At 39.0% G+C, this 113,246-nt stretch overlaps 1 protein-coding gene across 2 annotated transcripts; it reads right to left on the reverse strand.

Annotated features, from left to right (window-relative positions):
- Window positions 1-222: 222 nt before the first annotated feature.
- On the reverse strand, window positions 223-107,255 carry CNNM2 (cyclin and CBS domain divalent metal cation transport mediator 2). 2 transcript variants are annotated; one of them, XM_060768308.2, is made up of 8 exons: window positions 105,554-107,255; window positions 20,933-21,076; window positions 16,665-16,802; window positions 15,527-15,696; window positions 13,271-13,364; window positions 10,909-10,974; window positions 4,292-4,476; window positions 223-4,002 (listed from the first exon to the last, which is right to left on the reverse strand). In XM_060768308.2, the coding sequence occupies exons 1-8, from the start codon at window positions 107,169-107,171 to the stop codon at window positions 3,793-3,795; spliced, it is 2,625 nt and encodes an 874-aa protein (XP_060624291.2). In that variant the 5' UTR covers window positions 107,172-107,255; the 3' UTR covers window positions 223-3,792. The 2 variants fall into 2 exon arrangements, with proteins under 2 accessions (XP_060624291.2, XP_060624292.2); XM_060768309.2 differs by lacking the exon at window positions 10,909-10,974.
- Window positions 107,256-113,246: the final 5,991 nt, after the last annotated feature.

Here is a 113,246-nt window from a genome sequence, read left to right on the forward strand (position 1 = left end):
ACAAATGACTGACTGCACTTAACAAAGAAAAAAAAAGTGGTGGACTAAAAGTGTCTAGAGAGTAATAACAAAATAATCTGGCGGATCACTTTGCATGCTGCAGCTTTGTGACATTTGGGCATTAAGAGATCTGTGATCTCTGTGATGATGATGACATTTGGGCATTAAGAGATCTTTCCCTCTCTATGATGCAAATCATCCATTTTTATCCTGTAGATATTCCATTTTTTATTTTTTATTTTTGAAATAGCAGCAATAATTAGTAGATAACATGGGAACCACATTTTGAAATTATTTGAATGATATTCCTTGGGGTATTAGCTAAATTCATATTGCCTGATGTGCATGAATTTTCTGTATTACATTTGAATGCACATATACAGATATATGTCCATTCAAGTTTAGAGCACAATGGAGCAGAGAGATCTCTCACCAGAAAGAAGAGGACAACTGCTGTGAAGACGGAGACATCAAGCAACATCAAGGAGACGAGTTTCACAATGCTGTCCATTATTTGAATTGAGAACAATCTCCCATAACTTGGCTTTGGCTGGTGACCTTATTCAAGTATTACATATTCTGTACCACAGAAAAATTGGGAAGATATGCCTCCAAATCCCAGGGCCATTGACCTCCCGACTTTGTTTTTTTCTAGACCTTAATGATAGCAGTTACATGGTAGTGATAAGAATTCAAAACCTTAAGGAAAGCCCTACAAAAGCTACTTATGTTAGGTCAGGAAATGTTTTTGTGCACCAATGCTTGGTAGAATTCAGTGTGTGTTATGGATAATACAGTATTTTTACGACAGAGATGCATGAAGTATTGGAATAAAATTAGTTAACCCTTGCTCAACAATTTTTTTCTTGCTTTCTAGCTATTACAAAAGTGGGTAACTACAACAAGGACTCATTTTTGTTTCTACACCACCCTGTTTTGATTTTAAATCAAGTGATTTCTACATGCTCTTTCTGGGATATTCATGGGTGGTTTTTTTGGGTGGGGGAGGGGATGCTGTTTTGAGAGTTGTTTCACAATAGCCGTCTATTCCTGGAAGGCTCTAATAGGTGATTGACTTTTCCGGGCATTTCTTTACCTAAGAACAAGTGTGTGTAAGAGTGCAGGGGAATATCTGCAAAGAGGTTAAGGTGCGCATCTTCCCCTCCTGGGTTATACTGTACCAGCATAATGAAGACATCATTTTCAACAGTTCACCATTCCCAAGGGCACCATTGTAAGACTGACTGTTCTAAGTTTTGGATACTCTTCTGCACTGGATTTTAAGTACTTCAAATAGTCCTAAAATGTTGCCAAAAGCACAGATGAAACAAGATAAAATGGAAAAAAATTAAACTCTCCCTTATAAAACAGTTAAAGGGTCAGCATTTCCCAATCATATTGATTGCCTTAGCAACAACCTAAGGGTGCATCTACAATCTAAAATTAATGCAGTTTGACAGCACTTTAATTACCATTGACTAATACTATGGAATCCTAGGATTGTAGTTTAGTAAAGCACTGGCACTATTTGGCAGAAAAGGCTAAAGACCTTGGAAAACTACAACTCCCAGGATTCCATGGTTTTGAGCCATTTACAGTGTCAAACTGCATTAATTCTACAGTGTGGGTGCATTCCAAAATGCCGTTTCATTAAGCATTTGTGAAAAGACAGATGAGCATCCCAGGAAATAGCAACTTGCCATCTCTTCTTACAAAGGGACCGAAAGAAAGCAACTATTTGTTTTTTATATAGTGAACTGGGAAGAAATGGTCACTGCTAAAACGTGAAGGAATAATATTTATGTAGAAACAAACAGCAGGTGTTGTGGTGGTAGACAATATATGCTTTTCCTAAAAGTACTTGCACGGGCGACTTCCTTTCAACCTATGCAAAACTCCTTTCTGCACAAGTAGAAACATCTGAGGCATAATTACCAAGATTCTGTCAAAGTGCAAAGAAAAACAATGGGAAAATCAGGTTGACAACAGGAATCAGAATCCATAGGAAATCAGTCTGGACATCAGCAGAGGGACTGTTGTGTGGAACATGCCCATCTCTCCAGATATTAATAACCATTATTATCATTCACGCTTTCTCACAAGCATTGAGACGGGACAATTCAAAATTACAAGGTCATCCAGTGAGACTACTGAAATGCATAATTCAGAGAGATCCCTCCAAAAAATGTACAGCATCCTGAGCTATGGGAGCTGGGAAATCCTGATAGGATTTCAAGTCTATTTTTCAGTCCCAGGTGGCTGTCTTGTATTGCTATTGAAACTTAGAGGGAACGTAGAAGTTACAAATATTCTGTATCATTTCTGAAACAATTTTTTCCTTTTTTTGCCCGTCTCCACATCCATCAAAAACATACTAATTTTATACCAAAAGACTTTTGCAAACGAGTGGTTCAGCATCCACTGACATGCACCTCTCAAGAAAACATTTCCTGGGAGGATTCACTTTGGCTACTAGCATAGCAGCATTTTTGGGTTGGGATTGGGGATGAGGGTGGGGATTAGTGATCGGTGGGCTGCCCTAGGTATATCTCCTGGATCAGAATCTTTTTGTGGAGTTATGGATGCATCAACCACATTTGTGTCATTATGCAGTGACTCCTGGCCAAGCCCTCAGTCCCCACTTATCAAGAAGCAGCTGCTGTGATCAATGGAGGTCTGTTCCTTGTTGCTCAGGAAGCTTCTGACAGACATTCCCCAAGTTCTCCTGGGAGCAATTCCATTGTGAAAGAGAAAGGCAGGGTCCCTGTTGCAATTCCCCCTCATACTCGCATGGAGGACCCCTCATAAGGTCAAGTCAGCTGCTTCCTAAACAATGGGAACATATTCCTGCAAATTGCAGGAGCTACTTCCTGGTAAATGGAGATGGGTGTCCGTATGGGAATACAAAGAGATCGTAAATATCAAACAGTTACACGTGCATAAATAAAGTTACACATTTGTAACTCCCCAAGAGTATTTCGGCCCTGGTCTTTGCACAAATTAAAGGGCAGATCAATCATTATGGTGTATCAAACTCTAACAATAAGAACAAGTCTAGGTATTGACTCAACACATTTGAGACAGAAGGGAACACCACCATACTTGGCTCTATTTGGCACGTGGTAATTTTTCCCCCAAACATTCCTGAACTATAAAATACAACCTCTTAACAGGAATGGGTTTGCAAGCACAACCCACAGAACAGAGGGCCTACACAGAAGGAGAACAATTCCCTCCCCAATTTCCCAATAGAGAGGGGCCAGAGGTTCCTTAAGTTTCATCCAATCTTTGTTCTTTACAAAACAAACACATTCTAGTACCAATTTGCCATTTCAACAAGGGAGAAAACAAAATGGCGAGAGGCTGATAAGACACGGGAAAGTTCACAAACAACACAATAAAGCTTAACTGGAAAGGCTCTGAAACATTTAAAACCACAATATATTAGTTTTAAAAACATGATCTCTCTTAACTGGAAAAATAAACATGATTCTGCTCCACTAGGAATAATTTTGTCGTTTTCTCCTGAAGGGTGGCTTACTCCCCAGGCTTTGTCTAGGTGTTTGTTTCTTCTTCTTTTGTCCAGGGCCATCTCCTGTTCTCTGAGCTACCACTTTCTCCTGCTTCTTTTTCCAGCTTCCAGGATGGGCATGAAGTCTTTGGTCTCAGAGCATTGGAGGTGCAGGGCATAGCAAGCACATATTAAGTAGAAGACCTAAGAAAGAAAAGAAGACTGGTCTGGCTAAACAGAGGTCTGGGGCATAGGAAGAATGAGATGCTGGGTGTCTGGTCCTAGATGGCACCTTCACTGTGCATACTGTGGTTGGACTTGTTGTGAGTCACACAGTTCTGTTCATTCAGCAGGTTCGCCATCTCATCTGGCAAACCATCATGCAGTTCTGTAAGAGTCAGTTCTATTTTAGTGGTTTCACTGTCCGAGGATTGAGGTGTTTTATCCATCCGGGATGCCATTAGAGCATTTTGGTATTGCTGTCTTGAGATCTATGCCAAATGCAAGCAAAGAGAAGTAGTATTTAATTTGCTGTTCTCTCTCGGAGAACCATCCCACAGGATTTCATAAATCTCAGCCCAACCCAACTTGCCCTTTGTAACCTCAAATTCATATTGTGCAGACCTGCAGTATTTCTGCTGGAATAATGGAATATAACAGTTCTACACAAAACAATTCATTGTATAAAGTCGTAGCAATTTCTAAAACTTTATAAACATGAATGTGTGTTTTATCCATTTTCTCCCCCAAGTGGTAGAAAAGTTTATCTCTTTTTCTTACCTTGACATACTGGATGTCTGAGATTGCTCTCACTGAGTAGTCTGGAACATACACCTGAACAAATGAAGAGTTCAACTGGTTGTTGCTATTCCCTATCGTTGGTGTCACAGCATCCATGCGATCCCCTCTGTTAAGGGAATCCGAATGATTCAAGCCACAAGAGCGAGGTGGTGATTTGTTTTCAGCTAAAAAAGGAGAGTAAGATATGCTTAAGAAAAGGAAGAAATTTTGAAGTACAGATCAAATCCTTACAACAAACATCAGTTCATGGGAGATCCCAGAAACTGAATTGACAAGATACATCAATAAGAATATATTCAATACTGGTATAAGTTAGTTTCCTATTAAAATGCCTTGTTGCGAGAGCGTCAACTCTTCAAGGTGCAAGCTCAAACATACAAAGGGAGAGAATAACCATGAAATGGGATTTTTACCAGCAATTTCAGACCTACTATAGTTAAGCTGTAATGCCTTTCTGAGACATGAATATTCTTATGGTATCTACCTGTGAGTTCTCAAGGTTTCCAAGCACCCCACCCATTTTTTTTTTCAAAAAAATCAATATCCCAAAATATGTTCTTTACTAAAAAAATGCCCGTTATAGGTCTAAAATGGTGCAAAGGTTGAAAATTTTGCCAAACAGCTCTGTATATTGTCTAGGGAAATATTTATTCTATTTTTTTAAAAAAATAAAAGGCAGCCAGGTTGCATAATGGGAATATTCCCTTTCAAAGTATCAGAGGAACCCCAAGGCCTGCTTATTTGCTTATTCCTGACTACAGTTATAGGGATATTCCAGTTTGCTACCAAGAATTGGAGTTACCATGCAAGACAAAGTACAAGGATGATATAAATACACGCATGCATGTTATGCATGGAAGCATTGAATTAATATTCAACCCATGCCCTGCCCTGCCTTGGTTAATACTCGGTTTAGAAGTCCTCTAAGAGAAATGCATCTTTCATTTCAACTAAGGTTTGATAACCAGTAGGGACAAATCACTACTCAACTCAGTAACATAATGCATATTATTGCACTTCTGAATCACATCTGTTCTATATCCAGTTAATGCAATCTCCAATATTACATTTTGCCCCTGAAATATGAAAGTGTATCTAAGACGTGTAGACAACTAGAAGATAAACAAGGCTGAAGCCTGATAAACACCAAGATTTCTTTGCGCTATTCAAAGCATCTTAAAAGATCTGAACAATACCTCACAACTCAACTCTGGCTATTTTGAATACTGTTTCTACATAGATGTCATAAAAATATTCCAGAACTTCATTCACATGAGTTTGAAGTATTCCTGCAAAGATATTTAGATACTTCAGTATTGTGTGCATGCAGCATAGCGGGAGTGATTATGAGGTAAGGATACTTGATAGTATCCCTATAAAGGACAACATTCATGATAATGTGAAAAAAAGCTTTTTTTCCATTTCACCTTTTCCACAGTTCCTGATACATTATGGAATTTTTAAGTAACTGCACCATTAGAGAGAGTACTATCACTTATATCTCTGAGCTGGGCGGAAAAATAAATATGGTAGACACTAGGAATTAATAACAGGGGGAAACCCCTAAGACAAACTGGGCCCATGAAAGCTACCAAAAATGACCCTTGAATCCAATCAACTCAGAAATGGACTGATTTTTTAAAATGTGTTATTTTTTTAAGTGCAACACAAAGCTATTTAATTCAATTCAATAAATGAAATGTAAGGCGTAAGCCTCTGTTCTAAGTAAGAAGAGTACTGGTACTCCATATCCACAAATTCTGCATCCATGGTTTCAACCATCCATGGTCTGGATACATTCCCTCCAAACACAAAATGCAAACCTTGATTTTGCCATTTTGTATAAAGGATATAATTTTACTACACCGTTATATATAATCCAACTTGAACATTCATGGATTTCGGTATCCAAGGCGGGTCCTAGAACCAAGGACTCTCTGTATGAGTAAGCTAACCCTATTAGTCTGATTTAAAAAAAATACCAAGATATAAAGCCTAACAGATTTATTGTTGAACTAGCTGAACCCGCCACCTATTACTGTGGCCAACTTCTTTCCCTCTTTCTCTCCTTCTTTCTTTCTCTCCTTCCTTCCCTCCTCCCTCTTTCCTTCCTTCCCTTTTCCCCCCCTTCTCTCCTTCTTTCTCTACCTCTTTCCTTCCTTCCCCTCCCTTTGTCTTACTCTCCTTTCTTCCTTCTCTACCAATTCTCTACCAATTCTTGGACTGTAACTCCCAGCAGTCCTCCTGATTGATCTATCTACCTATCTAGTATCTATCTCTACCTAATCTATCTATCTTATCTATCTGGAGGATTGCTGGGAGTTGCAGTCCAGGAATAGGAAATAGGAAATATGTATGGATTGGGATGTTCTCAAAGAAATCCATGAAGAAGTAACCTTGCAACTTGAAAGCAGTGCATTTGGAGCATCCTCCTCCACTAAAGGGCCTGGTCTAGGGGATGCTGGGAGCCGTTGTTTTCACGCATGTGCTGTATTGTCATTTAGCTTTTGGGGTTTTAAGTCATTTCCACTGCTTTTTGGGAGGGGTTATGAGTAATGGTTACTTGTTGGTTCGTTAGGAGTGTAGTGTCCAAATGTTGTGTCAATTCGTCCAGTGGTTTTTTATTTATGTTAATCCCACAAATAAACATTACATTTTATTTATATAGATTAATTAATGTTCATTATTGTATAAGGTGTATGAGAAAAATATATATGGTAGGGTCAAACAGCACTGACATAGGCTTTTCCATTTCATTCCCACATAAAGCTTAAGGATACAGAAGCTAACTAGCTCCTGTTTGTAACAGTCATAACTCATCTAAAATGGCTTTCCACAAGTAAGAAAAAGTGATCTTAAAATTAGACAAGATTAGGGATTAGACATTGCAAAAAATCTAGATATCAGACTTTATCTTCATATTTACCCAAATAACATTTATTATTTCTGGTCGCTTCTAGTTGCTTGCACTATGCTACTCTGCTGCTGAGTATGCATGCCCAGTGTGGAACACATCTCACTACACTAAAACAGTGGATGTGGCTCTTAATGAGACATGCCGCATTATCACGGCGTGTCTGCACTCTACACCACTGGAGAAATTACACTGCCTAGCCGGTATTGCACCACCTGACATCTGCCGGGAAGCAGCAAGCAATAGTGAAAGGACGAAGGCAGTGACATCTCCAGCTCATCCCTTGTTTGGGTATCAGCCAGCACGTCAATGACTTAAATCAAGAAATAGTTTTCTAACATCTACAGAGACACTTGCTGGAACACCTCAGCAAGCGAGAGTCCAAAAGTGACAGGCTCAAACCCAGAACCCCAATCAATGGCTGATACCAAATGAGAGACTCCCCCCTGGGCACACAGAAAACTGGGCGACTTGGAAGGCGCTGAACAGACTGCACTCTGACACCACGAGATGCAGAGCCAATCTTAAGAAATGGGGCTACAAAGTGGAATCCACGACATGCGAGTGTGAAGAGCAAACCACTGACCACCTGCTGCAATGCAACCTGAGCCCTGCCACATGCACAATGGAGGCAACACCAGAGGCACTCCAAGTGGCCAGATACTGGTCAAAGGACATTTAATCAACTACCAAGCTTGCAAACTTTGTGTTTTGTCTGTCTGTTTGTTTGTTTTGTTAAAAATGTAATACAACTGTCTGGTTGCTCCTGACACGATAAATAAAAAATAAATAAAACATTTATTATTACAAGAGTAAACAGTAGACATACCATGAGGGTGCAGTGAAGTCTTAGTAATAAGTTTCATAAAAATGTCCCAAATGAGGTGGACCAGCAGTAGTGGCAACCGTGACCCATGGGTCCTTTGGTAAAATGTATCCTGGGAGCCTTTATCCCATTTAGTTTGAAAATAACCCAATACCCAACAAATCACCTTCTGATTAATGATGGAAATATTAAACTCAAATTAAATGGAAATGTTCTTTTTTTGAAGTTAGCAAAACACTTTTGTAATGCCCAGTTAATGTGCTTGTTTATTCCCTTCCAAAAGAACAGTGAGTCCTGACAGTCTGTCCTGTGATTGGACTCATGTTAGTGTTTCCCAAAATTAACATACCTTTAGCAAAATTACTGTGCCAAACTTACTACACAATGAAGCAATCTAGAGATCACAAGAACCTGCTCAAGTTTTCCTGTTAGAAGTACAACACTTAGCACTGAATAGTCAAGATGCCTCACAGACGGCAGTTTGAGTAACCCAAAGTATTTTCTCTTGTCAAATGTATCTATCTTGATCCATCTGTGGTGTAAACACCTTTAAGGATGTTTTTCCACCTCTTCTCTTCCTGACAACTCTCTCATGTTTTCCCGAAAATGATGCTAGATTAGACCAGCACCATGAGTAACTTGCCTATTTTAGAACTCACTTCCTGTAACAAAGCTCTTAGTTTGTTTATCCAAGTCATTTGTGTTTTTTGCTCCTAATTCAAGATCTCCAACTGTGAAATGCACCTATCATTTCTGCCCTTTGATTGGCCTCATAACAGTATTACAGTAACATGAATTTTGAAAGCCCTAAATGAATATGTACAAAAAAGGACAAATACCCCTCTACATCACAACACAGTATGTGACCGTATAAAATTTTAACTAGAGCACACCTCACAAATAAGTCAAATTCATCTTTAAATACACGGCTCTCTATAATGACAATACTCCCTGCATCTACAAACTCATTCTTTTCTAAACTGAATTCAAAAACGTAAAATGCCAAACTTAATGTGTAAATCCAAAGACCCATGAGCAATGGAAACATCATTCACAAGCACTGTAAACAAACATTACCCCAATTTAAGTTGTCGCTGTTTTAATTTGCTTCCATTGATTTCTTTTAGTAGTCCTAATTATAAGGACATCTCCCCTTTTAACAACACACTTTTATAATACACAACTGCCATCCTGCATCCCTGAGGTATTTCTTTAGGTTTTTTAAGATTGGTTTTCTCCTGACATTAAGTCCAGTCTTGTCCGACTCTGGGGTGTGGTTCTAATCTCCATTTCTAAGCCGAAGAGCCGACGTTGTCCATAGACACCTCCAAGGTCATGTGGCCGGTATGACTGCATGGTGCATCGTTACCTTCCTGCCAGAGCAGTACCTATTGATCTACTCACATTTGCATGTTTTCAAACTGCTAGGTTGGCAGAAGCTGGGGCTGACAGCGGGAGCTCACACTGCTCCCTGGATTCAAACCTGCGACCTTTAGGTCTACAAGATCAGCAGCTCAGTGCTTTAACCCACTGCGGGCCATATTTCTTTAAGGCTCCACGTGGCTAGTCACTGCAGCTTGACACATAAGTAGTACTGCATCTTCCCTCATAATTTGTTTGTTTCTTGATAAACACGTTTAGCTCACTTAGAAGCAGTGTGTACACTGTACATACTGCTTCTATACATACAGTATGAGCATTAATTCAGTTCAATTTGAGATTTTTTCATACATGCAAATGTCAAATTGTATTATTTTCACATGTAAAAGCTGGATCAAGTCTGGTGTAAGGGTTTCTTGGACAAGTGGCCATTCTTTTTCAGTTCCTGCACATTTTAGTGAACTAAACACAGTGGCGGCAACATCTTTCCTCCCAACCTCTCTGCTAAGTGATGCCATTCATTTCTTTTCCCTGCCACTGCACCAGTTAAATGTATCAAACAAGGAAACAGTACTGGAAGAGGAGATGTCTACAGTGGCTTTACTCACTGCTTCCCATGAAGGAGTGCCAGAAAAATAAAGTATTTTACACATGAACACACTTTTTTAACAAGATGACAATCCCAATTCAATTATAATGGTGATTTGTAATTATATATTATTAATTAACTAAGATTTCTTCATAAGAATGATATGATAGCAGTATGTGTAGGTGACAAGACTTTTAAGAACCACAGATCTAAATAGTATATGTGCAGGCCGAGGTTCAAATCTCACAAAGAAACCACTAGGCTCAATAAATCCTCAAGCAGGAGGGAGCTAGTCACACGTCGGAAATCCATTGAAAAGGGAGGCTCAATCTGTGTTATGCAATCCTGTAGCCTCCAGTAGTGAGATAAGAGAACAAGCTTCGATGAAATAGCTATCCAAACTCTCTCTAAGGATATTCTCTCTTCTGTGTAAGGAAATAGCAATTGAGAAAAATACTTATTCTACCCTTCAGATAGCGTGAAGTGAACTGATTTGCAAAAAAGGGAAGGCTAGGAGTCACTGCTGCTTTCTATCATGTGGTCTATACAACCACATCAGATTGTACAAAAAGCCTGGTGTGGGTAGTTTACATTTTTAGGAAACTAATGCCTAACTATAGCGGTGGGCATTATTTTTTAAAACAGGAAAGCATTATGATGAAGAAAAGGTTTTTTATGACAAAATGTTTTCCAAACACTTGCTTTTGTTTCAGCATCCCTTTACTGTTAACTAATAACAAAGGTGTGCTTAGGACATCTACCTGTCAAACATAAACTTCTCTTGAATTTCTCCAGCAAAATTGGTGTTAGATAAATATAAGTCACTGATTATTTAGTATGGGTAAGTGCAATTACAAGAAGGGTGAACAAGAAGCATGCATGTTTACCTGGAGTACCTGCTGCTAACAATTCTGTTCTGCTGACAACAAAGGTACGTGACAGGGATAAGGGAACTAGAAAAGGGAAAGAAAAAAAATGAGCTCAGGACCCAAGAGGATGAGAGATCTACAACTGACAGGGGAAAGGATCAACTTTCCACACAATTAAAATAAAATAAAAACATTTGAATTTAAAAGGAATAAAATGGTGCAAAACAAAAGTGAAAAGTGGTCAGGAAATTACTACAAAGCATATATAAGAAATTAGAAGTCACTCAACTTCTAATTTCTTACATTACTAATCCCAGTAGGGGAAGAGTCAAAATAGCAGAGAAAATTTATTTATTTAATTTATTTACCATATTTATACCCCGCCCTTCTCACCTTGAAGGGGGACTCAGAGCAGCTTACAAGTATGCAAAAATTTGAAGCCACATAAACAGACATGCAAACAAAAACATGTACATTAAAAACAAAAAAGAAATCTAAACAATAAAACCAATAATTAAAACTGCACAATCTAAAATTATAGTCCAGAAGACATTCCAGTCATAATTGCACTTATTCCGTATCCACTTATTGCACTGAATTATTGTTCAAAGGGTTGGTCCCACAGCCACATTCTTTAATTTCCTTCTAAAAGTCAGCTTATCTTATTTCGCTGGGGAGGGAGTTCCACAACCAAGGGGCCACTACTGAGAAGGCCCTGTTGCTCCTCTTATGTTGTTTTTTTTTAAATGTCAGGAGTGATTTAAGAAACTGCAAGTCGCTTCTGGTGTGAGAGAATTGGCTGTCTGCAAGGATGTTGCCCAGGGGATGCCAGATGTTTGATGTTTTATTATCCTCGTGGGAGGCTTCTCTCATGTCCCCGTATGAGGAGCTGGAAATGACAGAGGGAGCTTAACCCGCACTCCCTGTCGATTAGTAGTCCTGTCGGCACAAGGGTTTAACCCATTTTGCCACCAGGGGCTCTGTCCTCTATGGTAATACAGCAGGTAACATGGTAACACAACTAACAACAATAATATTAATTCCATAAACACATATATTCTGTGATAAGCATAAATCATTGATTCATTATCCTAGTGAGCCTTGCAAAAATAATGAAGCATAACAAATAATGGAAGAGCACTTAATTCTACCAAGTGTTTCAATGTTATTAGCCACAAGATGACATCAGATGCGAATATTGAGAATTGGTGAGATTGTTATATACAGCAGCAGTAAACAAAGTTCATCAATCTTGCTACAAAATGGAAAGTAATGTTTTTTTGCTTTTCCAGCAAGAGATCAGTGGCATCCACCTGAAAAATTTGTTCCCTGAGAATCAAACATATGTGGAGAAATGGGATAGAAAGGCAATGCCAACGCACACTATTCAATCAACAAATCTAAACAGAACATACTGTTGTTAGTTGCAGAAAAACTATTATTTTTTCAGTCCAACAGTGGTACCATGATGATATTATGGTAAGCAGTTCTAAGCAGGAATGAAAAGAAATCACTACAGGTACATTATAACCTATAAAGAAATACTCCAGGATAAAACTCAGTTAATCTGCCCATGGGGAGTAAAAATCCAAAGCACATGCCTAACCTCGCAGCATGACTGAAGAGCTTCACTTTAGAGACAAGGGTAGGCATTCCAATAATTTGAGCTTCAGAAAATCCAGACGGTAAAGATGTAACCCAAATAAGTCTGTTCTGTTGTGGACTAGTTGCATCTATCACACAATGCATTTTTTTTACCATTTATTCTACAAAAACAGAAACTAAATAGCTCTCCAATGGGAAATACTGGTACAGATTTATTTACTCTAGGAAATTATTTTCTTGTATTCTGCCCAACAACAGCTTTTTTGTTAAACTAAAAGACTTAGGGAACATACAGCAACTTCCACACAGCCCTATATCCCAGAATATCAAGGCAGAAAATCCCACATTATCTGAGTGTGGACTCAGATAACCCAGTTCAAAGCGGACTTTGTGGGATTTTCTGCCTTGATATTCTGGGCTGTGTGGAAGGGCCTTTCCTCAGAGATTGTACCTGCCAGATGCCCCAGCAAGACTATAGCTCCCATCACATCCAGCCAGCAGTCACTGGTCAAGAATGATGGCAGCTGTAGTCCAAAGCATCTTGAAAGATTGACACAGGAGAGAAAAATCTGCCCATCAATATTCTGAACACCAAAGCCCTACATCTGTTGCGTTAAGGCTAATTCTATCTCAAGCAATGTACATTTATATAGTGTTTTCATGCACTATTTACACCTGAATTCATCAAACATTGCACTGGTTTTACTATCTCTCTTAATCTCAGCCATTCAGCATGCATCTTTCAAAAAGAATCTTAGAGGTTAAAAAACATTACCTGGTGATGCTATGAGAGCCATCACTCCATAATAAGAGAAAGCACCAGCTTCAAACTTCATTCCCTCTTTTCCTGCTTCCACTTCTACTTTCCCCTGCAGAGAAAATAATAATTAAATTCTTAGTTTAAGTGTATCCTGAATTTCAGTTAACAATAGCCCCTAGGTAAAAAACAAACAAAAAAACAACAACGCATAGCTACAGTATTAATAAACACTCATCTAAAAGGATAATATTACAGAGAGTGGGTGGCTAATTCTTTACAGAAAGTAAGGAAGACTATTAGAAGTGTCATATATGTGGGGAACAGATGGAGCTTGAAATATTGCTTTTTAAAAGCATAACTTTAAACATTAATGCAACGGATCACATTCTATCAAGAAAATATGTCCAGGCGTTTTGTACTTACGCTCTTCTAAGAATATACAGGCTCCCTGATATATCATCATGTTCACTACGCAGGAGGGTGCGAATTGGAATGGAATTGAAGATATTTTGCTGTGTGAGGCAATGCAAACGTATTCCCACACCTCACTGCACACATAATTTTATGAGCCTATTATTTTAGCTTCCAAGGCAAGCACACCTCTCCTTTCTTGGAAGTTAAAACTCAATGATAACAAAACATTATCAATTAAAAGGTAGCTGCATTTTCAATCCACCCAAAAGCAACTCACAGAGGCAGCTGCTTCATCATGCCTAAGAGTGCAAATACACATGGTAACAACTGCAAGATGATCTGATTCATATAATAAATACTATATCTGTAAATGTCATTTTAAAAGTTATTTTTACTTCTGTCAGTGAATATGGAGCAAGGGTGAGACACATTCACATGGTAGAGCAGTAATAGGCATAAAATTTTAACATTTTAATTTTAATAGGCATAAAATTTTAACAGCTAAACATCAGAGAGGAAGAAACCAGGCACAGATTAACAACTCCCAGCAACAGATTTTCCCAGACTCAGGCAGGCCTTCAAATGCTAATGAAGGTGATTAGCTAACATTCACACCTAACTGCAGCAGGGAAGAGCTCCTTGCCCCACCCCAACCATTCCACAGATATATAAACCCATTGTACTAATTGCAACCAGACCCTCTGAGGATGCTTGCCATAGATGCAGGCGAAACGTCAGGAGAAATGCCTCTAGAACATGGCCATATAGCCCGAAAAAACCCACAAGAACTGAGTAATAGGCATTACCAAGTCAGTAGGTGGTGCTGTTTTCTCAGTAAATATAATACTATGTCAGTTCATTCCAGCCTTCATCGCTGACCACACAGCGAATCAAGCATACATTTATTTCATTGGTTAAATAATGTATGCACAAAATGATCACAACTCCCTTATTTTTAGGTTGTTTGCGGCTAGTTCATTTCTCATCTATTCGCCTGACTAGAGTGATTGCCCTTATCCAGTGAAGACTAGACATTTTGGTTGCATCATGGTAGGAAAACCAAGAACTGCCAAGTGAGCATGATTATTTCATAGAGCTACGCAGCCAGGACTTGGCTACATGATGATGTCATTAAGGCTATCCAAAGCCAACTCAGAATACTTCTAAACTTCCCTGAAGATTAATCCAACTGGATAAATGTTAGCTCTTACTCTATATGTATTAAGGTTTGCAACCTCTTTCAGCACAATCTCCCCAAACATGATATGCAATGAAGTTCTTGCCACTCTTCAACCTATTTACAGAAAGTTCCTTTCTCTCCATAGCTCTGGAGTTGCTGATAATGATCCAGTGATGCATTTATTTATTATTATTTATTTACCCTATTTGAACCCTGCCCTTCTCAACCCCAAGGGGGGACTCAGAGCAGCCTCACATACTGGCAAACAATTCAATGCCTTAAAATAACATATAATTTATAAACATTTATGTTAAAAACCAAACAATTAAAAACATTAAAACAATTACATCAATTATTAAAATCATATACATGCTTGGCTTTTGAGCACGCCCATTCTTGCACTAGAGAACCTTTCTTCCAATGCAATCAACAAGAATTTTGATTACCAGGACCCAATCTAGATGGGGTATCTCATGCCTCCTCTTAGTTTTAAATGCCAGGCATAGAATTGTTAACTGTATGACCAGCATCTTTTGCCTAGTCTGGCCCTTTGAAACATAATGCAAGCAGGAAAAATAAGCAGCAAGGAGGCCTGGTTCTCTAGGATCTAGCTGAAAGTGGTAATGTTTTTAGTCGGCTGCAAGACAGAAAAATGTTCATATGGTCATAAGCCTGACCTGTAAAATTAAAATGAAGTAATCAATAGGCTTGTTTCGCTGATAGAGGTAGTATTCAGGGGCTTTCTTATTCTTCTCATCATATTTCAATTCCTGAATCACATTGGGATGCTTTAGCAGCCTTAGGAGGATCTTTTCAGACATCTGTGATGGGCCAAATGCTTCAACTTCTGAAGATATAAGATATAAAAACAAATTGACACAAAATCCATTATGAAGCTATATTGATAGGATCTTGTAGCAATAAAAGAAAAATACCACAGGACCGATTTTGCAAATCCAAAATCAAAGTTTTATTTGAATTTTACCACAAAAATGATCCACTCATAAAATTATTATCATTTAACATAACTAAAGAAATTAAAGCTTAATTTTATGCCCCAAAATAAATGTCTTCCGCCCCCCCCCCCCCCCCCCCACTCCTTCATGGATTAAACTCAATAGCTTTCAAATTTTGAAAGCATAAATCCAATTATGGAACATAGAATCATAGAGTTAGAAGAGACCTAATGGGCCATCCAGTCCAACCCCCTGCCCAGAAGAAGGGAAACTGCATTCAAAGCACCCCTGACAGATAACCATCCAGCCTCCACTTAAAAGCCTCCAAAGAAGGAGCCTCCACCACACTCTGGGGAAGGGAAGGACCACACAGGGAAGAGCCACACAAGCCCATGGAACAGATGTGATGCCCAGCCATTTTTGTGACCCCTAGAGCTTTCCACCCTTTTTGTTTAATTATCTAAATTTCAGAAAGTATGATAGTTCTTTAAAAACCAAGGTGCAGGGAAGTATGGGAGCTCCAGTCTAAAGATCATGAGGGTCTCCCAAGCCTGCATTAAATGAAAGAGTCATGGGAAAGTTCCATGGGGACCTTCATAATATTGGCTTCACTAGTGTAAAATTAAAGCATTGTGCTTCTAATTATCACTGCCTTCCAAATCAACTTTAAAATTTAGTTACTGCTCACTTCCTTTTAATGTCTGAGAGAGTCCATGCCACTGCTACACAAGGTGGGTAAGAGTATATAGCGCTCACGTGGCTCTCTGACTAAAACTTTTGTCGGGATGCACTGCCCAATCCCGATTCTAGGAACCTGTTCGGACTTTGATAGTATCAAAAGTTTATAAGTCACACTTGCCTGTTGCTAGGAAACGGTGCATTGCCAAGAGTAACTGTGGTGAGATTTTAATCTTCATTTCACTATCTGTCTGTTTAAAGGCAGAGAAGTCCTGCTTTCTCTCTCGATGAGCCACTTTCTTTTTGGTCTTGTTATCAGCTGGAAGTGGAGGAATAAAGAAGGAAGAATTAGATTAGGGCTTAATGTAAACAGAGTGATAAGCTCTTCAGAGACAGGAAATTGATTGTGGAAGACCATGCAACAACTGCCAAAACAAGCAAAGCTTTATATAATAGTAGCAAAATGTCTAGGGTTGATGATACTATCATCACTGTCATAACCATCACACCTTTTCCCTAGTTTGCGACTCAAGGTGGTCTACAACCAATTAAAACAACACAGTTTAAAACGTTTGGACTACAAAAGTTAAAAGTGACTGCTTTTTAAAAAGTTAAAGAATGCGAGGCATTAAGAAAAAAAAAAGCAGAAGAAATGACATAGAAAATCTTGTACATTGTACAAGGCCAATCCTTTTTAACCAATAAGTCCTCAAAGGCCTGTCAAAACAGAAAAGACTTCATCTGTTTCTGGGAAGGGAGGGAGGGAGGGAGGGAGGGAGGGAGGGAGGAAGGAAGGAAGGAAGGAAGGAAGGAAGGAAGGAAGGAAGGAAGGAAGGAAGGAAGGAGAATGCCAGTCTAACTTCTCTGGAGCCTGGTGGCAGCCAGTAAAAAGACCTTCCCTTGGGGTTCCACTTATGAAAGTAGCAGGACAGAGAGAAGGATCTTCACAGCACATCTCAAAACACAGGCAGGTTCATAAGGGAGAGTAAAACCCTTCAAACAGCTTTATAAGTCGAAACCAGTACTTTAAATTGTGTTTGGAAATGGACTAGTAGCCATTGGAGCTCTTTGTAGTCAGCCCAAGTGAGCAACCTTGCTGCAATTCTTTGGACCAGCTGCGGTTTCTAAACACCCTTCAAAGGTACACCCATGTAAAACATGTTTCGGTAACCCAACTGGGAAATAACTAAGGATTCATCTACACTAGGCAATTTAACCTAGGACAAATGCGCACTGTAGCATCCACAGTTCTGGTGCATCTCAAGGAAGCACAACTGCTCCTCTGGGGCAGCATATGCTTTGCCTCCTAGATGGCCATGGAGCTCCTTGAGAGTTCCTGGCCATTGTGGGTGTCTCTGCTGACACCAGAACGGGGTGCCTGCGCAAGCAGCATGAAGAAGGGGAGCAATCTCCCCCCCCCCTTCTTTGTCATCACACAAGCTCCCCATTCTGACATCAAAAGAGATAACGTCTTTTGAATCCCCACTGTGATATAAAGAGATGAGACACAAGATGTAGAGAAATAAATGGGCCATTTCTTGATCTAATTAGAAAATTGGTAATTGAGCTAAGTAACTAGTTATGGGGAGAGCACTGCGACATGGGTAATGGCGTGAGGCCAGGTATAATTCTCAGACTACCTGCCAAGCCAACCACTGGGTGAAACACCTGATTCCTGGGGCATGCCACATTGATGGTTTGCTATCCCAGCCGGTCATTACTGGAAGGCTGTCCCTGGGAACCTCCCATACAACCCAACAGGGGAGAGGCAAACTCCCCAAGGTAAGCCCTAAAGGAGATATTTTGGGGTACCCCCTAAGCCATAGAACTAACAGAAGTAGACCCAAAAGTTCCCTTTCTGACCAGAGATTAGTGATTAGAGCATGGCCAAAGAGCACCACAGGATAAATCTTTCTTCTGTGGCCAACATAATGCCATCGCTACACAAGTCCCCAAAATTCTGTAAAAAGTATAGTGTTCAATAAGTTCATGCATATTTTCCAGGAGATGAATTCTTGTAACATCTCATTTTTATTAGGTTTCTCGGAGCAGAGGAATTTACTTTGACAAAAAGTTACCTTGAAAATATGAGGAATTAAATCTATTGTGCAGATGCCCTCTTGTTCAACCTAGGATTTTCCCCTTCAGCTGTTATTAACCCTTTCTCCCTATTGATGGTTATCTCTTCCGTATGTGGCAGAAGACAGATTTAATCAGATAACTGAAGACAGTTCAGAACAGATATTGTTCCTGAATTGCCTGCCCTCAAACTACTTTCTCTCTCTCTGGTGATGCAGTTTTAGATTGTTTAAAAAGCTGCAAAACTTGCTTGAACAAGGGTGACAATGTAACAAAATAATGTACATACATCTTCAGAAATGCCTTCAATCCATTCACCACTCAAGCTACATCTGACTTTAGCTCATAGAACTTTGAAAGGAATGAGAAAGAACTCTGGGGAGAAGCCCTTCTCACTCAAAAATATTGCTTCTATCAGGAAATCTTCTGAAGCTTTCAAAGAAATACATTAAAGTCTTCTTCAAAGTCTGATGATATGTTGCTCCCTGAGGCAGCATGGCAGCCCTCCTCTTCTCCAGTATAAATGAGCTTGGCAGTACACTCTTAACTACTGATAAGCTGATGCTGTCTATGGTACTTGAGGGCAGAAGGCTAGCATAACAAGGCAAAAGGCACGTTGCAGGACACAGAGGGCTTTCTCTCCTCCAAGAAGACAACAGGTCCACTATTACCAAAGTAGAACAATGCCAAGCATATATTTCACAGCTTGTACAAGATACAAGAAGCAAAAATCTACAATAAACATAAGTACGTTGTGTTCACAATACTAATAATAGTCTTTTGAAGAAGTAATGATATCAGTTATGAAGAGCTTCTGCTTCCTTCTTGAGATCTTCTGCAGGATACAACAAATAATGAGACATAGGTTCCTTGCATCTGGTACTGAGAATTGTGGAAGACCATGCAACAACTGCCAAAACAAGTAAAGCTTTATATATGTCTAGGGTTGATACTATCATCACTGTCATTATTTGTCTCATTATTTGTGGTATCCTGTAGAAGATCTCGAAAAGGAAGCAGAAGCTCTTCATAACTGATATCATTACTTTTTCAATAGACTATTATTAGTATTGTGAACACAACATACTTATGTTTATTCTGGGTTTTTTCTTCTTGCATCTTGTACAAGCTGTGAAATATATGCTTGGCATTGTTCTACTTTGGTAATAGTGAACCTATTGTCTTGTTGGTTTTAGGGAATCCATTTCTTTTCAGACTTTCTCTCCTCCAACAGCTCCTCAGTCCTCAGTATATACAACTTAAAACATCTGTATCCCTTTGTTTTAGGGATGGCCTGGCTCTGATTTATCTGTCAGTAGGGCCTAAATACCCCAAAGTTACTAAATCCTGTCTGAACTTGGAAGCTAAGCATGACCAGCCCTGGTGAAAACTCGGATGGAAGACCACCAACAAATACCAGGTGCTGAAGGCTATAGTTCAAAGGAATTAACTGACAAAACCACTCTGAGGGCGGTTCCACACAACCCTTTAACCCGGGAGCAATCGGGTTTTAAAACGCAATTGTTCCCGGGTTAAAGTCCACACACACCCCAAAAAGCATGTGCTTTTCTGTGGAGGGGTGTGTGTCTACATGCCTTGCCAGGCTTTCCAGCAGGACACCAGGGCACAAACAAACTCTGCCAGAAAAAGTCTTTAAAAAATAACTTACCTAGTCACCATTCTCCTTTCTCCTGAGCAGTCCTGATACATAGACATGACATGCCAGGGGAAAAGGGGAGGGGGGTCAAGAGTGATTGTCCTTCCCTCTTCTCCTAGTGCACCATTTCTATGTGCCAGGAAAGCATCAGAGAAGGGGGAATACGACCGGGGAAGTTATTTTCTTTTGTTTAAGGCTTTCCTGTGGGGGTTGAGCCCTCTCAGATATTCCAGTCTCATGAAGCCCAGAAAACAAGAGAGGGCTGTGCAGACCGCCCCCTCAGAAGTCCCAGGACTTCTGAGGGGTCAGTCCAGACTCTGCCCATGGTTAGAAAGACCCAGGTCTTTCAAGAATACCTGGATTTTCCCAACTGACAAATTACTTTGGAACAAAGCAAGGTTTTCCTGCTTTCTCCTGAAAGCATTCACTTTTACATGGGGCGTTGTTTGAATGCCCCACGTGAAAATGTGGGAGCTCACACTTTTAAGGAGCTGTCTGGATATGCCCTGAGTATTCCTGCCTAAGAAAGCTCTATGAAATTCAAGTCAGCATAAGTTGACAGGTGGTAAAGTGTTTTCAATTCGACAAGAGTTCCAAATTTATCTCATAGCTTACCAAAGCAATTCTTCCTCAAACAACGAATAAGGTAAAATTTTATTAAAAGAAAGCAGTATATTGGTTTAATAGGAAACAGCACAGAAATTAATACTCACTGTATAGATCTGTCTCATCTAGAATTTCAGACTTGATAATCTCTTCAATTACATCTTCCAGGGTAACAATGCCCAAGACTTCATAAAAAGGATCCCCTTCCCCTTCATTGTTCACCCGCTGCACTATTGCCAAGTGAGATTTACCTGCACAGAGTAGTAGACCAAGAAATTAGATATTATTGCATAATTACTGATCTTCCATCCTTAAAATGAAACAGGTATCCTGTAAGGCAAGCACAGATAGTAAAAGGGATATTGTTAGCTTGGGAGCAGATGTCAAAATTTACCTAATACAGCTATACATCATTTAATGAAGTAGATGTGTATATGAACATACATTCTTTAACAAAAACAATTGGTACCAAAGCAGGAATAACATGGAAAGGATACAGATAGGTTCCTGTATCACAAAAAGGAAGATGTTTCAGTAAACTTTTCATTCAAAATTATGACTGTTGTCCCAGTCTTAAAAGCTTTCCTTACTGCTATTCAATTGTACAAATGCTTGCTGCTGTTTTTTGATTCTCATACTCAGCATTGTTTCCTGGCTCTATTTTTTGAAAGTTGTATTTTGACGCCTCAACTTGTGTTTTACTTACCTTGCTGTGTTTTGATGCTGTCATTGATTGTAATGAAATTTGTTGTCGACAAAATTAACAACGAACACATGCAAAATGAAACAACCAGACCAAGTAAGCCTTGTGAAAATATTCTTGTACCTCCTTATAAAAGGATGCCTTTTTTATTTATCAACATCCGCTTTTCTTGTAATTGCCATTCTGGTAGCCATACCTATGCACCTATTTCTTAACATGTGGGGGACAGTTGATGAAATAGGGTTATCTGCTCTCTCCTTCTCTTTGCTTTGTGATTCACACATGATCAGAAACAGATCTGGAAGTAGCTGGTTGTTATGTTGCCTGCTGAAGACAGGCACACACATGAGAGGATCAACTAGAGACGCAGTCCATTCTTTCTCTGCTCAAGTTGTTGACTGGATTCTTTTCTGAAGACATACTGGTTCAACCTAACTCCAAAAAATCGGTATTTCTCCGCCACTCTCTTCCCTCACTTTCCCAGTGAAACTGCACCTAAAAAACCAGAGTTCCAGCTAGACAGAGGATGATGAGGAAAAGGAGGGATGGGTGGGCATAAAAAGGTTTTGTGCAAAAAGATTTAACTTCAGAGGTTTTGCTAACTAAGGCTTATCTGTAGTCTTAGCCTAATCAATTTCAGATCTGTTAAACCTGCATTCTTACACAAGCTTGTCAGGAAATAAGCTTCCCTGAACTCAGGTAGCCTGTCTGAAAAATACTGACAATCTAGTTACAAGATTACTCTACCAATTAAATATGCCAGATGCAGGGAAAACATCCAAAATGATTTCATTAGTGCTGAAACTCCTTTAGGGACAATAAAAAGTCATTAAAAGAATCTGAGACATGGTAAACCAACAAGCACTCAAATTATCTAGCTGAGCTCATTCATACTCAAATAATGAAGATATCCTGGAAAAATTAGAGACCACAGAAGAGACCTTATCAACAACTGTCATAAACACTGCATCAGGTCAAACCAATTCAGCTTAGTAAGCTTCACATCTGCTTTCCCAGGGACCCAACATAAGCAGTTAAAAACAAATTCTTTGTGAATGCTGTCTGTTGAAAGCTAAATTCTTTTGCTATTCCCAGCTTGTGATCATTTAAAAGGAATTTTCCAAAGCAGGGTCTAATATTAGACTCAAAATGAAGTTTCCATTCCACTTACGCGATATTCTCACCAAAGTAACTACTGCATAATCTGATTGTCTTGGAGCTACTCGTTTAGATGCAGATGGACATACTTCAAATACCAGCTTCACAGCACCAGCAAGACTTATCTTGAAGAGACTTTGTTTTACAACTGAGATCATTATTAGAATAATGTTTGTAGTTCAAATTATGTACATGATAATAAACTTTGTACAAGACACTGAAAATTGGCAAGTTACTTCCTTTTTCAGTGTCCATTGTATAAGCTGTTCACATTCTAAGTCTTGGAAGTTCTATTGGAAGTGCATTAAAATCTACACAACTCTTGTTATATGGCTATAGACATTCTAACCATGTTATATTATTGTTCATAGACTCTCTATATCCACTCAATGTTTAATTGTTCTGTTCAAATTCCAAAGTCAGACTTTTTGTCATGAAATAGTTATAAACAGTAGAGATGTGTGATTGTGTGAAAAGCTCTAACACAACTTTTCTGATAACTCCCATTTCAGTATCATATGTCAGAAATAAATATATACATATATATATGGATAAAAAGTTCCTTTAAGAACAAAAGGCACTTAATATTCCGCATTACAAATGTTGATTCTGCATTAGTTATGTAGCTATGAAAGTAACATCTACTGGCCCCTCTCTTCAAACCCACTTTAACAGCCAGCAACCACACTGAGGGATGGAAGTGTGTTCAGCTATGGATCAGGGTGCAAGGAGGACAAAGTTTCAGACCTCAAGAGCAACTGTGAAAATCAGGAGCAGGATCTCTGCAGCAGAGGCTACTTAGGACGACAAAGCAGTTATAATGTAATAGGCATAACTGAAACCTGGTGGGACAAGTCCTATAATTGGAATGTAGCAAAGATGATGATGATGATGATAACAACAACTTTATTTTTATACCCCACAACCATCTCCCCTAGGGGACTTGGGGTGGCTTATAAAGGGCAATTACAAATAAAAACAGAGACACAGTTAAAATCACTCAATAAAAATAAAATAATGGAAGAGTACAACCTATTTCAGAGAAATAGATCAAACAGGAGCAGGAGTGGAGTAACATTATATGTAAAAAAATATTTACAACTGTGAAGAAATGCAAAACTTCAGTTCTGGAAACCAGGTTGAGAGCATCTGGATAAGAATTAAGGGAACAAGAACTGATAAAAATGTAGTTGTGGGGGGTCTATTAGAGACCTCCAAGCCAGACTGAAGAACTGAATGAAGCCTTCCTTGACCAGATGACCAAACATGCTGAAAGAATATAGTAGTCATGAGGAATTTCAACTACTCTGATATTTGTTGGAAAACAAACTTTGCCAAGAGTACAAAGTCCAACAAATTCTTCATTTGCCTTGCAAACTATTTTATTGTTCAGAAGGTAGAAAAGGCAACAAGGGGATCAGCTATGCTGGATCTGATCCTAACCAACACTGAGGATCTGTGGTCAATAGAGTGGAAGTGGTGGGATCCTTTGGTGAGAATGATCATGTGCCCCTTGGGTTTGTGATACAAAGGAAGGGCGAAACTAAGAAGTCAAACATGCATACTAGACTTTAGAAGAACTGATTTCATTGAATTTAAAGAAATACTGAGTGTCATTCCGTGCAAAAGAATACTAAAAAAGAAGGAAGTCTATGATGGATAGGAGTTTCTTTAAAGTGAGATACCAAAGGCATAATTGCAAACGCCCCTCCCTTCTCCCATTACGAACAGCGAGGACTTTAAGATCGTCTGGAGAGGCCCTGCTCTCGGTCCCGCCTTCGTCACAAATACATCTGGCGGGGACGAGAGACAGGGCCTTCTCAGTGGTGACCCCTCGGCTATGGGACACCCTTCCTAGGGAGATTAGATCGTCTCCCTCCCTCTTAATGTTTCGGAGGAAAGTTAAAACATGGCTGCTTGAGCAAGCGTTTACAAATGCAGAGTAGCTAATATAGGATATCGAATGACTTGACAATGGAACTGGCCAATGCTTGATAATAAGGAGACGCTACTGATGCTGTTTTTATTGATCTTGTGTTTTATACTGTTTAATGTTTTAATCTGTATTATGTTTTTATGTGTACTGATTTGTTGGAAACTGCCTCAAGTCGCTGATTGGCTGAGAAAGGCGGTATACAAATACACTAAATAAATAAATAAATATTTGAGACTGCTTGGAGAACAGAAGTGAAAAGGAAAGTAGGTATATAGTGTGAAATATTAAGTTCAATATATGTAATTAATGTCTTCTTATATAGTTCTTCACGTGAAGGTATTCAATTTAGCAACACTTCACGTAAGTATTCCCATAACTTTGTTACACTTTCCAGTTTAAATATCAATACTGTCAAAAAGGAAAAATGAAAACAAACAAACACAGTTTTACTATAGACTTGATAATATTCTCAGAGTGTGGTAGAAGCTCCCTCATTGGAAGCTTTTAAACAGAAGCTGACCATCTGTCAGGGATATTTTGATTGTGCTCTTCCTGGATGGCAGGGGGTTGGACTGGATGGCCCATGTGGTCTCTTCCAACTCTATTGTTCTACGATTAATTCCTCATCATATTCTTGCCTTGATGTAGCTGTTAAATATAAATTGGGACTGGGGGGGGGGGCATTTATGATCATGGCAATACTGCTACAATAGTGACTAGTGTCTTAGGACTTTATCACATGAATCCCATTTTCCGTAACAGTTTCACGATTACCAATAGCAGCAAAATACCAGCATGACCATCATAGCTGCTGTACATCTTGGCATTTGCGCAACTGCACTAATCCACCAATCTGTGACCTTGCTCTTCTACTTCTTCATAGTCTCATAACCCACCAACCTTTTTGCACTTCTACTGCTTTGTAATTGTTTTTAAATAATTGTAAAGCAATTTTGTAATTTCAGATGTGGTTAATTTAAAAAACAAAAACAAAAAACAAAATAAAAATACTGCCTCAAGATTAGCAGTGGGGATGGGAAGAGGAGGAGACTCCTGTCTTCTGGCATCACTGTAGTGTTAGGATAGAAGCCGAATTATCCTATTGCATCAGGGAGTTGATGGGAATATGGTACAATTTGTAGTTATTGATGATTTTCTTATCAATAGCAGATGAGGAGTTCATCATACGGAAGAGGCAGAGCATCAACGGTATGTGCCTACTCCAATGTCAGGTTGCCTCTTTCATGCATTATAGTCCTCAATGAATACAAAACAGTTAGAGATCCTTAACTCTAGGTTATAAATATGTAACTGCAAAACAGAATGCTGGCCAATTTCTTTCTTTTTTTCAACATAAGAAATAAAATAAGAAAAAAAGAGTTGTATTTCACTGATACCTGTTATCTCCAACAATGCGTATTTTTCAGTTTCCTAATTTTAGCTTTCATAAAATGACCAAATTGTATAAATGCAAAACACAGGAATCTCTACAGAAATCAAACCATATTTAGAGGCACTAAATTATAAGTTGTGGTATCATCATGGTGTTTTCTCTCTCCCAGTGTATTGACAAAAATTATGATTTGTTTATGAAAGCATTTTAGGTTTACCAAAAGGAAACCCACAAAAGATAGAAGATAGTAACATTTTCCACATAAATCTTTCATTTTATTGATGCCAATATAAATGTAAAATGCAGCAGGTTAGCACATTAATGGGAAAGTTTTTACTTTACATCAGTGGTTCTCAACGTTCCTAATGCTACGACCCCTTAATACAGTTCCTCATGTTGTGGTGACCCCCAACCATAAAATTACTTCATAACTGCAATTTTGCTACTGTTATGAATCGTAATGTAAATATCTGATATGCAGGATGTATTTTCATTCACTGAACCAAATTTGACACAAATACCCAGTATGCCCAGTATTTGAATACTAGTGCGGTTGGGGGAGGGGGGGATTGATTTGCTGGGATTTATAGCTCAGCCACAATCAAAGAGCATTCTGAACTCCACCAGCGATGGAATTGAACCAAACTTAGCACACAGAACTCCCATGACCAACAGAAAATACTGGAAGGGTTTGGTGGACATTGACGTTGAGTTTTGGAGTTGTAGATCACCTACATCCAGAGAGCACTGTGACTCATGTTTTACATGCTTGAACCTAACACAATTGCATAAACTAGTTCTCACTGCTTTTTTTTCCTTCTGAGGACTCACACTCTTATTTATTTAAATATAATTAAAAGCAGCCAGAATACCAAAATTGTGCATGTAGGTATATACTACTTTTGCTTCCAAACCTCAATCAATTCCTGAGTAGTTTAATCAACCAAACATTTTTTGATTATTCAGTAAGGACAAAATTTAAACACTGAGATTCTGTCAACCAATGGCATGTCCGTGTATTTCAGGAGCAATTCTGATTTTACTATGCTACTATACTCAGGAAGGAAAACAGAAATATAAAAGATGCCTTGTCTTTTTAAAAGTTAGAATTAGCTTTAGTCTGAAAATGCTCTCAGCTATCTTCAAAATATATTTATACAACAAATGTGTAAATTCAATGAATTAAAGGATAACGACTGTTCACTTAAAAGGAGCGGGATAACAACTAAAATGTTTGTAAGGTCAGTTTGTGCATGTAGAAAATAAATATAAAAATATCTTATGCATTATGAATAAAACCTAGTGCCTATCTTAGCAGTGGGAAAGACGGGTTTCATTTTTCAAATTCTCTGTAAAAAAAATCACATAATTAAGTGAAATAACAAATAACATTTTTCACAGAAGAATCAACAAAATTATAATTTTGCCATGAACAACAAGGTTGATTTGAAAATCACATCGAAAACTTAGATAATACAATTGTGGATTGTATCTTCATCCTATGACTTCCTTCCTGATAGGCATGTTATAAAGAAACATACATAAATAGATGTATGGTTTAATCAAGACCTGCAATATATTGTGGGTGAGACAAGATGCTTGTCCATCACATCATCTAGAGAGAACTTGAGTATGACAGCCATCTAAACTGATGGGGAATTAAGAGACCAATGAAAGATCCTGATAATTACTTCAGATGCTAAAATCAGAAAGGAGCCGTTTCCTACAGATCTCAAAAACAGGAACACAGACACATGTAGGGACAAATCCCAAAGTGAAGCAGATCATTGTTACTATGGGGCATTTGGCAGGAAATGTACAACAGACCAGGACTCTGTCGTATTACTGTTGGCATTACGCAGGAGCTTCAGCAGTAGTCTGAATACAAACTCCGGGTCTGAAGAAATAGTGATGGCAAAAGGAAAAGATCCAAGCACTATTGAAGAGCCATAACCTCCCAGCCCAACAATCCAGCATCTGTAAGAGCCCAAGACCCCCTAGACTCTTGATCCCAGGCCAATAATGGCAGCCCCTGAGCCCAGATCCAGCTAAAAAGTTACATAGTCTTCTTCAACTGCATCAAAATCCTTCCGTCAGTCCACCAATATCACCAGCATGCAAAGGGATCTCTATGCAGATGCTATATAGATCTTAAAATTTGACTATCTATTCATTGCTTGCATAATCTCCCACTTGAGAAATAATAAAATTGCTATATTTGAACCAACTTTAGAGTGTGTGGAAAGTATATGAGAGAAGAAGAAAACCAAACCATCCATTTGGGAAATTTACTTATTAAAACAGATTTTTGACTTAAATGGATTTTTGTAAAGCTCTCTTCAAGAATAGCTGAACATGAAATCAAGTTTTAGAGTGTAGTTAATGTAAAATATTATTTATCACTTTTATTAACTGAACTTTAAAAGGTATCAATACACAAAGCAAACCCTAATGATATATAAAACATCTCTATAATATCATCAATCTCCAAAAATGATTTGACTTTCAAATTATTAAATGTACTATTGCCATTGAAAAGATAATGATCAAAATATAATGGATTTCTGGATTTTAAATCTTTCCATACAGCGACACTTGGAGGCTTGTCACTCTGCTCATCAAATAGCAGCATACAAGACGGTACTCTTTTTCTTTCTCTGTAATTTCTATGCTACAGACACATTTTCCACCCAAAAATGGAAGAGGAGGAAGTGTGTTTTGTCCTCACACCAACATCACGAGGTCTTACATATAAGGTGATCATGAGTAATCGCTTTCATGCTACACAATAAATGCTTCTACACCATTGTAAGAACAACGTAAGAAATTAATTTCATATCTTTGTAAAGCCTGAATCAAACATAATGTTCAAGTTTTACTGTTTATTGAAATGTCTGGATATAGTCATTAAAATATGTCAACAATAGTTATTGTTTGGTTTATGACTCAGTAGACAAAGGAATCGAACTAAAATCTTCATAAGAAGCTCCAATGTGGGACAAACAAAACTTTGATGCCCTTATATTTGTATTGCTAAATGACTGCATATTAAAAAAGAGATGACAGTGCAGAAGAATAGAGTTTGTCCTTGTGTATAAAGTTTCCTCTTACACAACACAATTAGACCAGCGATTAGTCTTTTCTCCTATTGGTGTTTGGATTGCTTTCATGCTCTAGCTTTAATCTTCCAAAAACATGACAAATGGAATGAGCCCTTAGTATCAGTTGTTTCACACAGTTGTATCATTCCATTCGTAACCTCTGTACAATTGTAGGACAAACTAATAACTATAATCCCGCCAGTGAACTTCAGCATCTGTTTCTGCAGATTCATCATAAATGTACGACTGGTAATTAAACTCCACCATTTTATTCTGAGGAATAGCTTTGGCTTATGGTTTCATGAACCATCTTTGAGAGTTCTTGGAGAACGGGAGAAGTTCCAGCAGATTGGAGGAGGGTCAATGTGGTCCCAATCTTCAAGAAGGGAAAAAAGGATGACCCAAACAACTACTGTCCGGTCAGTTTCACGTCAATACCAGGCAAGATTCTGGAAAAGATTGTTAAGGAAGTGGTCTGCAAACACTTAGAAACAAATGCGGTCATTGCTAATAGTCAACATGGATTTATCAAAAACAAGTCATGCCAGACTAATCTGATCTCTTTTTTCGATAGAGTTACAAGCTGGGTAGATGTGGGGAATGCCGTGGCTGTAGCGTACCTGGATTTCAGTAAGGCATTCGACAAGGTCCCCCATGACCTTCTGGCAAGGAAACTAGTCCAATGTGGGCTAGGCAAAACTACGGTGAGGTGGATCTGTAATTGGTTAAATGGACGAACCCAGAGGGTGCTCACCAATGCTTCCTCTTCATCCTGGAAAGAAGTGACGAGTGGAGTGCCGCAGGGTTCCGTCCTGGGCCCGGTCCTGTTCAACATCTTTATTAATGACTTAGATGAAGGGTTAGAAGGCAGGATCATCGAGTTTGCAGACGACACCAAATTGGGAGGGATAGCCAATACTCCAGAGGACAGGAGCAGGATTCAAAACAATCTTGACAGATTAGAGAGATGGGCCAAAACTAACAAAATGAAGTTCAACAGTGACAAATGCAAGATACTCCACTTTGACAGGAAAAACGAAATGCAAAGATACAGAATGGGGGACGCCTGGCTTGAGAGCAGCACGTGTGAAAAAGATCTTGGAGTCCTCGTGGACAACAAGTTAAACATGAGCCAACAATGTGATGTGGCGGCAAAAAAGGCCAATGGGATTTTGGCCTGCATCAAGAGGAGCATAGTGTCTAGATCTAGGGAAGTCATGCTACCCCTCTATTCTGCTTTGGTTAGACCACACCTGGAATATTGTGTCCAATTCTGGGCACCACAATTCAAGAGAGATATTGACAAGCTGGAATGTGTCCAGAGGAGAGCGACTAAAATGATAAAAGGTCTGGAGAATAAGCCCTATGAGGAGCGGCTTAAGGAGCTGGGCATGTTTAGCCTGAAGAAGAGAAGGCTGAGAGGGGATATGATAGCCATGTATGTGAGAGGAAGCCACAGGGAGGAGGGAGCAAGCTTGTTTTCTGCTTCCCTGGAGACTAGGATGCGGAACAATGGCTTCAAACTACAAGAGAGGAGATTCCATCTGAACATGAGGAAGAACTTCCTGACTGTGAGAGCCGTTCAGCAGTGGAACTCTCTGCCCCGGAGTGTGGTGGAGGCTCCTTCTTTGGAAGCTTTTAAACAGAGGCTGGATGGCCATCTGTCAGGGGTGATGTGAATGCAATATTCCTGCTTCTTGGCAGGGGGTTGGACTGGATGGCCCATGAGGTCTCTTCCAACTCTTTGAATCTATGACTCTATATCTTTGGAAAACAATTTCCATATCATTTCTGTCCTTTTTCTTTCACTTCCATATATCTCTCTGGCAAAGGTCTATGATCCTCAAGAAAGTCACATCACTGGGGAAAAAGCAAAAACAAAGGCAAGTGACACAGGACAATAATTGTGCTACATGTGACTGGCACTGGCACTCCAGAAAAGTAGGCGTTAAATAAGAAACCATGAACAGAGAAAAAGGAAAGAGATGAGTAATGGGCTAAGAGGGCGCACAAAGAGAGATCTGGAAAGACACATGGAAGAATAAAGCAAGGTGAGCAGATGCCCAGGTCTGTGAAAAAATAATGGCAACAATAAACTAGTATGACAGAACAGCAAGTAGTACGAAGGGGGTATTTTTTCTCATTATTGTATTTATATACTCCTTCCAGGGGCCCCTGGTAGTGCAGCAGGTTAAACCTAACGGCAGCTGCAGTTTCCTGGTGCCCAACCATCTTATAGCTAGTCATGATCATTCTAGCAGACTTCCATATGCCTATTCATGGTCTTGAACAGTTTGTTATACAGAATCATACTTAGAAAAAAATGGAATGAATGACACCTGAGGAAACTACAGAGCAAATGAACCAACTCCATTGCTTCTTTGAATACAGGGAGGCAAACTCTGGGAAACATAATCAGATGTGTGCACTTGAAATAGTTTTGAACTGGGATACAACACCATGCAAACTCCTCACAAAGCTACCTGTAATGCCAAGAAGCCCAATGCTTTTAGATTAAATGGAAATTATACTGGTAAGGACCAGTGCTTCTATGTATATTCAGGATTCAGTCATTTTGTGTAAATGACTAAATGGGTTATTTACACAAAATTCAGTTCCACTGGCATGCACTTAGGATGTATGTTACAGAAGCATATTTTAACAGATGCAGATAATATCTGTCTGACACAGGTCATTAAAAATTTTATTACAGAATATTTATCTTATTCATTTGGTCAATCTAGATAATGTTTTATTATTTTATTTGTCATTTAAATTATCATTTCATTTTACACCAGGGTGCAGCATTATACTAATAATAGTTTTATAATCCATTTTATGTTTTTGGAAGTATATCCTAAGAAATGTAGGTTTGCTATTTAAGCACTAAAAAGAAGCTGAACATTGTTTGAAACAAAGAAGCAACATAGAGTTTACTTGCGGCAAATGGCTTACAAGATACAGTATTTTAATTTTGAAGGTCACTGTCCCTAGTTTATAAATCTCAGGATTATGATGTACATTTTTAAACAGTAGTTCATATCTTGGGAGCTGTAAGGCTTCAGCTTAAATGTGTTCAGAAAATTTAAGTACTTTCAGTCTAATAAGAAAGCAATGAGAAGAAAATATGTTTAAATCTGCATTAATACAAAAGGCCAGAAAATAAAATAGGGATGGGGGAGTAGGAAAAGAATGAAAGGGGCTGATGTTGCTTATTGAAAATGTTGCGTCTACAGAGTAAGGTTCTTTTTGGTATTTTGACTAATTAAGAAGAAACCACCAAGATAAAATTCAGAAGGTTATTCCTGCTGCACTCAGAGTAGTCCAGGCCAAGGTGTTACCAGAACTGCTATTTAGAATTCCATTCTGGATTCTGGGCTCCCCTCCAGCCCTGGGACAAATACTTCCAGCTTTTTTCCTGGAATTGTTCTGTGTACCAAACTGTGTGTCATCAGCAGTTCTACTGCTTGAGGCCATTTGTTCATCAGTAGAATGCACCCCTTGGTGTTGGGTATTAGTATGTTCACATGCATTCTGGGAGGGGGAGGTCACACAACCACTGCGGTTGTGTGTCCTAAAATAATCCAATACTGTGAACCTGTAAACATGGGAGAAACAAACTTTTGTACCTATATGACAAGTGTGGCTTTCAAGGCCAAGTTGAGTTTGGATAAAAACGGAGTGTGATGTTCATTGGGACAGGATACAGTACACTGGGGCTGGGATACAGTCCTCATGTAGATTCAACCTTTATGTAATTCCTTCTGCTTCACTGAATAGTCGCCTTCTGTCCCTATTCTATATCTTTTTCTTTTGTAATTTTTACATAAATTAAAGGTTAAGATTAATTGTACCCTTCTAACAAATAAATTCCCTGGGACACCTTCTAAATGGTAAACTATCAAAAAGTACCTTTTTCTCTGCTGCTAAGATTTGTAAAGTTATGTCTCAGATACTATACAATTCTTAGGGGTTGTCTCCTTTTTCACATTGTATTGAATGATACCCTAAGCCTATTATGGTTTAAAAAAATATTAAACATCTATCCAATTAATTTTATGCAAGACTATTTCATATTGTTTAGCTTTTCTATCATGTTTTGTGTAGCATATGTCTTGTGTTTTGGTGTTCTGTGACTGTACAATAAAGAATAGATTGGTGTTAAAATGAAAGGTTAGAAAATGTGGTGGGGGTGGCTGGAGTACAAAAAGAATTAAAAGAGATGAGGAACTGGTTTTTGCCAAATGAATATGTTGAGTCTACAGAGTAGACTCCTTTGTTATTTTGACTCATGAAGAAGAAACCACCATGATAAAATCCAGAAAAACAAATATACAGAAGTAAACATACATTCAAAGCTCAGCAAATACAGAAGGCTATTAACCTTTTTAAATTAAACTGTTTGTTAAGCTCAGAAAAAAAATGGGGATTCCTCCTGCACTGCTTTATAGTAGACAGACAGGGATTTCCTTCTTAAGGAATTAAATGTTTGTATGTTCATATTTGCACACATATTCTCCACTTCCCAGCTATAAAATTACTATATGAAGCTTAAAAAAGGAATATGAGAAAGCCTAGCTTCTCGTCGCCTTCTCACCAGCTTCTGAGACACTTTGCTGTTACGTGATTTCAAATAATTTCTGATTGACAGCAATCCTAATCTATTTTATAATTACAACCTTTTAATTATATAGCTGTGCCAGCTCATTGTAAACAATTCTTAGAAAAGGTTTTTACAAATCTGGATACATTGAACAAGTTGGATATAAGAGGGAATCGAAGGTAAGACTCTATGATTCAGAAACTGAATCAAGTTTCAAAAATTGGAATTACACAATAAAATAATTACATTAATAATTTTGCCAAAAATTATCCATCTGTGTGTGTGTGTGTGTGTATAATTCATTTATTATCCTATCTTTCTCCTTATGCAATATAGAAGGGAGATCCCAAAGATTTAAAAACATGGCAGCCACGCAATACACGGACCAAAAGATCCCCTGAAGATGCCAGCCAAGTTAAACATCTGGAGAAAATGTTGCTAGAACACGGCCATGCAGGCGAGAAACCACACATCACCCCAGTGATGCCGCCCCTGGTGACACAATGGATTAAACCCTTGTGCCGGCAGGTCGGAAGACTGACAGGTCGGAGGTTCGTATCCGGAGAGAGCAAGGATGAGCTCCCTTGTCAGCTCCAGCTCCCCATGCGGGGACATGAGAAAAGCCTCCCACAAGGATGGTAAAACATCAAAAAACATCCAGGCATCCCCTGGGCAATGTTCTCACACCAGAAGTGACTTCTAGTTTCTCAAGTCGCTCCTGACATGAAAAAAAAAACAGTGATGCCAACCGTGAAAATCTTTGACAATAGTCATGCAACACTTTAAAAACAGTTAAATGTTGTTTAGCTAAACTAATCACAAAGTTAAAGCAATATGCAATGATAATATCGAAAGGAAAAAAACCAGATTAAAAACACCCCAAAGCTCTTTTTGTAACAAATTACAACTCATGCATAATTTTGCCTGCCAACAAATTGAAAGGAGAGAGGGGACCATTACATCTGATTCTCTACAACTGAAAATGAAAGACCAAATTAAATTGTCAATTTTTATTTTGGTCCATTCTATGCCCACTGAAGACAGCATCAGTTGTCATAGTCATGACCTCAATATGGGATACAGAAACAGGCCAGCTAATCCTAACAATAAGGAAATGTTTTTCCCAAGTTCACAGAGAGGCTATAATTTATTTTTTGCAACGACTATCTAAAAAAAGGATTCTGATTACACAAATAGCTATTTTACCTTACTGTCCCACAAGAACAAAACACATTTTTTCCACACACATTTTCCCACCAGTAGAAAATGTGACAAATATTTCATACTATTTCTATAAAAGAAGTCACAAAGTATATAAATAGAAGTTTGGTCATCTACAAAAAAATGCACTTACAGCAAGAAGAAAGAATTACTGGGGTGCAGTGTGTTTCCAGGGCTGTATGGACATGTTCTAAGCAGAATTTTCTCCTGATGTTTCACTTGCATCTGTGGCTTTCAACTTCAGATGATCCTCGGAAGATGCCAGCCACAGATACAGGTGAAATGTCAGGAGAAAATGGGGATAGAACACAGCCATACAGTCCGGAAACCATACAGCACCCCAGTGATTCCAGCCATTAAAGCCTTAGACAATACAAGAAAGAATTAGTCCCTAATTTATAACTTCTGCTACCACTTCTTAAGAGTTTTACTTAAAAGTTCAAAATCACCCAGTTATTTCATATGAATTCTAAGACCAACCACGGCAAAATATATTAAATAGCTTTGTATCATACAAAATTATGAAGGAAAGATGACACCACAAATGAAATAAACATAACATTAAATCTAATGTTATGTAGACACAATGAACTAAATGATTAGTTAGTTTTTAGTTATGCCCAAGAAGTCTTATTCATTTCAATGTGGATACTCTAAATTAGCCTATTTCATTTAGTTCCAGTTCCTGATTTTTAATGAATTTATTTTGCCAAATAATGTTTTTAAACTATCATGGATGTCTTCGCTGACATAGCTGCCTAGCTTTGGTTTAAACTTTAAACGGCTTCTACCTGTACAGGTTTAGGTCAGGCTGCCCCAATCAACGACTTTGATAGCTGGAGATAACAGGAACTGTGATCCAGTACAAAAGGAGAACATTGAGTTGGATAAAATTAACTTTCTTTCAGAACACAGTATGGATGCAGCATCCTTTTTGTGCTGGTGTTCACATCCATAATCTTCACCAATAAATTATGCTCACATATCATTTATACTAAATCAGAGCTCGGTTTCCCCACAGTTCAATTTCTAGTCCTTAAATAGCTTCATGATCCCTCACTAATAAGAGATATTAGTGCAAGCTGGTTGGGAAACCCTATGGACTATATATATTCCAGTAACAAACTGTTCCTGGGCCTATTTAATGCCCATCTACAAAGATATTTACGCCCTCTGGTGGCGCAGCAGGTTAAACTGCTGAGCTGCCGAACATGTTGACCAAAAGGTTGGTGGCCCGAATCCAGGGAGCAGGGTGAGTTCCCACTATTAGCCCCAGTTTCTGCCAACCTAGCAGTTTGAAAACATGCAAATGTAAGTAGATCAATAGGTACCACTTCTGCGAGAAGGTAACGGTGCTCCTTGCAGTCATGCTGTCCACATGATCTACGGACAACACCGGCTCTTAGCATTAGAAATTGAGATGAACACCACCACCCAATAGTCGGACACAACTAGACTTGATGTCAGGGGAAACCTTTACCTTTACCTTTACAAAGATATTCTCCTTAAGAAGCCAAACATTGTGTTAGCAATGTTGTTAGCACAGAATCATAGAATCATTGAGATAAAAACGGCCATCCAGGCCATACAGGAAAAGCACAATCAAAGCACCTTTGACAGATGGTCAACTAGCCTCTATTTAAAAGCCTTCAAAGAAGGAGCCTCCAACACCCTGCTCTTGAACAGCCCTTATGGTTAGGAAATTCTTCCTAATGTTCAGGCGAAACATGAGGCAGATTTGTTTAGAAGTAATCATTCCTTTCCAAGCCCCCAAAGATTCAAGGAATAATTAATTTGGGCTCAAAAAACAAAAACTGATTGCCAGTGGAGTTCTTTTCAAAATGGCAAGACATGGTCTAAACAATCTCTACTATCAAAGTTCAAGCATTTATAACCTACATTAATTGAAGCTTCCAAATAATTTTCAGCAGTAATGCAAGACCCTGCTGCAGAGATATATAATGTGTATAGATGTCCTTTAATATGCCAGTTTAACATACTGGGAGTATGGTACAATGAGAGTTTGCAATATAATTTCTCTACCACACAAGCAAAGCACATTGCTGATGCATTCTGCTATGTCTACTATCCAAATTTATTCTCAGTCCTTACATTTTTCTTCAAAGGCTCATTTTTTTTCCTTGAATGGTCTTTGAATGTGAATTTTCTTATGGAATATTCTGAAATCTAAATAGCATCTGATTCAGATACTAACACAATATCTTCACTTTCTGATTCTCCAAACCCTGTCTGACAAGCAGTAATTCAGTAGGTAATTATGCTGGATCTAAGCACAGCAAAGAGGTTGAAACTAAGCATCTTGACACCTATGTCTGAAAGCTTGAGCAATCAATGCCATAAGAACATGTTTAAAGGCAGAAGACAGGGCCTAATGGTCACACCAAATATAGGAGAAGATGACTTTTTACATAGAAGAATGTGTTGAAGTTCATGGAAAGCTATCCACTAAGTTCTACAAGCTATTCATGAGAAAGCTTCTTGAACCCTGGGGACAACACAAGCTACCCATTTTCCATCATTCCCAGAGTATTTAAAGACTTGTAATTTTCCCATCTTATTTTGGTTCATCTCAATTTTCCTATAAATAAATATTCTGCATAGATCATCAATCCCTCAGTATTTTCTGGTGCTAACATACACATACTGGAATGTTTTTTTGGGGGGGCGTGGGGTTCATTTTTTTATTTCTAAGCAAATGATAAGAGAAGAAAGTCTATTTAAGACAAAGGATGAGTCCTTGAACTCAAGACAGATAGGGGAGATGGGAGCCTTCTCATCTGTCCCAAGAGACAGGTATCTTTGCTCTAGACCAAAAGGTTGTGTTTTGGAAACAAATGTATCTATTTCTGTCATTTCCTTTAGACTTGCCGTCTTTGTGGGCCAGATAAGCAAGCCTGACTACACTGTCTGAAAATGCCTGTTAGGGCCCCCAAAACTATTCCTAATCTAAATATGAGGCGTCCAAAAGTAAAATGTGCCCCATTGCTATGTCTCAATGGAATTATGCTTCAATGTAAATGTTTTGTTCTAAACGTTCCTTCTTTATTCCAGTGTCTAATAATCAAATTAGTGTTTTCTCTGGGGGATCAGTATTTATGGGCCTAAATTCAAGAGGTCTGGAGGAATGAATAAGCAGGAACTTTAAAAAACAGTATTTGCAGAAACAAAGAAGGAAGAGTTTATAACTTACAGCCCCCCCCCCTCCCCAATTTTATGGTGATTATAACCCTAATACTGTTTTTACACAAAACCTTCAATTTCTACCAAAAAAAACCCACCAAGGGATTCAGAGGAATGTGTACCTTGTTTTTAGAAGAAAATCACACTTGTGAGACCGTAGAAGAGGTTCTTGGGGTTGTGAGGGCGACCACTTCGGTGCTAGACCCTTGCCCATCTTGGCATATCAAATCTGCCAAGGAGGGATTAGCTGATTGGTTTGTATTGATCATTAATGCATCGTTGGAGCAAGGGATTTTTCCATCTAATTTGAAACAGGCTGTGGTTCGCCCACTCCTTAAAAAGGCTTCCCTTGACTCCACGGTGCTGAGCAATTACAGGCCAATCTCCAACCTCCCTTTTTTGGGTAAAGTGCTGGAGCGGGTGGTCGCCTCTCAGCTCCAGGGCTTTTTGGATAATATCAACTACCTAGATCAGTCACAGTCTGGTTTCAGGCCTGGTCACGGCACCGAGACAGCCTTGGGCGCCTTGGTGGATGACCTCCGTAGAGAACTGGACAGGGGGAGTGTGACTCTGTTGGTTCTCTTGGACATCTCAGCGGCTTTTGATACCATCGATCATGGTATCCTTCTGGGTCGTCTCGCTGGGATGGGTCTCGGGGACACGGTTTTGTCGTGGCTTCGGTCCTTCCTGGAGGGACGAACCCAGATGGTGAAGCTGGGAGATGCCTGCTCGGATCCCTGGCCTTTGACCTGTGGGGTCCCGCAAGGCTCTGTCCTGTCTCCCATGCTCTTTAACATCTACATGAAACCGCTGGGAGAGGTCATCCGGAGTTTTGGAGTTGGGTGCCACCTCTATGCAGATGACACGCAACTCTACTACTCCTTTCCACCTAACTCCAAGGAGGCCCCTCGAGTGCTGGACGAGTGCCTGGCCGCTGTGTCTATCTTGATGAGGAGGAACAAGCTGAAGATCAATCCCGACAAGACAGAGGTCCTCCTGGTCGATCGCAAACCTGATCGGGGTATAGGGTGGCTGCCTGTGTTGGACGGGGTTACACTCCCCCTGAAACCACAGGTCCGCAGCCTGGGAGTTCTCTTGGACTTATCGCTCACGCTTGAGGCTCAGGCGTCGGCGGTGTCCGGGAGAGCTTTTGCACAACTGAGACTTGTGCGCCAGCTGCGACCGTACCTCGCGAAGGCTGATCTGGCCGGGGTGGTCCATGCCTTGGTCACCTCTAGACTGGATTACTGCAATGCGCTCTACGTAGGGCTACCCTTGAAAACGGCTCGGAAATTCCAACTGGTCCAACGGGCAGCAGCCAGGATGTTAACCGGGGCTCATTACAGAGAGAGGTCAACCCTCCTGTTTAAGGAGCTCCACTGGCTGCCGTTTATTTTCCAAGCCCAATTTAAGGTGCAGGTGCTCACCTACAAAGCCCTGAACGGTTTGGGACCACCCTACCTGCGTGACCGCATCTCCATCTATGAGCCTACATGCTCACTCTGGTCATCTGGAGAGGCCCTGCTCGTGATCCCGCCTGCGTCGCAAGCGCGCTTGGTGGGGACGCGAGACAGAGCCTTTTCTGTAGTGGCCCCCTGACTTTGGAATGCCCTCCCAAAAGATTTTAGACAGGACCCCACATTGGCAGTCTTTAGGAAGAACTTGAAAACCTGGCTGTTCCGATGTGCCTTTTCAGATTAGGAACCTCAACACCAAGTCCCAGATGCACTTTAGTAGAACCACGATCACTGCACACCGCACACTGCACTTATGTTATAACCCTATATTCCTCCCGCAATATCAGCACTTTTAATCCTGTACCCACTACTCTGGCCGGCCCAGTTTTAATAATTGTCTGATGTATTGTTATTGTTTTGTTTACTTGCTTAACTGTTTTAATTTGCTTTTGTATTGTATTGCTGTATTGTTGTTCTGTGGCTTCGGCCTGTTGTAAGCCGCATCGAGTCCCTTGGGAGATGCTAGCGGGGTACAAATAAAGTAATAATAATAATAATAATAATAATAATAAATTTGTAAAGTTCCTGCTTATTCATTGACTATTCTAAAGCCTTTGACTGTGTGGATCATAATAAATTGTGGCAAGTTTTTGGTGGGATGGGCATACCAAGCCACCTTGTCTCTCTCCTGAGGAATCTGTACAAGGACCAAGTAGCAACAGTAAGAACTGACCACGGAACAACAGACTGGTTCAAGATTGGGAAAGGCGTACGGTAAGGCTGCATACTCTCACCCAACCTTTTTAACTTGTATGCAGAACACATCATGCGATGTGTGGGGCTTGATGAATGCAAAGCTGGGGTGAAAATTGCTGGAAGAAACATTAACAACCTCAGATATGCAGATGACACCACTCTGATGGCCGAAAGCGAGGAGGAGCTGAGGAGCCTTCTAATCAAGGTGAAAGAAGAAAGCGCAAAAGCTGGGTTGCAGCTAAACGTCAAAAAAACCAAGATTATGGCAACAAGAATGATTAACAACTGGAAAATAGAAGGAGAAAATGTGGAGGCTGTAACAGACTTTGTATTTCTAGGTGCAAAGATTACTGCAGATGCAGACTGTGGCCAGGAAATCAGAAGACGCTTACTTCTTGGGAGGAGAGCAATGTCCAGTCTCGATAAAATAGTAAAGAGTAGAGACATCAGACTGGCAACAAAGATCCGCCTAGTCAAAGCCATGGTATTCCCTGTAGTAACCTACGGATGTGAGAGCTGGACCTTAGGGAAGGCTGAGCGAAGGAAGATCGATGCTTTTGAACTGTGGTGTTGGAGGAAAGTTCTGAGAGTGCCTTGGACTGCGAGAAGATCCAACCAGTCCATCCTCCAGGAAATAAAGCCCGACTGCTCATTGGAGGGAAGGATACTAGAGACAAAGTTGAAGTACTTTGGCCACATCATGAGGAGACAGCAAAGCCTAGAGAAGACAATTATGCTGGGGAAAGTGGAAGGCAAAAGGAAGAGGGGCCGACCAAGGGCAAGATGGATGGATAGCATCCTTGAAGTGACTGGACTGACATTGAAGGAGCTGGGGGTAGTGACGGCCGACAGGGAGCTTTGGCGTGGGCTGGTCCATGAGGTCACGAAGAGTCAGAGTTGTGTCCCAACTCTTAGAATCCATGACGATTTGTCAATTTGCCTAGGCCTTCTGTGAAAATCTAAAACATTTAGAGGACCGCAGTTTGAGAACTATGGCAGTAGATATTGGCTAATGTCCTTGTTGTGTATCTTCAAGTCATTTCTGACTTATGGTAACTGAGGTAATAATGGTGATGTGGATGATGACAATAATAATAATAATAATAATAATAATAATAATAATAATTTCTTACCTGCATCTCCTTGCTGCTTGTGGTGAGGTACAACATAGTTAAAACAAATAAATAAAATATAATTGGGTTGCTGTGAGTTTTCTGGGCTGTATGGCCATGTTTCAAAAGCATTCGATCCTGATGTTCTGCCTGCATCTATGGCAGGCAAAACGTCAAGAGATAATGCTTTTGGAACATGGCCATACAGCCTGGAAAATTCACAGCAACCCAGTGATTCCAGCCATGAAACCCTTGTACAAAATAAAATATAACTATTAACATATGTATAACAAGATACACACACACAAAATACAAATTTACCAACAAATTAAGATTAAAATTCAGAAGTTAAAATTCCCTGGGTAGGCCTTCTGGAAGAGATGGTTAGGGTAAATGGCCTTCATAGACCAAAACATTCAAGTTACATCTTGAATTCTGACAGATGATTTAGCTGTCGGATCTCTTCTGGCAGGTCGTTCCACAGTCTTAGGATGGCTGATGAAATTTCCCACTACACACCTGCTTATACAAGTTCTCAAATTTGTCGTGTCATCTTTTTGCAACCTCCTATATTATTCTTGAAAACCCTTCAGAGTGTGCAAAGGGCTGCAGAAAAAAGGCAGGAGACGCAATAACCAAACTAACATACGTAACCAAAATATATGCAGAAGTCAGGTTACTGAAAGTATTTGATGAATACTGCAATAATCACTTTTTAAAATGAAACACATACAGGTGTAAAATAGCCTGTTAATGTCTGAAATTCAGACTGACCTTTTCCTTTTCCATTGCTTTTGCAATTTTCCAGCAGTTTAAACTCGTTCGATTTAATGGCCTCAGCATGAAGCTACAGATGGAAAATGTTGCTAGCAAGTTTGTTCCACTCAGAGCAATTTAGGTGGCATTGTTTGCGTCAGGCTCTGCCTGTTTTATACCATGAACTGCATGAACAGGTATCACTGACCTTCCTTCTAGAATGTTTTACCAGGTATGCTGTGTGCACTACCTTTATAGCACACTCTGTGCTTGTAGCTAGGTAACAAACAGTTTATCATGAGGAAACAGAAATGCCATGTAGTACAATGGACTTCTTGACCCCTCTAGAAATGTGTGGTTTAAGTAAGTTCATTTTTCCTTTGAACATACTCATATATACTAGATTTTTTAAAAAGTTGTTTAGTAGAATGGACTTCCTGACCCCTCTAGAAACTTGTGGTTTAAATAAGCTCATTTTTCCTTTGAACATACGCATATATACTAGAATTTTTAAAGGTGTTTAGTTTTATAGTGCCTATTTGTTTCTACGTTTCTTAAATGACCAAAAATGTATAATGATTCTCTTATAGCCTCTCGCATTCTGTTTTTATGTACAACCCCTTTTCTGAGAACTGTCTCCAATAGTGGCTGTTCATCTTTCAAATAAGTAACAAGGTTCCTTGCACTGTTTAATGAACCCAGTTTTTCAAAACCAGAAGTCAAGTTCTGGCCCACCTTTGGTGTTATTTTGTTTTCCATTTGTTTTCCATTTTTGGCATTATGTCCAAGGTTTCCCAGAGTGGGGGCCAGTGGCAGAAAATGGCTCCCAGTTCCACCAGAGGTATCCACACCATCCTACAAGTAATGTGAATGGTACTAAACTGGACTATCTTAATGTGGAGGGAATCTGAAGTTTTTAAAACCAAAGCTATATGCTTCCCAGTATTGTGGCAGAAATAAAAACCCTGTTCAACAGCAAGTTCAAAAGCAAAAACACACTTTGCATTGAAAAGCACGAGGAGGCTTTGCCAAAAGCTATTGCCATCAATAAGAATAATACATCTAAATAGAACACATACTTTTCTTGACATAAAACAACACCATGCATTCACGCATTCCAATATTAGAGGCTCACGAATCCATGCATGCCATTACCACATGGCTGAAGCATAAAGTGTGAATTGCATTAATGAACAAATCATTGTGAGTGAACCAAAAAAGGATAAAATTCTCTCACATGTGTCCTTTTCAGTGGAATGTTTGTATTCAGTTGTGAGTTATCATTAAGTGAAACATATGCATGAATAAATCAGCACTACATGCCCTCAAATGTCCGCTAAAATTACAAATCTAAATACCCTTATCTGATAGTAAGTCCTATTAAACTGAATAGGACATATTCTGAATATACATAGAATTGCAAGCCACAAGACAACAGAGAAATCAACTTAAATATACCAGATTTCTAGAATGCAGCTTTAACTGGCTTTACAGCATTCCTTAGCTGAGTGAAGCTCATATCTAATGGAACTATAAGGACGCAAGCAATAATGAATGATGCCAATGAAGGCTGCCACTTACTATATTCCCATGTGAGATAAATATGTCCTCTGTGTAATCTTACCTTAATACAGCAGGAGGCACTACATTACACTGCATAAAAGCACTGATCATTCAGTATAACAAGTACCAGCTATATTAGTCTGCTCTAACAAACATAAGAAAGTATTACCACAACTTAAAGAAAATCAGATTTATTACAGTACACATTTCCATGGATTAGAGTCTATGGCCTAAATCCAATTTAATGCTAGAAGTGAAAATCCTCACGTGTTATGTTAACTAAGAAAAGAAAAATCTTAATTTTGTAAAACTGTCCTAGGTTTTTAATCTGTTGTTTTAACTTGGTAAATTGTTTAATATGTTTTGTCCTTTTAAAATTATTTTTATTATCCACACTGTTTTAAGTTTGTGAAATCATTTTTACTGTATGCCACCCTGAGATCTCTGGAGAAAGGATGGGGGTGTCTGTGTGTGCGCACGCCCTCAAGTCACTTCTGACTTATGGTGGCCCAAAGGAGACCCTGTCTCAGGGTTTTCTGGCAAATTTGTTCAGAAGGAAGTTATTACTGCATATGCATGTATTTGACTAAGTTTCTGTGGGATCGCCCCTTGTCTGTGTATGTGTTAAGGGAAAAACACCTGGTCAATTACAATTCATAGTTGGGTAATTAGGACAATCAAGGATAACAAGCTTGAACCACTCCCGGAATGGGGTATAACTTGGGGAAAGTTTGTAATGTATTTTGGGACTTAATGAATCGCTTGCTTCAGAACTTACTCAGAGTAAGTTCCTGGCTGAGAGCCTACTATGCTTGTCTCCTCGTGCCACTGAAGAAGAAACCTCCAAAGAATATGCATGAATTTAATGCAAAGAACTTTATGTGAGTTTATTGCTCCAGCTATTTCAAAGCTGGAGGTTTTGTGTTTTTGAAGCTACTTGTTTAATTTTCTCCTTGACTCTGCTACTTAAGAATAAACTTTGATTTTCCCATTTTTTCTTGACTTGTCTGTGCTCATTGTGGATGCACAAAATGGTTGAATAAGCCTGGACAGGACTGCACGCATTTTGTTTAGTTTTATAACCCGTAACAGAAGTTGCCTTCCTGAGTCTGAGAGAGAATATGACTTGCCCAAAGTCACCCAGAGGGTTTCCATGGCTTAGTGGTAATTTGAACCCTGGCCTCCAGAATCATAGTCATTCAATTACACAGTGGCTCCCCAAAGGATGGTATATATACTGTATGGGCGTGTGTATACAAATTCATAACAGGGGAATGGATATAAACACAATATATTTAGACCCACTGATACTGGACGGACAACACTCAGATCTTACAGTTGAGTTGAATTTTATATTGCTAATTTGTTTGGGTTTTGTTGCAATGTCCCCCCCCCCTTTTTTCCATAACTGTATTCAATTTGATTTTTAAGCTAATACATTTTAATTAGAATATTGTTAATAAATAAATCAAAATACGAAAGCTTATACTTGTTTTGTTCATATAGGAATAATTGATTATAGACACAAATATAAGTTACCATAGGACTATTCTGTCCTATGAGCACTGTGAATGGCATAGCTGAATATGGAGGCAAAAATCCAGTTACACCACTTCAACAGTACTAATGAACTAGACTAACACTGCATTTAGTATGATATATATGAAACATGATTAGATGTCAATATATGGATCATAAACTGAAAACAGTAAATTACTGGCAATATGTTAGTTATGAAACAACACAATTAAGACTAAAAGATCCACCACACTAGAACACTTGTCCACACCACTGCTGTGGATATACCTCTTATACCATCTAATGTTGGCTTCCTTTTCCCTCCATATAATCCTGACAGCTTTTGGAAGGATACAGAGAAATCAATTTAGAGTTGGGCAATTAAGACTGAGAAAAATGGCACATGATTGTTTGCATTACAATTATCCTGCTTATTTTAATATTGCCGTAAATTTAGTGTATTATATGCTTACTCATTTCTACATATGATATTTCTCCAAATTTTAATTCAACTACTCATTTCTTTCACTCAACAGTTCTTGTACTCATCTGCACATGACATAAGGGCAAAAGTGAGAACTACATACTTTTCTAAGAATGTATGTTTACATATAAATTACCATGTTTTAAAGACGTCTTTATTAAGGATATCTTTGATTCTATATTGAACAATGATGTCAAAAATATGAAAAATCTAGTCCCTATGGAGGATTGTTACCTAGCTCTTTAGCCCATCACCTGTGACAACAATCATTCCACCCAGAAACATTTTGTAAAATGGGAGGCAGAGGAGGTTCTTTCTCATTCCTCCATTCCACAAATTACTAATAAAAGTTTCTCTCTCTCTCTCTCTCTGTTTGTGTGTGTGTGTGTGTGTATGTGTGTGTATATATATATATATATATATATATATGAGAAAAGGCAAGTATCAGGTAGTTCTGGCTATTTAGAAGAATGCATCCTACTGGTTAATTTGTCACATTCTCTAGGGTCTGTGTATGCAAGAATATATTCATTTTTTTCACTAAAAAAGACCATGTTCATGTCAGAATTATTTGCAGTGCTGTCTCAAAATGAAATAGTGCAAGTTCAGTGTCTGAAATACTTAGGTCCATAAGGTTTTTTTGGAATTTTTAGGATTTTGGAATACCTGTATTTGACAGTCTGGTTATAACCTTTAAGTATAAAAGTCTACTTACTACACCAAAACTACAACTTAATACCTATAAGAAAACATAAGTGCAAACAGAAAACACATACATAAACATACACACCAGAACTAAACTAACAAATAAGAAAACAGTTCAACAAGCTTCACGCTGATTGTTTCATCCCTTATTGCTTAAATTATATTACATAATCACATTTCTACTTTTGGTAACACTCTACTAATTCATAAATCCTTTAGTGGACAAATGCCCCCAACATTATTCTGAAAAAGTAATGAAAACCTGCTATTTTTTAAACTCTGTTTTCCTTCTTCAATTCATAATTATTGCATTGACCTTAGATCACCTTTCAAGTAAGCCCTGTAGTCATTCCAGCAGAACTTGATCGGCAAAGAATGAAGACAATGGGTAACGATTTCAAATCTTCTTATCAATGCTAGCTTTTCCGTTTGGAAATGCAAAATCTTTTAAAGCTGCTAAATCAAATTACAAGTGATTAGAAAATCCTTACTACTGTATTATATGCACTACATGCTGTTGATTTGGGAATAGAAGCTACCATCATCTCATCAAGTTGAATTAATTCTGTACCTTACTGTTGGTCATTAAGCAGTTTTGCTTACTTGTGGGCACTTGTTTCAATAGGATTTCTTTCTGGGAAACTAGAAAATGCAGGGGATTCAAACTGATGGTGAAAACATTTACACCTATGTGCCAGGCAGAAAATGAGAAAATACCTGCAAAACCAAACACACCCAGAAAGAAAAGTTGTGCACCCAGAGAGAAAAAAAACATCATCCATCACCTCCGCCAGGAAAGGATTGTTCATCCCCTACAGCGTGCTCAAGGCTTTGCCTAGTCTAATTTTAAGTGACCCAAGCAACAAAGGAAAATATTTTCAAGTTATGTAAGCGTTTTTAATGAAGTGCCAATGAACCCTATTTAACCCTTATTTGAGAATTGTTACTGATTTTAAGAAGTGTTAACAACAGCAAAATGGAACATACAGTAGTTTACTTCACAATCAATACTTGTCCCAAACCATAATGTTCTTTAAAAGTAAAAGTAAAACCATAATGTTCTTTAAAAGATAAAGGCACTATAGGGCAGAAATATACAACTAAGATAAAAAAAGGAAAGAGTCCCATTAATATAAAGAAGCTTTGAAAGATAATGCTTAGGAAACTCTTTTGGCAGGTTATTCCACAGTCTTGGGGCAATTGATGAAAAGGCCTTCTGGGTGATAGTTGCCAGTTGGGTTCTGGCTGGCTGGAGTAGCCACCCCCGCCCCCTAAAGACCTAAGTGTCTGGAACGGATTGTACAGGTGAAGGTGATTCTGTAGGTAGCCTGGACATAAACCATTAAGGGTTTTAAAGGTCAAAGCCAACACTTTGGAAACTAATTGACAACTAGTAGAGTGACTGGATGTTCCTGTAACTAGTCTGACATGTTTTGAATTAATTGAAGTTTCTGAACTTGATAGAAAGGTAGTCCAATGTAAAGCACATTGCAGAAGTCCAAACTTAAGATCACCAGCACTACCATCTTTAGGTTCTCCAACTCTAGGAGGGGGAGTAGCTGACGTATCAGCCAAAGCTGGTTGTAAGCATTCCTGACCTTCACATCTGCCTGGGCTGACATTTGGCGAGGCGAAATAAGAACTGAATGCTTCAAAGACAATTAGTATTCTGCTGATCACAATGCTGGTTCAGTGCTGAAAGTCTGTTTAAACATGTCTCAATTATACAGTTAAAGAAATTGGGTTATCACGTTGACCATAAAACAAAATCCAAAATCTAAAGTACACATTATAGAGTTCCCTTTCTTCGGCGCACAGTATCTATAGAACTCTTATCTAATACCACTTTTCAAATAAGTTGACTTTATTCCTATCAGATTTATTCATTGCTCACTTTTCATAACCATATGTATAAGTGGGAAATATGATGGCATGGAGAATCCCAACTTTAGTATTGTTCAACTGTAAACCTGCCTTTGCACTTTCTTCAGTAATCATTCCAAATTTTTGGTTTTTTGGTAGCAATACGGAATGATCTACATACCTTAATTTGTTGATGTTCCTTATTCCTATTTTCATAACTTCAAGACTAATCTTGTTTTGTATATGATATGTTAAATGTACAAATACATTAAAGGGGTCAATTTAACAAATATGTTAAAGGGATACAAATATGGTAAAGGGGTCAATGCAACCTTGCTTGATCCCTTTACCATGGCATTTCTCCAGATTCTGTCCTGACACTAGTCTCTTGTCCTGGGTATAGGTTGTACAAGAGGACAATCAACCGTAGTGTCACAATAATTTATTTCAGAACTACCCAGTTTTTCATGGCCTATACAATCAATGGCTTTGCCATCATCTATAAAGCACATGTCTGAAGTTATCTGGTGCTCCATTATCCAACGTACAATGCTCCATTACACTATGTAACACAATTTTTGTCCCTGGATTATAAATGGCACTTCCTAATTGGTTCTATCATAAAAAACATGGGGAAAGTTTATTGAATTGCAAAAACTTTGTTTTTGTGGGACATCCTGCAGCACATTTTGCTACAGTTTTTCAATGAATATCTCATAGAGGCTCAACCAATTCAGCATAGTTTGTGGCAGTCACAAAAACAAAGTTTCTGGATTATAACAACTACTGTACTTTCAAAGTAAGTACCGCACAATTAAACAGGAAATAGCACTTTCAAACCAGGAACAGATTTTTTTCAAATTTTGTGACATAGTGTTATCAAATGTTTGTTTGGAATCTCATCTCTATTGCCCTTTCGTTTCTTGAATCTAGTTTGGAAATCTGGCATTTATTGTTCTATATGTGGTAAAAGCCTTTTGGTGTAGGATTGTGAGCATTACTTTGCTTGCATAGGAAATTAACACAGTAGTCGTGTTGTTATTGCAATCACTGCTGTCGTCTTTCTTAGAGATTAGGATGCACTGTATATTGAGGATTTCTAATTTGTGGTCCATAGTTTTGTTTTCCATTTTTATTGACAGTTTTTAGCTGTCAATAAAAATGGAAAACAAAATCTTCAAGTGTTTCTTTTTTGGATGAATTTGTCATCCTTTCATTTCTTTCATATAGTTCTTCATTGCCATTGCCTCCTATCATCACTATAATTGTGAGAGAAGTGAGAAAAGCAATAGTCTTTTATCCCAAGACAAGATTACACAACATTCAAAGATGTGATCTCACAACCAGATTTTTTAAAAAGCAAGTTTTAGTGTAGTAAGATTGTTATGGGCCACAAGTTATCCAATTACTTTTTTTTTTTTTTGTCGTGTCAGGAGTGACTTGAGAAACTACAAGTCGCTTCTGGTGTGAGAGAACTGGCTGTCTGCAAGGACGCTGCCCAGGGGGCACCCGGATGCAGGAATGTAGCCGGGGGGGGGGGGGGGGGCTCGGGGGGCTTCAGCCCCCCCCCCTGAAATTCTCATGGTGCTTCACGAAAAGGCCTTACTGGTGCATTATTTAAACTGTTATGTTTATTCATATCATGATCTGATCACCATACTCAATATATCCCATATGCATGGGGGTATTGGGGTAATGATACAAAAGGTTTGCTAGGCTAGACCCTCTTTCACTCAGACTCAGCCCCCCCAAAACTCAGCCCCCCCCCCGAAACTGCCCCTGAAAAAAATTCACACACACCCCCCGAAACGATATACTGGCTACGGGCCTGCCCAGATGTTTTGATGTTTTTACCATCCTTGTGGGAGGATTCTCTCATGTCTCCGCATGAGGAGCTAGAGCTGATAGAGGGAGTTCATCTGTGCTCTCCCTGGATTTGAACCTGCAACCTGTCAGTCTTCAGTCCTGCCGACATAGAGGTTTAACCCACTGCGCCACCAGGGGCTCTAAGTTATCCAATGAACACTTGCAATACAGGATATAAGTACGCAATTTATTTGCAGAATACTTCCAGTGTAGTTAAAACTCTTGACACCATTCATAAGTCGTAGTATGTGATCATACATCACTGGACAGGTTCTTCAAGCAATTCACAGAATTTGCTCTTCCTTTTATAAGTGAAAGGCCACATGAATTCATTATTTCTAAAAGCATGTAAGCAGAGTTTAAGGGGGAAAGTGCAATTTCTTCAATAAAAGAAAGACCCACAGAGATTCAATCATGTGGGTTAAACATTTTCTGATCAACTAAATAAAACAAAACACTGGCTAAGCATTTAAAATTAGTAACTATTATAACCCAAACAGGTAACCCAGTAATTGAAAACTGTTGGATAAAGTTCATAAAACCAGCGAATTTAGAATCACAAAGCACTAAAAAATGTTTTCTGGAAATTGGAAATGCTCTTAACACATTAACACAATGATAAATATAATGGTACAAATTAGTCTCCTTCCTTAAGCCAGCTGTTGCAAAAATTAGAAAATGTTGGGATTGACGTCAAAAGAAAGAAAGTGTATATATATCTATGCTCCATTAAGAATACTTCTGGACTAATTAACAACACCAAAAATAATGTCCAGTGGGAAAGTTACATAAGATAATATCCAGGGAACATGAATTACATAGGTTCACTTTTGGATGCTGTCATAGAAGTGTAAGGGCACGTTCAATTGCTTGCCAATGCTTCAAATACTGTCCAAAGACATAAACATCCAGAAATAAGATTAAAAGATATAATTACAACAAGTTTTAGTTTTTGGTAGAACCTAAACCCTTAAAATCAGCTAGGCAAAAGACATCCTTCAAAATGATTTTGAACTATACTCCCATCAGATTGTACTCAGCACAATCAATTCAGGCCTGCTAGACAAGCACTGCAGTTCAGCAACACCTTTATCCATTAGTGCCTAAGTATGCATCACAACAGCATCATAAACACTACAACTCAGTATAGTTTCTAATGAAGTACTCACATCACCTTACCATCAAATAACAGAATGCGAGACTGAATTAGTTTAAGTCCAAGTAGTTGGTAATTGAAATTTACTAAATATAACATAATTACCAGTTAAAATACAATTTGAATCAACGAGGTGTGTGGAAACAAATTATCTCAATGACAGTGCCAATCCACAGGACTGAGTCCACAGCAGCTCTCTAAAATCTACATCCCCAATAGAACCACTACTTGTTTTAAATAATCTGAGTACTGTAATAAGATTAGGGGCGATTGCGTTGAGCAATGAGTGTAAATCCATCTGCTAATCCTCAGAATCTACTATTCACAGCTCCAATTCATCACCCATTTCAAGCAGAATGAGCTCCAAAGACCTTTTACGAGATGCTTTGCACAAATACTTTTATTCTATCTACACTGCTTGGCCATTGCCCATTTGTTTCTAGGATCAAAATGAAGTAATGGTATTAAGATTTAAACTGTAAACAGCTTAGGACCTGGCTATCCCAAAACCATTTGCTCCCATATGAACCAGCTTTTAGACCTCAGAGGCCCTGCCTCTTTATAACAGGGATAGGTCAAGTTACAGGAGGATTTCTCTAGCAATACAGTTAAGGCTCAGATGCTTCCTAAAATCATATAGGACCAGGACAAAGCGGGGGCATCTTTGCTGGAGCCATTAATTCCCTCCTTCCCATCTATATTTGGGCCTGAAAAACCAACAAAAAGGTTTATAGAGGTTACGTTACAAGAACACACCTTTTGAAATGTCTAATTCTGCAGTATTATATGAGCAATTGAATACAAAGGTCAGTAGACAAGGCACTCAGCTTTATTCCTGAATTGATGTTTGGGGTGCTTGTATGATCATGAGATAGTCTTAACTCTCGCGTTAAATCTGTCAGATTTTGGTAACTGAAATTACCTCATTTTCAAAAAGTCAAACAAAGGAAAACCCAGAAATAAGCCATTTGTGTGGGCAGTGGCAACTAACCTCCCCCTGACAGGAACCCACAAGGAAAGAAAGATACAATGGTTTGGGGTAACCAAATGTCACAACTTGCTTATTGATTACAATGAGAAACAGGGTTGGCAGACATGCATGGATCCTGGATCAAGAATTGGACAGCCTGATGCTGACTGATGCAACTTCACAACAGTAGGGGTCCCTGGCAGAGAGCCGACTGGTTCCAGCCTGGGACACCAGTACTGTTGCACCCCTACGCCACCAGGACACTCCTCCATCACCAATAAAGGGGAGAGGTACACCAACCAGATCCAGGGCCCATGCCACACACCCACTAGTTGTAACCAAAGAAAATGCTAAGTAATTGCACAAAAATGCATACAATGATTCACTTTCAGGGTGGGAGGGATGGAACAGCTGAGAGGTGACTGGCTCTCTGGTAGAACAAAGGAGGGCCCGCATCAGCTGATCCAGGCACAGGTCAGAGCAAACCCCTGATTGGCTGCCCAACTGAGTGCACCAAAAAGTACAGGGTGCATGAGCTCCTGGGAAAGAGAATCCCAAAGAGAGGATGGCGTGTGAGGTGTGTCAGTTGCCGCAACCTGCCTACCTAGTAAGTCACGCAGGGCATTTCTAACCAGATGCTTGCATACACACACACACACACACACACACACACACACACACACACACATTTTATATTCCTATATGATTAAATTATATAAATAAATAAGGAAGGCTAAGCGAAGGAAGATAGATGCTTTTGAACTGTGATGTTGGAGGAAAATTCTGAGAGTGCCTTGGATTGCGAGAAGATCCAACCAGTCCATACTTCAGGAAATAAAGCCGGACTGCTCACTGGAGGGAAGGATATTAGAGGCAAAGATGAAGTACTTTGGCCACATAATGAGGAAAGCTTAGAGAAGACAATGATGCTGGGGAAAATGGAAGGAAAAAGGAAGAGGGGCCGACCAAGGGCAAGTTACTGGATTGACTCTGAAGGAGCTGGGGGTGGTAACGGCCGACAGGGAGCTCTGGCGTGGGCTGGTCCATGAGGTCACAAAGAGTAGGAAGCAACTGAACGAATAAAGAACTACATAATTTAATAGGCTTCCTTTTTTGAAGCTTTGTTAACATTTTTATATAAGATCAAAGACAAACTACACAATAACCAACAAAAACCTTACACCTACCCACCATCACATCTTACTCCCAAGTCAGAGAGCACAACATTCCCATATAACCTTTCTGTTTTCCTCTATATATGTGAGGGTTGTCTCCTCAAAATTATACCAGGTTTCTCTTAGGTTCTCAGTCTTTAGTCATCCAGATGTGTTGGATTTCACTGTTCCCAGAGATCTCAGCCAGCATGACCACTGGTTAGCAGTTCTTGAACTTGCAGTCACAAATCATTGGTGGATCAAAGGTTGAGAACCACTGTCTAGTTGATACTTCAAAGTTTCCTAATAGTGCTGACCCATTGCCAGAACATTAATAAGAGAACTATGCTATATATATTATATTCATATGACCGGATAATCCCCTTGACTTCAAGAGACATGACAATGTAGCAGCTAATTAAAAACAGCCTGAGATAATCTAAATTATATCAAGTCTCTTTACTGGTAATTCAATAATCCAATTTATCTAACCATGCCTAACTCTCTTGCTTCTTTCTAGGTGCTAGAAATCAGCAAAAAGAAGAAAAAAATATTAATTTTGCCAAAGGGAAAATTATCATTTCTTTAAAATGTCAAAAATATAGAAACTAACAAGGCAACAGTTGCAGTGTAATGCCTCTATTGCTATGTATACATATTCTGAATTTGGAACACTACAGATTCAACTTAAATGAATAATTAAAAGTAACAATAACCTATGGCAAAAATGTGCCAAATATACGCATTAGATTGAGACAGGGTGACTTGCTCTGTTTACCCAGTGGTAAACAGAGCAAATGGGTTTTTTATGCTCTCTATGAGTCTATGTAGTGACAGCTAATTCTGACCAGTTGCTCTGGTGGGTATTGTATTTAAATTCTCCCACTGAAAATCATGGATGACAATATGACGCTCCTAGCAAGCATTAAAATAATTGAGAGTTTTGGGGGTAAATGAATCCAAGCATTGTAATTATGAAGGAACCCATTTGCATAAGAAAGCTGATTTTGCTCTCATGCACCCTAAAATCAAAGATGAGCAATTTTGCTTTCATTTCTCTATTCCAGATCAACTCAAACTGAGCATTCTTGTAGTCATTAGCATTGATTTCTCAGAAATTGTAGCAGAGGGACATTCCATGCTTTAGATTTCCTGAGTAAATTCAGTACAACATTGTTAATAATGCTGGCCTTACAATTCCAAAGTTATAACTGTACTGAGCTGCCTTTCTAATTCAACAGCAAATGCATATTATTCGTAATGATAAAGTTTATTTAGTTAAAATGGAATGGCCTCAAGAAATTGCATACTTTTATTACTTCCTTTTTACCTCATTTACTATCACAAATATTAAAACAACTGAAAATCTATTTTTCAAAAATCACCTGCTGCAATGAAGTCAAGAGCCAATGTACTGGTACCCCCACATCTATTCATTAGGCCAGCTACCTGCGACTTCAGCAAGTTTTTTAGGATATTCTCTTTAAGACATGAAAGGACCACAGCAGTGTTTCTCAACCTTCCTAATGCCACGACCCCTTAATACAGTTCCTCATGTGGTGGTGACCCCCAACCATAACATTATTTTCATTGGTACTTCATAACTGCAATTTTACTACTGTTATGAATCGTAATGTAAATATTGGATATGCAGGATGTATTTTCATTCACTGGATCATATTTGGCACAAATACTCAATATGCCCAAACTTGAATACTGGTGGGGTTAGAGGGATTGATTTTGTCATTTGAGAGTTGTAGTTGCTGGGATTTGAAGTTCGCCTACAATCAAAGAGCATTCTGAACTCCACCAATAAGGGAATTGAACTAAATCTGGCACACAGAACTCCCATGGCCAACAGAAAATACTGGAAGGGTTTGGTGGACATTGACTTTCAGTTTTGGAGTTGTAGTTCACCTACATCCAGAGAGAACTATGGACTCAAACTATGATAGATTTGGACCAAACTTGGCATGAATACTCAATATGCTCAAATGTGAACACTGGTGGAGCTTGGGGAAAAATATACACTGACATTTGGGAGTTGTAGTTGCTGGGATTTATAGTTCACCTACAATCAAAGAGCATTCTGAACCCCACCAATGATAGAAGTGGGCCAGACATCCCACACAGAACCCCACTGCCTTGAAGGAACTTGCTGGCACAAGCCTCCCCCCAGCCTCGCACACTCTCTCTAGTCTGTGCTCTCCCTACCCACTTGGAGTCTCAGAAACAGCCCTTGACTGAGAAACCAGCTGAGAGGTCAGACAATCACAGTGGAGGAGGGCTTTTGGTGGAAGGATTCACCATCTGTTTCCAAAAAGGATGAGAAGGACAGGTGGAGAGATCTTCAGTCTTCTCTGCCAAAGGGGTTCCTAAAACCATCAGAAAAATGGGTTTTCTGATGGTCTTTGGCAGTGGTTCTCAACCTGTGGGTCCCCAGATGTTTTGGCCTACAACTCCAAGAAATCCCAGCCTGTTTTCCAGCTGTTAGGATTTCTGGGAGGTGAAGGCCAAGACATCTGGAGTCCCACAAGTTGAGAACCACTGATCTTTGGTGACCCCTCTTAAACCCCCTTGTGACCTCCCAGGGATCCTAGCCCCCAAGTTGAAAAATGCTGAACTACAGGTTGTAAAGAATTTGGATGTGTAACTGATGAACCAGAACGTAAAACCTCTTGGGATGACCATTTCATTGCCAAAATGTATAAGCCATTGCTAAAATATGAAATGGAGGAAAAAGAGGTGAAATGTTGTATAGTCAAGAGGGCACAAAATATTGACACAATGGGAAAAGATTTGGACAATGAGTCTGAAATTTACATTGTGTAATGATTTATAAGATGGTGTATAGATGGCACCTAGGGAGCCCCAGTGGAGCAATGGGTTAACCTTGTGCTGGCAGGACTGAAGACCAGGTCAGAGGTTCGAATCCGGGGAAAGCACGGATGAGCTCCTTCTGTGAGTTCCAGCTCCCCATGCAGGGACATGAGAGAAGCATCCCACAAGGATGATAAAACATCAAAACATCCGGGCATCCCCTGGGCAACGTCCTTGCAGACGGCCAATTCTCTCACACCAGAAGCAACTTGCAGTTTCTCAAGTCACTCCTGACATTTTTTAAAAATAGGTATCTGACACCAGGGAAATTTTCTAAGGTGTATAGAGGCAGTTCTAGTAAATGTTGGAAATGTGGAAAAAAATGTTGGGAGATTTTATCGTTATATGTTGGCCTTGAAAAAAGGTCCAGAAATACTGGACTCTAATACATATGACGATGAAAGAAATTGTTAAAATCAAAATTACAACAAAATCAGAGTTCTACTTGCTGAGGATGGTACATGTTCGCCTGGAGAGAAAACATGGTAAACTATTATTATATTACACTACAGAAGCAATAATCATTCTCATCCAGAAATGAAAGATATGTGAATTAGTGGAGATGGACAAGGTGTCATGTTGATTAAGAAGAAATCCTTGACCAATTTCAAGAAAGACTGAGACATATTTATTACCTTTTTACATCAACTACATTCGACTATTGTTTTTCATATTTAGAAGAGTGTTATTTAAATTAGAAGGGTGGTTATATAGTGATACTAAGGGAATAGAAAACTGAGAAAACAAAACCAACAGGCAGACAGTGTGAGGCTTATAGGTTAGTTTTTATCGTGGCAACAGAATCATCTTTCAAGGTAACAGAATAACTGCAGCCTCAATAATAGAATCAACTTTCAGTTTGGCTCAAGCTGGCTCCATCCACAGTTCAAATATGGGTTAATCTCACCTATCTGATCACCAGCCACTAAACTACTGGGCAGACTTAAGCCTAATTGTAAATAACAATAACAACAACAACAACAACAACACTTTATTCTTATATCCTGCCGCCATCTTCCCGAAGGGACTCAGGGCATTATATAATGTAGAATAATTTGTATGACGTAATTGCCTAGCATTGCATGTGTGTTCATGTTATGTGTCCGCAGAACCTCAGTCCAGAATGAATGAGGATAATACAGTGAGGAAATAAATAGTAGAAATACAGATGCCCTAGCAAGAAAAATAGAGTAACTTAAGAGATGATATCATTTTAGCAGAGTTATTATTGAATGGGTGAGACTATTACAAAATATAAATCAAAGATGTAGTAAAATGTTCAGACTCTTGAATCCAGAAAACATAGGTTAAAGTAAACATCAATTTTATTTTTGAAGAGATAAAGAAAAATAGAATTTTGTTGCTGCACAAACCACCAACATGAACTCTAGTGTGTACAGGTCAAATCAGTTGGTGATTACTTTCATTGCATATGTTGCTTATGTGTGAGACTGAAGAGTGAATTGGAGTGTAACAAACTCTGTAGTTCAGACTCTGGGGGTCGGGACCCCCATGGGGGTCGCGAGGGGGTGTCAGAGAGGTCGCCAAAGACCATCAGAAAACATAGTATTTTCTCTTGGTCATGGGGGTTCTGTGTGGAAAGTTTGGTCCAATTCTATCGGTGGGGTTCGGAATGCTATTTTATTGCAGGTAAACTATAAATCCCAACAATTACAACTCCCAAATGGCAAGGCCTATTTTCTCCAAACTCTACCAGTGTTCACATTTGAGCATATTGAGTATTTGTGCCAAGTTTGATCCAGATCCATCATTGCTTGAGTCCACATTGTTCTCTGGATGTAGGTGAACTACAACTCCAAAAAACTCAAGGTCAATGTCCACCAGACCTTCCCAGTATTTTCTCTTGGTCATGGGAATTCTGTGTGCCCAGTTTGATTCAATTCCATCATTGGTTGAGTTCAGAAGGCTCTTTGATTTTAGGTGAACTATAAATCCCAGCAACTCCAGCATTACCAAATGACAAAATCAATCACCCCCAACCTCACCAGTATTCAAATTTGGGAGTATTGGGTATTTGTGCCAAATTTGGTTCAGTGACTGAAAATACATCCTGCATATCAGATATTTAGATTACCATTCATAACAATAGCAAAATTACAGTTGTGAAGTAGCAACGAAAATAATATTATGGTTGGGGGTCACCACAACATGAGGACCTGTACTAAGGGGTCGCGGCATTAGGAAGGTTGAGAACCACTGCTGTAGTTATTTTCTTGTAATGGCTCTTACCTGAGCTCCTACCCAAACTTAGAGGTAGATTGTTATTAATAACAAAGATAGCTGTAATATATATCAGGTGGGCTTAAGTCTTCCCAGTACTTTAGTGGTTGGTGATTACTACATTATTTTGCAGATCAGCGCTTGCTCTACAAAGTAATAAAATGAGTTATAACAGTAAAGTTTTGGTGTAACAAGAATGTTAAAATGTTATTTGTAAAATATTGTATGGAGAACATATTTTGGGAGAACTGAAAATCATTTTAATATTTTAAATAATATTTTTGTAATATAACAATAAATGACAAAATGTAGCTTATTAGTAAAGCATTGCTCCTAAAACCATGAGTTCACATATCACTGAATATTCAAGCCAGCATTGTCCATGCCATCTATTTCCTATTTTTATGTATGGTCATGAAAGCTGGACAATAAAGAACGCTGATAGGAAAAAAGTCAACTTATTTGGAATGTGATGCTGGAGGATTTCTATGGATGGGCAAAAAGACAATCAAGTCAAAATGACTAAATATTTCACATTGAAGAAAACATCCTTACATTTGCACACAAAACAATACATGACATGTAGGAGTTAAATATTATGTATCAAATGTTATAAAATGGTAATGAAATTTTATGTTTATGTTTGCCTTCCCAATTTAAAACATTTTAGGATATAAGCAGACCTAAAGTGAATAGAATTTCATATCCCAAATAAGCAGCCACTGACCCAGAATTTTCAAGGACATTAACACAGTCTGAAATTGGCAGAGAATGAGTCATAAAAGCTGGAGCAAAGCAATCAGACTTCTCTTTGCTAAGGCTATCAGCCAGCAGCTTTCTAATATAATTAATGTTAAGAGAGAACATTTAGAGAACACAATCAGCAAGCTTTCTTTTTTCAAACAAACTCCCCTAGCTTAAATGTTAAAAATGTCTTCAGGATTACGATCCTGCCCCCTTCCCCGGCCCAAGTATTCATAAAGCAGAAAAAGGGGAGGATAGGAAAAGGATAACATCACAGAGATTTTTCAAAGATGAAGCAGTCAATACTTATTTCAAAAGATGGAGAGCTAACAAACTGCCCGGAACCATGGGATAATATTTGTGTGCAGCAAAGGGTATTGACACTTATGCATTGCCTGCAAAAATGAAGTTTTGGGTGACTGATTTAGAACTAATATCATTGTTTATTATCATATTGCTAAAAGTTCTGAAAGTTGACTGCTCAGCATTTGTGATACATAATTTTAGCTGCTGCATTTAGAACGTTTCCTATTTCAGTTCTACGCTGAGTGGGATGCAGTGACTAGTTGGTGTTCTCTTCAAGCAGTTTAAACTCATTTCATCTTCAAGGATAACACAAATGGATAGGGTGGCTGAAGAATGTGCATGTGTCATTGTTAACAGTTTTCAACTAGAATCTACTAGTTTTACAAAAGAGTAACAAGAACATTAATGTTCCTGGACTGAAGGCATGGCTAATTAGTCTGTAACAAAGGGACTGCCTGTACAAAAAGGCAATGGAAAATACATTTGCCACCACATGGTGTTTGAAGAAACCATCTATGTCCCACTCCTTCTTGTAACTTGTTCATGCAATGCAGATCTCATTAAACAGTATATTAACATCTGAATGCTAATCCCAATAGCTGAAATATTTAGAATGAATATCCTTTTCTATGTCTGGCCAGTTCATAAGATAGAGATCTCTCAGATAAATGTTCAGAAAACCTTAACACTGGAGGGTAAATCGGCATTAAGCCTAAAATATTTGGAATGAATCTTCTCCTCCACTTCCTTCTCCTCCATCCTAGTCTATATATGCAGAAGTAACATTGGTGGTTGTAGAATTTCTTGCCAAAAATAGGATTAACAAGGTTTAGGATTAGCATCCAGGTGTTCTACTCCCTCTTCTGCATAGAAGCCTGGTAAGACCTTTAACCCTACCCCTACTAGTTCCAATCCACTCCCGAGCATGTTCGTAAAAGAAAAATTATTGTGTCTATATGAAAAACTTATCATTAAATAAAATCAGCAAAATATCTTTCCATCCCTTTGCTGCCCAATCCATAATTCATTCCTAAATAAAACTAGTTTTGCTGATTCAAATGCATGTGCCTACCTTTAAAAACTCATCTTGAAAATGACTGAAAATAGTGATTGTTTCTCACAGTTCTAATCCTTGTATCCTTGTATTCCCACATTAAGCTGGGCCTGAAGGGCTGCCGATTGGAAGACGCCCTGAGTCGTCGCCCCCCCCCCCCGGGGGTTGAGAAGGGCAGGGTACAAATATTTGAAATAAATAAATAATAATAAACTGGACCAAATTTGGCACAAATACCCGATATGCCCAAATTTGAATATTGGTGGGGTTAGGGAGGGATTGATTTTGTCATTTGGGAGTTGTAGTTCCTGGGACTTATCGTTCACCTACAATCAAAGAGACCCTTGAACCCCACCACGACAGAATTGGCCAAACTTTCCACACAGAAGCCCCATGACTAACAGAAAATACTGTGTTTTCTCATGGTCTTTAGAGACCCTACTGACACCCCCTTGTGACCCCCCTAGGGGTCCCAACCCCTAGGTTGAGAAACATTGATCTAACTACTGCTACTTTAAAACAGAATGGAAAATTTCCCTCCTCGTGAGATGCATTAATAATTTGTTATATTTGACAATGAATTGCATCTCATCCCTGGATGACCAGCCAAGAGGGGCAGGAATCAAGAAAGCAGCTTGTCTTCCTTACTTCCCCAGCTGCTTGTCCACATCAACAGTACTCACCAATTGAAACTGATCCAGTGTAATCCCTCTCTCAGAGTTGCTGGACACCTCGTTGTTGGCTTCTGCCCCAGCATCTAATGACAAGATGAAAGCATCTAAGTCGGCTCTTAAGCAAGAGATTTTACCTCCGAAATGTTTGTTAAAATCATCAGTGAGCTACTGAAGGTTCTAATAATGGGTTCGGAGGGGAGGGTACCTAATTAAGCCTCTCGCCACTCTGAACACCTCAGCTGGATGTGAATCTGCAGACACAATGTGTGCCGAGAAGAAAGCTTTCTTTGCTGAGTGCATTGCCACCTTATAGGAGCAGAGGTACCCTCTATACAGTGTCTTGTCGCATAAAAGTTGAGTTTTCTGCCATCTGTGCTCTAGTTGTTGTCCTCCTTCCTGTTTCATTTATTAAGCTCTAAACATGGAACCTTAAAGAATGTTGCAGAAGTATTCTATGCAAGGTAGTATGATAACAATAGAAAGTAAGTTTGTGTGTGTGTGTGTATATATATCTGTTTCAAGAATGTTTTATCCTGATAAAAAGATTTCGAGAAAGACATCAAGTACGTCACTTTCATGAATAGATGCAGTGACTCCACACTGTCATTTCCTCAAATTGTCAATGTATCAGCTGAGAAAATCTCTAAGAAGGGATGGGAATAGCTTATTGTGGACATAAGTGTTTATAAATCTTGAAGAATGTCTTAACAAGATGGTATTTGAACCTGAAGCTTACAACACCAAATTGTCAGTAGGCAGAACTGAGGGCAAGTAGACATACAAGATGGAAATAAAAAATTACAGGACACGACTCACAGTGAAGTAATAAAAGTAATTACTTTGCAGCAAGAAATGAGAAACTGTTCACACTTTGCTATGCAGGAATGCTTTGCAGAATGTCTCCTTGTGATCTGTACATTTTGTATATTCCTAAACAATAGTGGAACAGTTATGCCCTTCAATTTATAAGACCAAGTGGGTCCAATCTTCTCTCCACTTGTGCTGAGTGAATAGGTCTGCTAGTAGCAGCGGAATGTGGCAACAAGTCACATCCAGTAGAGTTATTAATTATGGTTGGCTTACAATACATGATGTTATTTTCCTTTGATGACAGTGGCACACAGAATAGCTTTTTCGTGGTTGTCACATGATGAAGAATTTTCGGAATCAATGTTATTCCTCAACTTGAAGACTCTTAAGATGTGAAAAAGATCTAAAAGTGCAGTTGATGGTGGCTCTTAACAATGTGTGCTTTTGTATTGTCGAAGGCTTTCATGGCTGGAATCACTAGGTTCTTGTGCCCGAAAAAACCCGAAAAAACCCACAAGAACCCGAAAAAACCCACAAGAACCTAATGTGTGCTTTTGTTGGAATTGGACAGCTGTTCTTGTCTTTAATCATCCTCTTCCTTCTTGGAGTTCTTTAGCCCCTGTTCCTATCTAGGATAAGAAACAGTGAGGCACATAAGACCACAAAGAAGAATCTAAGAATTTTAATACATGTGATGTCTAAGGTAGAAATGACAGATGCTGTGCCACCTGCAATTTTCTGGTGGGTTTCAATATAGCTTCCATTTGCTTCAATTTTAGAGTCAAAAAGTGTGCCATTAAGAGCAGAGGTCTGGAGAGACTGACCATAGAGGTTATATAATTTTGGTAGTGGTCTCAAATGCTTTATCCCCATTCTCCTACTAGAGCATTTTCAAGTGGGAGATCCTGGTCCATTGGGTTTCAGGATTGAATGATTAAAATTCCAGGAACTAATAGCATGCTCTTATCCAAAATAGAACACTCTGAGTGGATGACTATTTGTGAATTTCCATCCCCACTTTTGCACATATATACACTATAGACGTTATGGTTAAAAAAAAACCTTCAGTACTGTATGACTTCCATTGAATATAGATGAATATAGATTTAAAACACACTATAATTACAATATAGTAGTTTTGTTTCTACACTAAAGAAGAAGAAAATACAAAGGAAACAATTTATCTGAAGATAGTGTGTGAATGAATAGGTGTGTGATAATTTCCTGTTAATCATAGAGGAAATCAGGGGCCAAACTAGTAAGCTCACTGAAATAAAAACTATTTATGGCGGCTAATCAATATCTTCCCTTTTGAGTTGGGCAAATAATAACAACAATAATTCCACATACTTTCTGCTCCTTCAGTTTTTAAGTGCCTTAAGATGAAAGAAGACTCCTTAATTCTAGCTTTTTTCTTTTCCTGTAAACACTAGCGATTCATTAACCAGTAATGTAGTAATGAGTATTTGTGCAGTGACAGGTTACCAAGGCAACAAATAACTTATTTACGAAGCATAAAATTAGCATTATAAAGTATCTCACTAGGTAAATTAAATTAAAGTTAGTGGTACATTTGATTTTGAGGTCAGTTTAGACTTTATTACCTCCAAAGATCAGAGATTTTATACAACCATTCTGGGGAAAATTTATACTGATTTGTTTTCAAATAGTTGAATACATTTCTAAAATATTTGTTTAATTGAAATACCACCTTTCTCCCAAACAAGGTGGCTTCCCACACAATTCTCAAAAAATTCAATAAAAGCACATTACAGTATACTATATATCTTAAAGTACAAGTTAATTGTACTATTGAAACATATCAAGATAATTTAACATCCCATGCTAATAAGTAATAAAAAATAGGAAAATATCCACAAATTTGATGTACTAAAATCTTTTTCTGTAACAGTTGTTGGAAGGCTTTCTGAATAGAACGGTAGTTCCTAGGGATACAAATCTAAACATATTTTCTTCTTATGTGAAGGAACAATAATTTCAAAGTATTTTCCAACTGAGCAAGATTATGAGTTTGTGAACATGTTGGATATTTTTTCAAAATAATTCAAGAGCAAAAAAAACCTTGGATTTCATACAAAAAGCAAAGTTATGAATAGAAAAGAGGACACAGACAAACTTTTTATTTAAGTCCCAAAATGCAAGGGGGGATTCATATCTCCCCCCTCAACCATCTTTCTGTGGCTTACTATTTTTTCATTGGATGAGAAAGAAGTTCTCTGCCACCAGAAAAACAGGTAGATATTTAACCTTTTTTTGAACGGAGTTTTATCAGACTACACAGAGAAGCCATTGAAATCCACAAGCATGTGGACAATTTCAACAGAAAGTAAGAGACCATGAAAATGAACAAAATCTGGATACCAGTATTAAAAAACTCTAAAATTACAACAACAAAACAGCAGAGAGGAAACAACCAGGCACATCTTAACACCTCTCAACAAAAGATTTTCCCAGGCTCAGGCAGGCCTTCAAATGCTAATGAAGGTGGTCAATTGAAACATTCACACCTAGCTCTAGCAGAGAAGAGCTCTTTGCCCCACCCCAGCCATTCCACAGATATATAAACCCATTGTCCTATTTCCAACAGACCTCTACCTCTGAGGATGCTTACCATAGATGCAGGCGAAACGTCAGGAGAAATGCCTCTAGAACATGGCCCTATAGCCCGAAAAAACCCACAAGAACCTGGAGTTTTATCAATTCCAAGATGAAGAACCTCTCCATCAAACAAATCTTTGATGAAGGTGGGACTGAGAAATGAGCCTTTCCTAGAGATTTCAAGCCTGGTCAGGCTTATATAGGAGAATATAGTATTTTGGACAGCCTATTGTAACACGGGAGCTGTATGTTCCCTGCACCATTCCAGTCAGGAGTCCAGGTATAGTTCTGAGCAATTCCTGAGCACTCTTTAAACCAGTGCTTCCCAACCTTTTTCTTGACCAGGGACCACTTTGATTTTTTTTGTTCTTAACTGGGACCACAAAGTTCACAAATAATAAACTGTCTTTTAATCTAAAAATAAAATTTAATAAAACTTCTAACATATTTGTTAATAATAACATTAATTACAAGTACTGTTATAATATAAAAAAGAACATTTTAAATAGAAAATTAAATTTGGTATGCAACAATGTGATTTTGAGCTTGCATCTTCCTTACAAGTTGTGCAATCCTGGGGATAATATTATTGTTCAAGGAAGCAGGAAGGAGGGAGGGAGGGAGGGAAGAAAGGACCGAGGAAAGAGGGAGAGAACCAAGAAAGTCTGGGGGGCTGGAGGGAGATAGGGAAGAAAGGAAAGGAAGGAGGGAGAGTAGGAAGGAAGGAAGAAAAGAAGGAAGGGAGGGAGGGAGGAGGCTGTGCCTCACCCAGGCTGGCCTTTTCCATCACCGGTGTTTTGTGGAAGAGGCTCACCATGAATTCAGGCAGGAAGAGGCAGGCTCCGCGCAAAGGGCTTTTCCTCCTCCTCCTTTTTCTCTCTGCTCTTCCTTCCTGCTCTTTCCCCTTCCCACCTTTCCTGGCATGGAGCTGCTGTCGGCTTTACTCTAAAAGTCAGCCATGGTAAACCAGAGTACTTTTTGATTTGAAAACACAGGTTGTACCGACACTGTGAAATTGAACCACCTTGGCTCCGTGTGATGATATCCTGGGAGTAGTATTTTACAAGGTCTTTGCTCTTCTCTGCCAAAGAGTGTGGGTGCCTCCCTAAAGTACAAACTCCAGGATCCCATAGCATTGAGCTAGAGCCACGGACCATATTTTGGTTCTTGTGGACCACTGGTGGTCTACAGACCACAGGTCGAGAGCCACTGCTTTAAATACATGTTCCACTCAGAACATGAAACAACTGTTATTCTTGACCTATCTAATGTAGGGCACAAACAATATTTTTCCACAGTCTGCCAAAGAACAGCACCATATTTGCACTAATTTGCTATAATTAGCATATGGTTTGGGACTGACATCACTGCACAAACCACCACTTTCAGTAGCATTATAGTAATCCAAAGAAAATGTAACTAAGGCATATGTCACAATGAACCAAAACAGACACCTCTAGGAATGGATACAGCTGATGCAAAAGGTTTAATTATACAAGTACACTCCCATATTTAGGGTTGAATCCATATGCACACTAAAATTGTGACTCTAATTCACCAGGCTGGGTTTAACCCCATGTAATAAAGGACAAATCAAGATCACCTGATCTTTCGTTTGACTGACCAGAACACTTCTAATCTTGTCTGCATTCAGCTGACGAGCAACCCTTCTGTCCTGTCTGCTTTAGAAGTTTGTTCTCCCTCATTCAATCCATTGCTGACACATACACCAGCTTAACTAAAAGAGCTTTTTCAGATTTAGATGGGGAAAAGGGGGCAATGAACCCCAGGAAAGGGAACTAGATATTTTAGCCAGATGAAAGGCAGTCCACTGATTACTGAGGGGACAAGGGCCACAATGACAACTCCAGGAGCACAACCTGTTCACTCCTGTTCTAGGTAAAGTTTGCACAGTCTGAAGTACAGGTCTACTGGTCAAACTTAGTGTGATTCCTACAGCATATCTAGAATGCCAAAATATATCCAGGTGACGACTGACTGTGCAGATTTACCTTTACAGTGCTTCACTTGGGGACTGAACAAAAAAGCGCTTGGAAGTTCTACTCAAGCACAAAACATTGTGTATAAAAATACCTACAAGCTATGTGAGTAGTGTGTGCATGAAACATCAGTAAATTTCATGTTTAGATTTGAGACCAATCTCCAAGGTATCTCATTATTCATACCTATATACAAATACAAAATCTTAAAAAAAAATCCAAAAACACTCCTGGTCCTGGTGCTTGGTTAAGAGATACTCAAGTTGTGCTCTTTTTTTAAGACAGAAATATTTTAAGTAGTGGTACAAGCAGGCCTGTAGCGAGGGGGTGGTTTTAGGGGTTCAACCCCCCCCCCCCCGAAATGTTTCAGATTTTTAAAAAAACCTGGTTTACTCATGAATTTTAACTGGTTAACCAAATCCCCATGCTAAGTCTATGAGATGCAAAAAATTAAGAGTCCCTCCAGAACTGTAAGCACTATCTCAAGCAAATATTGACAATTTATTCACATTGTCATTACTTGCAGCAATAGCCGATGTAGTGAAGCAACCAAGTTGGAGGTGTGTGTGTTGAATGCTCTCATTAAGGAGGCCAGACTTGGTGGAGGTGGTTGACAGGGGCGGAGCTGCAGGCTATTGAAGGCTGGTCTGCCCCCTGCTGTGCTCTTTGCTTCAGCGTGAGCTAGGAGGCAGGTTTCAACCCCTCCCCCCCGGCTGAAATTTTCAACCCTCCCCGAAATTTTCAACCTCCCCCCCCCCCCCGAAATTGTCAACCCTCCCCGAAATTTTTTTCTGGCTACGGCCCTGGGTACAAGTATAGTCTTCTTTTGCATTCATGATTATTTTGGTTCAAGTAACAGTCCACTAAAATTCTATTTTGTAGGGATAAGAGGTGCAACAATGTATCTGAAAGAATACTGATTGGGTAAGTATTAGCATCTTACCCTGTCAGTGATATAGACCATTAACATCACCAGAATTAGAAAAATTGCATGAAAGGAAAGAAGCCTAGAAAAGCCTTTATTAAAGTATTGTCGAAGGCTTTCATGGCCAGAATCACGGGGTTGTTGTAGGTTTTTCGGGCTATATGGCCATGTTCTAGAAGCATACTAAAGCATACTTTATTAAAGTCATCTTTTGACACAGAATCAGATACGTAAGTCAAAATGAAAAACATGTTGTGGGGACTGGAACTTGTTTTGTACTTATCAACAAGGCTGGTATATCTAGTCAGCTGTATTCAAGAACTGTGTCCTTTTGAAAAAGATACTTTTCCGACTACTTTTGAAATCTTCACCTTTTATCAGTTCTATCAGTTCCTGTTACTTTGTAACAGTACACAAAGTAAAAGTGCTTATATAGCAATGGGAGAACTTGTTTATCCTATAGTTTCCCACATCACAACTCAAAGCATCCGAGGTTAAAAACATGTTTTCCATACACCATTACAACAACAATGAGGGCAGTGTGGTGCTAACCCAGAGCTGAACAGCAACACAGTCATATCTGCAGACATGCACATTCTTGACCATAGCCCTTTACAGGTTTGCAATTCATAATTAATACCCCCAATGAGAAACAATCACTTGTGTCAAAGCCCTAAAGCCACAACAAGCTAATTACTAATAAAAGCTGAACAATCTCAGTTAAGCTTTGGGAATGTCGCTAGGCACAGCAAATAGCCAAATGGTGAGCAATATTTAAATCCTCTAGACCTTTTTGTAAATATTCTATAGTTTTAAATTTTGCCTCCCCCTCCAATCCCCAAGGCCTTGTGTTAGACACAATTACTCATGCTGCAAATACTGGAAAGTGGAGGGGCATACATAACTCAGCCACGCTAGCAGCTCCAAACTGGGAGAGAAACATGCTCACAATCAAGGTCCTGACTTGACCCAAAACGTTACACCTACTTTAGTTTTAATTTTCAGATAGTCTGGGTAAAACTGCATTAATATGGTGTACAATAAACCACAGGATGGAACTCCCAAAGTATTTATTTATTTATTTACAGTATTTATATGCCGCCTCTCTCACCCCTGGGGGGATTCAAAGTAACACTAATTGCTATAATATTAAATTAGTTTCACGCCACAGTTCCAATTGCCCAATGGAGACAGCCTGGATGAATTATAGACATTCATTTAATGAAACGGCAGGACAGCAGTCTGATCAGGTAACTTGTCCAAATGTATTCAAATGTGTTGCTCAGAGATATGACAAATGTTTCCGTCTTTTAAAGAAAATCTCTGACTTACAGTATTTTAGATTCATTCTAATTTCAGATTAAGTGAGGAGTTCCAGTGATACTACAGGACTGGGTTTCTTCTCTGGCAAAATGGCAGCAATATCCATGTCCACTAATTCTTAAGACATTAATTTATTATTCTGAGACAGTATAGAAGAATAATCCCACTGACATGCACTCAGTAATCCCATACAAGGAAAATCTTCAAAGGTAAGGAGACATTAAAAAGTTTCATAAGTGAAGCAACATCATATAGTGCATCCACAAACTCCGTGCCAAACATTGCTAGTGTCTGCTTGCAGATAATTTCTGATGTTTAATCTTATTTTGTAAACCACTTGGAGTATCTTTGTGGTTAAAGAGGGGGGTAAAATTCTCTAAATAAAAAAACATTTTATAGAAAATCACTCAATTTCTATTTTTTCTTTTTGATACTATTCCCTAAGCGACTGAACTGACATAATATATTCAAACTCCATCATAACATGTAAGAAGGCATGCTAAGGAATCCTGCTCAAGTTTTGGACAGGAGTAGAAAATTCTGCCCGCATTGCCACTCTCTAATCCTGCAAACCTTTCTGTCAACTGTTCAGCTTGCAGTAACTACCAGTATATATATTTCACCACTTACATATCCAAATTCTAGATGGAATCATGTAAAAACAGTACATTTTGCCACATATCTGAAAATCTTATTAAAAGAAGGCTATTTTCACATCTAAAATGATATATATTAACGTTAGAAAGTTAAAAGGAGATACTGCACATGCCAATTCTGCTAGTTTACACATAATTCCAGTGACAAAACATGTTACAGAAATTGGGATGTTTAAATGTAAAAACACCAAACATAAAAATGAATTAACATCTTTCATGATACAAATTTAAGAATTTTCAAAGTTAACTCTCCTACTTCTAAAGCAGACAAAATGTCAAACAATCTGGAAAATTAGATCCTGGCCCAGGTCTATTCATATTTAAAGATGCACAACAGGCAGTCTGAAGTTACATCAATAAAAAGTAGAACCCACCTCAAACTTTGTTAGCGTCTCCTCGTAATTTAATATGAATCAGGCATTGCTGTACAAAAAGGTGGTTTACAAAGAATACTGAACATGATTGAAGCAACATTCAAAAGGAAAAATCTATGGTAAAAATAAAATGATGATGAGACTTCTGAAAATGTAGTTCAAATAACAAGGTATCGTTTTAGCAATTTTCCTTCTTATATTCTATCACAGATAATAGCAATGAGACACAATGTCCCAATGTAATCACTATAGCAAACTATATAAGCAAATCATGCCTTTTTAAATTTTATTCAGGATAGCAGGATGCTCTTCTCACAGTACTGGAACTCAGGATCATCCAATACAGCTGAATGGTAGGAGATTCAGGGTAAAGGATAGGAAATAAACATGTGTGCTATGTGTATCAGATTTAGTATAACTATCAGTACTAGTTACCAGGAAAATACAATTGGGAGGCTATTAATGCACTCATGACTTGCCTGTGGGTTCCCATAGACATTGCGTCAAGTACTATGGGAATAGAAAGCAGACAACATAGGACTTCAGCCTGATCTAGCTGGTTCTTTAGAACATTTCAAAATGTTTGTTTTTCACATTGGTATCAAACTGCTTTGCAAAACTGTATCAAAGAAATAAATTATATATTAACTGTATCTAAAGCTGTTTTTCAGATGTAATCCCACAATTGGTTATAGTCACCTAAACATCTTTAGTATGGGATCAGTGCCACTCCTTCCTCCTGAGTCTTCTTGATCTACCTATATGATGTAAAACACGTTTGCACAATTTTGCTCGAGGTTATTTATCTAACTTAACCTGAATTGAAACCATTATAATAGGCAGTAAATACCACAGCAAAGATGTCAAGGAGGAGAAAGAAATAATAATTTGTCACTGTGCACAATATTCTTATTCAGTTGCCAGAAGTGGATTTACCTTCCATACTGGAAAAAATAAACATTAACAGTACAATCCTATGTATGTTTAATTGGAATAAAACTCATATTTCAAAGGATTAAGTGTACTTGTGAATTGCAGTTGTAAAGTCCTTAAGTTCAATTGCGTTGAAGGCATAATTTTTTAATTTTATATCACCCGAGTCACTGGCAAAAGATCTGTTGACACCTGTGTTCTGCAAAGTCAGCAAAATATTTCCTCACTATAGCCTTAACTGAGAAATATTTTGTGAAGCTTTATAAATAGCCCTAGAATGGATACATATTGCAAATGGCCAAGGAGCTGAAGAAAAGCACGGTAAATCAAAGTGTGTCAAACATGTCATGGATCACAGACTGCTAATTAACATATTCTTTTAGGGACCTGGCTCACAAATAGTCGTTTTCTGCATTATTTCAGCCAGTTAGGTCATTACATTTTCTAGGAGAGTTTAACAGGACTAATCCTTTTTGAAATGTGCACAGTGGTAGAAAACACAGTCAGAACCTGTATAAGAACAGATGCACTCCCCCCATCCCTCCTCTTTGTAATGTTTCTTAAAAATAAACTGTACATATTTTAAATGATATTTTAACACAGTAAGAATACAACAAGGTTTCCAGTGGAGTTTGAAATAAGATGTTAAGAACTCCCTTGTATCATCTACTAGAAACAGGAAACATTAGTCTGCTTGTACTGTTAAGCTTTCTAGGTAAAACTATTAAATGTCTAACTATTAAAGAGGCCACTGGTGGTGCAGAAAGTTATATGCCAAGGACAGATATTCATTCATGATTAGTTTGCAACAGTCTAGGAGTACAATGGCTCCAATATTGAAAAATATTAAGGGCTTGTTTAAATGATGGTGGTGGTGGTGGTGGTGGTGATGATGATGATGATGATGACAATAATATAATGCAGAGGTAGTCATGTTGGTCTTAGAACAAAATCAAAAATGCATATTGTAGTTTATCAGATCAATTAAAAGATAGAAATATATCATGTTGCTGTTGAATCTCCACGTCATTTCCGAATTAGGGGCACCTTAAAAGGTTTTCTTGGCAAGATTTGTTCAGAAGAGAATTGTCTTTGCCATTCTCAGGGGAAAAAAAGTGTTATGGGCCCAAGATCACCCAGTGGGATTTGAAGGCCAAATGGGAGTTTGCAATCTGGTCCCCGGAGACATAATTCAAAGTTCAAACCAGACCATAATGGCTCTCTTTAATACATCATTCTAACTTTCAAGCTCACAAATATCTTCAAAAATTATGCAGGGGAAGAAAAGTGTCACTGCAGACAGAGGTCACATCCATAACATGTCTTTGAGACAACATAAATATCATTATAATTTAGAAAGATTTTAAATTAAAATATCAAAAATATTTGTTTATATCTATAAAATCAAAGTCACTCATTATGAAAATAAATTGCAATATATTCCAGTATTTTCTCACCATCTCCTCAGGAAGCAAAGCATAGAGGCTGGCACACAGCTCTGTACAACCCAGAAGCCTATCTTCAAATAGGAAGATAAATGAAAATTGATTTTAACCAAAAACTACAATGAAAGATGGACAATAATAAGCCTGTTGTGATTGTCTCTTCTTTTAGGTGGACTGTATGGCACTTAAAACAATGTTTTCTAAATGTAATTAAAAGCATGTGTCAGAGGTGATATAGATGGACATCTGCCAGGAATTGGGGCTGCATTTTCACAAGCCCAGGGGACTTTGGAACACCACACACCTCTAAATTAATATTTCAAGCTCAAATGCCCTCTGTAGAATATAGAGGCAATTACATTTTTGTCTCTCTGGGATGCATTTTGGGACAACAAGAGGGCTCTTCTTCAATGGCAAGTGACCCATTTTCTTGTATCCTGGGCCTAACATAGAAAAATTGCCCTCCCCACAGGGGTGCTTGGGAGTATTTCGGCCAAAAATATTGTTTGGGGGGGGGGGGTGATGAAAAAATCCTAGAGCACAATTTCCCCCATCCCTGGCATATGCAGTACTCACAATGACACTGTATGGGAAGTAAAGAGAAAACACCGGCATAAATAGAACTCAAATGATTGGCATATTTCTAACAAATCTATGCTTCAAATGTTTGCAGGGAACTATGAGAACAACCATCACAAAAGAGCCTCACATGCTGGTCTGGTAAAGTATGAATCAGACCTAAGAAAACAAGCTGACGAGGAAGGCTTGAAAGCTAGGATGATGCATTAAAGATGGTCTGGTTTGAACTTTGAACCAGGGTCTCTGGGGACCAGATTTCAAATCCCCATTTTTGTTTACAAAATAACAGAAAGAAAGCAAATCTGCATTGATACAGTTAAGGACATCCACCAGGAAGTAACATGCTCATACCCCTTTACTACATGGCATGTTTTCCATACATGTGTTATTTGTGTGGAAAGGGGAAATATATAGATTGACATTATATATCTTTTTGCCAGAAAGATACTAGCTGGAAAACACAGGGAAGACTGAGGGCAAGGAATTAATTTACACAATAAATACTCTAGCGATCATTAAAGACAAAATATCACCTGACTCAGGTTTTAAAGGACTACTCAGAAAATTTCAATGCTGTATGTGTTTACAGCTGAGTATTAAAAGAGCCTCTCTCACAAAACTAGCAAAAAGAAAATACTATGAAATCCAGCAGAGGGCATCTGAACTCAAATGAATTAAAAAAAAACCAGAAAAGCAGTAAAGTAAGTTTTACACTAATGAAGTTAAACAGCTCATGAAGAAAATGGGTTTTATACAGGCTCATCTACAACCACAGAGAAAACAATGACTCACCAAGTCTTGAACATTCATCTGTCAGAAATAAACTAAAAGAGATTCAAACAAAATTATGTAAACCTCAGGTAAATGAAATAGCCTCATTGTTTTTTCACTGTCCTCCGACTATGGAAGTACAACATGAAGTTCACTGCACAGGCATTGAACAAAACCTACACCTGCAGGAGGCAGACAGCTCTCTCAGGAATGGGGTTCCACAAAGAATCCTGCCTGAGGCAACAAAAATTATATTTGTTAAAATAACCAAGCAAGGAAAGTCACTCAGAGTTTCAGAGCAATGAAAACTGATGGACCTAGAGACAATAATACCACAGCCAAAGAACATATACAGTGTGTGAGCAAATGAATAGCAGCAGAAAATATATGTCAGTTTCAGAGCTGGACAGATGCAGATATGCACAGTATGCCAAAAGCACACATGTCATGAAGGCCCTAAGCAAGTGGGGGACGGGGGGATGGGACAGGTATTAATTTCACTGTTTGAAATGTTTTTCAGTCTCATTCAGCGGCAGTATGCCCAAGGCAGACACAGTTTTCCAAAACAAGTGAGTACAAAAATTGTTGCCAATGCCAATTTTAGGGTATAGAAAATTACCTGACAAATGTCCCCATCATGCATAGTGTGTGCAAGCAGGTCAAACAAGAAAGAACTGCAAAACATTTTGAGGAGAACATATACTACTAGGGATAGAATACCACACCATTCAGACCATCAAGTATAGAATTGAAAGTACCTAGCTATACCAATGCTCAGCCACATTCCTGTGTCTCTGCAAAGTGGTAGCAATCACACAGATCAGATTCAGGGGTGAGAGCTGCTATAAAGATTACTGAACTAATGTAAGACAGTGCTTGTAAAGATAAAAAATAACTTTGAAAATGCTAAGAACGTAATTTCTTTTTTAAAAAAAATAGCATGTTCTTGCTCTGTATTTTATTCTTTTAACTTTTTGTAAGCCACACACAGTACCTTTGTTGGTGGGAAATAAATATTTATAGTAGTAATAATAATATTATAGTAATTGCACTAATGGAATTAAATGAAAATGTTTTGGTTGTTTTCCAGATTGTGTCTTCTTTCAAAAGCTAAACCTGAGAACCAAGTCATTCTGAAAGCATTCCAAAGGTTCTTCCTTAAATATAATTTTTATTTGAAAAATAAACGATTATCAGGGAAATTCTATTTGTTGTTGTATGTCTTCAAGCTGTTTCTAAGTTATGGTGACCCTAAGGGAAACCTACCACATGAGCTTAGCAAATATGGGACGCGGGGCAGCCAGAAGGGCAGGATCAGTCCAATCTCTCTCACTCTCTCTTTTTCCTTCACTTTAAGATATTCCCTCCTTCTGTGACTCATAATGCAAATAAATTGCTGGAACTTTGGCTTTATTGGGAGTAACATCATTTATACCAATGCAGGCAATAGTTTCATCAGCACTAGGAAAGAAATGAGAGATTGGTAGTTATGGCTGTCTTAAAAGTAGAAGTGAAAGGTGCTTAATAAGAGACTGCAACCCAAGCATATTCCTTGAAACCTTGTCCTTTCTCTTAGGGCCCTTCTACACAAGGCTAAAGACCCGGAAGTAACTGGGATTAAAGGGGATGTGTGGCTACATGACATTTGAACAAAGTCTGAGCAAAATCAGGTTAACAACTGAAAAGCATGTGCTAAAAAGGTGCATGTAAACCCCAATTCTGCTTGAAAAATGCACACCTTTGCATGACTGCATATCCCTGCAGTCATGCAAACCACATGCTTTCCTTCTTCTCCACTGTGTGGACTGTTCCAGTGCACGTGCGTGCTTTAAAAGACTGAAACAGTTGATCAGCTGATCAGGCTGTCAATACATGGAGCCACGGACACAGGTGACTCAAGGGAAGCAGAATGGGAAAACCATTAGAACTTTCTGCAAGCATCCATTTATTTAGATCTTTATGACATTAAACAGAGCTTCAATAAACAATTGGGTGAAGAGATAAGAAATCTGATTTTGTGTACATGGAGATATTAGCATGTGAGCATATGAGGTCCAGCACATTATGAAGAGAATTTCAAAAAATCCACCAGATGTTCCTCGTCCACCCTCCATCTTGAAGGCTGTCAGGATGGCAGGAGACCATTTCCCGGGACTGACAGATCTGTGTATGGACCTGTTGTCAGGTCCCGGGATTTTTACCTCAGTTTTAAAACACACATTTTGGAGATGTCAGGAAGCACCCTTAGTTAGGAAAGAGAATGTAGGAAGACATTTCCTTTTCCCTTTAGAATTAGGGGATGAGTCACATCATGACTGATGGGTTGGATCATAGATGAGAAAATCATGTATCTGTGTGTATAGAACAACAATACTGAAATTAGAATAAGTTATTGTGGCCTATAGAGCAAATGTGGACAACTCAGGTTGGATCCATACTGTTATATAATGCAGTTTCAAACTGCATTATATGTTCAGTATAACCCATATAATGGAGTTAAACTGCATTATATGGCAGTGTAGAGCCAGCCCCAGATGTAGTGAACAGTGATCTGGCTTTGGAGAAGGGAAATGGCTCCCTCCAAGCATATTCAATGCTTCAAAAAGTCTCCACAAAATTCTTTCTTACAACTCAAATAGATGGGTTATTTATAACTTCATGAAGGTCTAAGAGAATAAGGACAAAACATTTTCCTCAGTACAATACTGGCATAGTTAGTAAACCATTCCTTGATTATAACATATACCAGGATCCTTATGGATCCTATAGGAATTCTCTTTGTGGGCCTTCTCACTAGACCAGTTGAATATAGTCTAAATCATGAATTTGCCTTAATGAAACTCTCCAAATCACAGTGCTGATCCTCATCTTCTATATATAAAGACAAGACTGTTCAACACCAACAGGTAGTTTGTATTAATCCCTGCTTAATAAACATCTCAACAAGAAAGTATACAAAAACATTTTCTCTCCATTGCCTTTGTTTTGTCTTCTAACCTGCAGCAATTTAAAGTTTTGCACCACAGAAACTAAACTGGATTTGGGGGGGGGGGGGGGGGGAGAAATAGAAGTCAGTTGTTTGGAGCCAAGAAGATTGCAGGTGGTCAAGTTAAATATCAAGTTTAATTTTGCTCTCGTGGGTTTAGGAACAGCAAGAGCCAGGATTTGCTTTAATTTAGATTTCTAAAAATAGCAATCACCTATACAAGAAATGCTTTTTAAACAGTTCTGCCAGATCAAAAGGTGGTTTAGTAATAAAGCAAGCATAGTCTGTAACTAAAACAGGAAAGTGAAAAAAGAACATCAAGCTCTCTTCCAAATGGGCTCACACTGATCAACTTCAGATATTCAGCATTTGTTCTCCTTATGAATATGCAATGGACCGATACCCAACTATAATGAATTAGAGGCCAAAATTAGAAGACTTAGAAGGACCCTTCCAGACAGGCCCTATATCCCAGGATCTGATCCCAGGTTTTCTGCTTTAAACTGGACTATATGAGTCAACACTGCCAGTTATCCTGGGATAGGCAGAAAACCTGGGATCAGATCCTGGGTATAGGGCCTGTCTGGAAAGACCCTTAAACTTCCATCCTAGTTAAGGCTGATGACAAGAATACTTACAATCATTTACATCCTGCCATTTCCCCCATAGTGGAACTCAAGTGGCTTACAAACTTGAGAAATAGTCCTGACTTGCATAAAACCCACAACCTAAAGCAGCAAACTTCCAGTAAGCAGTCACAGAGACATCATTCCACAACTTTCCCCACATATCTAAACAAGTTACAGGACTTACCAGCATTGCATAAATGGCTATATTTCCATTTGATATATGGTGCCAACTGCCAGTTACACCTTTTTGCAAACAGGTACAGAAATGTAATATTAGAAAAATGTAATATTAGGGTTTTTTAATGGAGCTGTAAATGATACAATCAAACAAATAAATCATCCAAAAAAGGAAACCAGACGTGAAACATTACTTCCAGTGTTTCTGAGCACACTAATATTTCTTGATGGGGGCCACAAGGTCTAAATATTGTGCTACATCAATTTCCCATCACTAACTAGAGAACAAGATATTTCATTTTGATGCAGATGCAAATAGCCAAACAGAGATATGCCTCTGGCATGTATTGATTATCTTAGCCTGATATCTTGGAGGTTCAACTGAAACAAAATACTTGTATAAGGAACTTCAGAGTTTAATCCAGAAGATAACAGCGATGGCATGCAGTTAGGTCATGGGAAAATGTTAAAGCAATGTTAAATTGGGACAAGTACTATAAAAAGGTAATTATGTTTAAACTCGCCTATAAATGTGTGAACAGAACTATGAGCCCAGGGGATATACAGATGAGCCAACTAGGCTAAAGGGCTGTTTCAGGATTGTCCCTAAACCTGATAAAACAGACTGCTAGTTACAAAAAAACCCTCTCAGTTAGTGGCAGTGAACTGTGATACAAAAGATCTGGAATTAGTCCAACAATTTATCCATGCTATTTCAAATGCGTGACAATACAATAAATAAAATAAAATATTTTATTATCTATGTATATTTTCTAAAACATATTAACATGCTGCTTCTAGATGGTATAACTATTAGCAAAGGTAATGTTTAACAATGCCTAAAAGTAATGGGATGAATTAGGGCAATGGTTGTCAATCTGTGGGTTCCCAGATGTTTTGGCCTTCAACTCCCAGAAATCCTAATAGCTAGTAAACTGGCTGGGATTTCTGGGAGTTTTAGGCCAAAACACCTGGGGACCCACAGGTTGAGAACCACTGAGTTAGGGGATTGTTGTTGTGTGTCTTCTAATAACTTCTGACTTACGGTGACCCTAATCATGGGGTTTTCTTGGAAATATTTGTTCAGAGAGGGATTGCCACTTTGGAACTGAATGAAAGTGACTTGCTCAAAGTCACCCAATGGGTTTTCGTGACTGGGGATTCAAACCATGATCTCCCCAAGTCGTACCCAACCACAATGGCTCCATACTAGGCAACTTCCAGGACGAAAATGCTAATCCTCAAATTAAATTTCATCAAACCCCTTAGATACTGAAAGCTAATAATTTATGTAGCAGTTTGAGATTATTAGCACAACTGCTATACAGATCCAATACACATCTGACGCAAAAATAGTTTGCTATATTGGTATCTCCCTATATGTTTAATGGGTAATGTAAGCATCTCAAGATAGATTTTAATATTCATACTATGTTGTGTAGATCATACCATAAGTATGCTTAATTTGAATTATTTCCTCCCAACAAACATTATATTCTATATTTCTAGGTAAAAGACTATAAAAGGTACTGGGCATGTTTTAGCCTGTGTCTAAAATACAGAATTGTCTATTCTTGTTTTCTTGTTTTTCCACAATGGATTTGGATGGTTGGTCCAAATCATATTCTCAGAATGCTTACACATTTGACCATGGGTGCCCCAGTTGTGGCCCTCCAGATGCTTAACTAAAATTCACTCTATCACTAACATAACTGAGGGTGAGGGATGATTAGGACATAACATCTAGATAGCCACAAGTTGTCTACTCTGCTCCTGGGGCCATCAACATGGGGCACAAAACCTGGAGCTGGCCCGAAGCACTGTTGATTTGAATCAGTCCTAGATCCTGCCATGGTGTTAAAACCAAACCACTCCCAGAGTGATGGGAATGGAGTCCTGATTGTGCAGCCAGACCGAAGCCATTTGCAACTTCTCACCCACCCCTGTAAATGGGCCCTTGGGTTTCACTACTCCTTAAATTATCCATCTTGACATGTGGAATGATCATATAATCTCAACAGTAGGATTGAAGGATTTTTTTCTTAAGTATTCTTTCTCTTGTCATATTGTTCAAACTTGTCAATTTTTCCAGATCTTTCAAGATGTAGGAACACTCATGACCTAGCAATCTTACACTCCATCTTAATGGGTACAAATCCTTCTTCTTCCAAACATGTTTTTAATTAACATAAAGTGTACATCAAAGATATATACACATAAACAAAAAAGAAACAATATATACACAAAGGAATACATACATTACACACATTAGGCCCTCTGTATCCATGGATTCTGCATCCCTGTATTCAAATATCCATGGCTTTAAAAAAAAAAATCCAAAAGGCAAACCTTGATATTGCCGTTTTTTATTAATGGACACCATTTTGCTACACCATGGTGTATAATGAGAATTGAACATCCACAAATGTTCATATCTACGGGGAGTCCTGGAATCAAACCACAATAAATACCAAGAACCCACTGTACACAAAATTTGCCTTCCAATTTTTTTTCTCAGCAGCAATAAATCCATATACTTAATCCTTCCTCCTCCTAGGTAAAACTGTTAGCCACACTTCTCCCACAAATCATATTCTACTAATTATCAAATCCAATCATTATCCATTCATTTTCCTTATATCTCACAAAAAGTACACAAATGCTTTCCAAAAACATACTATTGTTTTAACTCTGATGAAGGAAGTTAATCTATCTAAGTTCATCAATTTTTTCAACTGTTCTTCTCTCACTGGTATTTCTAAGTTCTTCCACTTTTGTGCACCTAACAACCTGGCTGTTGCAATCATGTAAATGTACATGATTATTTTGTAATTGTTCATTCACAATTCTAAAAAGAAAGAGCTCGGGTTTCATTGGAACCTTTCTTTTAGACATTTCTGACCACTTTTTTTTTAAAAAAAACAACTACTCACAATCTTTTTAACATCTAGTTATTTAAAGCTCTTCTTATCCCAATTTTTTTGGGCCTCCCTATTTCCAGTTATATGACTTTGCCACAATTCCCCAAGTCTCAGCTTGTCAGCCTACTTTATCAGGGGTTCTTGATATATACTCTCTTTCTGCCAGCTGTATATGATCACCAGACTATGTCCATACTTGTAAAACTGTACAGTTTTTGTCTTCTTTTTGAGCTGTAAAGTTACCCCTTTTCCATCACATTTCATGATTTCTCTTCTCTGCATCTCCACTGACCATTATTTTGGTTTACATCTCCTACACCAATGACTTCTACCTCTCTTGCATTCATCTCTTCCCTGGTCTCTGAGCTTCTGACCTTCACAGAATGTTGGAAAGCATTTTACAGATAGTTTACATTCCTTAGCTTAAAAGTTATAATTTATTGAACATTTCATGAAAGCTCAACAGTTTACCCTCATAACCGAGGAAGTATCATTGCCACCAGATTTTGCTTAAGTCACTGTAATAAAAATTGTCACATAGGAAACAAATTATATAACTCTGAGGTGTAGCAAGATTTTCTAAAACCTGAAGCGCTAGGTGTCAAACATTCCTCCTATGTGAATTTGCTCAGCAAACTGGAGCTCTCAGTTAAATTTTTCATGAGTTGATAAAGATAGAATTCCTCAGTAAATATCTGAAAACATTATATTCAGTTAAAGGATTTTTACACTCAAATTACACACACACACAAAAGAAAAAAGATGGTTAGAAATTTATCTCAGAAAACATTTATTATCCACTGGGTCCATTATAAAAAGAGATAATTGCAAAACAAAACATGGAACCTGTAGAAAATCTATATAAAACTTGTCTGTATGCATAAACCAAGACAGTTCATTTATCTTATAGCCACAGAGCAAATGTCCACAGTTAGGAGGAAAAGTCTTGGTCCTTCAGATGTTCTTGGATTACTATTCCTATATTCTGTGACAATTGACCATATTAGCTAGAGTTGGTCACCTATCGTATATACTTGAGTATAAGCCGACCTGAATATAAGCCGAGGCACCTAATTTTACCACAAAAAAATGGGAAAACTTATTGACTCGAGTATAAGTCTAAGGTGAGAAATGCAGCAGCTACTGGTAAATTTCAAAATAAAATAGATACAAATAAAATTATTTTAATTGAGGCATCAGTAGGTTAAATGTTTTTGAATATTTGCCTTATTTCAAAGTAAACTAGCTTTGTAAGTGGAAAAGTAGGGTCAACAATAATATGGTATTAAAAATAACTTAATATTACTACTATGACTACTACTACGACTACTACTAATAATAATAGTAATAAAATTTGTATTCTGCTCAATCTCCCCATTTGGACTCAGGTCAGTTTCCAGCATAGTAACAGGCAAACATTCAATGCCTATATAAACATTGCACAGCTTTATATAAATCTGTAATTATATATACACATTCCACATATGCATTTTCCCCTGAAACATTTGCAAATCCTCTCTCTATATATGTACATTTCCCACCTGCAATATTTGCAAGCCCTGTATATCTATGTTTATATCTACCTAGACATCTCTCTCTATATGTGTGTGCGCGAGTGTATGTGTATTTCCCTTGCAATATTTGCAAGCCCTATATAACTACATTCATATCTATCTAGACATGTGTGTGTGTGTGTGTGTGCATTTCCTCCCGTAATATTTGCAAGCCCTATACATCTATATTCTGGATAGAGGCCAGACTGTTATTAATATATTTATTCTTAAATTTCTAAAGTTGTCTACTAAAATCAATGGAACTCAGGAGTGCTTAGATGTGACTGGGTATGGGCAATTTATTTTGTCTGCTTGTAGCAAAATTAAATATATTTAGAAACTGCTGTCTGGTGACTAATTTTTCCTTCGGGACTAGTTTTCAGAATGAATCAAGTCACCCTTAAGGAAAGCAGAAACAAGAGTAACATGTACATGTACAAGAAAAAGCAGGTCAGAAAGTAAGGGAAAGAAAAGGTACGAATTAATAGAAATTTACAAAGAAGAAACAGAAAGTTCTTCTGAAGAAACAAAAATTCCCATACAAAAAGTCCTGGGCACTTTCAGTATTATTGGCCACTAAGAATGTAACCTTACATTTCCTAACTGATTATAAGAGATGTTTTACAGCAAAATCTGGGAACCTTTTGTGCTACTCATGACAGTTTGATTCACACCTATATGTATAAAATTTGGTTTATTCTATCAAATTATCTACCATATGCTGTACAAAGCATGCTTGAAGGCTCCCCAACTATATGTGTGATTCACAATGACTTTAAAGCGAATTTTTATACCAACCAGAGTGAATCATTTGAAACCGGTGAAACCAGTGTTAACCAACTCATGTCATCTCTTTCTGTTAGTGTACTCTACTGTAGTTGGATCTAAAACTGTATTTAGCCTAATATAATCCCAAAGTACTATTGTAATAGTAGGCAATTTCCAATCCAGTCCAACATAGAATAACAGAGTTGGCAAAGACCTCGTGGGCCATCCGGTCCAACCGCCTGCCAAGAAGCAGGAAAATCACAATCAAAGCACCCCCGTCAGGTGGCCATCCAGCAGGCCCGTAGCCAGGATTTTGTTTCAGGGGGGGGGGGGTCTGAGTTTGTTTTGGGGGGGGGGCTGAGTCTGAGTGAAAGAGAGTCTACCCTAGCAAACCTTTTGTATCATTACCCCAATACCCCCATGAATATGGGATATATTGAGCATGGTGATCAGATCATGATATGAATAAACGTAACAGTTTAATTAATGTACCAGTAAGGCCTTTTTGCAGACCACCATGAGAATTTCAGGGGGGAGCTGAAGCCCCCCAAGCCCCCTCCCTCCCCCCCCCCCCCCCCGCTACATGCCTGTCATCCAGTCTATATTCAAAAGCCTCTAAAGAAGGAGCTTCCATCACTTGGGAGCCTCCAGGGGCAGAGTTCAACTGCTGAACAGCTCTAACAGTTAGGAAGTTTTTCATAATGTTCAGGAGGCATTTCCTTTCCTGTAGTTTGAAGCTATTGTTCCATGTCCCAGTCTCCAGGGAAGCAGAAAACAAGCTTGTCCCCTCCTCCCTATGACTTCCCCTCACATATTTATAATGTCATTTAATGTTTTAATTTTAAACAATATCCTTTAATGGGAATTCCTTTCCTATTAATTTATCTAAATGGCAACTCAGTCTACTGACATGCTATTATGCTCTGGTTACATCCCGTATAGACTACTGCAACATGCTCTATGTGGGGCCACCTTTGAAGACTGTTTGGAAGCTTTAAATGGTCCAACAGGCAGCAGCTAGGTTGGTAACAGGAGCGGTGCTCAGGGAGCACACAACTCCTCTGTTGCACCAGCTCCACAGGTTGCCAGTTTGCTACCAGGCACAATTCAAAGTCCTGGCTTTAGCCTTTAAGCCCTAAACGTTTCTGGCCCAGTTTACATGTCTGAGTGCATCTCTCCCTATGAACCGTCTAGGCACTTAAGATCGTCTGGTGAGGCCCTACTCTTGGTCCCGCCCCCTTCGTAGGTGCGATTGGCAGGAACGAGAGACAGGTTCTTCTCAGCAGTGGCCCCTCAGCTATGGAAAGCCCTCCCTAGGGATATTAGATCGGTCCCCTCCCTCCTAACATTTGAAAGACAGTCAAAACCTGGCTGTTTGAGCAGGCATTTGCAGTCGCAGTGTAACAGACTAATTGAGATCCATGGAACGACTGGACAATGCGACGGAAAAATGATTTTACTGATGAGGTGCTGAGGACTTGTGGGTTTTTTTTGTTTTTATTGTTTTATTGCTTTTATATGATTTATATTATATGTAATGTTTTTAACTGTATTTATGTTGTTTGGGGGTATTGACTGCCGACTGTAAACCACCTCAAGTCGACTCCGGGTTGAGAGGGGCGGTATATAAATATGGCAAATAAATTAATATTATCAAAATCCAGTATATTTTCCCCATCTTATATAGAAATAATCAGTTCCAGTGTCATCCTAAATTCCATTAACTCTTAAGTTATATACTTAATTCAAGTGCAAATTTTTGAGGCTTGGTCTACCTTTTATTTTGCAGTCTGAACAATGGCTAAATTCATATACTTATTCACTGAGAGTGAAACCCACTGAATTCATGTAACTTAACTTCTTACACACATTTCGGGTTACAATGTATATTAAACTTTGAGTAACTCCCAATTCTTCATGTTTTATCACGGCACAATTTAGCAGATATTTTGTGTATTTATCATAGCTAAAATGGAGCCACAAGCTCTGACTGAGGAAATTAAGGATCTTACTTTTACTATAAAAGTACAAGATATTACAACTGCCTTCTTATAAGATATTTGCCCACACATCTTAAAGGGTTAAAGAAATTTTTTACTCATCAATCATTTCTTCCTTGATTTTCTTGAAATGGGAATGGGAGCTCTAAATTGAACTGAATGTACAAGATTTCTATTGGGACATCTTTGGAGAAAAACAAAACATTCTGGAAAAAAATCTAAGATATATTGCATTTCTCTATCTTTTCATTTTTTCCAGAGAGGCTTGAGAGTACAAACCTATCTAGATTCATGATAGGTAGACCTTTTAATTCTTGGAAACTTTACTTACAGTTTCATTCCCCAGCCTGAAAACATGAGGGTGATGATTTAGAAGGTAAACCTTTTTGTAACTGGACCCTTTTCAAAACATCAGCTTAGCAACAAGTTGAAACCTACCATTTCAAGCAACTGTCAGTAATGAAAGTATCTTAACTATTTAAACTCTACCTTTTGTTTCACTGTAATTTTAAGAAGTAGTCCAGAAACTTCCAGTTCTTTTAAGATCTCCAGAAAATAAAGAAATAGGAGCATAAGGTAGTATTACCAGTATTCCATTTTTTTTCCAAACAAGTGTTGCATTTTACACTCAGAACAGAAATGCAGACTATCACCAGTCTATCCTTAAACATAGATGGAAATAAGAGAGAGACAGGGTAGGCAGAGAAGAACTTGATGTAAAACGCCTTCTTCATTCATGAATAAATATATTTTAAGTTTTATAGGTAGATGGTGACTAGAGTACATTTACAGTGGGATTCTGTACCTGTCTACTTAGAAAAAAATATCCACTAAATTATCCCATTTGAGTGTCTACAGACCGGTTTTTACCATCTTAAGCACAGAAAGGCTCTCTAAATATAGCCAAAGCAATTAGAAGAATGGTTTCCACAGACTATCTAAATATATCAGGTGTAAAGAGGGCTTATTTTAGAAAAACATTAGTCATACCTTAATTAACGAGGCTTCTGACAAAAAAAAACTCCTTTTTACAAAGTGACGTGGGGGGTCCAAAGCAATCCAAGAGTCCATCTTAGAATCAGAACAATCACACTAAACTGAAGACAGAAGAACGTTCAGTAGGAACAACCCAAAATTCAAATTAGCAGGAAGACTCAACTGAAAGAAAAATGAACATTTGAAGACGGTTGAGGAAGACTAAAAGGTTTAGGCGGAAAATGTGAGGGTGTGGCACCAAAATAGCTCTAGAAGTTTCCAAAAGATGCCCTGTTAGGCAAAGTTTAACCCATTTGTGTTAGTCACAGGCACACACACACACACACACACACACACAAAAGATGCATTTTGGAAGAAATGTTCAATTCATCTCTAGAAGATTAAAAAATGTTTTTGTTTACTTATACAAGGTTTCTCTGACCTGAATGTTTCATTTTATGCATGCATATTTCTGGTTGTGAAGAAAATGTGTACTGAAACATATGGAGTTTTCTTCTTGTTTGTGGTGCAGGAACCTATCCCTCTTCTTTTCTATTTAAGAAGTCTTGTCCAGGAACATACAAACATACTTGTACAAGCAGTCCCTGAGTTACAGACATCCAACTTACAAATAACTCATAGTTACAAATGGGGGTGAGAAAACAGGAAATGAGAGAAAGCTACCCATAGGAAGGGAAATTCACTCCTGACAATTTATCGTAGGGAAAAGATGTCTCCATTGAAACTTAATCATAAATCCTTGTTTCCACAACAAGCCATCTTTTTCAAAATCCAATTATCACAGGGACAGAAAATGAGGTGAAATATTCTGAACAAGGGCACAGACAGCAAGATAACCCTTCCCTGTACAATCCAAAGCATACATGCAAGTATGTGTGCGTGTGTGTGCGTGTGTGTGTGTGGTTGGAGTTCCATCTAAAAATATATCTGTACCAACTTACAAATAAATTAAACGTGAACAAACCTAAATAACCTATCATGTTTGTAACTTGGGAACTGCCTATATGGCTCTATTTATCATTACAGCCAATCCTCTTCACAGGAGTTAGGGGAGCAATCCCTGTGAATGTGGAAAAAGTGTGAATATATCTGGAATCCTCTCAGAGGTGGTGAGGAGCCAGGGAAGATATGGGCTACTACTGCCATGGTCACAAAGGACTCCATTCACCCCCCCCCCCATCCCATCTTTTGCTACACTGCTTACTCACTCTCCTTATCTTTCTCTGCTGTCTACAGTGGAGGACAGGAGCACAGAAAGGCAACCAGAGGGACTGTACCACCTTCCATCAGCACTTGCTAATCAGTCCACAGAAAGCAATGCTGCTCCACCTTAGCCTCTTTTTCACAGGGAGGAACTCAGGTACAGGTGATGCTACAATTGAACTGTATCATGGCCCAGCGCCACACCCTCCACTGCCACCTTGTCTTCTCTGTCCCCCTATGGGCAACTGGGAGCACCAGCTGGAGGAAAATTCCATGAGGCAGAAGCAGAAGGCCAGGGCCGCCACCTTCTCATCCTGCTGCCACTCCATCAGAGCTTCTTCTTCAATCTTGTCTGTCCCAGATGGTGACACTGTCACCACTGACCAGGTGAAACACATCCAGCATCAAGATGAAGAAGAGAAGGAAAAGCAGGCGCTGTACATCTTTGCCACCTCAGCTGCCCTGGTGGTCCCCATTTGCTGTTTCACACAGGTAATGCCACCAACATCACCAATGGGAGCTTGTAAGCAGGTGAGATCAGGTTGGGGTAGGCATGGTTTCTCTGTTTGTATGGATTGCTTTCTCAAGTTCCTTCCTCTGCCAAACTTGGTACCTGTACCTGGCTGTGAGTGAGTGGCAGGGGGCAAACAAGTGGTCAGAGAAAGACAGAGAACAAGCAGGTGGGTGGTAAAAGGCACTTGCTCACTTGCTTTCTGCCTCCCACCACCCAGGCACACTTTTTTCTCCCTGCCTTTCTCTGCTTGTGAGCTTGTTGTCTTGCTTGCTTGCTGTTTGGAATTCGATGGTGGAGAGCAAATGGGCAGGGAGATAGAGGAAGTGGACAGTGGGCAAGTCTGCTCATTTCCTTGTGAAGAAAAGGTCCTGGAGGAATAGCTGCTGCCACTGCACACCATATGTGAGTGATTTACCAAGGTAAGTGGCATGCCTCAGTTTACTCCATGCCTTAGTATGTCCCCCTCCTCTCCCACCCATTGCCTCTGCTGATGCCCTATGCAGTTTTTCATAGGAATTCAAAAGCCCCATTGCATATTTGTAGTCTCTTTCTCAGCCTTGTGTTTTAATGTCCCTATTAAAAATGGCACTGTGGAGCAGCAGAATCCAATATGCAAAAGTTAAATCTGTAAAAGTGGGGAGCAAACTGTACTATTTTTCTTCAAAATACCTAAAGTAAGAAATGGTATTTCAAGCTCCAAGCTCTATTCAAAGTCACTACATGATAGCTTCTTCATATCTGAAAACTGGAAAGTGGTAGCATATGGTACCAATTTCAGTGACAATAAATATATCAGTAAAGAGCTGATGGACATCCATTAAATCAGCCACACAGGAGGCAAAGGTTCTAGAAACCAGCTTAGCATCACTACCAGGTATAAACTATAACTTCATCCTGTAAGAGGAGGGGCTCTCTCTCATCATAGATATTCTCAGTGATATCTAAAAATGCCTGGTCTCTGAGTCTACACTTCTAAGGAACCAACTAACCCACCAAGAACTTGCATCTGTTAATCAAATCAAATACAAACAGTATATTTTGATGAAACTGTTCAAAAGGACAAACAGATATTATTTAATACTTTCCATTACACAAGGAAGGGATGGCAGGATGTCTGGGTGAATAGGAAACTATAGAAGCCTTTCATTTATTTTCTATTCCCTATGATAAAGTTACTTGTAGAGCTTTCCTTGGTGCTGCAAACACCTTCCTGTCTGCCTGATGGATTCTTCAAAAATAGAAAAAATTGTGAAGGATTTTTTTTAAAAAATCCTTCACAATTAGTAAGCAAGGGATGAGAAAGGGTGATCTCAAAAGCTAATTTTCTGTCCCAGAACATTTTAAAGCATTTATAGAGTAACAGAAATGCCAAAAGTGGGGAGGGGAATTAGAACCAACTGGCAGTGGTTCAAAGTCTACTTCTGTTGTTGAAAATAATATGTATTTTCTATGCTAAACTGCACAGGAAGGCTGAAATCTATTTAAAAGGTATATCACTTCTGGAGGTGGTTTGAATGCACAATTCACTCTCTGCTTTTTTTTTTTTCCTCCTAGAGAGGATGATGGTTAGAAAAATAGTCTTGTGGGGCTGACTGTGGATCTTGGCCACACTTTGCTAACCTTTCCCCTAGGACCACATTATGATGTTTATGACAGCAATGGCTGCTGTCATAAACATTTCTACCACAACATACATTTCTACCACAACATAATTACTTAGTTTTCTGGTTGGGAAAGGAGTCATATAATCCATATGTGAATCCTTAGGGGCCCGTGGTGGATAAAAAATGTTATTGTCTGCTCTGGCAGTGTCCTCATGACACTGCCTTTATGAAATCCAAAGTCGTACCATCCAGGCTGATTTTCTGGAATTAGCTTCAAGTTAAAATGTACAAGGATTTGTAACAAGTACTGGGAGGGGTTCGGGCAGACACCTGTATTCTTGAATTCTGGCTAAAAGAAAGAGTTACCAGTCACATATCAAGAGGCAATGAAGCATCCATTTCATAAATGGATGAGGATCAAGAATATTATAACAATTGTCACCAGCCAGATACTCTTTTGTGTGAATATAAAATCATTTCAATGTGGGTTTGGTACTATGACACTAGAACAATTCTGGACTACTGGAGGATAACTTTGCTAACCTTGGGAAGGGGACAAGTACTGCAGCCCTGCTCATTCTGCTTGAATTCACAAAACATTCTGACATGGTCAGGTGCAGGGATACAGTGATACAGTAGTTCTGCTTCTAACTACAAAGACTATTGTTTTTGTGCCAGATTCTACAGCATTTCATTTTATCTGCCATGCTCTTTAAACTCCTGTATAGAGCAATGTAGTGAGGTCATCTGAGTTTCCTGTGAATTATCATCTATATGCTGAGGCAGAGATATCAAACTGAATGAAGATCAATAAACCAAGTATGGCGAATATATCACCGTCCAGCTGTTATTGGACTGGAAGCCTCAGTGGACCTGGCCAACATAGACAATAGCAAGGAATGAGTACTGTACCAAAAAAAAACACACACACACACACAACTAGAGGATCACATGAACAAAATGGATACAGTGTGGATAGGAATTCTTCAGTTCGGGAAACTGGTATTTTTTGATATTTTAATTAATGATTTTATTCACACAATAGTACACCATCCTGTGATCCCGTGGATGAACGATAGCAAAGAACAACCTTAAGTACGTCGGTAATTAAAATATGTATAAAACACCCTTTCCCAAGCACTTCTACAGGTCTCACCATCAGTATTAAAAATCAAGAAATATGAACACAAATGTTCTACTAATAGTTTGTGTGTGTTTTTAAAATGTTCCAGGTCCTATTATATAAGATTAATTTTATGTATGGCCTTTGGACAAATGTTTCGCAATATATTTCATGTCAGCATTTATTTTCCACCACCATAATAGTTTGCTTCTTTTAAAATATATGCAAGAGGTGGCTGAGCGTGTGCAAAGGTTCCTATTTCCTACACATCTTTCACAGCTATGTTATAACCTCAAAAATACACGTTAAACTTTTCAGTCAAAGATAGCAACATTTATAAAGGAATGTGGTCTTCCGAAAAGGTCAGGCAAACCAAAATATCCAAAGGGGGGTGAAGGGACCAAAACACATTTAATAGATACAAAAGAAGTGCAATCCCACTCCCAAATAAACAAAGCATAACACAAAACTACAAGAATTTAAGATCAAAATTATTTCCAAACTTTGGGAACAACCCCCAAATCTTATCATTTTTCAAAAACATGGAAAAAAAAACCCACTAAACTAGAAACCTATTCATGCTCAGGTTCCTTCTCACATAGCTGCCATAGGCAAACTGTGGCAACATACCACATTACAGAGGGACGGAAATTGACACTAAAGTGCAAAGGTTAAACAGAGTGCTTTCTTTCCAGCAACTTTAAGTATATTAGGAGGGGTAGAGAAAAAAAAGACTGGAAGCATACAAAAAAAAAAAAGCCCAAACAAAAACTGTTTTCATACTCTCAAAATTGTTTATTGCGAGTGCACAGTCCATCTGAATATTCGTGTCAACACATATTCAGCAATGTACTACTGATTACTAACTAGCAGACTGATAAAGGGTTGTACAAGCTATTTTATGATGGCAAATGACGACAGCTAAAGCCTGTTTTTTTCATATCTTGTAAAATACACTAGCACTCATAAAATAGTTCTTTTTCACCACTATTTCCTGTTATCACAAAGGGCTATAGAACATCACACTCTAAAATCAATGGACTGATTCTGAGCATTTGTTTTAAAAGAATGTCTGAATTCTTCACTGCGTTTTCTAATTTTCATTATTTTGATTATCATGGGGTGTCTCTATTTTTATCTGCACCTTTACAACTAAAGTGCATATATATTTACTCATAATTCTTTTTAGAAGAGTTTTCTTCCTCCAAATCAGCCAGCATGGTATAGTCATTTGAGCATTAGTCTATGACTCTGGAGACCAGATTTCAAATCCCTGCTCAGTTAGGAAAACCATTAGGTGATCCAGGGCAGATTACTCTCCCTCAGGCTGGATCTACACTGCCAAATAATGCAGTTTGAACTGCATTTAACTGCATTGTGTGGCAGTGTAGATCCAGCCTCAGACTCAGGAAAGCAAATATAAGCTCCTTCTGAACAAATTTTGTCAAGCCAGAGATGATGAAGTGAAGGCACCTAACAACTCTGCAGTATAGAAAACAATATAAGCTATTCAAGTTACAGTAGATAGACAACATGTAATTACTTAATGGCATTCAGTCAACAATTAATTATCTATAGGTATGCACCCCTTCTGAATAACTATATAGCCCCAGTGATTAGATACTCCAATTTAATTTTTTCTTCCACTGAGAAAGTTTACCTTTTTGGAAGTCGTGATTTTGATTTTTTTTACTTTATAATATAGCCATCCTTATGCATATAATAATGCAAATAAATTAATAATTACACTTCCAGTGGAAAATTCAAGGAAATGACCAAAGGCAGAATTATTTTCCCTGAACTTTCTGGACCTTCTGCAGGAAGCCATTGCTTTTGAAAACTCGGTCCAGTTGTACTGTTGGTACTCTTTAAATGTGCTTTATGCCCTCTGTTATGCTAATGCATTAACTATGTTCTCATTTTTCTCTTTATTTGCAGAATGGTGGGATTTAATTTAAATAAACAAAAAAAATCAATGTGATATTGGTAGCTTTCATGAAGCTGACATTCTGCTATGACAGTAGATTGTGCCACAAGAACAAAAATAGGAGGTAGATGCATGTGACGGTGGACATATTACTACTGAAGGAGGTGATCCATGTGTAAGTAAGCAAATGGTAACATATATCATCATTATAGTAAGGCAACAACATGTAGAACAGCATCCTGACATGTTACACATAACTACAAAAAACATTTGGTTATTTCTGTAGTTATATGAATAACCTTACCAAAACTGGGAATTTCCTAAGCTAGGAAATGAGGGATCCTTTCTCTCTAGTACTGTAATCAACATTTTTTTAAACCAATACGCTTAGTAGGATTTACTACTAAAGGATCATGATCGTACTGTAAATGTCTCATCTCACTGTTTGCACCTTTTAAATATTAAGCTCATTCACTTTATTCTTTTAGTAAAAACAAATTTCACCCTCTCCAGTTACAACCTGGTCATCCTTTTTTTTCATTTTAATTGCTTCCAATTGGCCAACAAATCTCAGCTATGCAAACTACCTCAAAAGTATATTTCTTTCCTTGTCTATATTTCCTGCTATTTCAGTACCGAACGAGGTATCTATTCTTGTGTTCAAGTTACATTACTTTAAACTACTTATTTCATCTAATGGCTGAAGTACCCTCTCTAATTTAAAGGAGTAATACCAATTCACAACAACATTCCATAGTCTATTGGAAACAAGACACACACCAAAGGCACCTGAACAAAATGTGTGACCTTGGCAATAGCTAGGGTGCAGTGGCCAGCTGATCTGGGGCCATTAGCCATGTGCTGGTAACTGCAGCTCATTAGTGTTTAGTATTTACGCTACTGTTTGTAGCTGGCAGGCTGCAAACTGGAACCTTGTCAAATCATTGCACGAGTGCCAGGTCACGCTCAATAGACATGGCATGGTTCACAACACCAGAGTTCTCCAGTGTCTAGGGCTAGTTTCATGAGCTCAGTTAGTGGAACTGGGAAAGACTCAAACTTAAAACTTTAATCAACAACGTGTAGGCTGGGAATTAAAACTCATCACAGTACAATTTTTTGATTATTGCCAGCTTATATACTAAGTATTCTAGGATCTCAATTCAGCCTTACATTACATGATGTTCTTAACAACTCAATTTTTTTCAAGAACCCTACCCCAACTACAAAATAAATTCTAAATACAAAACTTTTTTATTATTCCGTTATGCCAAATTCCATCTATAAAAGATTTAGCCTGTATCCTATACACACATTTTAAGATTGCTACTTGAAATTTTGGTCTAACAACTTAACCACACTACATTCTTAACCTTAATTTTTTTCTTTTACGGTTGTGTGTGTAAAGAGGAGGAAAGCAACTTCTAGATTGTGTTGTTGAACTTAAAGATTACATATAACACACAACTTGTACATTTCAGTGTACTTGCAGCAGTGCACTAAGGGAGTTACTATGGTATAGTCATCTGTGCACAGAACTATGACTCTGGAGACAAGGGCTCAAATCACTCGACCATGATCACTCAATCACTCTCTTAGGGCCTCCTCGCTACCACCTGCCTAGGAAGCATGTGGTCTGTGAAGCCCTGCTGTTAATGGCACAGCCTACGAAGCCTTCCCACTGGCTGTGTGGAATGCAAGGCCCTCCTGCACTGCTTCAACTGTGCTTTTCCTGCGTGGAAATAACAGGTTGGACTGGGTGGTCCCTGGAGTTGTTCCTATTATTATTGCTGTTGTTGTTATTACTGCTATTATTATTTCAAGGGCTGGGTGGTCATCTGTTGGGGAGCTTTGATTTGTGCTTTGATTGCATGGCAGAAACAGGTTGGGCCCCTGAGGTTTCAAGATGAATTATTACTATTTTTGCAAAGGCTGGATGGCCCCTGGGGTCTTCCATTGAAATACTGTTAAATTTATGTTGGTTAAAATTGTTTTTCATTTTAAATATTGTATTGTTCTTTCTTTCGCACTGCAAACAAAATATGTGCAGTATGCATAGGAATTTGTTCATGTTTTTTCAGTTAGTTGGCCCATCTATCAAATTTTAAAATGCAATGCAGCCCCTGTGTCCAAAAGTTTATTGGGGGTCCACAAAAAAAAAATCCTTCAAAAAAGGGCTCAGTGGCTTTAAAAGTTTGAGAACCCTTGTTTTATAGGCAAATCATCAAAGAGTTCCAACACTAACTGGGGTAACATAGGCCACAAGGAAGAACTTTGTTCAACAGGGGGCTCTTATTAACATTACAATATTGCAATTTCCAATAAAATTATTTTTAAAACATCAGATGAGGTTTACTAAGAATCTTTTCCTTGTAGGTTTGATAATGGCCACAATATATGAGTCTAAAAATAAATGTTAGTATTTATAAGGAAAATTTTGAGCATTACATATTAAATATTCCTAGACTTCAGAGAAAATATATTTCGCATTAGTTAGGTTTGATGCAAGCTATACTAAAGAGTTATTAAATAACAACAACATTCCTCTGTCATTTTTTTAAAAAAATCATTGCACAAAGATGCAGCATCAGTCTACTTGCAGAAAGATATAATGTGCCTAGCTATACATTTGAGTTACCAAATACCAAGACACTGCAAACTCTTCATTAATCATTACCACCTTTTTCTTTCACCTGACAGAAGGAGTATACAGATGCTAAATGCACATGTATTTTCCACAACACAGAAAAAAATGTCAACCTATATAACAGTTCAATCCTTGCTTCTGAAAAGTCTGGAGCACTTAATCCCATTTCCAGCTCTCACTTCAGACAGAACTTTCACCTTCCTAAAAGTAATTTTGCTTAGCGACCTTGCATGTTCTCAGAAAGGATTAAAAAGGAATACATTAATGCCATAATTATCTTCCCTTCCAGCAGAAATGTATTTTACAGTGGAAAAAGATCATGGGCAGGAGCAGCAAAGATTTCAAATCATACTCTTTAGACACAGACTCTATTTAAAATGTGAATTGCTTCAACAACGAATTAGAATGCACATTTCTTTGTGAAACAGATAAATGACATCTGTTTCATGAAACCGATGAATTACAAAATGTAAAACTGATTTAAATAAAGTAATAAAATCAATATGATCTGCAATGCGTAAACAATAAAATAAGTGAAATATTAAAATACAGGTGAAAGCAACTGAAATACGCCATCATAAACAGCATGATCAAAAAAATTGTTGTTAACAGTCATTATTCATAGTAACCCCATGAATGTGAGACTTCCAACGGGCTCAATCAGGTCTCACAAATTCAGCGAATCTGCTGCTTTAATTGATTTTATCAACCTATAATGTGGTTATTCTTTTTTCCTGCTCACTTCTATCTCACCTAGTATTATTGCCTTTTCTAAGCAATACTGTCTTCTGATCATATGGTCAAAGAACAATAGCCTCAGTTCAATTATCTTGGCTTCTAGGGAGACTCTGTGCTTGATTTGCTCTGGAACCCGTTTGTCTACTGGGCAGTCCACAGTGTCTTTAGAACTCTTCTCCAGTACTACATTTCAAATGAGTTGATTTTCTTCCTATCGGATTTCTCCAATGTATTAATAATAAAGTGATGAAAATAATCTGTGGCCATTATTTTTGGTTGTTTTAGGTTCGACTGTTTACCTGGATGACCCTTGTGATCTCTTCCAACTCTATGATTCTATGCCCTGCCTTTGCACTTTCTTTCTTTCTTAACTTTCTTCAGTGGTTGTTTTCTGCTTGTAGCATGGTGTCATCCTCATATTTTAAATTGTTGATACTCTTTTCTCCTATTTCCATGCCTCCTTTCTCAGAGTCTAATGCTGCTTTATGTATTTTATGTTCAGCATCTAAGTTAAACAAAGTGATAATATTCAGCATTGCCTCCCCCCCACTCCGCAATTGGAAACCATTCCGCTTCTCTGCATTTTGTCTAAATAGTAGCCTCTTATCCTGAGTACAGTTTATACATCAGAATAATCAATTGTTGCAGTACAACCATTTCTTTCAGAGCAATCCATAGTTTTTCATGACCCATACAATCAAAGACTTCCTTATTTTCTTTTTAAATTCTTTGGTGCATTCCATTATCCAATATACGTATGCAATATGGTCCTTACTGCACCTTCCTTTCACGTGTCCAGCTTTAACATCAAGCATTTTCAATCCATATATGGTACAAGCCTTTGTTGCTGAATATTGAGTAAGATATTGTTTACATGGGAAATTAATGCAGTGATACTGTGTAACTGCAATCCCTGCTTTCCTCTCACTTGGGAATTATATCTTCTGATGCAGGGAGTAACAGAAAGAAAGGCAGTGACAGCTCATTTATTTTCTGGGCAATCAATTGGTACTAGTTCCAAAAATGCCAATATCTGGAATGGTGGCTGTCAGATATAATCTACATTTTTCAGAAAGAATTATATTTTAATGAACATTTCAACTCTGAAAAAATTGAACCACCTCCTCTATCTCCTAATTATTCATATCTGAACAGAGTTCAAAGGAATGGAAACTTCAGTGCACCTAAGTAAATGCTATAACAATGATGCAACATAATGTAGGTACCTTTTCTGTGAAGAAGGTTATTAAGTCATACTCAGCAATCTTGCAGTGTAATATAGTAGCAAAGAAAAAGATAAAACAAGAACAAGAAGCAAAACTCAAAGTCTCCAGGTCTACCACTGAAGCAGATAAGGAAGAACTCTCGGAAACTCCTGCATAGCAGGGCTGTAAAGGGCACTGGGAAAGCTGCTGTACAATGAACGGTCTGTCCTAAGTGTGCCAGATTTACAATATTTGTGTCACAACACAAGGCATTTCAAGCTGAATTCTTGCAGCAAGCTAGAAATAGAAGGCTTTGGATTTAGGATCATACATGCTGAGAACAGCCACCGAAGAAAAACGACAAGAAAGAATGCCAGCAGTTTTTGCCAAGGCTCAGGCAAACAGGATCATTAAAAACACACTTGTCAACCAAAGAAAAGCAAGTGAAGAAATGCACACAAGTTTCTTTGCAAACTAAAGCTTTTATGCACTCCCTGCTGTTGCCCTCAAGCCAACTCACTCAGGGTTTTTTTTTGTTTTTGTTTTTTTTGTTTTTTGTTTTTTTTTGCAAATAAGCACACCCAGCTTCTTTCCAGAGATAAAACCTAGCCCTTTAAACATTAGTTGGACTGGACTATCCTTTAACAGCATAATGCATGGTATTACAGGACACCAACAGCCAAGTAATACTGCATGTGTTAATACTTCTCATTTTATCAGCAAGAAATAATAACAAAAATCAGCATAAAACAAGGCAAGCATACCTTGAACTTTCCGCAGTGCTGAGTACATTTTGCACCACTATCAGAGAGTGCTAGCTATGTTTGGACCTAATACTAATCCAAGGTTCCAGAAAAAAACCCTGATTCAGCATTTACAGAAATGTCTGCTATCCAATCATTCTCACCTGGCTGTCCTTAAAAGCAGAAGTGGCTACCCAACTATGGAAAATCCCTTCTGTGATTATAGGACCATATCTCTCTCCATATGGGCCAATCATAAGCCATTTTTGTTTCTGACTAACAACTCTGGTTTATTTGAATAATTCCTGTGGCTTGACCCTATTCAGATAAAGGGGACATGGCATGTTTAGCCAATCCAGTAAGAAACACTTGTATACTAGTCAATCGTGGGAAGCTTTGGTTCCATTATGACATTCATAACACAACACTGAATCAGTTTACAGAGAGAAAAGGCTTGGTACAGAAAATATGACATGATGTTTTAGGAGTCAATAGCCAAAAATTTTTTTAAAGGCTTTCAACTGACACAATCCATGGATAGTTTGAGGTGAGCAGATTTCTGTTCTCTTTTCAGTCTCTATGGTGGTTTTTCTTTGCCTTAAAAAATCCACCTGTACCCACTCTGACATGCCCAGGCATGCAAAAGGAAACCGAAGAAAACCAAATGGAAGCAAACATTATGAAATTATTTCACAACCTTAAATATGGGACAGATACTTCAAGATACAGGTAGTTCCCGGATTACAAACATCAAACTTACAAATGACTCACAGTTAAGAACGGGACTCAGACAACAAAAAGTAAGAGAAATCTACCCCTCAGATGAGAAATTCACTCCTGAAAGAAAAGGTGTCTCCACTGAAGTTTTCCCACCAATCCTTGTTTTTACAACAGGCCAATTTTTTCAAAACCCAATTATGTTAGGGACAGAAAGTGAGGAGAAATATTCTGAGTACAAACAGCAAAATAAACTCAAAGGTGTTCACCCTTCTCTATGCCATTAAAAACCAATAATATGTAATTCCAACTGCAGTTCCACTATAAAAATGTATCTGTTCTGACTTATATACAAATGCACTTTATTTATTTATTTATTTATTTATTTATTTTATTTTATTTACAGTATTTGTATACCGCTTTTCTCACCCCGAAGGGGACTCAATCAATCTTGTTTGTAACTTAGGGCCTGTACATAGTGATTACATTAAAGCTATGTAAAGCATTTTCTATATGCAGTGTAAAGAAGATAAGCAGTGTATGAAACCCAAGTTTCATACACTGCTTAGCCATTAACTGGATTTGAAAATACTTGCCATTTCAGTCATTGTGAGAATGTGAAATAGAATCCCATAGAATGGTTCCAAAAATTCCTTTATTGTACATCTCAAGTTTTTAACTCAAGAGCCCCTTTGAAATTTAGACTGTTCTGGAACACGTACCAGCATCTTAACATGGAACAATATAGGATTCTTACAGATGTACTGGGCATTAATCAAAGTCTGTCATTTGATAAGTACTAGAACAGATGCAAAGGGCCCAAATACACGAAAAACACCAGTTGCTCTCTGAACGTAGAAGCTAACCAGGGTAATCCCCGGCCAGTACCTGGATGGGAATCTGACAACAAAAACCAAAGGATAGAACTGGAAAAACCACTTCTGAGTATTTCTTGCTTAAGAATACCCAATTAAATTCACAGGTCACTATAAGTTGACAGGCGACTCAAAAGCATATACATAGAATCCCTTCTGACTATCTACACAGAGTAAGTAAACTGCTGTGGCCAGAAGTTCTTTATGTTCCTTGCATCTCTGCTGTTTCCATGGTTAGTATCTAAGGATGTTGGCTTTATCACTTAATGATCCTCTCTGATATTCTATAAAGTCATGCTTCACCTACAGATGCTTTCCATCCTTCCTCTATGAAAAGGCATTTGACAACCACTGTTCTATTTATGTTTTTCTTCAGCTATATATCTTTTCATCACACCAAGTTTAATTAGGCTTGCCGGGTATTTTAGTTCTCTCTATGTAAGCTCAATTCTTGCCAAGTTAATACGTTAAATTACAATGAAATTATGAAAGATGTAGAAACAGTACCACCTCAGGCAGAAAAACACAAAGAAACTAATTCCTCTCTGTAAGTAAGGAGCATAAACCCAACACCACTATGTCAATCAGTTTTTAATATACTTTTAATGAGCAATAATATTAATTCCTAAAGAACTGAATGCTAAACTGTAGAAAGCTCTTATTCTTTTATATTTTCTTTCTGGTTAGAAGCAAAATGTACATCCCTTGAAAATTAATCCAATACATTATCTATGTAATGTGAGTTTCGGGGGAGGGAGGGAAGAGTTACAATTTTTAAACTCCTGCTATTGTGCCAGCCAACAACTGTATACCTTAGTGAAAGATTTGAAGTTCAGGAAAATGTGGAAATCAGCCTATTCCTGCTACTAGAAGAAAGTTATCACATCAACTTAACAGTCTGAAGGAAATAAGTCATTATTGGGAATCTGCATAGGCAATTTAACCAAAAACATTGTATACCTTTTATTCAAACATACCTGCTCATAACTAAGTGGGAAAGAATCATTAATGCAAAAATACAAGTATAGTCATACAATATACACACATGAATACAAATGAAATGCAAAAAAATTGCTCTAAAATAGAACTGCAGGCAAAAATGGCATAGGCTGATATTTCATTTGAAGGCACCTTTTGGAAAATTGATAAAGAAACCTGACTTTCTATTTAAGAAAAAGAATATACTGTATCTGGAAATATGTGGATCGTTTGTTAAATCTATACTGTAGAATTACAGTATAGATTACACCACTTTTGCTGTCACTACTGAATGCAATTACACCACTTTTGCTGTCATAACTGAATGCTCAGGAATCCTGGGGTTTGTGATTTGGTAAGGCACCAGAGGCAGCCGACAGAAAAGGTCAATAATTCCAAAAAATCACAAATCCCAGAATTCTACAGCATTGAGTCATGACAGTTAAAGTAATGTCGAACTGCATTAATTCTACAGTGTAGATCAGTGGTTCCCAACCTTTTTTTGACCAGGGACCACTCTCCAACATTAGTACCAAAAGGGTTACGAATCAGTTTTTGGTCAACTTTAGATTCGGTTTGGGGTGTTGATTCAGAAAACTCAATTGGATAGACCACATCAGCACTAGTTTCTGATACAGAACATATGCCATGGTCAGTGACAAGGAAGAAGTGGCAGGTGGCATGAAAGGAGCAGAAATAAAATGAAGAAAAAGGAAGGAGGCTCGCAGCCCAGATTTTCTTCCTCGCGGCCCACGGCCCACAGATTAAGAACCACTGCTGCAGATGCATCCTACAAATCTGGAGATCAGAATTTGAATCCCCCTGCAGCAATGGAAACCCTCTGGGTGACCTTGCACAAATCACTATCTCTCAGCCTCAGAGGAAGGCAAAGACTGAACAAATATTGTCAATAAAACATCTTAATTGCTTTAGGGTCTGTAAGTTGGAAACAACTTAAAGGCAAACAACAATAACAGCAACATATCAGGTGACAGCAGGAGGCACTGACAGGTTTAAGAAAGTATTTTACTGCCAAATTGCCTTATTAATTTATGAGATCAAAAACACGTTAGAATTTAGGAGCTAACACAATGATGGAAAAACCTAGTGCACAGAGCCATATCTTAATGTGTTAATCAGCCACAGTCCTGAAATTAACCACCAGAGTTTACTGCCTAGAAACCAGAAACCTGAGTGCAAAAGTTCAGTTACAGTGCAGAAAATACCTTCAGCAAAGGTTAATTCCAGCACTATGCTGGTTACCCAACCATAGAGCAAACACATTTCGGAAGATGGTCAGAAGGGTAGACCCCTTTTAATTTGTGAAAGTTCTCATCACAAGTTTTTTTTAATTTCTCTAGATTTAATTTCTCTAGATTTAAGGTTAGGCTGTTCAACACACCACTCACTAAGAGAATTAACATCTTTTACTACACTCTTTTAACTTAACTCTGCCATCAATATCAATTTACAAAAGTTAGCTTTAAAATGTTTCAAAGAATCTCAGGACTATCATGGGAAAGAGCTCCTTAACTGACAGGCATAAACCATGGATATCTTTTTATTGCCTTCTGCTCATTTGCTGACGAAACATATGAATACGACAATCTCAATGGAAAAGAATATGCTGAGGTCATTAAAAACCCACAAAGACTTACTGTATACAGTAAAATTTAAACAACTCACATGGAAAAAGCTGAGCATTAAGAGTCTATTACTTGAGCTGACCAAAGCACAACAGAGTGGTGCCCTCACTCCCCAAAATATAGGTGGATACCAACCAACATGGGGAAAATTCTTTTGGCACCTCAGACAAAAGATCCCAAAAGTGTTTCTCCCATTTTTTCACATTAGAAAGACAACAACAATAATGAACTAATTAATGAAGAATATCCAACTTTTCCAGGAAACCAAAATCAGGCATCCTCCTTTTTTCTCCCAATTGGGAGGGACATCTTTGTCCCTGCTTACCATAGGTTAATCAGTAGTGAGAAGCATTCCAAGTGGGATTTCTGAAGTGTGTGCACAGGTGTAATGAGAGAACATTATCCACAGGCAACTACAGGCACCCCCCCCCCCCCCGAGTTACAAACATCTGACTTACAAATGACTTAAATTTACAAATGGGGGTGAGACAACAGGAAGTGAGAGAAATCTACCCCTAGGAAGGGAAATTAACTCCTGAAAGAATTGTCATGGGGTAAAGGTGTCTCCACTAAAGTTTTATCATTAATCCTTGTTTCCACAACATGCCAATTTGTTTCAAAATCCAATTATCACAGGGACAGAAAGTGAGGTGAAGACTTCAGAACACGGGGCACGGACATCAAAACAAACACCACAGGTGTGTTCACCATTCCTTTTGCTTTCCAAAGCTTATATTTGGCTGGAGTTACACTTAAAATGTACCTGTTCCAACTTAGAAACAAATGCAACATAAGAACAAACCTACAGAACCTATCTTGTTGTAATTTGGAGATAGGCATATATGTGTTATATAGGCATATATATGTTTTAAAATTTATATGTAGTTGAACAGACCCTTTTACATTTCACAGAAAACTCCTCATACAGATGGTATTTCTGTGTAGGACATAATACTGTATAAACTCACATATAGTTTCAAACATAAAATCATGATGCAGATTTTTTTTGTTCAGACATTATGCTGATTAGAATCATAGAATCATAGAAACATAGAGTTGGAAGAGACCTCGTGGGTCATCCAGTCCAACCCTCTGTCAAGAAGCAGGGAAATCGCATTCAAAGCACCCCGACAGATAGTCACCCGACCTCTGTTTAAAAGCCTCCAAGTAAGGAGCCTCCACCACACCCCAAGGCAGAGAGTTCCTCTGCTGAACAGCTCTCTCAGTTAGGAAGTTCTCCCTCATGTTCAAATAGAATCTCCTTTCTTGTAGTTTGAAGCCATTGTTCCATGTCCTAGTCTCCAAGGCAGCAGAAATCAAGCTTGTTCCCTCCTCCCCATGACTTCACCTCAGATATTTAAACATGACCATCATGTCTCCTCTCTGCCTTCTCTTCTGCAGGTAAACATACCCAGCTCTTTAAGCTGCTCCTCATAGGGCTTGTTCTCCAGACCCTTGATCATTTTAGTCACCCTCCTCTGGACACATTCCTTACTGGTATCCAAGTAAGGAGCCTCCACCACACCCCAAGGCAGAGAGTTCCTCTGCTGAACAGCTCTCTCAGTTAGGAAGTTCTCCCTCATGTTCAAATAGAATCTCCTTTCTTGTAGTTTGAAGCCATTGTTCCGTGTCCTAGTCTCCAAGGCAGCAGAAAACAAGTTTGTTCCCTCTTCCCCATGACTTCACCTCACCTCAGATATTTAAAGAGGGAACAAGCTTGTTCCCTCTTCCTCATGACTTCACCTCAGATATTTAAACATGACCATAATGTCCCCTCTCAGCCTTCTCTTCTGCATGTAAACATACCCAGCTCTTTAAGATGCTCCTCATAGGGCTTGTTCTCCAGACCCTTGATCATTTTAGTCACCCTCCTCTGGACACATTCCAGATTGTCAATTCATTGATAATTCCTCACAGAAGCTCAGTATACCCATAGAATGCTTTTGGTCTTCTATACAGCATACTTTTACATAGCTTTCCAGCACATGGATGGATGGAGACATGAAAAGCCATCATTCATCCATCATTAGATGCAATTCATACACTACCATCCTCTTTATGGGATTTTGTCTTGAGAGATTATAAATGTTGAGCCTTGGTACTCATAAGCTGTCACTTTTTATATAAAATATGCACCCTGCCTGCAGGTAAAGTAGATGTTTAGGCGTTGAAAAATAGTAGCCAAAGGGTATGAACTGAAGTCTAATGCAAAAACCATTAGACTTCAAGCCAGGAAGAATCCAACAAGAATCCAACTTTTTGATGGATTCAGCAAGAATTCAACTTGCTGAATCCATCGAGCCAGCAAGAAGCCAAGCCAAAAAGTCAGCAAAAATCCAACTTTTCGAGGTGCTGCACACATGGGATACAACAGGCATGGGCAAACTTTGGTCCTCCAAGTTTTTTGGATTTCAACTCCCACAATTCCTAACAGCTTACACCCATGCCTTGACAACAAACCTTGTAAGTTATTACCTTTTGCCTACATATTTTGCACATGCTCTTTTAGATACAAATACGGAATTTGATTGCAAACCTCTCCTCTTGTTTTATGATAAATGTTTGTTTGCAATACATGTATTTCTCAAAAGCCCATTAAATGATACATTTAGCAAGGAACCATTCTTCAGCATCTGTATCCTGCAAATCAATTATTCAGCAATAAAAAGTCTCAATGAAGCACATAGACCTAGAATAAGAGGGGCAACAGATCCAAGCCAATGCAAGAATAAAGGTAAAGGTTTCCCCTTGACATTAAGTCTAGTCGTGTCTGACTTTGGGGGGGAAGTGCTGCTCATTTCCATTTCTAAGCCAAAGACACCGTAGACACCTTCAAGATCAGCTATCCCCTTGACATTAAGTCTAGTTGTGTCTGACTCGGGGGGGGGGGGTGTGCTGCTCATTTCCATTTCTAAGCCAAAGAGCCGGCATTGTCCGTAGACACCTCAAAGATCATGTAGCCAGCATGACTGCATGGAGCGCCATTACCTTCCTGCAGAAACGGTACCTATTGATCTACTCACTTTTGCATGTTTTTGAACTGGCAGGTTGGCAAAAGCTAAGGCTAACAGCAGGAACTCACATGCTCCCTGGATTTGAACCACCAACCTTTTGGTCAGCAAGTTTAGCAGCTCAGCAGTTTAACCCACTGCACCACCAGGGAGCCCTATGCAAGGAGCACGAATCAAAGAATCAGTCTGCTAACCTACAATTACACCATACAAGTGCATGCAGGCAAGAGGCATGCATACAAGAGCTGAACTTGGTGCTGAATGCAGACTTCTGCACACCATGAACCTCAGCTTCTATAGAACAGAACAGGGGTCCTCAAACTTTTTAAACAGAGGGCCAGGTCACAATCCCTCAAACTGCTGGACGGCCGGATTATAATTTGAAGAAAAAAAAAACCATGAATGAATTCCTATGCACACTGCACATATCTTATTTTTAGTGCAAAAAACACTTTAAAACAATACAATAATTAAAATGAAGATTTTTTTAACAAATATAAACTTATTAGTATTTCAATGGGAAGTGTGGGCCTGCTTTTGGATGATGAGATAGGATTGCTGTTGTTGTTGTTGTGTGCTCTCAAGTCAGACTTAGGTTGACCCTGAGCGAGGGCCGGGTAAATGACTTGGAGGGCCGTATCTGGCCCCCGGGCCTTAGTTTGAGGACCCCTGGAATAGAAGAAACAAACGCCTATCCCTGGACGTCACCTTCTACATTTTCCTCCCGCACTCCCATTTCCAACAGCCATCATCCCACCTTTTTTGAATTCCTCAAGCATGGCGTCCAGCTTGGTATCGTTGAAAACAAAGTGCAGCGGGTGGTTATAGAAACGGGTGATGGTTTTGAGCGGGGTGCAATCGTCCGGATCCACAAAAGCCAAGTCCTTGACAAAAAGAAGGTCCACAATGTTGGAGCGATCCCCTTCGAAGACAGGGATGCGGGTGTAGCCGCTCTCCATAATTTCAGACATGGTGTTGAAATCCAGCACGGCCTCTGCTGTGATCATAAAGCAGTCCCGAAGCGGAGTCATGACGTCCTCCACCGTCTTGGTGCGCAACTCCAGTGCCCCTTGGATAATGTTGAGCTCCTCCTTGACCAGGTCATTGTACGGGTCCGTGACCCTCAACATTTCCAGCAGCTTCTCCCGGTTGTAGACAGTGCCGATCTCCTGTCCCAAGACACAGTCTAACAGTTTGCTGACCGGGTAAGAGGCCGGGAAGGTCATCATCATGAAGAACTTGGTGAGGAAGATGGTGTTGGCGCCCACAGCGAGGCCGTGCCGGGAGCAAATGGCCTGCGGCACGATCTCGCCGAAGATGACAATCCCAATGGTGGAGACGACGACGGCGACCAATCCGGAGCCGGCGATGTCGTCCAGGAGGATGGTGAGCGTGGTGTTGACCAGAACGTTGCCCAGGAGCAGTGAGCAGAGCAGGTAGTTGCCCTGGCGGCGGACAGGCTCGATGCGCTTGGCGTAGTTCTTCTCCTTCTCGGTCCCGCAGTTCTGGACGATGCGCAGCTCCATGGGGTCCAGGGCCATGAGGCCCAGGTTGAGCCCGCTGAACATCCCGGAGAGGCAGAGCAGGAGGGAGATGAAGATGACCTGCAGCCAGAAGGGCAGGAGGAACTTCTTCTCCTCGCCCACGATCATCTTGGTGTCCTCGCCGTCGTGGTAGAACCACAGCGTCTCCGTCCAGGGCCCGCCATCGGGGCCGATCACCCCGGGGCCCACGCCCACGCCCCCCGGGCCGCCCGAGGCCGCCGCCGGGGAGGAGACCGAGGTGCACAGGTAGTAGGACTTGCTCTTCTCCGTCTTGCGCAAGGGCTTGATGTCGATCTCGATGACGCCGGAGGTGCGGCGGTTGAGCGCGATGTGGGGACGGATGATGATGTCCGAGGTGCGGATGCCGCAGCGCTGCAGCGAGGAGGGAGAGGAAGGCGAGGAAGAGGAGGAAGAGGAAGAGGCCGGCGCGCGGCCCTCCTCGGCGGCCTCCCCGCCCTCGCGCCGCCGCTCGTGCTCCGTGAAGGCGATGCGCGACCAGGTCTCGTTGTTGATGTTCTGCCCGTAGACCCGCAGCTTGACCCGGGTCCGCTCGCTCACACGCAGCACGCCTTTCTCCATGAAGGAGACGTCGTCCGTGTCCTCCAGCCGCAAGCCGATGATGACAGTCTCCTCAGAGTCCGGCAACGCGGAGGAGACGGAGGAAGAGGAGGACGCTGACGAAGAGGACGAGGCTGAGGCGGCTCCCCTCGGGGGCTGCTCGCCCAGGCACCGGCTGAGGAGGAGGACGCCTAGGAGCAGCGGCAGCACCAGCGGCTCGCAGCCGCCTCCCCCTGGGCGCCCCGCCATGAGCCAGGCGGCCGCCGCGGCCATACTACACCCACCACAAGCGGCGCGGCTCCATCGTGGCGCCCTCCTCGGAGGGTGAGAGGCGACTGAGGGGACCGCTCCAACCCCTGCCCCTGGGAACCGGGAGAGGGAGGGGGAGACCGAGTCCGCGCGCGCGCCTCAACCAATCAGGGGCCCACCATGGAAAGGGGCGGGGCGAACGGGAAGCAATGGTCCAATCGGAGAGCAGGGAAGGGGACGGGGGGGGGGAGCGAGCGAGCCGGCCTGCCGTTCCAAACGCCGCTCTGTTTTCCTTCCCGTGAGGGGAAAAAAAGGAAAAAGGGAGACACACAGAGAGAGACAATTCTCCCTCCGTGTCAGCGTCACCCCCCGGCCGGTCTCCATAGCCGTTTAATGACAAGCGAAACCTTCCATCGAGGAAACCCAAGAGCTTTGCCCCGCCCACCGCGGTCTCAAGTCTGTTCTGTCAGGAGAGCGGCGGCTAACCCGCACGCGCCACAGTCCCCGCCCCGCTCTCAGCACGTGACTCCGTGTGTGTGTATCTCTATGAGGGAGCGAGCTCCAGCCGGAATAAGCAAACAGCCAATCGGAAGCGAGGAAGTCGCGGATTGGTGGGGAGGGCAGCCAATAGCATCGAAAGCTTTCTTGCCGGCTCTTGGCTCTTGAGATGTTGGGTTTCGAAGCGCGCCGCGCGTTTCAAAGGCGCTCCATTCCCTTCACTATCTATCTATCTATCTATCTATCTATCTATCTATCTATCTTTCTATCTACCTATCTTTTTATCTATCTTTCTATCTATCTATCTTTCTATCTATCTACCTATCTTTCTATCTTTCTTTCTATCTATCTATCTTTCTATCTATCTACCTATCTTTTTATCTATCTATCTATCTATCTATCTATCTATCTATCTATCTGTCTTTCTATCTATCTTTCTATCTGTCTATCTATCTATCTATCTATCTATCTATCTTTCTATCTATCTTTCTTTCTATCTATCTTTCTTTCTTTCTATCTGTCTATCTGTCTTTCTATCTATCTATCTATCTATCTATCTATCTTTCTATCTATCTTTCTATCTATCTGTCTTTCTATCTATCTATCTATCTATCTTTCTATCTTTCCATCTATCTATCTATCTATCTATCTATCTTTCTATCTATCTATCTATCTTTCTATCTTTCCATCTATCTATCTATCTATCTATCTATCTATCTATCGATCTTTCTATCTTTCTATCTTTCTGTCTTTCTGTCTTTCTATCTATCTTTCTATCTATCTTTCTATCTATCTTTCTATCTATCTATCTATCTATCTATCTAAAAATGCTCTGTGCATAATGAGTACCTTAAAAACAAAAGAACCAATGAACGAAATCACACCAAGTTTGGCAACAAAACATCTCACAACACAAGTAGTGACCATCACTCAAAAAATTATGATTTTGTCATTTGGAAGTTGTAGTTGCTGGGATTTATAGGGTTTGGTGGGCATTGACCTTGAGTGTGGGAATTGTAGTTCACCTACATTCAGAGAGCACTGTGCCCTCCAAATCCCACCAGAACGGTTTTAGCTTTCCTAGTCTGAGTCTGCACCAGGCATGGACAAACTTGGTAGAGTATACAAATCGTGTATATTTGTGTGGGGGAACATGATCGAAAAATTGTGGTCTCAGCCATGGAAGAATCTGAGAAAAACAGAAACTATAATTTTGTTACTGAAACAAAATGTTTTATTTCATGACCCATGGGGATTGTTCATATGGTATAGGACTATGACAGGTTCGTGGTAGGGTTAATCTTACATATGGGGCCCATGATGGCACAGTGGGTTAAACCCTTGTGCTGGCAGGACTGAAGACCAATAGGTCGGAGGTTCAAATCTGGGGACAGCACAGATGAGCTCCCTCTGTTAGCTCCAGCTCCCCATGCAGGGACATTAGAGAAGCCTCCCACAAGGATGGTAAAACATCAAAAAAAATCTGGGCGTCCCCTGGGCAACGTCCTTGCAGATGGCCAATTTTCTCACACCAGAAAGGACTTGCAGTTTCTCAAGTCAGTCCTGACATGGAAAAAAATCTTACATATTTTTACTAAATCTCAATAATATAAATAAATAAATAAATAAAACTTTATATTCCACCCTGTCTCCCTGGAGGGACTAAGGGCAGATTCCAAGCATAAAAGGCAAACTTCAATTGACCACCCAATATATAAAAGCAAATTATAAGTTAACAACTAAAAATAAAGAAATAACACAACCTATTATATCAGACATGAAACAAAACAGCAAACATCAAACAAAAGCATCAGTTTCCCAAAACGAACAGGGTTCCTTGGGGGCAAATAAGATTGATCATTGCTCAAGATGTCTATTGAGCTAGTGGGACGAACAGGACATGGATACGGAAGGCAGCTATTAATCAGAGACATAATGGTAGTATTGCCATCTATTCCTTGTAAGCCAGTGAGCAAAGGTATGTCTTCAGCTGTTTCTTAAAAGTGGGGAGGGAGGGGGCAATCTTTAATTCCTTAGGAAGGGGGTTCCAGAGGTGGGGGGAGCCACAGAGAAGGCCCTTTCTCTAGTTCCCACCAGCCAGCCATGCTTGGGATGGGGGTGGGACCGAGAGCAGGGCCTCTTCCGATGGCTGCAGTGTCCGAATTGGTCTGTAGTGGGAGATGCAGATCATCAGATAGTCTGGACCCAAGCCATTTAGGGCTTTAAAGGTAATGACAAGCACTTTGTATTTAGCCTGGAAGCAGAATGGCAACCATGGGAGTAGTTCTCTCCCTGAATGGCACTTCAGTTAGTAACCTGGCTGCCAATCTCTGGACCAGCTGAAGCTTCTGAACTATCTTCAAAGGCATCCCCATGTAGAGAGCGTTACAGTAGTCTATGTGACTAAGGCATGGACTACCATGGCCAGATTTAGCGTGTTAAGGTGCAGGCGCAGCTGGTGCACAAGTTTTAACTATGCAAAGGCGCTCTTGGCCACTGCCAATACCTGGAGTTCCAGGGTCAGCAATTAATCCAGGATAACCCCAATCCAAGACAGGCTGTAATCCCATACCCTGACCCACCTTTCGATTGACTTGTGCCTCTGTCTTGTCAGGATTTAGTTTCAGCTTGTTAGCTCTCATCCAGTCCATTACTGATGACAGGCACTGGTTCAGGATCAGGACAGCATCCTTGATATTAGGTAGAAAGGAGTAATAGAGTCGGGTGTCATTCGCCTAAATTTGACACTGAACTCCAAAACTCTGGATGATCTCTTCCAGCGGTTTCATGTAAATATTACATAGCATGTGGGACAAAAGTGATGGTTTTGGGACTGACATTGCTGTCATATCGTCCTGGTTTCAAAGGATGGGGTGGTGCTTCTGCTCTGTTCATTTGCATGGGGATGATGTAGAATTTACAATGTTCCTTTTTATACAAGTCATCTAAGGATGCATTTACACAGTAGAATTAAAGTAGTTTGGTGCCACTTCAATTGTCATGACTCTTTTTTTTTTTTGTCGTGTCAGGAGCGACCTGAGAGACTGCAAGTCGCTTCTGGTGTGAGAGAATTGGCAGTCTGCAAGGACATTGCCCATGACTCAATACTATGGAATCGTAAGAATTGTAGTTGGGTGAAGTACAAGCACTATTTGGAAGAGAAGGCTAAAGACCTTTAAAACTACAACTCCCATGCTTCAATAGCATTGGGTCAGGGCAGGTAAAGTGGTATCAAACAGCATTCATTCAACAGTGTAGATAGAGCCTAAGCAGTATAAGCAAGATGTGTGCCACCATGGCCAGGTCTGAAATCTCCATGAATAGGTGTAGCACCCACACTAATTGTGTGAATACTGTGCAAAACCTATGTAAACAGGGTTATACAGGCTCGGAGCTGAAGTGTGATCCATCCAATACAGCTGAATGCCCATTCCTTGATGCCTCGACTGTTCAGGAGCACCTCGATCTTTTCTGTATTGAGGTTGTCAGAATTAAAGAAACGGAAGGCATACATGGGGACAAATAAGGCATGGCTGTATAACCATTTCTAAATGTCTGTATTGAAACAGGACACAAGGTAAGTCACTCCCACAAATAGACATTTGGTATATGCATAGTTCAAAATCCCTTGTTCATTAAAAAAGTCTAAAAGTGCAACTTTTTTTTTACATACAAACTCTCCAAAACCTTTGGCAATAGAATTGTATTTGTTTAGAGCTGAAGATTGTTTTTGCTTTGCAACTGTTTGTTAAGGAATTTTCTCTCTCCAGTTGTCCTCTTGCAGCAATATAGCGCCCTCTGCTGCCAATATTGGGCACCAATAACATACCAACTCAGAAGTCTACAGAAGCAGAAAGAGAATTGCTGTCTAAACATTTACAATGCCTCTCACTCCTTTTCTTTTGACAGCTGTGTAAAAATGTTCTCTGGTGTTCAAAGTGAATTTGATTTGTCAGGCATTTTTACTGTGTGCATAATGTTCATTATGGGTTTAATTATATTTATGCTTTGTATTTAAGCCCAAACAGCATCAGAAAGACTTAATGCATCATTTGCTATAATTACATGGCGACAAAGGAATTTCAGTTTTTTTAGGATGAGCTGAGCACCAGGCACTGATAGCACTTTTATAATACAGTAAGGGCCCTTCCACACAGCCATATAACCCAGAATATTAAGGCAGATAATCCACAATATTATCTGAGTCCACACTGCCATATAACCCAGTTCAATGTGGATTATTATTATTATTACTACTACTACTATTATTATTATTATTATTATTATTATTATTATTATTATTATACAGCAGTGTGATATCTCTTATTCATGAGATTCCAGCTGGACCATACACCATTAATGAACCCTAAGATAATTTCTGGAAGGAAGCATACCATAAAATCCCTGGAAGATCTAGCAAATTCCTAGATAAATCATTTTCCCACAGGTAAATGAAACAACAGATGTGGGGTTGCAGTTACAGTACATGGTCTTACTGTATAAATTTTATTTAAATTATACAAGCAGAACATAAATTCTGACAAGGATCAGGCACTTCTACAACAACAACAACAACAACAACAACAACAACAACAACAACAACAAAACTTGGGTCAGTTTACAAGGGGACAAGCCCAGAAATAACAGATAAAAACATCACATTAAAATCAATCAAATAAAAAACATAACACAATCACAGCAACAACATCATAAAACAACATCATGGATTAAAAACAAAATCAGAGCTGGGTCTGGGCTCAGGTAAGTGCAATGAATTCCTAAGTAGAGCCAAGGGAAAGTACAAAAATTTAAATGGTCCAGACTCGAGGGAACCCTGGTAGTTACCTATTCATAACTTTTATATCGCCTTTTTCTGTTCTGAACTTGAGAGGGAGGGCTGCAAACTCACACAATACATACATACCCACAAACATCCCTCACCTGTGGAACTCACTCCCGGGGGAAATTAGGGCATCAACATCCCTCCTCTCCTTCAGGAGGAAGGTAAAGTTGTGGTTGTGGGACCAGGCTTTTGGCCAATCTGACAACTAGATATGGACAACCAGATGGATAGGACTGAAAGGACTGACAATTGTGGAATTGGAATTTGAACTATGAGATTGCGAAACGCTGACCGTCAATGAGGAAAAATGGTTTGTATTGGTTTTATTGCTTTTATTGCTTTTATGGTTGTTTTTTGCCTTACAATCATTATTGTTTTCTGTTAATTGATGTTATTGCTAGAATTGCTGTTTTCTGTTAATTGATGTTATTTGTCTTATTGCTGTTATGTGATGCGGGCATCGAATTGTGCCTTGCTTTTCTAAGCTGCCCTGAGTCCCCTCCGGGGTGAGAAGGGCGGGGTAGAAGCAACCGAAATAAATAATAAATAAATAAATAAATAAATAAATAAATAAACATACCAGTTAACCTGGTAGAAGGGTCAGGCAAAAGCTGTAACTTCAGCTTACATTACGCTAGCATTTGGATCATATTATGGATTTCCTTCCCCCCATGTCTCCTGTATGACAGCTGGAATGTTTCTATTTCTTCTCTCCTCTCTGTTTCTGCTCTCATTCTGATTGGTTGTGTGGAATGGAT

Source organism: Anolis sagrei, chromosome 3, assembly GCF_037176765.1.
Source record: "Anolis sagrei isolate rAnoSag1 chromosome 3, rAnoSag1.mat, whole genome shotgun sequence".
Taxonomy (NCBI): domain Eukaryota; kingdom Metazoa; phylum Chordata; class Lepidosauria; order Squamata; family Dactyloidae; genus Anolis; species Anolis sagrei.

Bases quoted from the DNA above. Each gene is read 5' to 3' on its own strand.
- CNNM2 (XM_060768308.2), bottom strand. From the start codon at position 107,171: ATGGCCGCGGCGGCCGCCTGGCTCATGGCGGGGCGCCCAGGGGGAGGC. The intron at 10,975-13,270 runs GTAATGTTTTTT...TCCCTTTTCTAG, and splicing joins GGCTCTCATAGCATCACCAG to TTCCCTTATCCCTGTCACGT. The intron at 4,477-10,908 runs GTAAACATGCAT...CTCCTTTTTTAG, and splicing joins GTTAGCAGCAGGTACTCCAG to CTGAAAACAAATCACCACCT.